The sequence below is a fragment of the Onychomys torridus genome, chromosome 12, assembly GCF_903995425.1.
Source record: "Onychomys torridus chromosome 12, mOncTor1.1, whole genome shotgun sequence".
Lineage (NCBI taxonomy): Eukaryota > Metazoa > Chordata > Mammalia > Rodentia > Cricetidae > Onychomys > Onychomys torridus.
This window is the reverse complement of record NC_050454.1, coordinates 42,851,873-42,973,768: the sequence shown is the minus strand read 5'-3', so window position 1 is coordinate 42,973,768 and position 121,896 is coordinate 42,851,873. Positions and strand designations below refer to the sequence as shown.

At 39.7% G+C, this 121,896-nt stretch overlaps 3 protein-coding genes across 6 annotated transcripts; 2 read left to right on the top strand and 1 right to left on the bottom strand.

Moving 5' to 3' along the window:
• Window positions 1-972: 972 nt before the first annotated feature.
• Window positions 973-7,287, bottom strand: Cggbp1 (CGG triplet repeat binding protein 1). Of its 3 annotated transcripts, none has more exons than XM_036203625.1 (3): window positions 7,105-7,287; window positions 6,321-6,530; window positions 973-2,904 (listed from the first exon to the last, which is right to left on the bottom strand). In XM_036203625.1, exon 3 carries the CDS (start codon window positions 2,882-2,884, stop codon window positions 2,381-2,383), a length of 504 nt encoding a protein of 167 aa, XP_036059518.1. In that variant the 5' UTR covers window positions 2,885-2,904; window positions 6,321-6,530; window positions 7,105-7,287; the 3' UTR covers window positions 973-2,380. The 3 variants fall into 3 exon arrangements, with proteins under 3 accessions (XP_036059518.1, XP_036059520.1, XP_036059519.1); XM_036203627.1 differs by having other exon boundaries at window positions 973-2,901; XM_036203626.1 differs by lacking the exon at window positions 7,105-7,287 and adding an exon at window positions 6,698-7,013.
• A 343-nt stretch (window positions 7,288-7,630) lies between these two features.
• Znf654 (zinc finger protein 654) lies at window positions 7,631-62,554 on the top strand. 2 transcript variants are annotated; one of them, XM_036203795.1, is made up of 9 exons: window positions 7,631-7,881; window positions 32,159-32,304; window positions 43,081-43,162; window positions 51,342-51,477; window positions 53,977-54,179; window positions 54,732-54,871; window positions 58,172-58,271; window positions 59,404-61,699; window positions 62,512-62,554. In XM_036203795.1, exons 1-9 carry the CDS (start codon window positions 7,696-7,698, stop codon window positions 62,517-62,519), a joined length of 3,297 nt encoding a protein of 1,098 aa, XP_036059688.1. In that variant the 5' UTR covers window positions 7,631-7,695; the 3' UTR covers window positions 62,520-62,554. The 2 variants fall into 2 exon arrangements, with proteins under 2 accessions (XP_036059688.1, XP_036059687.1); XM_036203794.1 differs by having other exon boundaries at window positions 58,172-58,313.
• An 8,825-nt stretch (window positions 62,555-71,379) lies between these two features.
• C12H3orf38 (chromosome 12 C3orf38 homolog) lies at window positions 71,380-77,425 on the top strand. Its single transcript, XM_036203664.1, has 3 exons — window positions 71,380-71,625; window positions 73,543-73,781; window positions 76,559-77,425. The coding sequence occupies exons 1-3, from the start codon at window positions 71,499-71,501 to the stop codon at window positions 77,207-77,209; spliced, it is 1,017 nt and encodes a 338-aa protein (XP_036059557.1). The 5' UTR covers window positions 71,380-71,498; the 3' UTR covers window positions 77,210-77,425.
• Window positions 77,426-121,896: the final 44,471 nt, after the last annotated feature.

Below are 121,896 nucleotides of genomic sequence, written 5' to 3'. Positions count from 1 at the left end.
ACCAGCTCCAAGAAACAAACTTTCATAATCAGTGAAGAAACATTAATACTAACTTTCCCCCAAGAGAATGGAAAACTCATTCTAAGGACGTGATCCAACCCTAACAGAATGAACTATGCCCCTAGAGATGCAAAATGTGAGAATAGTTGCAAGGCTGGAAAAGCAGTTCTATAGGAACTAAGTGACTGAAGTCAGTTATGACTGCAAGAAAGGCAAAGGTGAATGGTCTTCCTAGTGCAACATCAATCATGTTACTGGAGTACTGGGCGCTGTTCTGCCACGTTTACTGATAGTGCATAGTCCCAGACAATAGGGAATTAGAATGATCATTTCTATTCGGAAAATAGTGGTATAAAACTCAATTATTTCTTTAGTTGCTTAGATTTCCTGCCATCTTAGACAATTTAAACATGGTTGCCTGCAAATTCTGAGGAAGAAGCAATACACTGTTTACACTTTGCTGCTGATCTGTGTGCTTTACCAACTGCACTTAGTAAACAACTAGTCTAGACATTTATGTTCTACATGAATATAACCGAACATGAGAAAATGGAAACTACAAATTTTGAGAACTGATTTTTTTTTTTTCTTCCATAGCAGGCTTTTAAAATAGAAGAAGCAAGTGGTCACTTTGACAACCTGAATTGGGAATGTTAAATCTACAAAGGACCCTAAGACAAGCTGTTCTTAAAAACACAAATTATTGCTGGGCGTGGTGGTGCACGCCTTTAATCCCAGCACTCAGCAGGGAAAGAGGCGGATGCAGGTGGATCTCTGTGAGTTCAAGGTTAGCCTGGTCTGCATAGTGAGTTCCAGGACAGCCAGGTCTATGTAGAAAGACCTTGTCTCAAAAAAACCAAACCAAAAAAACAAAACAAAACAAAAAAAAAACCCCAAAACCAAACCAAGCCAAACAACCCAAAACCAAACCAAAAAAAAAAAACAACAAAAAAAAAACAAAAAAAAACCAAACAAACAAAACCAAACCAAACCAAACAAAAACCAACCCCACAAATTATATTACTTTTTACTAACTTTGGCTTTTGTTTAATGGAAATTTGCGGCACAATGACCTGAAAGTAACTCCAAGTCACACAGGGCATCTTGCCACTGATTTACAGTAGAAATATAACTTCAATGTTTTCAACTATTTGATTTTTTATTTTTATATTAAAGCTCTAAGTAAGTCTTCTGTTACTAAACTTTTAAAAAATATAATTTGGATCTGATGAGGAGGACTTATTTGAGCTAACTTCCTTCTAATAAGCTTGAAGAACAGTGAGGTTCAGAGAACCTAAGCATGGTTGACCTTTAACAGAACTGATTCTTTCTGACTCAAACAGCTAAGCAGCATCCTGCTTATTATCTCTACTATAAAATTCTTGCCTCATTTTTTAGATAACTGTTTAGCATCCAAGTTTTAAAACCTGTATCACCAGAGGCAAAGCAGTATAAGTCAAACTAAAACTCATTTCTAGTCTATTTACCTAAATAAACTCTTATGGAAAAATTAATGTATAGAAAGCAATTTTCTTATTTACTGTCAGCCAAAAAGGTACTAATTCCCTGTCAAAAGAGGAAACTGAACCACAGTGTATTTAAATGAAAAACAAAACAAAACAAAACAAAAAACCCAAAAAGTTTGCAAATCCAAGATGGTATTTAACATGAAAACTATGGTTCAAAAATTTGTGTTCATAGTTCGAGACGAAAATCTCATCACTGCAAAATCCCCCATGGCTTTTGACAAAGACATTAAGAGATTTTAGTCTTTTGGTCACTTGAAGCTGCTACCAAAGTACAAGTCTTTAAAAAGGCAAAGAAGACCGTGAGGAAGTAAAGGTTAGGCAATTATTTTACATACAAATCAAATGCAGTCTGAACAGTCATTTCTCCTAGAGATCTCAAGCTCTAAGAACATTTCCCGCCTTCTATTTTTGAAAAGAACTCAAACTTCAAGTTCCTGTGACGGGTATAGCCTGGCAGCAGCTTCAATTTTCTAGGCTAGTTCTCAATCCAAATAATTCAGTAACCTCACAAGAAATAATCATATATGGCAACACGGCTACAGCGCAGGGCAGTCCTTCCATGCACAAACATTTCAGGAGAAAAGCCATCAGGTTTAAAGATAACCACCAAGTTTCAGATATCCTAATACACTCTATAGCTAAGTTTTGCTTTATACCATCGGTGACTAAAATTAGCAATACGTTTTGCAGTGAAGTTTTTTTTCTTTTGCCTGCAACTATATACACATTGCAAAACTATTCTGTATCACATGATTTTAATGAAATAAATATAAAAATGAACCACACAATCAACACATTAACTTTAATACTCCACATTATTTATCTTGATCACAATGGTCAGAACTGCCTTGTCAACAATCTTGTGAGTTGAGGAGCTGATTTTCATTCTCATATCCATCAGGCAGATAGGCTCTCCTCAGCTGGTCTGACTTAGGTATGGATCCTCCGTTCTTCACATGTCGAGACAGGAACGCTCGGACTGCTGGATGATCAGCCTTCTCCAGGGGGATGTTGGCTTCCAGGCACATCTTCACAAAGTCCTGGATAACACTGACTTTCTCTGTCTGCGCAGTACTGTTGCACTGGAGAGATGCAGTCAGGGGCCTCTGCTTCTTTCTCACATTCTGCTCTTCAAATTCTGCCTTCCTCTTGGTGTGAGTCTTGGACTTGAGGTGGTCACTGATGGCAGACTTGCGAACATGATTCAGAACCACATTGCAAGAAGTGCAGAAGAGCTTTCCTCCATCTTCGTGAAGCTCACCTCCAAATTCAGTGACTCGATCCAGAGGGGTCACATACAAAGCAGTCTTAGAACGATTTCGGGCAGGTGGTGCTGTTACTACGAACCGTTCCATTTTGACTGAGTACAGTTCTTCTACAACAAGAGAAAGATGTAAGTATCACGAAAATAGTTCCTTCTAGAAGGGTTTAACTATAAAAGGTGGGGTTATAAGTGCTTTCTTAAGAGTAAAGATTTAAAGGAAAACCAATCCCCCCTCTTTCCCTGCAAACCCCAAACTTATTCAATGATCTTCAATATCCCGCAAATCTTTAATTCAGTTTGGTAGGTTGTATGTCTTTTAAGTCTTATCTGAAATACTCAAGAAAAGCAAAACTAAACCAAATTAGCAGCAAACAACAAATGTCCATTCCTTGACATTTGTGTGTATGTGGTATATGCCATGTGCACACCTTATTTTTTTAAATAGCTTCCCGACACTGCTGAGATCAGCTTTTACATGGAGGCTGGGGATCTGAACTCAGGTCCACATACTTGCACAGGAAGCAGTACACCTACTAAGCCAACTCCCCAATACCTTGACTTTTTTCTTTTTTCTTTTTTTTGTCTTTATTTTTTTCTTATACTGCTGTGGGATGTTCTGTATGTCAAATGTGTTGCTCTGATTGTTAAAATAAATAAAGTGCTGATTGGCCAGTAGCCAGGCAGAAAGGATAGGGTAGGAGGGACAAGGAGGAGGAGAATTCTGGAAGTGAAGGCTGAGAGAGACAAGGCCAGCCGCCGCCATGACAAGAGATAAGGTACTGGTAAGCCATGAGCTATGATAGAAATGGGCTAAATATAAGAGTAAGAGCTAGACAATGGTAGGCCTGAGCTAATGGTCAAGCAGTTTAAATAATATGTCTATGTGTTTATTTTACAAGTGGGTTGTTGGACTAACAGGGCTTGGTGGCACCTGGAGAGAAGCTCTCCAACTACATTATATCTTGACTTTTATGACAAATAAATTAGATTCATGAATAACTCAAATTATTCTAGATATTTCTATCTTTTAGGAAATTCCCCCCCCCCCCCCCCCAGGGTTTCTCTGTGTAGTTTTGGCGCCTGTCCTGGATCTTACTCTGTAGACCAGGCTGGCCTCAAACTCACAGAGATCCACTAGGCTCTGAATCCCAAGTGCTGGGTTTAAAGGCATGCATTATCGCTGCCCGGCCATTCAGAATATTAATAGCACTAATTGCCCAAGTCAGATGTGTTCAAGTTCCCAAGTCAATTGTAGGAAATTGATTTTGAAAACTCAGCTGTGCACAAACTTGACAGCCAAACTTGTTTTAAGAAAAAAACGAAGACCATAAACAACAGCAACTGTGTACAATGGACATTAAAACTGGAGGCTTATATATAGTTGAAAATAAGTATGTATTTAAGGAAGGGTCTCACTGCCTAGTGGTGGTGGTGGTGGCGGTGGTGGTGGTGGCGGCGGCGGCAGCAGCAGCACACGCCTTTAGTCTTAGCACTGGTGTTCAGATACAGAGTTCTAGGACAGCCAAGGATACAAAGAGAAACCAGTTTCTAAAAAAAGGACAGGGCCTCACTCTGTAGACATAGAGATGGACCCATCTTTGCCTCTTCCTGAGTGCTTGATATTATAAGTGTATGACACCATGCCTGGAAAAAATAAGTTATTTTTAATACATGTGTACCTCTAAGATCTTTTAAAGGGAGATAATCAAGATAAGCCAGTATTTTCTTTAACACTGGTTTCGTTTCCACTGAAGAATAATTTTTATTTCTCTTAACATAGTGAGCAATATGTGATAGAGTCTATCAAACTTGATGTTTAAAAGAGTAAATGAATGGCTGGGTGTACAATTCAGTGGCAGAGCAATTGCCTCGTATGAGCTAAGTCCTGGGTTTGACCCCAGCAATACAAAAAAAAAACAAAACAAAAAAAAAACAAAAAAACCCAAACCAAAACAGAACAAACAAAAAAAGCCAAAACCAAATGAACAAGAATCTCTGAGTAACCATTTATCCAAATATGTATTTTAGAAGCAGCTTAATAACTCACTTTAGCCAAATAACAAACTTTAAAAACCCCAAACCCCCCAAAACCTGTTGTCCAGCCTGGTTTTCAATGTGAAATCCTCCTGCCGCAGTTTCCGAGTAGTGGGGATTACAGGTATGCATCACCACACTTGGCTGCTTTTTACTTCTTACAGTTACGTGTGTGTGTGTGAGCTCTGTGCTGGCACATGTGTGGAGTTCAGAGGACAACTGGACCGAGCTGGATCTCCCTCTTCACCAAGTGGTTGCAAGGCCTGACCTCCCGTTGTCAGGCTTGGCAGGAAGCACCTTACTCTGAGTCATGTCCCCAGTCCCACAAACCTCTCAAAAGGATCACTGGACCATCAGCTTAAAAACTACAAATACTGAAAACCCAAGGCAACGCATACACGCTGGTAACAAGTAATTCAAACATTTGTTTAATGTTTAAAACAAAGTAAGTTTTACCCCCCTGGGACCATGCCCCTGAGCTAACTTCTTATAATAATCAAAATTTAAAGAGACTAAAATGAACGGTAAAATTCAAATGGAATAATTTTGTTATAAACATGTTGGAGAAATATTTCCAAATATGTTCTGAAGAATTAGTTTTTATGAGTATAATTACAATTCATGGATTATCCCACTGTATTAGTTTACTTGCTGGGCAACATTAACATTCTTTCAATTTTTGTCAGTATGTTAGCAAAAATCTATGGACCCAAATTAGAGGACTTAGCAGGTCATGAAAATTCTGAGCCAGGTGGTGGTGGCAACCCCTTTAATCCCACCCAGCACTCGGGAGGCACAGACAGGCAAATCTCTGTGAATTGGAGGCTAGCCTGGTCTACAGTGCGGAGATCCAGGACAGGCACCAAAACTACACAGAGAAATCCTGTCTTGGAAAAAAAAAAAAATTCTGTAAGGCACAAAAAGTCTAGAATTTAATATGCTTAATTTTTGTGGATTTCTGACTCTTTGACACAAGTCTTGTCAGATACTGTGTTAGGGTAGAGATTTCCCATGGCAGAAGGACAGACATGCCAATGACTTCTGCTTAAAAGACTCAGTATTTGCAATTTCTACATGTATTCTATACCTACAAAACCAACCTGTTCTAGTAGCAATGAATGGCTATAGGACAGTTATGAAAAATCCTGACTTCTTGTTTTGGGTTCCCCTTCCATTTTTTTCCGCCATGGAAGTATATTTAAGTACTTGGACTGCAATCCTAGAAATAATGAATCTGTAATTCTTGTACTAATGTGAGGCCTGAACTTTTCTGACCTTTCAACTTGCAAAGTTTGTTCCGGATATTGCCGATGCAAATATCCACCTCGTAGAGGGATGACGATCTTTTCGTTACAAGCATTTTTCCGAAGCCAGAAACATTTTAAACAAATGAGGAAGTAGAGAAGTTACATGCACGAACTAGCTAACAAAAGCGAAGCAGCACTTTACTAAAGCAAAACTAAACTCGGAAGTTTTCAAGTCGAAATATTTACCGGCTTAATTTCCAGTGTTTTGCTTTTTCCTTGATAGTAAGCAGTCAGGGCTTTCCGGTGCAAAACTAGAGCCGCATCCAACCCGAGCAACTTTCCGTTTGTTCAGACCCGGAGACGCCTTCGAATCAGTTTTTCAACAGGTGGTGGTGGGGAAAGAGTTTCTGGGCTTGCACCCTATTTTCCCTGCGGCGCCGGGCAGTCATGCCTTTACTGTAAAACACAACAACAAACAGAAAGGGAAGATGGTGGAGGGGCGGGAAAGGTCGGCCGCGGGCCCGCCGCCGAGCGTCTGGGGGCACGCACGACCCCGGGGGGGGGGGGGAGCTGCATGCAGCCTTCCCGAGGCGCGATCCGGGGGAGGCTGGAGGGGCACAGACCTCCAGGCAGCTCCGGGCCGTGTGGGCCCGCCCGGGGCGGGTGTCCCCGCGGCCCGCGCGCTCCACAGGCCCGAGGCTCCGGTGGGGGCGGGGAAGGCGGGCGCGGGCCGCCCGACGTCTAGACAGTCTCCTCCCGCCGCGCCGGCCGAGGTGGCGCCCCAGCGCCGAGACCCCGCCTGCGGGCCCGGGGCCGCGTCCCAGCTGCCCCGCGAGGGCCCGACAAGTCGGCCGCCGACTCGGTGGCCGTCCCTGGGGAGGGGGCGGCTTGCGCCGGCCGAGGCCGTCGCTGTCAGGTCGCCCGTCTCCTCCCTCCTCCTCCTCCCCGGGCCGCCGGCCCCGCCCCCGGCTCCCTCTCCCGGGGGGCCCCAAGGCCCCGGCCCGCCGCCCGCACCAACGGCCAAGCCCACCTTCCGTCTTCCCAGCTCTTCGGGACCGTAGGATCGGGCCGCCGTTAGGGGAAGTGCAACGAGCCCTCGGCGGGGAAACGAGCAGAGGACGGAGGGAAGGCAGAGCAACGGGATGAAGGAGGTCCCGTTGCGGCCGCCGCCGCTGCTGCTGCCGCCGCTGCCGCCGCCGCTGCCGCCGCCGCCGCCGCCGCCCGAGCGAACCCCGCCGCGGCCGCCGTGTCCCCCGCCGCGCCCCGTCCTCGGGCGCGCCCTATGGCAGAGCTCGTAGGCGGTCCTCAGCAACCGCCGAGCGGCCTTGGCCAACAGGCGGCGGGGCTGCCCGACAGACGGCTGAGTTAACCAATGGAGGTGGAGGGCGGGCGTGCTTATGATTGGCGGTTCCCTTCCTCCAGTGAAAACTGGGGGCGTGGGTGGGCGGAGCCGGAAGTAGAGCCCAGCCGAGTGGCCCCTGTCCGGCTGGGGCGGAGGGAAAGGAGGAGGGAACTAGAGGAGGAGGAGGAGGAGGTTAACCCAGGCAGCGGCGGCGGCGGCGGTAGCGGCGGCGGCGGCGGCGGCGCAGGGGCTGGGTACGCGCTGGGCGGCGAGAGCCTCATGGCGGAGGAAGAGAGCGATCAAGAGGCCGAACGCCTCGGAGAAGAGCTCGTGGCCATTGTGGAGTCCCCCCCGGGCCCTGCGGGGCTCAGAGCTGCGGGCGACGGCAGAGGGGCCGCCGGCGTTAGCGGCTGTGGCGGCGGCGTCGGGATCAGCAGCCGGGATTACTGCCGACGCTTCTGTCAGGTGAGGCGCCCGTCGGCCGCCCGGACTTGTCACCGGGCTCCTGGGCCTCTGCGCGGCTCCTGGCCTGCTGGCCCACGGATCCGGGCTGTGTCCCGGGACTGATCCTCCGGCCGGACGGGGAGGGGAGTCCGGGAAGCCCCGGTTCCCCTCTCGGAACCTCTCCCGGCTCGGCGTTGGGGGGGACGGGGAGCAGGTTGGGGGGGGGGTGACTTGCGGACTTCGGGGTGAGGAGAAAGTGAGTTTGCCGTGGTGGAGGGGGCCCGGGAGCAGGACGGTCAGCTGGGAAGAACCGCGTCCGGACCTGTGCCTGCCCCACGCAGACCCCCCCCTCGTGCCCGAGGGTCCCGCCTTTCTACGTTGCCTGCCCGGTTCCTCTCACTTCTGCCGAGCTCCGCCGCCTTTCTCTAAGACCCCGCACCGCCACCCCCCCCCCGGGGGGGGGGCCGGCATTCTGGTTTTGGGGAGACACCGGGCACGCTATCACCCCACCGCCCGCCCTGCTGTCATCCCCACCCCTCCCCCTCCGCCAGGGTCTCCTGTCATTCCCTCGCCGGGTCCCTCCGGGCCGGTTCTTCAGTTGGCTTTGGCACCGACCCACCGTTAGCTACTTTCCACCACCCCTCCCCTCCCCCGACTCCCCCGGGTGGGCAGGGCTGTTTGGGGTGCGGGACGTTGATGATGGAGTGATTGTCACCTTTCCCTTTTTTTTTTTTTTTTTGGCCCCCCCCCCCCCCCCTTTTTTTTTTTCTCCGACAAACACCGTTTCCTAATTAACTGCACACGGAGAAAAGTCGTTTTCCTGAAACTAGTGCCCTGGTTACACCGCCCCTCCCCCAGCCTTTAAGTTACACGTTTTTTGGTTAGTCTGTTACCTTCAGTGTCGGGAAAGTGACAGTAAATTATTTCCTGTAGTCCGCGGGCCGCTTTTAGGATTGGGATGTAGTTTTGTGTTGAGTCGTGAGCAAATATAGGGGGCAACCTACATGTCTAGGAATAAAGTTTGTAAAATCTGCATTCTCATCCGCATTCATTTGTAACACACGTCTTTTTTTTTTTTTTTTTTTTACATTCACAACTCTTCTTATAAAAAGATACTTTTTCATACTACCTTTAAAACATGTTTCTTCTTGTTCACTTCCTTGCGCTACCATTTCTTAGCTGTTTGCCTGTACGAGTTACTTAACCCCTGTGCCTTAGTTTCCTCTTTTGTCAATTGGGATAGTTGCTAGCTGGGTAAATACATGAATGGTTTGCATCAGCTAGCCGTTAATTTCACTCAGGTCACAGGTGCGAAATAAAGCGAACGAAGAGTGGGCATTAAATTGGTTGGCATTTCATTTTATGTCCTGCCAAGCATTTAAGGGGAAAAAGGAAGATAAAGTTGATATTTTTGGATAAGTTACTAATGGTTGAATTTAAATTTTCTTTTGGCAAGTTTTTGCCAATGTCATAGGTAAATTGGTTTGAAGGTCGAAACAGTCTGGGTGTGGACAATGTATATCTTTAACACTTTTTCTCTATTTAGTGTTTTCATCTTGACAGTTGATGTTCACTGAAGTTCACTGTCTTGATTTTTAAAGACATTTTCATTTGTCTTCTAACTACATGTTCAATGTTTAGCAACCGCTATGTTTGTAGACTATGCACCTAGGAACTTTAAATAGGCAAATTAGCATGCACTTGATATTTTAAATATATTCTGAGACAAATGGTATCACACCTTTCACTTTTTATTTTTTAAAAGAACAACTTTTCTCTTTCTCTCTGTTTCTGCCCCCCACCCCCATCCACCCCCTGTGTGTGTGTGTGTGTGTGTGTGTGTGTGTGTGTGTGGGTGTGGGTGTGTGTGTGTATACACTGGGCATTGACACCAAGGCTATATCTCCCATCCAGTTCTACCCGCAGCTTGGTAGTGTTAATTTATTTGCTCAATGACTCTGCATTGCTGAAAATTTTGAGTGCCAGAGCATTTTTGGAGAACTTTTACCTACCCTTAAATTTCTTCCTGAAGTTAATTTTTTAAGAACAAATGAGCAAATATAGCTTATGAAAAACTGTGACTACACCTGAGGGAAGGACACCAGGAGCACAAGTTCAAGGGTTGCCTGGGTTACATTGAGAGACCCCAAGTCAATAAACAAAACAAAATCGGATTCTGATAGTTGACTTTAAAATGTTTTAAGGACTAATGAAGTTTACTGTTTTTAAATTTCCAACTTTTGAATAACCAAGACTAAAACTGAACAGGAAAAATGTAGTGAACTTTTATATAACTAAGTTATGAATTATATTGAAATACCTTCGGATTACCAAATTTTCCCTGAAAATTCATTACCTATTTTAGAGATCACTTATAGAGCTGTTTTAAAATTCCTGTTCTGGTTTTATTTTCCAAGTGAGCTTTATATATACATATATTATTTTTACATATTTAAAATGGAATGAAAGACTCACTTAATGCCATTTTATCTATTTCTTAATAAAATAGGAGTATATTAATTGTTTGATTTATTTATTGTGAGGAAAACAGTGGCCTATATAGCTGTATTCCCAAAAGATCAATTCTTTTAAACAATTAAGATTCTATTATTTACTAATAGTGATAATAAATAACTTGATTTATTAGCAAATTACCTAATCATGAGTAATTCTTAAAATAGATAATTTACTCTTATCTACTGTCTGACAGTAAGCTAAATATATAAATTATGTATACAGTTTAGTGATATTGAGAAGAAAATGTACAACTTATCTACTTTTTGGAGGGAAATAGGAATCACAATTTCTTGGCAGTAGCTGCTAGGGTTGTGGGGGAAAGGAACGGAACTTAAGGGAAAGTAAAACAACAGACTCCGGACTAATGGCTTCCAATTACCTCCTCCCTTGGCCTTCCCAAGTAATGCTCTCGCAGAATGGGTACCTACCCCATACTTAATTTGCTTTGATATGAGCAGGAAGGGAAGGCAGCTTTTACTAAGAGCCTATTAACTCTTCACCTTCAGATATCAAGTTACATAACAGAATTTGAAGCCTAAACAAGTTAACTTTTCTTGGATTCCAAAGGAAGGGCAAGGTAGGATTTGAATTCCGACTTCAATATCTACTGCAAGGCAAATAATCAAACACATACTTTGAATTGTGTGGTGTAGGTGGGATTGAGTGGTGAGAAGTTAGCAACAGGCAGGGGGCAAAAATCCTGAAAGGACTCAAGGAAGCTCGGATACAAAGTTTCAAAGAGCCAGGTGTGGTGAAGTGGCCCACACCTTTAATTCCTGCACTCAGGAGGCTGAGGCAGATGGATCTCTGAGTTGGAGGCCAGCCTGGTCCACAGAGTGAGTTCCCGGACAGCCAGGAGTATGTAGAAGACTGTCTCAAAAGACAAACAAACCAAACCAAAAGAAAAACAAAAACCACCTTCTACAGAGTGAGTTCCAGGACAGCCAGGAGTATGTAGAAGACTGTCTCAAAAGACAAACCAAAAAACAAAACAAAAGAAAAACAAAAACCACCTAAAGTTTAAAAGAAAAGTTTAAAGGGGATGCTTTACTATACCATAGTAGTAAAACTTATTTTCAAGAGACATCATTTTATCTCCCTTGACTTGTTAAGTGCAGGAAACATTCACTCAGTTCCTAAAACCTACACTAATTTGACTTTGGTCATATATTGTCAGGTAAACAAGTTAAAACATGTCATTCTTAGTTTTAGTAGCAGAATGGTTACAATGAGCCACATAGCTGGATCTGATAGGTTCAAGTAGACTGTAAAATTATGTTGTACTACAGTGGCCTTAACAGCACCCAAGGAAGACAGCAAGCATATAAAATGAGGGAATGGACATAATGAACATGAAGCTCTCATGTTCCTTCCTAGCACATGGGTAGGAGTAAAAGACAGAAGCTATTAATATTTCTGTGATGCGAAATCCCCTGCCAGTTTAAGAGGGGCATTAGAGATAATCTTATCTTTGGAGTTGATAGCTTTTATTTCATAATGAACTTCAGAGAATACTATAAAATGTTACCATCTTTAAATTTTAGTGTTTGTAAATATTGTCATAGCTAGACGCTCCTGATGAATAAGGCACAGTGATTTGCAAAGCAATTACATTTTCTTTCTGGTGGGTTTTCAGGAATTTTGTTTCCTGCAAGGGGCATTTGGCAGTCTCAGAATGGATTATCCTGACAGGCAACTAGTTGGTGGGGGCTAGAAATGCTGCCCAGCCTTCAACATCCGACAGTAAACCTGGTCTAACATGCAGGTGGTACCTAGGTGAGAAAGCCTCTTATACCTTTAATTTTGTAATGAGCTGGTTTTCTATTTGGTTTGTTCTTAGCAAAAGGTACTAATAATTCTTCAGTAAGTTTAACAGCAATTATGGTCTATGCAAGACCTCTGAAGAGATGGATCTTAACAGAAAAGGGGTTTGCCTTTTCTTTTACAAGATACATGTTTAATGTCTTTTCAAAGACATTCAACGGCCTTAATATGTTGGACTTGTTGCAGAATTTAGACAGTATTTACACTTGTATGAAAGATTTCTGGGGGTGTATCATTCACTATTTTTATTTTTAATTCTTGTTATTAATTGGCATTACCTTTTAATTTATCTTTAATCAATGTACATATTTCAAAAAGTCACTTATAAGGCCTAAATATGAGGACTTCCTTTTTGCTGCAAGTTCAGACGTGATTGAAGTTGCTTAGATTTACTGCTCATGTAGAGTCTTGATTAGATAGTTCAGGATGGCACTGTAGCCTCATTATGATTGCACAGCTGCTATTACTTAGCCATCCTCGCTTCCTGGTTTATCCGATAAGCCAAGATATGTGCTCGGATTCCAGCTATCACATCTGACTTTTACGTGACAAGAGTATTTCTTGTGGGTATTTCTGTGGGGTAATTGAAAAATATCTTCCTGGGCAGTGTTGGTGCACACTTTCAATCCCAGTACTCGGAAGGCAGAGGCAGGCGGATCTCTGTGAGTTTGAGGCCAGCCTGGGCTACAGAGTAAGTTCCAGGAAAGGTGCAAAGCTACACAGAGAAACCTTGTCTCAAAAAACCAAAAAAAAAAAAAAAGGAAAATATCTTGCCCTAAATCCTCTTCACTGGCTTCTTCCACCTTGTTTAGGTATCCCCATCCACAAAGAATGTTAGAACTTATTAAAAATGATTAATTAATGCTTATGATTCTATTTAGTGAGGAAGGAAGAAAACAAGTTTGGGTATTGAGTTATAGAGGCAACCAACTTCTTATTTGCCGGCGATGGGTGGTGGTGGGTGTGGGTGTGCATAACTTAAAAAAAACCATTTTCTTCCCTTTCATTTCAGAGACAGTCACTTGCAACTTACACACACACACACACACACACACACACCTTACCTGCTTAGGATTTTCCCCCTATTGTTAGGTGTGATCAGGTGACCTAGGTGAGGGAGAAAGTAGGGACCATCTCGCCCTTCTGTTACTGAGTACATCCAGCATGAACTCTTGTGTCTACTCCTTTTCTTCACATGTCCCTTATGGATACCTTTTCTCTGTTTATTTTGAGACCCTTTCTTACAGTTCTCTCCACAGGAACAGCTAAGGGTTAGGTTCCATTCTGGGAAAGAAAGAGACCTGGGGCAAATTTTAATCCCATTTTTGTGATTTTTTTTTTTTTTTTTTACTCTTTTTACTTCCACTTTTACAAGTATGTAGTTCCTCACATTCCTGTAATCCCAACACCCTCTCCCTCACCCCACCCCCCAGGATTGTGAGGTCCTTAAAGCACAGATTAGTCTGTTCCTGAACTTCTTCCACTGATGGTTTATATTTTACCTTCCCAGGTTTCAAGCTAGGAACAGTTTCATACAACTACTTTCTAGCTCCCAAAATGTAGTCATGAATCCTACGTTTTGACATCTTTGTGGGTTTAGGTCTTTTAAAACAAAAGTATTTTAACTCTTATTTTAGTTGAATTTTCAAATGAGAACAGAGTAAATGTGTATTTATTCTGCCACATCTAAATATTTGTTGAAAATTAGCTCAGTAAAGAATAAATAAAAGGTTGAGTGTGGTGGTTCCTACTTTTAATCCCGGCACTTGGGGGGCAGAGGTAGTCAGATCTGTGAGTTTGAGGTCAGCCTGGTCTACAGAGTGAGTTACAGAACAACCAGGGCTACATAGAGAAACCGTGTCTCAAGAAAAACAAACAATAAAAAAAGAATAAATGTAAAAGATGAAGGCAAGTATGGACAGTAACTTGCACTGATTTTTACTCCCTTTTGCCAAGTAGCCTCCATGGTCTATTGTACTGTGAGTGTTCAGAGCTACCAATCAATTACTGCATCACTTTATATGATGCATATGTTCCTTCTAGTCTTCTTTGTTTGTTTGTTTTTTCGAGACAGGGTTTCTCTGTCTAGCTTTGCACCTTTCCTGGAATTCACTCTGTAGCCCAGGCTGGCCTCGAATTCAAAGAGATCCGCCTGTCTCTGCCTCCCTAGTGCTGGGATTAAAGACGTGTGCCACCACCGCCCGACCCTTCTAGTCTTCTTTAAAAAGTGGTCTTTAAACAATGGTTTTCAGGAATTCGAGTATTAGAAACATTTCCAGTTTTCATAAAAGGTGAAGTTCATGAAAGGCTCTTTACTTATTTATTAATAATTAGGGAGCACAAGACAAAATCAATTAGTCTCATGTTCTTTAATACTTTTTAGGTTGACTTTCATGGTGAAGTCTAATTGTTGCTAATGGTATAATAGCAAACTATTGAGAACCACTTCAGTGACAAATGACATGGGAATATGTCCCCTCCCCCAAGTCATGCTTGTAAAGAACATTTATGCACATGCAAAACTGTTTTAGCAGGCTGACTATCCCTTATCCAAGATGCTTAAAACCAGATGGAAATGTTTTTCATTTAAGATTTTATTTTTATTTATTTACTTTTGTTTGAGATAGGCTCTCAACATGTAGCCTTGGTTGATCAGAAACTATGTAGGACAGGTTGTGTTTTGAAATCAGAGATCTGCCTCCCTCTGCCTCCTGAGTTCTAGAGCTAGACTCACACTATCCCCCTCAGTCCAATTTGGTGGTTACACCCCCAGATTTTAGAGTATTTGCATATATCCATACCATACATTGCAGATGAGACCTAGATCCAAACCTTGAATTCCTTTGCTTCCCATACACTGAATTCCTAAGCTGAAGGCAGTTGTATACCTTCTTTCAGTGTATAGCAGTTTCACTTTGAACCCTCACATGCAGCCAAGTGTCCAAACTCTTGATGATATGTTTATGGCTGTATTTTATTATTCCTTTTATCTGTTTATTTTCTTTCTTTCTTCTTTCTTTTCTTTTCTCTTCTCTTCTTTTCTTTTCTCTTCTTTTCTTTTCTTTCTTTCTTTCTTTCTTTCTTTCTTCTTCTTTCTTTCTTTCTTCCTTCCTTCCTTCCTTCCTCCCTCCCTCCCTCCCTCCCTCCCTCCCTCTTTCCTTCCTTCCTTCCTTTTTTAAGTCAGGGTTTCTCTGTGTAGCTCTGGCTGTCCTAGAACTCACTCTGAGACCAGGTTGGCCATGAACTAAGAGATCCACCTGCCTTTGCTGCCTCCCAAAAGCTGGGTTGAAAGGTATGCATCGCCATGCCCAGCTCGTAAAAACCTTTTTTTTTTAATGAAGGGAAATTACAGGATGAAATTGATTTTATTTTCTTGCTTAGATAATTTTCAAGTGCAGTCATTTAGCATAATGAAATTTTCTCTTATTCCCAAGGATGACTGAAATACCTCCACTTTGGGGTGGGTATGGGGAAATGATAATTGACTTAAGTGAATGTAGTAAAGGTTATTTTTTACATTTGCCAGTGAAATCCCAAACGGAAGTAATTTATTGACCCAAAGTCTTTCACATGTTTACCACTGTCTTCCAAATCACTAGTTACCTTTGAAAAGCTATCTAAGGCTGTGGTTGAGGCTGTGTGACACACTGTTTGTCTAGAATATTTGTTTATCGCTCTTGGTTTGATCCCCAATTTTATTTTGTAAATAATATCCTAGAAAGGCTCTTGAGAGGAAGGTGTACAGTTATATACATGGAGCTAATAGACATGACTGTTTTTGGATTCTTACACAAGTTGAGCTCTGCTGAAGTTCTTTGGTTTAAGCATGGAATTTATAGTATATTGCCCCATTTAAGTTGAGTTCAAAGATAGCTGGGCATCCAGAAATCACAACTCAGCAAGGGAAGTCTGTTTTTTGTAGCTATGTGGATGGTATTTGAGACCAGATATGATATGATATGATGCTAGTTACTTTCACCTAGAGAGAAAATAACAACTAGGTTTGTGAGACGAGGAATCAGGACTGAAGCTCTTGGAGGAACTCCAAAATCAAATGGTCCACGGAAAGACTTGTGTAAATGAACTCTGAGGAGAGTTAATTATTGGAGAAGACCAGGGGACGAACAGAAGGCAAACTAGCTAAGTTTCAGGAAGATAAGGTGGTTACCACAGCAGAAAACTTGATTTGTTGAGAGTTGGGGTGCCTGGAGATAGAGAACAGAGGTCAAAAATGGCAACTGCTTGAGGAGGTAGTTTGAATTGACAGACAGAGGATCATTTGAGTTTATTGATACTGGGAATAGAGTGGCACTAGTTTATACCTTACACTATCAATGCTCATCTGTCCCAGTAAAGGCAAGGAGGACTTAACTCCCAGATGCAGGAATGGGTGGCATACTGTATAATTGATCACTTAATTAACTTTAAGAAAAAAGGTGGACAGGCTTGTTTTCTGGCTTCATGTAGGACAAACAACATAGAGAAGTGAAAGAGTAATACAGAAGTGCTGATGTTGGTAGTGATTGGTATTTAGGTGCAGAGCACTGCTCTGTATACTGTGGAAATCTGTGGTAGTCTATCTACATTATCTGTTGTGTCAACTTTTCCTGAAGAGCCATGAAAAAGTGTCTGTTCATTCCAGAAAGGAAACCAGTGACAGACTAAAGTAATGATTCTACCAAAGTCAAACTTGCCGAACTAACGAGTTGATTAAGGTTATTTAGCAGAGTATGGACAAGGGGTTTTGTGCAGGAGCATGGATGACTCATTCCTGAGCCCCTAGCCCCGATGGTGATGATTCATGAAGGCTGCATCCTTGGAGACCCCTGCATAACTTGCAGATAGCTCAGTCATTAGGAGAGTCTCTTCTTGCAGAAGTTGTTAACTGTCTATATAAACTTGGGAGTCTTGTAAGCTTCAGCTTTGCTGAATTTAGGAGAGTTGTTTACTTCCTGAGTCTAGGAAGGAATCTTTCAATTTTGAGAAAATTGGTGATCAACACTATCCCAATGCATATGTATTCTGTTGTTTTGTTAATATATATTTCTACTACTAAAGTTGACATTACCAGGACCATTCAAGGTTTAAATGTTCTAAAGTCTATTTAATATTATTGCGTTGATTGGCATGGACAATTATTTTTTTAAAAAATCTTATGATAACAAAAACTGAATATTGTCTTAGTATGTTTTCTGTTGCTAAAATAGAATACCACAGACTTAAGTAATTTATAAAGATTTCTCTCAGTTCTGGAAGTTAGCCATACAAGACTAGAAGCTGCGGCATCTGATTAGGGCCTTCTTACTGAATCAAAACTCGGGGGAGAACATTGTGTGTCAAGAGCAAGGGAGCATGTATACTAGGATTTCCTCTCCTTTTTTTTTGGGGGGGGGGGGAATGTAAAACCACTAATGCTATCATGATTGCCCCATTCCAAACACCATGAGAAAGTAAATTAAGTTTCCAGAACACAAACTTTAGAAGAGATATTCTAACTAAAGCAGTTTTAAATATCCAGAACATTTTTTTAGATTGAACTTTATGTATGTGTACATATTACTCCTATTTTCAGTGTTATCCATGCATCAGAGATTTGATAATTGCTTTGCCTGTTGTAATGCATTTACTTTGCTGCCTTTCATGGTATGTGCCACTATTTTCATTGTATAGATAATAGAGCTAAGATTGAGAGAGCAGATGATTTAGCCAAGTTATGTTGCTAGTATGTGATAATCAGACTCTAGCCTGGCTGGTCTTACTACTAAAACCCAGCCTGTACATTTTAGCTATTATGCTACACATATAAACTGTTCTATATGAGATAAGCATTTGACCTATGCCATGGCATTTAAAATTTCATTATTGAGTAGAAGTAGTGTCATAGACACCAGTTTTATAAATGACACAAGACAGCGAAACTGCAGCTATTCATCGATGTGTGTATTCCTTACGTGTTGCTGTGATGAAGCACCAGGACCCCGAGCAGTTCATGGAAGGAAGAGTCTCTTTTGGCTTGCAGTTACAGAGGGACATGACTCCGTCATGTCTGGGAGGCCTGGCAGGCAGCAAGCAGCAGGTGTGGGAACGGGAGCAGGCGGCAGAGAGACTACAACGTAGACAGGGGCAGAGAACAAGCTAGCTGGAAGAGACACAGCCTTTTACCTCTCAGGGCCTTCCTCCAGTGACATTTCCCTTCAGCGAGGCCGTACTGGCTAAGCCTCCCTGACAACACCACCAACTGAGGAACCGGTGGGAAACATTTTCTTTCCAGTCACTATCGTGTGGAGGAGAAAAAAAGGGAAAAGGGAGGAAAAGAAAAAAAGAAACAAAGCTAAATAAAACAGAAAACCCCCAAACCCCAAAACCAAAACCATAAGCTTTCTGAAATTTCTTACAAAAAATAATTCTTAACTCTTATTCCATGTCCCCTATAAACCTACGTGAAGATCCATTTATCTCAAAGCAGTGGCTTATGGCAGCAATTAATCTCCGAGTAAACGTGGTGATGATTTCAGACCAGTAGAAATTATGTCTATCCTCTTTTTAAAAGAGGAAAATATGGGGGATTTTAAATGTTAATAGATGATGAAAGTTTTAATCTTTCCATGCTACCTAGAATAACTTAGAAGTCCCTACGAACTCTAAATAAAGTGGATGTGCATTTTTCTTCCTTTATTGTCTTTCAGTTTAGCACCCTTAAGAACTATTACCTACCATCTAGATTATAGATGTTACTTGTAAATTTGTAAAATTTGTACATATTTCATCTATATAATGGTGGTACGATTGTTTCTCATTGTCCTCTGAAGGATCAAAAATCACCATAATCTTTTGGACCATAATTAAGACACTTGTACATTTTAACTTTCTTTCAACTCTCATGACCTAAAACATTTTTATCCAGAAAACTGATGTTTTAATTAATATGTAGCAACCTAGAAAATACAATAACTAAAAAAAAATCAAATAACAGAGTTCATTTGTAGTAGGAATACACAGTTTGACTATAAATCAGCTCATCTCTATTGTCCTTACATCTGGAATTTAAGGGCAAAGGAAGTATTTTAAAGAATATTGCGATGACATATTTCACTAGAAAGAGGATGTCTTAAAGTCTCAAGCCTTCTGAAATTGAAATGTTAGAATTGCAGTTTCTTTTTGAGCTACTTTGAAGTTTGAATGTCAGATTTTTGCCTTACACACATACCCCAGCAGTAATCCAAACCCCCACAGTGGTGAAGCTCTGCTGCAACCCTGCCTGTTTGCAAGGCAGCATAGCACGGGGCAGTGTGCTCCTGGATTAATCACTTTTTTGCCATTACCTTTCTGATGGTGGTGTGAGCAGCTAGGGTAGAAAATGTATGCAGCCCTTAAGCCACTTGCTTTTTAAGAAAAAAAAGTGTCACTCTGTCTTAGGTTCTTATTTATTATTTGCAACAATATTAAACACTATATTAATTTACTTATTTATTTATCATTAATTAATTAATTTATTTCTGGTTTTTCTTTTTTTTCTCTCTCTCTTTTTTTTAATGTGGAGCTGAGGATCGAACCCAGGGTCTTGCACTTGCTAGGCAAGTGCTCTACCACTGAGCTAAATCCCCAACCATATTTTTGGTTTTTCTAGAAAAGTTTTTTTTTTTTTTCTTTGTGGCCATGGTTGTCCTGTAACTCACTCTGTAGACCAGGCTGGCCTGCAACTCAGAGATTGCCTGCCTCTGCTTCTGCCTCTGCCTTTGGAATGCTGGGATTAAAGGCGTGCACCACCACCACCCCTGTTAAGCACTATTTTTATGTTTATTTTATGCAGCTGAGGTTCAGAGAGGTAAAGCATGTTTCCTTTCTTCCTTCCTTCCTTCTTTCCTTCCTCCCTCCCTCCCTCCCTTACTTCCTTTCTTTCTCTGCCTTTCCTCCTCCTCCTTCTCCTCCTCCTCTTCTTCTTCTTCCCTTCTCTTTCTCCTCCTTTTTTCTTTCTTGAGACAGGATTTCTTAATTTCTTTATTATGTAGCCTTGGCTATCCTGGAACTTACTTCATAGACCAGGCTGGCCTCAAATTCACAGAGATCTGCCTGCCTCTACTCTTTGAGTGCTGGGATTAAGGTGTGCTCCACCATGCCTGAGTAAGCACCTAGTCTTAAGACACATAGGTAAATACAGAAGTATTTAGTAGTGGTTATAGGTGGGTAAATTAATGTTGGACATTTTTTTTATCAAATGTTCAAATTAAATGAATATATTTGTATAACTTGTAATCAAGATAGGAACAAGGTCTAAAAATTAAGTAGACAACAATTATGAAAGTATTAAAAGCAATGCTTAAAAAATTACTACTTTAGTTTCATGTGTGCCATCCTGTGTTTATAAAAGGAGTAGATATGCATTCATTACTTTATATTCCAGTACCTAACTTGAAACTGGAACCAGAGTCTAGGTACCCATGCTTTTCATGATAAGATGTCCATATTCTTATATTGATACTATTGTGAACTGGGTCTCGCTAGTCAAAGAATTCAGTTAAGGAATGGAAAACCTAAGAACAATTTAATCAGCACTTTAGAGGAAAAAAAAAAAAACACAGACAAGCTGTAACTCTGAGCAGTTTTGGAAGGAGGGTGATGGAGAGGAGGAAGAAGAAAGCTGCTTGAGTTAAAGAGTCTGAAAGCTGGCCTGTTCAGCAGTGAAGGCTGGTAAACAGCTGCCTGGCAGAAAGGGACAGACTTCAGAGACAGGGCAAAAGCCCAGAGAGTTCGGGTTAACACATCTAGGGGTTGATAACTGAAAGAAGAAGAGACAGTAGAAAAGGGAATAGGTATGCTTTTTTCTCCCCTCTTAGCATTTTTTTTTTCCCCAAGTAAATCAAATTTCCTGTGGCATGGACTCCTGGCCAGGTGATTGACAGGCTTAGCTAGATTGCCTCTTAAAAGAGACAATACTATATAATGTTCTAATCTTTAGAACCGATGAGAATGTCATGGTCTCCACCCAGGGCCAGAGTTATTTTATTCTTTTGACCAGGAGGCCCAAGAGTGGCAAAGCTGATACGTTTACCTTTTTAGAGTTACCAGGGAAACAGGAAGTACAATGCAAAGCTTACTTTGAGGAAGGAGTCTATCCTCAGTGGACTCTGAGATTTACAGCATCAGACTGGAAAGATGAATTCACCTAGAACTTGGCTTAGGAGTTTGAATTTTATGGAACAGTGTGCGTAGAGATGAAAGCAAAGCCATCTTTTTGGGAATCTTAAATGTTTTAAGATATATTAGGGAAGGTAAAGTATGAAAGCCTACCTCAAAAAGGATGCTGTTGTTGAGTAGCTAGAAAATGAATGGTTGAAGGCCTGACAGATTAGTGAGAGTGAATGAAGTAAGAGGGGAGTTACTAGAAATGTTAGCATTTTGTGAATGAGGAGAAAATGCCCAAAAGAATTCCCTGAAATTCTACCAGGTTCTAATCTGAATACCTGGAGATATGCGGTTAATAAACAATAGAAGAAACAAGTAAGAAATCGAATGAGTCAGATGATTTGCTGGCTCAGAGAGTTAATATATTCCTGTTTCAATTATTAGTATATTCTCTTAAGAAAGAACAGAACTTGTTTATCATCTAGCGATGTACGTATCATGTAGCTACGATAACATATTTATTAATTTGAGGATGTTTGTCCTGGTGTAAGAACAATGAAGTTTAAAGTAGCTGATGTGTCTATTGAATGCAGAACTTGCTTTCTTTCCTCCACTCTAGTGCTCAGGCTCTGTAGGAGTGAACATATACCCAGTCAAATTGCTTGCATTTTCCTTTGGCTGCCCTTTGTGGCACTAAGGGTCAGTCAATCCCAGGCCCTGCATCTACCAAGCTTTTGTTCTACCACCAAACTAACACTGGCCACTATGATCACTTGTTAAGTTTAGACTTCATTTCAGGTTTTAATTTGGGGGTTGAATAGCTTTGGTTTAGCTGGTTAAATGTATCAAATTTAATCTACTGATTAACTCATCGGTTTGTATAATTGAATTGTCTCCTGTTACCAGAGATTTCAGACCATGGTTGGCTGGCTGTATTGCTTAGGGCCTGCGATAGGGATTGGTGGAACAGAGCTGCTCAATTCATAGTAGCCAGGAAGCTCAGCAGGTAGGAGGAGCCAATGACAAGTTACAGTCATGAACAACATGCCTCCAATGACCTATTTTCTCCACCTAGGTCCCACCTCTGAAAAATTTGATACTTTATATCCAAATCAAAACAGATAAAAAACTATATGAGTTAAGTTTGTTTTCAGTTTTAGCAGTCATTATTATCAACTATTAGAAACCATAATGTTTATTTATTTTGCATGTATGTGCACATGTGGCAGAGGTCAACTTCACGTGTCTTAATGTTGCTTCACCTTAATCCCCTCCCCCACCAGATAGGGTTTCTCAGTAGCTTTGGAGCCTGTTCTGGAACTCACTCTAGACCTGGCTGGCCTCGAACTCATAGAGATCCGCCTGTCTCTGCCTCTCGAGTGCTGGAATTAAAGGTGTGCACCACCACCACCACCCGCCGCCCGGCAAATACAAGGTCTCTCTGTATAGCTCTGACTGTATTAGAACTCTCTCTGTAGACCAGATTGGCTTCAGAACTCAATGAAATCAGACTGTCAGCCTCCTGCATGTTGGGACTAAAGGTGTGCACAATTATGCCCAGCTCCACCATAATTTAAAACAGGGTCTTACTGAAGCTGGAACTCGGGCTGTTTGAGAGAGCTTGTAGAGAGCACTGGAAATGCATTTGTCACTCACTAAGGCTACAGACTCATGCTGCCATTTCCAGTTTGCATGTGAGTTTAGGGATCTGAACTCAGGTCCTCAGGCCTGGGTGGCAGGCCTTTTGCATTTAAAATTTACTCGAAAGCTTCAAGTGGTTTGTGCCATAAATAGAGATTTCTTATCCCAAACATTTTTACATTCCCGCAAGTCATTTGAATTTTTCCTTTACAACTTTTCTGAACTCAATGGCTTACAACCATAGGTACAAAGTCTTAATTGGTGTTTCCTACATTAGAAGTAGGGCATACTGAGGACTTTAATGATATGTTTTTCTGTGGGTCCTGGTACTTTCTGCTAGAGTAAGTGTGGAGTGTTCGTGGAGCACAGCACGTACTGGCTGAAGAACCCAGGTGCAGCTCCTGTCCTCCAGTCGCCTAGTGTCCGGTCTCCTGTCCTGTTTTCAGCCTGGTGCTAAGACACTTCTAGCACTTTGTTACCTGGGTTGTTGCTGCTCCCTGACATTTTTAAACTTACTGAACTAAATCATAAAAGCAGTCTTCTGCTCCATGTTCACATCACTTACATAATAACCAAAGTTCTTTTAGATGCTTTTGAAATTTTTTTTTTTGTTTCTTTTTGGAACACAGTGAAGGAGTACCTCTTCTTTAAGAACCAAACCAAAAAAATTGTTTTATTTCTAATTGTGTTTCTGTTTGTGGATATGTGCATGTGAGTGCAAGTGCCCACAGAAGTCAGGAGGCTGTAGGGTCTCGTTACAAGTTGTGAGCTACCCAATGTGGGTTCTGGGAACTGAACTTGGGTCACTTCAAAACCAGTATACTGACCTTGTCTATTCTACATAGTTCTTTCAGTCTTTTGTCTACTTTTCTTTTAATTGTTCTAAGTCCTACGTAATTTAATTTTATTGGCAGGATAAACATCCCCTTTGTCACATTTCTGTGAAAGGTAGTAGGTATAGGATGCTTCACTTAAATAAACATCACTGAGTTTTTACTTTTTTTGTTTGTTTGTTTGTGTTTTTTTTTTTTTTTTCTCCAGACAGGGTTTCTCTGTGTAGTTTTGTGCCTGTCCTGGATTGCGCTCTATAGACCAGGCTAGCCTGGAACTCACAGAGATCCACCTGCTTCTGCCTCCCAAGTGCTGGGATTAAAGGCGTGCACCACCACCGCCCGCCTTGTTTTTACTTTTGAGTCTACTTGTGAATTGGCCTCCCTCCCTCCCTCCCTCCCTCCCTCCCTCCCTCCCTCCCTCCCTCCCTCTCTTCTTCCTTTTCCTTTCTCTTTGCTTTCTGCTCCTCCCACTGTCTCATACTTCTATGATGCCAAGAGACTAAAATGTCAAGGAGCTTGAATCAAGACCTCTTTAGTATCAGACAAAATTTACTCACTCTTATCTTCTTCACTTACGAAACTCTTATTGGCTAAAGCAGATCTACTTTCTCTTCATTGTTGCTTTTCTTCTCCCTAGGCCCTTCCTTTGTGACACTATGCTGACTATATAATTGCCATTGCTTTTAACTGTTAACTCAAAATGTGCTTGAAATGCTTCAGGTGATTGAATAGAATCTCTCTTTTTTGCTACCTGTCAGAGCTATACAGATTTTTATGCTACTTTGTATAGATTTCTCGGTGTTCAGGGTGAGGATTTCTACCTTCTTTTATTATCAGTTTTCTATCCGTTTTTAAAAGACCACTTTATCATACTTGTATTTTCACTCTGACTCAGTTTTGAGATTTCTGTCCTCTTTTTTTTTGGCTTCTTTTCCTCAGTTATGTACCTTTGAAATCATCACTGAGTCATTAGGTACCTTTGAAACATCTTCCTAATGGGTAGCAACTAGTGTTTTGTTCCTCCCTAATTCCATCTTTGAGAACAGTTTGGTGTGGTACATATATTCCTTGTTCTCTCTCTCTCTCTCTCAACTTTGAGTATACTCTGTAAGGAATTTCCCCCATCTTATTAAGCATGCCTTCTTACTTTTCTTTAATTCTCTTACTATGAATATAAATGTATCATCTCTTGTAAAATTTAATTCACCTGGAGACTGAGCAAACCTGGTATCGAGAGTTAGGATTTATTTTAGCTTTCATTTTAATTTAATCTTTTATTGTGCATATATTTGTATTCCAGGCACCAGTTTGAGAATTTATGAAGCAAATAGTATGTTACTCTCTCCCTTAGTTTTGGTAACAAATGAAAATTGACATCACAATTTATGTAAAACCTTTACTATTTATAATAGGAAAGCCAGATCTTTACTCTGACCTCCATGCTGCCATTAAGGTGCCCTGACCTGCCTCATGTACAATGAATGTAGAGAACTTGAGGAGGAACATAGAAAAAAACCTGTACAGATAACCTTGGCCTACTGTTGTAGAATATTATTTTATGATGTGTTACATTTATTTGTTACATTACTCTGTAGACCAGGATGGCTTTGAACTCATGGAAATCTGGAACATTTGTTTTAATGATGCAAAGATGTGTTGTATTCTTTTATGTTGCATGTGTTTAACTTTGCGAAGCTGTTGTTACTTTGGCTGTCTAAAACACCTGATGGTCTAATAAAGAGCTGAAAGGTGAGGCAGGAGAAAGGATAGGTGAGGCTGGCAGACAGAATAAATAGAAGAAGTCTGGTAGGAAAGAAGGAGCAAGAAAACACAGAGAGGAGGACATCAGGGACCAGCCACCCAAGCATCCAGAGTTAGAGTGAACGAAAGATCTATAGAAGTAAGAAAAGGCCAAAGCCCAGACACAAAAGGTAGACAAGATAATTTAAGATAAGAAAAGCTGGCAAGAAACAAGCCAAGACAAGGCCAGGTATTCATAATAAGAATAAGGCTTCATGTGTGATTTATTTGGGAGCTGGGTGGCAGGCCTCCCCAAAGAGCAAAAACAACCAACAACAGCCTACAGCTGGTAGGATCTCACTAATTACTGCAGACATCACCCCGTGGACTAAGTGACTTTTTTGAGAGGAGCTGGAGTTTGTCTTCACTATGGTATATTTTAAGAAAGACAAAGTTCATATTTTATAGGCAAGAATGTAGTGAAAAAGAGTCATACTATCCAGAGTTTGGAAATACGACAAAAGTAGGAGTATGAGAATTCTGACTGCTGTTTTGGTGTTTACCCTTCTCTTTTTCATTAGCTTTCTAGTATATAGTTTTCAGTATAAGCTTTCTAGCTCTTTCCTGAGTATGTAGAAGATGTTGGCTACAGAAGCGAAAAAGAAGTTGGTTTTTATTTTATACAAAGTATAGATGAAAAACAAAAATATTTTTTCTATTGTGGGAATGTAAGAAAAAATTGATTGCATCTGGATAAAGTTACCTTTTAAAAATAAAAAAGCTACCTGGAAACTGCTGCATATTATTTGTGTAAACTAGTAGAATGAAGTTTAATAGACTATTTAAAATATGAAATCACAGCTAATTTTAAATCTTGCCAATATCTTAGTTCAAAGAGTTATTTAATGGCGGTTACCTCAAACCAAAGTTGCTTGCTAGTGTGGTGATAATGTTGTGTAGTCTTTCTGTTTCCTTTCCTTTCGTTCTTCCTTTTTTTTGAGACAGAGTTTCTCTGTGTAGCCCTGACTGGCCTGAAACTCACTCTGTAGACCAGGCTGGCTTTGAACTCATGGACATCTGCTTGCTTCTACCTCCCAGGTGCTGGGATTAAAGGTATATACCATCACCACACATCTTGTCTTTACTTTTTCAAAAAAAGTTTTCTGTTTTTTGAGAAGTTCATATATTTATACAAAGTGATTATAACACATCTACCACTCTCCTCAAGTGCATATGATCCAGTCTCCCTCTCCCATTTATGTCATCCTTTAAAAATGATTATTAATAACTCCCTGAGTCTAATTAGTGTTACCTATGTGCATGATGTGGGACTATAACTGGGGCATGGGCAACCTAGTAGCCAAGTACTCAAAGGAGGGTGACTCTCCATCCCTCAGCAGCCATCAGCTACCAACAAGTCTTCATAAGGGACGTTAAGAGCCCCTCTCCTACCCAGGCTGGATCATGTATAGGTCTTCTGTAGGAAACCATAGCTGCTGTGTGTAACATCCGTGTCATCTCCAAAAGGCATCATTTCTGCTTTCCTTCCCATCCATTGGCTCTCACATCTTTCTTCCCCCTCTACTTCCATGGTCCTGCACTGTGGACTGGGGAGACTGATATAGATGACCCATCCATAGCTAATGTATGTATATACACATGTATTTAGAAACCTGCCCCAACCCCCGCAAAAAAAAAAAAAAAAAAAAAAAAAAAAGCAGTAGGTTTTTCCCTCTAAGGCCTGTATTCTTTCCAGTCACTGGCTTTTAACCAGGTTTACTGTGCCAGGTATAAAGCCCCTCCTGTGAAACAGGCCTAATATCTAGTCAATATTTTAATATTTCATGATTTACCAAAGTCCTTTTATTTCATGTATTAGATTTTAGTTGAATATTTTCATGTGAAAATTATTTTTAGGCTGAATTGCTTTAAGAAGTATATTTGATAATGCTAATGCTAAATCTGGAGTTTGTTTCAAACTTTTATGTGTAGCTGGTTGATTTCTGTGAGAAACTAGTTTTGATGTCTTTTCTTTCCTATTGAATGGAATACATTCTTTTTTTTCTTTTTAAAGAATTTTACTTTTTTTTTTTTTTAAAGCTTTATTTATTTATTATGTATACAACATGTATGACTGCAGGCCAGTAGAGGGCACCAGATCTGAGTTCAATTCCCAGCAACCACATGGTGGTTGTGAGCCACCATGTGGTTGCTGGGAATTGAACTCAGGACCTCTGGAAGAGCAGCCAGTGCTCTTAACCTCTGAGCCATCTCTCCAGCCTGGAATACATTCTTATAATATGATTTTACTTAATTTTCTTCTTTCTTGTGCAAATTTATTATCTTTTGTTAAGTCAGTGAATATAAATGAAGTCCCGATGTCAATGGTTTGGCTAGGAAAAAATACAACTACCTCATTACAAATTATCTCATCTAACAAGGTAAATGAACTTTTTTCCAAGTTAGGAACTGTTTGTGGCTAAAAGAACCAAAGCTTACAAACCAAGATTGGTAGAGGTCTATAATAAACTTAAGATTCTCAAATCACATTCTGATGGACATTGGGGGACACTTGGCAAATAATCATATTTATGGAAACCAGAACTGAAGAGTTGTTGTCAACCTAGACAGATGTGGGCAAATATTGTGTTTTTCAAATGGGTGGGTTATGGGAACCACTGAGCATGACAAATAGTACAGTGAGTAAATTTGATGAATTGTTTATTGAAAAAAAAAAAAAGGTTTTCTAAGGTAGATAAATAGGAGAGACTTAATATTAGTAGCTGATTTAACAGCCTTGTCAAAAAGATATTGACTAGTAGCTGATTTAACAGCCTTGCCAAAAAGATATTGACTAGTGATCTTTAGTATGTAACTAGGAGATCTGACCATGTTCCTGTTACATGTCTGTGTCTGAGTTATGTTTTGGATATGACCTTGATGATGACATGAAAAAAACCTTGCATGTTTCGGGTGACATGAACTGGAAGTAGATGCTGATATACCAGTTGTGCAGACCTGATGGTTTGGGCTGGTACTGTGAGTGGGAAGAGCAAAGATTGTGAAATTGGGAGGACTGATTATGTTCAAAAAACCTGTAGCGTTTTTTCTGACTGAGAAGCCAAAACCCATACTATCTTCAGATTACTACTATAGTACTAGTATAATCCTAGAAATAGAAATGTAGCAATCAGCCTATAGTCTTCTGGATCACTTGGGGCCATGTTTAAGAGGAACATGGGTGTTAGTTTGGGCTATGAACAGTATATGCTATTGAGAGAGGAAGACATTTTGGAGACCATTGGGGAAATAGTTAAAATGAGATGTCAGATACTTAATTCAGACAAGAGACTGTATAAAGAAGTTTATGACAGCTGCCATGTACATTTGATGGACTATGGCATGTTTTGTTTCTATAGTTTTTAATCATCAAACTAAAACTGGTGGGTAGATGTCATTTTTTGCTTCATTATGAAGAATATTCTAATAAATGCATATGTAAAGTAAATCATCTTTATTTAATTTATTTTGCCACAACCAGAGATTGAATTGGTCTAGCTCTGTACCACTGAGCTATGTACCCCCAGCAAAAACTGTCTGTATATGTGGTAAATTATCTCTCAGTAGCTGCACTTGCATTTGCTTAAGCTTCTAGGTGGTGGGTATGTGTAGAATAGATAATCTTCAAGATGACATGGAATGTGAAGATGCACAGGCACCTATTCCAACCTCCATTTTTGGAAAAGTTTAGTCTTATCATACTGAGAGCTCTTAAAAGAACTTCATGTTATATAAATATCAACTTAAGGAGCAATGAATTGAGCAAGGAAGGTGCTTTATTAAGCATCCAGAAATATTGAACTTTAAGGTGTTTACAGATTCCAAATAGCTTTTACCTTATTAGAATCTACTCTTAAATCATTTTGGTGTTTTTAAACATATGACTTTAACAAAATTATTCTAGTTAGGAAAGCTCAAAATGATGACTGACTTTTTTCTATATATGTATGAGTGTTTGGTGTGTGTGTGTGTGTGTGTGTGTGTGTGTGTATGTGTGTGTGTGTGTAGGATAGGGGGTGTACATATACGGAGACCAGAGGCGGAGGTCTGTCTAGCTCTATCTATTGGCTTACTCTGTTGAAACAGGGCTTCTCACTGAGTCTGGAAGTCAGGTGGCGCCAGCAAGCCCTGGGAATCAACGTTTTCCTTCTCCCCCAGCTCTGGGGTTGTAGGCTTGCACGTAATGATGTCCAGCTTTTTAATGAGCTCTGGTCCTTATGCTTGTGCAAAAAGTGCTTCCTAGCGCCATGACTTTTTAATCCGGGTCCTCCATTACTTTCATTCTTCACTGAAGATTATAAAAGTAGGCCTGGAGAGATGGCTTAACGGTTAAGAGCACTGGCAGTTCTGCCAGAGGTCCTGAGTTCAAGTCCCAGCAACCACATGGTGGCTTCCAACCATCTGTAATGAGATCTGGCGCCCTCTTCTGGCATGCAGGCAGAACAGTGTATACATAATAAATAAATGTTAAAAAAAATTAAAATAAAATAAAAGTAGTGAATCCTCAGGTTTCCTGTTAAGGCCTGAGGCATTTTGCTCTCTTCCTCATAATACAGTACATAAATATTCGTAATCCAGATATCATGCTACTGTGTCTTAAGAAATATTTTTTGTTTTGTTTTGTTTTGAAGACAGGGTTTCTCTGTGTAGCTTTGTGCCTTTCCTGGAACTCACTCTGTAGCCCAGGCTGGCCTCCAACTCACCGAGATCCACCTGGCTCTGCCTCCCAAGTGCTGGGATTAAAGGCATGCACCACCACTGCCCAGCAAGAAACATTTTTGACGGAATGCTCAGTGCTGTATAAATAATGACAGTAATATGTAGTTAGAGTTTTCCTGCCTGGCCCACAGTCAGGACAAATCTCTCTTACCCGCCAGTCCCACAGTCGCTCAGACCCAACCCAGAAAGCATACAGAAACTTATATTGCTTACAAGCTGTATGGCCATGGCAGGCTTCTTGTTATCTATTTCTTCTATCTTAAATTAACCCATTTCTGTTAGTCTATACTTTGCCACATGGCTTGTGGCTTACCAGTGTCTTTACATGTTGCTTTTCATGGCGGCGGCCGGTGGTGTCTCCCCAGCCCTCTACTTCCCAGAATCCTCTTCTCTCTTGTCCTGCCTATACTTCCTGCCTAGCCACTGGCCAAACAGAATTTTATTTGTACAGAGCAATATCCACAGCACTTCCCCTTTTCTTTTCTTTTTTTTTTTAAGGAAGGTTTTTAACTTTTATATAGTAAAATTACATATAATAAAACAATTATCAAGCAAGAATTATAGTTACATTATTAAAGAAGATATCCTATCTATCTTATATTTGTGAGTCCAAGGTTTTATATCTAATTTATCTTTTATCATAACTGAGAAAATTATAACTATCTAGTCTTCAACCACATCAAAGACCTCAGAAGGATATAATATTACCTGAGAACCGGGAGAAGGATGCAAGCATTTTTCAGGAGTCTTGCAAGAGTAGACAGAGACAGCTGGCAGCCTGGACAGTCACCTAATGTTCCTTTGTAAAGTTGGGGCATTCTTCAGCCCGCAGGGCTAGAGTCTCTCGGTCACTTCTCTCAGTGTCCTGTAGAATGTCTGGCAGTTTCCTCTGTGAAGCAGGAACCTGAAGGACCATTTTGTCAAACAAAGTTTAGTGGTCACCTTTCTATGGATCCTGCATGTCCAGTCGATCAAGCAGTCCAGGCAAGAACAGTTTCTTGCCCAAATGGCTATTTTTGCCAAGGTGAAGATAAACTCCATATGAAGTGTCTTTAATGCCCATCCTCCTCTCTGAAGTAAATCGGTGCTGCCAGGAGCAGACATGTCTCATTGTCCAGAAAGTCTAAATTTTAAAAGTATTTTAAATGCCATATTCTGTATGTCTTTGAAGTATTTGAAGATTACCTATCTATCTGAAATATGTCTATGTATATCTAGAAGACTTAACTAACGTGGCTATGAGTATGATTATCATAGATGACTAATTATTAATCTATTTTTAATTATCTATTTTAATTTAAAATGAGCTATAGAAACATAATACCTTAAACACGATTAGAAATATACACACAGTATAACAAAATTAACTAAGTTTGTATCAATAGACTAAAGTCTATACCAATGTAAAACATTTTAAACAAGTTGTTGCTCTTTAGAAGTAAGTTCCTTAAACTACCCTTTTATCCTATTATATCTGTATCAGTAATATGCATGTCTATTTCTAGTTTTTTCTGCTTAGGTATTTTAATTTTCATACTTTTGACATTTAAACAAAAGCTGTATATGGACTGTGAAAATTTGTTAGCAAAAATTGGTAATGATTTGCCAGTTGCACATATTCATTTAGTGTATTTCTTTTCCACTTTCAAAGACAGGTGATTTTATTTTCAGATTTATGCCATGAGCTAAACAGTATAGGATTCTTTTCCTTCCTTCTCAGGCATGTGTGTTCACACAGAGCTAATGTTTTCGCATATCCGTTAAATTTTGTCTGCATTGGAAAACTTCAAGTTGGCACCATTCCCCATAGTAATGTGCTTTTTAAATCACTTCTCTATCAGGTGGTTGAAGATTATGCTGGACGATGGCAGGTCCCTTTGCCACAGCTTCAGGTTCTTCAGACTGCACTTTGCTGTTTCACATCAGCCAGTGCGTCCTTCCCAGATGAATGTGAGCACGTGCAGTATGTTTTGAGTAGTCTTGCTGTGTAAGTATTCTTTACTTCTTATCAACTCAGTTTTTTGCTTTGATTTATTGGCTTTTGGTGTTTCTTCTGAGGAAGGAACCTTTCCTAATGTCTTACCTCAAAAAGAAATTAGCATTTTTCACTTCAGTTATTTTGTTTTAATTTTCAACATTTAAGAACGATTTTACTTTTATTGGGGTGAAGTGGATTTGTGGTACACACATTCTTCTGGTCACTGTATTGGGTTTTAATTCTCCAGGTAGCCTTGGAAAATTCTAATGGTAAGTCTCAGAGTATGGTAATTGAGGCCATGGTAATAAGCAGAGAGGGACCTTAAATCCTTCCAAAAAGAGGTTAGGAAACTCCTGGTTTTAAAAAATGCTTGTAGGTAACACTGAGTTAAAATTATACACTGGGCTTTGTGCTAGGAATTAGCTACTTTAGTAGAGTGGTATTTGAAGGTTTGCCTTCAAGATCCATGATTTCACTTACTCTAAGTTGTTGGCTAGGTGTTCATTACTAAGCATAATTTCCCTCTTGTTGAGTTGGCCATGAGGCCAATTAGAGAGCTATTAGTTACCACCACGGTATGTGTGCTGCTACTGCACCCTTAGGATTATCGTGCTGTGCTGGTTGTTGATGTGGTTCATAAGCATCATTAGGACTGTTGGTTGATTTCCCTCCTTTGGAAGCTTGCATGGCACCCTTTGTTGATGAAATCTGATCCTCAGGGAAGAAACACTCAAATCCTTTCAAGCTCAGGGAGCCTTTGGGCCAAGTGTCTGAAGTTCATGGTGGTCTTCAGAAATAGGAACTTCTACTTCTGAGGTGACCAAGGACAATAGCAATAGTCTCTAATGTTTTGGGAGTGTCTTGGACAACCCTGACCAACAACTCATACTCATACATAGAAAAGGAGTCAGTCATCACTTTGAGCTTTCCTAACTAGAATAGTTTTGGATTCTCATTTCTTGGTATTGAGATATTTTTTTTTCTTTTCTTTTTTTTCTGAGACAGGGTTTCTCTGTAGCTTTGGAGCCTATCCTGGACTAGCTCTGTAGACCAGGCTGGCCTTGAACTCAGAGATCCACCTGCCTCTGCCTCCTGAGTGCTGGGATTATGGGTGTGCGCCACCACCGCCTGGCCGAGACTTTTTATTAGGTGGTCTTGGGCTCTTGGAGGGAGCGTTGTCAGCCCAGATGAGAAAATGTCATTTAAACTATGTATATTGATACGCAGACTTAAGTATGTTACAGTTTTCCTTAGATAGATAGTCAATAGTATGATTTTTGAAGATATCCCCACTGTTATCATGTCCTCCCTCCTGTATTTATTCCACTCTCTATTTAGAGCCCCTTTCCCATTATTTAAAATGTTATATAGTGGTTTTTATTTTATTATTTGATAGCCCACTTACTGCTGCTCAGATAAAATAACAATAGTTTAAGAATCAAACCTTAAACTCTGTGTCCTAGGTGTGAGTACACTAGCCTGCAATCCCAGCATGCATCTTGTAGAGGTAGGAGAGTCAGAAGTTGAAGGTCATCACTGCCTGTATAGGAGGTTTGAGGCCAGTATAGGTTACATAAACTCCTCTCCCAAACAAGAATCAAATGTTGCGTAAGATAGAGAATGCTGGGTGAAAGAATTAGTTACTTGAACTGCTTATTAAGTAGTGCTGTGTTTTCAAAGGAAAAGGTTACTACTGGAATTTACTGTAACAGAAAAGAGAGCTGTATTTTCCATACTAGAAGAAAAATAGAGAAACAGCAAAATGATTGTTCCATTAAAATAGTAATAAGTTTGTATTGATGGTATTTTATTTTTCTAAAATAACCAGAAAATTATAGAAGTCCATAACTATTCTTTATTTTCTGTAAAGCTCTGTGTCTTTTTCCTTAGGCTAAAGTTGGAAACAAATAAGTCTTATTTTCAGAAATCTTGCAGAGAGTTTAGAGATACTAAATCACCAGTTATACTATTATGTAATTGTAATCTTGAGATAATTGCAGTGTATAATGAAGGGGCATAGCAAAGGTTTTACCTGGTCTTGGATGCTATGGGAATCTTCTGGTTGAGTTAACACTTACTGACTTCTGAAAGAATGTGAGGAATAACTAGATGGAGCAGCAGAAGAGGCTCCCACAGCCACATAAAGTACCTATACAGGAAGTCAGAATATTCACAGAATTTATTATATTTAGTTTCTGTTTGAAGACTTCTGTTTCATAGTTTATATCATGTGTGTGTAACTTCTGTTCAGTTGAAAAGAGATATATATGAGCTATGCGTTTAAGATTCTGCTTTATATGCACATAATTATATGCATATATATGCTATATGTAAATATGAAAGCCACTGTAATTTATATATGCCCACCTTTATAAAATTATCTATTAACATGATTATGCCTATAGGAAGACAGGCCATCTCCAGGCTGGACAGTTGAATTATGGCCTTAAGGGGATCTTTACAGAGAATGAAAATGAATTCTGTCTTTATTTACAGGAGTATTTTTTCAAATGTTTTGGAAATGAAGAGCCTTGTAGAAACTTAAATCAGCAGCTACAGTATGTCTGGCTTTACTGGGGTTTATTTCCTTTGTAAGCTGTATTTTATAAAGAAATGAAAGTTATATATATATATATAAAATTAAAGTATACCTCAAAAATTCATTCTTGGTAGATAAAAGAAACTGAGGATCGAGAAGACTTGCAAATTGCAGGTAGCTAGTTATGACTATCTAGTCTTTTTCTCTTCTCTTGTAAATTAAGTAAACAATTCCTTCCTTCCTTTCCTCTCTCCCTCCCTCCTTTTTATTGAAGATAGATTCTTCTCTCATACAATACATCCCAACCACAGTTTCCCCTCCCTCTACTCCTCCTAGCCCCTTTCCACTTCCCCTCTACCTCAGATCCATTCCCCCTCCATTTCCTGTCAGAAAAGAGCAGGCCTCCTAGCCACAATGGCCAACAGGACAAAATAATATGCAATAAGATAAGGTGAAAGCTCTCATATTGAGGCCGGACAAGGCAACCCAGTAGGGGGAAAAGAGTCTCAAAGGGAGTAGAGATCCACCAGCTCACTGTGAGGTGTCCCACAGAAACACCAAGCCAACACCCATAACATACATGCAGAAGACCTGGTGCAGACCCCTGAAGGCCCTGTGCTTGCTGCTTCAGTCTCTGGGAGCCATGTTTTCCCGGTGCCATCTGACTCTTATAGTCTTTACTTCCCTCTTCTATGTGACTCCCTAATCTCCGAGGAGAGGGACCCGATGGAGATCTCCACTTTAGACTCTCTGCATAATATGTGGCTCTGGATCTCTGCACCTATTCCCATCTGCTGTTGGACGAAGCCTCTTTGATGATGACTGGACAAGGCACCAATCTATGAGTGTAGCTGTAATTCCTAACTTTCATAGATAAAACACAATGGCATATGAACTGAGAACAGATAGCTACCAGTTTTATATAAAATTCAGATATTAATGTTGCTTTCCCAGCTTTTTTTTTTTTTTTCCACCAAGGAAAGAATGTTCATGGAATTTAGCATACCAGACTGAGATGAACAAATTAGGACGTTAAGTATTTGCCTGATAGACATCAGGTCCACTGATAATACTGGAGGAGTGGACTGGTTAAACTGGTAGCATTCATATGTACAGTGGCAAAAAAAAAAAAAAAAGCATATACCCATGTATATCTTAGTATGTCAAGTTGCAGTATGTATGATTAGCTTCTTAATCAGAACAATTAGACATTTTGGGGCTGTACCACATGTGTAATGGTAGATCATCAATCCTTTTTGATTATCTTACTTTATTCCACTCTGTTTCAAACTTGATTTTCTACTGTATTGCAACCAAGTTTTATTTGATTCACTTATACTATAATGTAGATACAAGTATCAATCAATTTGTAAATCAAAGGAAGAAAGAATATTTGTAAATCAAAGGAAGAAAGAATAATTATGATGGTACATTTGTCTTCTTTTTAAATTATAGTGTGTATGTAAGTGAGTGAGTGTGTGTGTGTGTGTGTGTGTGTGTGTGTGTGTGTGTGTGTAGGTCAGAGGATACCTGAGGTAGTGTGTTCTCTCCTATGGTGTGGGTCCTGGGGTTATCAGGCTTGGTGGTAAGTCCTTTATGCACTGAGCCACCTTGCAGGCCCCATGAAGGAAGAGGGAAAGGTTCTAATCTGATAACTCCTTTTCTATACAATAGCACTCTTAACTGTGTCTTAACTTTTAATTATATTGATCAATTCTTATTAGTACTGTTTCCAATTTTGCATGTATTCTCTTCCATAATTATATTTTAGATGGAACTATACATCGTGTAGATTTCTACTTTCCTATTTCTTCTCTCTCTGAAGACAAAGAAATGTTTGTTGCTTTTGGAGGCAATTGTTGGATTTAATTCTGTTTTCCTTACTAAACTCAACTCCCCTCCATCCCCATTGCCACTAGTACTGGGAATTAAACTCAGGGCCTTGTATTTTCCAGACAAGCGCTCAAACACTGAGCTATACCCCCAGCTCTTTTTTTTTTTTTTTTTTTTTTTTTTTTTTTTGTGACAGGGTTTCTCTGTAGCTTTGGAGTCTTTCCTGGAACTCACTCTGTAGCCCAGGCTGATTTTGAACTCACAGAGATCCGCCTGCCTCCCTGGTGCTGTGATCAAGGCCCGGCACCACCACTGCCTGGCGTATTGTTCTTTATTTACTATTGACTAGAATATTTTCTTTTCAGTATTTTTTGTACCTAAAGACAATATTAAACAAACTTGTATGTATTATCTTGTTGATAGTTAGAAATTGAGTGTTTTGTTTGGCACTACTAGTATGACTGGCATTTTTATATCTGTAATTTTGATATTTATTTCATGTTTTGTGCACATTGCCAAGCTGTTGAGACTATAGTTATTTTGTGGCCAAAATCAAAATTAGAGGTCTCTAATCCATTGTTAAATTTATGTTAGCTATGGAATGCGACACGTGATGAAATACCCCATCCCCACCCACTGATGGTCATGGAAGAAGAAGAAAACTCATGCTCAGCTTAATGTCATTCACAAAATGTTCTTACTAACTTGAGAATTTCATACGATGCATTTTGATCATGTTCATCCCCACACCGTCGTCCTTAAATGTTTTCACATCCTTCCGATCTCTCACTGCCTAGCTATTGGCCATTCAGCGCTTTATGAAACCGTTCACAGTGACACGCCCTCACAGGGTAAAGGAATATTCCACAATAACAGAAGGCCGTATGGAACATACAATTACTACTACTGTTCGTTCTTGCTTTTTCAAACAGGGCTTCTCTGTGTAGCTTCGGCTGTCCTGAAACTTGCTCGTAGACCAAGTTGGCTTCAAACTCACAGAGTTCTGCCTGCCTTTGCTTCCCAAGTGCTGGGATTAAAGGCATGCACCACCACCGCCCAGATGCTACTACTCAGGATTCATAGGTTTCCTTTCTCCCCACCCCCACCTCCAGACAGCGTTTCTCTGTGTAACAGCCCTGGCTGTTCTGGAACTCAGTCTATAGACCAGACTGTCTTCAAGCTCAAAGAAATCCACCTGCCTCTGTGTGTGCCACCACACCCTCCTATCCTTTTCCTTTCTCCTCTCCTTTCCTTGCCTTTTCTTTCCTCTTGCCTCTCCTTTCTTTTCCTCTTTCCTTTCCTTTCCTTTCCTTTCTTTTCCTTTCCCCTTCCCTTCCCTCCCCTCCCCTTCCCTCTCCTCCCCTTCCCTTCCTTCCCCTCCCCTTCCCTCCCCTTCCCTCCCCTTCCCTTCCCTCCCCTCCCCTTCCCTTCCCTCCCCTCCCCTTCCCTCCCCTTCCCTTCCCTCCCCTCCCCTTCCCTTCCCTTCCTTTCCCTCCCCTCCCCTTCCCTTCCCTTCCCTCTCCTCCCCTTCCCTTCCCTCCCCTTCCTCCCCTTCCCTTCCCTCCCCTCCCCTCCCTCCCCCCCTCCCCTCCCCCTCCCTTTCCCTTCCCTTCCCTTCTCTTCCCTCCCCTTCCCTCCCCTCCCCTTCCCTCCCTTCCCTTCCCTCCCTTCCCTTCCCTTCCCTTCCCTCCCCTTCCTTTCCCTTCCCTTCCTTTCCCTCCCCTCCCCTTCCCTTCCTTTCCCTCCCCTCCCCTCCCCTCCCCTTCCCTTCCCTCCCCTTCCTTTCCCTTCCCTCCCTTTCCCTTCCCTTCCCTCCCCTTCCCTTCCCTTCCCTTCCCTTCCCTTCCCTTCCCTTCCCTTCCCTCCCCTTCCTTTCCCTTCCCTCCCCTTCCCTTCCTTTCCCTCCCCTCCCCTTCCCTCCCCTCCCTTCCCTCCCCTTCCCTTCCCTCCCCTTCCCTTCCCTTCCCTTCCCTTCCCTTCCCTTCCCTTCCCTCCCCTTCCCTTCCTTTCCCTTCCCTCCCCTTCCCTTCCTTTCCCTCCCCTTCCCTCCCCTTCCCTTCTTTTCCCTCCTCTTCCCTTCCCTCCCCTTCCCTTCCCCTCCCTTCCCTCCCCTTCCCTTCCCTCCCTTCTCCTTCCCTTCCCTTCCCTTCCCTCCGCCCCCCTCCCCTTTTCTTTCCTGAGACAGGGTTTTACTATGTAGCCTTGGTTGGCCTGGAACTCCTTATGTAGAACAGGTTGTTTTAGAACTCAGAGGAGATCCACTTACATGTTTCCTCAGAATGAAAGGTGTATGCCACTATGCCCAGCTTTTGTGTTGTTGTTTGTTTTTGTTTTAGATATATCGCTTTGCAATCAACTTATTGCTAAACTTGTATGGTTACTGTATGTAAGGACACACAAGGCTCTGTTTTCAGTTCTCTGAAGGCTCTCTAAAAGGAAAGATTGATGTTAGTAGAGGTTCATTTGTTTGTTTTTAGGAAGGAAGGCTTCTCTATAACACACAAGTACCAAGGGGAGCAGGAGTGCTCATGTAGGAGCGGAAAAAGGTATCCAGAAGATCTAACTAAGACAATTCATGACCATGGCAGTTAGACAATTCTCTTTACTATAATAGGATACTTGAAAATGAACAACTTAAAAAGAGGGCTGGTTTCTTTATTTTGTTTGTGGAGTGTGTGCATGTGTATGTGGAGGGTTGCCCTTGTGTGTGTAGAGCAGAAGTTGATGACAGGTTTATTCCTTAATTGCTCTCCACCTTAATTTTTAAGACAGGATCTCTCACTGAACCTAGAGCTTACAGTTTTGCTTAGATAAGCTAACTAGTAAGTCTTAAGTCTTCATGTGTCTCCACCCTACTGCCACCCCAGTACTGGAGTTGTGGGTGCATGACACTGCCCTTGGCTTTTATAGGAATGCTGAGCTTCATAATTCAGGTTCTCTCTCATACTTGTGAAGCTAGCATTTTACCCACTGAACCATCTTTCCAGCCCCCAAGGGTAGGTTTATTTTAGTTCAAATTGGAGGTTCAGTCTATGGTCAGTTGACATCATTACTATTGGGCCTTTAGCAACACTATACATCATGGCAGAAAAGTTCATGGATGATTAAGCTGGTTACCTCATGGCAGCAAGGAAGCAGAAGAGAGGAAGGTACCAGAGACCCACGATCCCCTTCATGAGTACACAAATAAGGACTTAAGGAGTGTTACTGGACCCTCCCAACAGTGCCAGAAGCTGGCAATCAAGCTTTAACTTGTGACTATTGGAAGATTTTTTACATGAAGCCTGCTGTTTAGTGTAGTTGTTAAGCTAAACAGATTTTCAGTGTAGATGGAATAGCCATCCATTAGAAGATAATGCTGTCTAAGGGATAGTTTCTGAAACTATGTTGTGGCCACACAGGATTGGTAACTTAATGGGAGGGCTGTGAAAAAATTGAAAACATTAAAGTTTGTAAACATGAAATGATGAAAACTTAATTCAAGTTCAGTGTGTGATGAATTCAAGGTATTTCTGGTTCTGTTCACCTGTGTTGCATCATACAGCTTCACTTCAGCCTTGGTTCTGAACACACAACATGATATGTTGTACTTACTGTGCTATCATGCTATGTAATACCAGCAAATGTGGCCTCAAACACCTTGGCTCAGAATAAAAAATACTTATGTTATAAATTGAAGCATTTTCACTATATGTGCAAATTTTTCTACTTAGAGAAACATAATGGTAGAATTATAGAAAACAAGACTTTAAATAGTTTCCCACCATTCCTCAGCATATAAGCACCAAATTAGTATATCTTTGTATTGTATTGTATTGTATTGTGTTAGAATTTTTGACTATAAAAGTTGCTATTTGAGCCAGGCGGTGGTGGCGCACGCCTGTAATCCTAGCACTTGGGAGGCAGAGGCTAGTCCAGGACAGGCTCCAAAGCTACGGAGAAACCCTGTCTTGAAAAACCAAAAAAATAAAATAAAATAAAATAAATAAGTTGCTAGTTGAGAGGTGGTTTGACTCTTACAAAGAAATGAATTTGGGTTTGGGATTAGGACAGAATTGAAGGCAATTTCTGAAAGGCCCCAAACATACTATGTATTTTTGTACTATGTATTTTTATTAAGGAGCATTCTCAACATTGATGATTATAAAACCAAAATATCAGTCAACTCACACAACATATTCTATGTCCTACATTATAAATATTCAACCAATGTATAATTTCCTGTGTAACAGTAAAGAACGTGTATGGAAATTTGCTTTCATCTTTAGTAAGTAAAATTAGATGTATAATGAATTATTTTACAGTAAATTTTTCTGATTATTGTCAATAAGGGATTTGTATACCTCCACACCCAGGATCATGTAAACATTTTTTTGAGTGAAAAGGAATAACTGTAGTGGTATTTGCTCTGCCCATGACCTTGGGGTATATGGCCTAAAGGAGGCGGTTTTTCCTGCTGTGTGCTCCTGGCAATGGTTACAAGAACCAATGTCTTGTGAGTCACCTGACCCTTCTCCAACTCCTTATAAGAGAGGTCTCATACGTACAACGGCAGGAAGCACTGCCTCCTTTGGGCCTTATAGCCCACGGTCATGGGCGGAGCAAATACCACTACAAACAACAAGGAAAAAAGTTTAAAGAAACCCAACTGTGAGGTTCAAATGCCTAAAGAGGTTTGTACCAAGCCAAGCTGACTCTTACTAATAGTTAATGTGGCTGGTGACTCTGTGTTGAAGCTTGTCTACCATTTCTGAATAATCTAGGGTCTTTAAGGATTCTACCAAGTATCTACCAAGCTCTACTAGTGGAACAATGCCTGAATGATGGCACATCTGTTTACAACATGGTTTGTTGAATATTTTAGTCCAGTCTGGAGACCTACTGCTTAATGAGAAAGATTTCTTTCAAAGTATACTGTTTGCAGTCAATGGACCTGTTTGCTCAGGTGAAAGTTTACAATGAGATCAATGTTATTTTAATGCTTATATATCTATTTTTCAATGAGCAGTAACTTAAACTTTCATGTCTTATTATTTGAGAATTTTATTTTGTAAGGTGGTACTTGTCTTAGGTAGTGATCCCTTGATGGATCTGAGCAAATTATATTATAAACCTTCTTTTCTGGAAATGGGTCATCATTCTAGGTTGCAATGAAACAAACACTTGTAGTTCATAGGAGGGAGGGAGGGAGGGAGGGAGGGAGGGAGGGAGGGAGGGAGGGAGAGAGAGAGAGAGAGAGAGAGAGAGAGAGAGAGAGACAGAGACAGAGACAGAGAGAGAATATATATGTATAGAAAAGTTGATTCAAACCTTCATGGATAACTTTTGAAAGGTTCAAGACTCCAGTAGAAGAATTAGCTGCAGATGTAGTAGAAAGATCAAATTAGAATTACACATGAAGCCATATAAATTTAAGTTACTTCTTATGAATAAGTATAGTGCTTTTAGATGGCCCTGGATAGGCACCTATCAGAGCTATTTGATAAGTTGACACAGGTAGGTTTCTTGAATCAGAAGTTCGAGGTTAATCTTTGGGCATAGGGAGACTCAGTCTCTAGTGCAAAAAGAAAAATGGTTTTTGAGATAGAATCTACTCTTGGTGAAGAGTAGATTAAATATTGCTAAAAGGTCAACAAAAGACTAATATACTACCAAACTCAGTTGATAAAGAGGTTGGAAAGTTTCATTCCAATTTTTACCAAGATCACAGATTTTCTCCTCCCTGGTGCTAGGGATTGAACCGAGGGTGTTGCTCATTCTAGGCAAGAACTCTACCACTGAGCTACATCCTTAGCTCATTCCAATTTTGTGAAGTTCTACTTCATGTTGTAGCATGGTGATGCTGTCTGAATCATATTCCAAAGAAGTCTTTGTGAAAAGGAGAACGAATTGATGTGGCAACTTCATTATTTTTTTTCTCTTTTTTTCATTATTAGAGTATATTCATTGTACAAAATAATGGTTTTTATTATAAGATTTTTTTTTTATCCACCGATATAATAAACTTTGCCTGTATTCATCCCATCAGTACTCTCACTTGTTCACCCTTCTTTCTCCCACTGGGTGTTTTTTGGTAGTGGGGAGGTTGGGAGGAGGGCAGTGTTTCATGTATTCCAGCTGGCTTCAAACTTACGTGACTGAGGATGACCATGAACTTCTGATCTTGTTTTCACTTGCCAAGTGCTGGGATTAGAAACATGTACCGATACACCTCTTCTGTGCTGTCCTAGGGACTGAAGTAGGAGGGCTTTATGTATGCTAACAAAGTACTTTGACAACTGAGCTAAACTCCTAGTCCTTTAATGAGCTTTTTAAAACCAAGTATTTGTAAGTAAAATACTTGGTACTAGATAGATGTTACAACTTGGTAGAACAAAACCACAAAGCAATGAAAATTACATTTTCTTTTTCAGGAGTTTCTTTGAGTTGCTCCTGTTCTTCGGAAGAGATGAGTTTTATGAAGAACCCTTAAAGGATATTCTTGGTTCATTCCAGGTAAAACAATTCAGTATTTTACATTTTATATACACATACATTAATTTGATTCTCTAAAAATACTTTGTCATATTAAATTTTTGCTTAAAAGTTGTTATGTTCACTACAGTGACAGTTTTAAAGATTTCCCTATGCTGGCAGATGAAGAAAATCATAAATCAATTTTAACTGTATTCCCAAGCAGCTTATATCCAGAACACTAATTCTACATTAGGTAGGCCAGCATGGCTACCATGCTTAAAGAACCTAAGCACATGTGGGAATATAGTGACTTTCCCCCCTGTCCAGAGCTTTACCTGGTGAAGAAGCAGTTTTGATGATTACAGAAGCAAACTGCTTGCCCTAGGTTGCTTTTTTCCTCTGCCTAGCTGATTTTCCCATCTCATAGTAACCTTTGCAGGTTGTTTGTTTTGGCCTCTAATGTAGGGGAAGAAAAGAAACAAATCTAGACAAGAATGACCAGTGAAGTGAGATGACTCAGTTGGTAAAATGCCTGCCCTCGAACACATCAGGATCTGAGTTTGGCTTCCAACATCCAGAAAAAAGTTAGGGGCTGGATAGATGACTTAGGGGTAAAAGTGATTGTGGCCAAACTGAATGACTTGAGTTCAAGTCCTGGATCCTCCATGGCAGAAGGAAAAAACAGACCCCCAAGGGGTTGTTGTCTAAATGTCACATGTGTGGTTTGACATGCAGGTGTTCACACATGTACACAAATTATTGTAGAAAAAGTGCTAGACATAGTTGTTATACTTCCGTAATTGCAGTGCAGATACTAGTAGCTCATTGGCTACCCAGTCTAGCTGAACTGAGAAGCTCCAGGTTAAGTTGAAAGACTTTCAAAAATAAGGTGGAGAACAATTGAGGAAGACATCCACCATCAATCTCTGGCCTCTACACTCATGAACACACTTCCGTGTGCACCTGAATGAACTCACACACACGAATATATACATCCATTGCACAAACATAGGCTGCTAAAAGATTTTAAGACTTCTATACATCTAAAATATTTTGGTTCTTTTAGCCATATATTTAGGAAACAGCTGTCTTAGTTAGGGTTGCTGTGAAGAGACACCGTGACCATGGTAACTCTTATAAAGAAAACATTTAATTGAGGTGGGGGCTAACAGTTTCAGAGGTTTAGTCCATTATCATCTTGGAGGGAAGCATGGCAGCTTGCAGGCAGACATGGTGCTGGAGAAGGAGTGTTGATATGCAGGCAATAGGAAATAGATTGAGACAATGAGTAGTATCTTGAGCATATATGAGACCCCCCCCCCAAAGCTGCCTCCATAGTGACACACTTCCTCCAACAAGGCCACACTTCCTAATAGTGCCACTCTGTTTGGGGATCATTTTCTTTCAAACTGCCACATTCCACTCCCTGGCTCCCAAAGGCTTTTAGCCATATCGTAATGCAAAAATGTGTTCAGTTCAACTTCAAAAGTCCTCGTATTATATAACAATCCCAAACTTATTTAAAAGTTCAAAGTTTCTTCATGCAATCTCTTAATTATAATTACCTGTAAAATCAAAATCAAAAAGCAGATCACATATTTTCAACATATGATGGCACAGGATATACATTACCATTCTAAAACATAGGGAAGGGAACATATTAAGGAAATACTGGACCAAAGCAAGACAGAAAACCAGCTGGGCAAACTTCAAACTCTGCATGTCCATGTCTGATGTCAAAATGCTCTTCATATCTCCAACTCCTTTCAGCTTTGTTGACTGCAGCACACTTCTTTCTCTTGGGCTAGTTCCACTCCCTGTTAGCAGCTTTCTTGGACAGGTATTCCATGGCTCCGGCATCTCTAACATCTTGGGGTCTCCAAGGCAATCCAGGCTTCACCTTCACAGCTTGAGGAGATGGCCTCTTTAAGCTTCCATGTAGGGACACCCCTGACACATACCTGGACTCAGCAGCTTTCCTTAATCACTGAGGAAAGTTCTACAACACTTTTATCCTTGAAACCAGAACCACGTGGCCAAAGCTGCCAAATTCTGCTACTTCCTGGGGCTGGAAAATGGCCCCTTTGTTCAATTAGATCTTCACCAGCTTTCTGTTTTTGATAGCTCCTTTCACTGCTTAAACTTGGCTGTCCTAAAACTTGCTCTGTAGACCAGGCTGGCTCAGAGATTTACCAGCCTCTGTATTCCAAGTGCTGGGATTAAAGATGTTCACCACCACACCCAGCTCTAAGCTTTTCTTTAATTTCTTTTCACAAATTGGAAACCTAGCTGGGTGTGATCTTACTCTGAGGTCACCACTCCCTTTATTTATTTATTTTTTAAAACACACCACAAACACACAGTAGTACTCTTCTCATCCATGTGTTTTACTGTTCATCAGCACTTCTTTGGGGTTGGAATAAAATATGGCATGCTTGAAGCACCTTCAGGGGCTGATCTGTAACCTGTCATATATAATATTACTATAGTGTTGAAGGTTTATGACCATTAAGGAGTTTACCTGTATTATGAAAATTATATTCAGTATTCTACTGTGCCCATTCTTAGTTCAACAAAATAGATCAAAATACCTGTTTTCCTAATATCAGCACTTGGTAGGCAGAAACAGGCAGCTCTCTGTAAATTCAAGAGCACTTTTATCTTCATAGTGATTTCCAAATCAGCCAAATCAGCCAGAACTACATAGTGAAATTCTGCCTCACAGATACACAAATAGGAAATAACAAAAATCAAAGCAAAACTTTTCATAATATTCATAATCTATTCAGATTATATATTCAAGGTTTTTTGTTTTGTTTTGTTTTTTTGTTTTTTTTGTTTTTCCAGACAGGGTTTCTCTGTGTAGCTTTGCACCTTTCCTGGAACTCACTTTGTAGACTCGGCTAGCCTCAAACTCACAGAGATCTGCCTGGCTCTGCCTCCCAAGTGCTGGGATTAAAGGTGTGCATCACCACCGCCCAGCTATATATTCAAGTTTTTAACACTTCTTAATTTCCCATTGCACTTTTGTGTTTGACACTTGTTTTTGGTAATGTACTCTTGAACTTCTCTGCTCGGCAGATGTTTATTGAGTCCACACACTGTGCTCAGCACTAAGCTCCATGGGAAACAACAGTAAGCAGGATAGTTGTGGCAGAAAGATAATAAGTCAAAACTTTTAAGTGAGTATTTTGGAAAGCAGCAGCTACATTAGAGTTAAACCAGATAGGAGCAAGAGAATGCTGGCACAGTGGTACCGGAGAAAGGACATGTCAGTGTTAAATGATGGGCTCGGAGAGTATGGCTGTGCACTGATTCTGGGAACCATCTTAGTGGCTGGAGACATTGAAAGATTTTTTTATTCCTTTTTTATATGCGCATATATACATATATATAAAGTTTTGTTTTATGTATCTGGGTGTTTTTGTCTACATGCATATTTTTCCAGCTTCAACTAAGGTTATTTTTTACTTAAAATGTATGTTAATGTCTGTGAAGAAATATATCTTGTATTTTTTCTCTTGTGAGCAGAATATAATCAGTTATTGAAAATCTGCCACAATCAGCTCCCACACCCCAAGAAAACCCTTAAGGGAAAGTTAGATATGTGTGTGTGTGTGTGTGTGTGTGTGGTGTTACAGTCAAAAGGGGCTAGATCAATAAATCTGTGGGATGAAAACCTCAAATATTTACTGAAGAAGCCTAATTTTGACAGTGTATATAAAAATGGAAACTAAAATATGTTTAATTGGTGGCTAGAAAGATGGCTCAGTGGTTAAAAGCATTGGCTGCTCTTCCAACAGACCTGGATTCAGTTTCTAAACACCTACATGGAGATTGACAACTGTCTGTAACTCCAATTCCAGGGGATCTAAAACCCTCACTCAGACATACATGAAGACAAAACATCAATGCCATAAAATAAAAATAAATAAAAATGGCCGGACGGTGGTGGCGCATGACTGTAATCCCAGCACTTGGGAGGCAGAGGCAGGTGGATCTCTGTGAATTCGAGGCCAGCCTGGTCTACAAAGCTAGTCCAGGACAAGCTCCAAAGCTACAGAAAAACCCTGTCTCGAAAAACAAAACAAAAAATTAAAATATGTTTAATTGTAAGAAACAGAGGAAAAGATATTATCATCTATGAAGGGGACATTTGCCAAGTGTACCATACATGTAACATTGGAAATGAAAATAATTGATGTTAGAATTAAGGTTAGATTCTTGAACTATTTTCTGAAGACTATATTCTTAGTATATTGGATGAGATAAAGCTTTAGTAACTTTTCATTAGCATTTATCTACTTAAAGGAGCTAACTGCTTCATAATTCTTATATACAGTTCCCTGAGAAATGCTTGCTTTTGGTGTTTAAAAATAATTTTATGTTTGAAAAATATCATATCTGTTGAATTTACATAATTTAGGGAGGTATAAAAGGCAGTTATATTTAAGCTGTTTTTTTTCTCCCAGATAAGGTCTGTCCAGGAAGTCACTATGCCTAGACTGGCCTTGAACTCACAGAGATCCATCTGTCTCTGCCTCCTGAGTGCTGGGACAAAAGGTGCGTGCCACTATCCCTGGCTGAAGCATAATCTTAAGTAAGAGACTGTTAGCCCAAGAAGCTAGGTTCAAGTGTTTAAAAGATTGAACTGTCACCACCAATGTATTATACGTTTTCTGAAAGAGCAGAATCCTGGTCATGGAATAGCAGTTATCTCGAGAGGATATTAAATATTGTGCAGTAATAGTCTTTCCATACAGTATCCAATTTGTTAATAAACAAAGATATTATATTCTGACCTCCTTGATGTCTGCTGTTGTCAAGAGCAGCATGTAAATGACCAAAATAAATGATAAGATTAGCATTTTGTAAGAAGTTCTAAGAACATATTAGGGTTAAGATATTCATTGTTCACTGAAAGCAGGCTGTAATACAGAGTTAATATTGTCAACATATTAATGCTTGAGGCAGTCCATATTTTCTCAGATAACATATATCACAGAAAAGTAGGCATGTGGAATAGTAGTGAATATTAAGGGCAGTCCTATTTAACATAGCGAGGCAAAGAGATTCATTCATTCATCCATTCAGACAAAATCTGGTGGCAGGCAGCATAGAGAGCAATAGGACCTCTTCTCCAGACTGCAAGTGCTTCTTCTACTAAACTGGATTTTGTCTGTATTTCTTTGGTGGGCTCCTGTGTTCAAGTAATTCTTACATACGTACCTTAAGTCTTCAGGTCTTGTGTTATGGGTTAGAACAGTAAGATTAGCACATTGTCTGCTAGTTGTGTTAGTTCATTATTTATTTAAAACATGTTGTGTAAATAATGATGCCCAGTTTAACATTTCTTATACCAATTATAGAAAGGTTTTGTTGAAATCTGTTGACCTCTAAGTTTCTATTGTTCCCCCCTCTGCCCCCCACAGTCTTTTGTGTGCAGTGATGTGCTGTGTATGTCTGTAGTATGTTGTGTGTATGTTGCGTGCTTGTTAGAGTGAGTGTGTGCATGTGTGTGAAGGTGCCCGTGGAGGCTGGAGGTCAACTTCTGGTGGGGTTGTATTCACTCTTAGTCCTTGAAGCAGTAGCTCTCACTGGGCCCGAAGCCCATTAATCTGACTAGGTTGGCTGCCTCATAGGTTCTCCTGTCTCATAGTGATGGACTCCTCAGGCGCTCTCCCTCTCTCTTTGGACTTGTTTGTCTTAGAGCAGGTCTGCCTCTAGGCCCTGACTCTGTTGTCCTTCCCAAAGGACTGTGATATGTAAGGGTGAAGAATAGGGAGTAGGTCAGGGAGTGCCATCAAACATCCGGCCTTTCAGGGATGCGAACTCAGTTCCCCATGCATGGTAAGCACTCTAAAGGATCAAGCCATTCCCTGGCCCTAGTTTCTGTTACAGCCGAGCATTCCACTACCTTCCTTTTCTGTAGATGATGCTCAGGGCCTGACAAATGGGTCAAAACTCATTTAAAACTCCAGGTGAAAGGCTTTTCAACAGCAAATTCTACCTTAAAATGTAAAGATAGCATGCATGCCAATAATAATAACCATAGTGTGGAAGCTGAGTTAGGTTTGTTTGACATAGGAGTCTGGGAAACAGTAATATGTCATACCATAGCTATAGCTACTTACCTATCTTACTCCTAAATTTTCTTGGGGGTATAGCTACAAAAAATGGAAAGATTGTTATGCCTTTCTCTGAGGAACTTTGAGATGTCTAAATAGGGGGCTTTGGAACTTCTTTTTAAAGTAGGGTTTAAACTAAACTTCTACTTGTTTGTTTCTTAGGAAACTGACAGTGTCCAGTTCTAAATACCTCAGCATAACTGACGATTGGCTGGCAATTCATGGCCGTTACACATACTTTTCCTTCGCACATACTGCTTAATAATAAGTGTTCTAGCATGCTGATGAGAAAATGCACATTGTTTTTGATGCTCAGGCAAGTAGGTGTCTTAAAATACATTATTTTTCATACACACAGACACTTTTTTTTCAAAATATTAAACTACTGTAAGAAATGAAAGCTAACATTTATTGAGTGCTTACTATATGTGAGGTAATATCCCAAGAACCTTTTAGTATTGTTGTTTACCCCTCACAACAATCTTATGAAATTTTTTTTAGTAGACAAATGAACTGCTAGAGTACAGAGCTTAACTAATTTGCCCACTCTAGGATTTTTTTTTTACTTGTTAATTTTAATTTGGGGACACCCTTAAATAACATTTAGGAATTAACTTATTTTCTAGTGTTTGAACTTAATGATCCTTTGATCTACTTGATAATATTTTTTTGTTATTAAAAACAAAACAAAACCAAACCCCAAAACCTTGGAGCTCTTTAGTGCAGTACACTCCTAGTTCCTGCTACCTGGAAGCCGAGGTGGGGGACAGATTGAGCTCAGCAACCTGAGACCAACCCAGGGAAAAGGGATACCACATTTGAAACTCCTTTTTCAATTTCTCCCACCTTGTTCCTTAATAAAATAAAGAAACCCCCCTTTCCCCTTAACTAGTAAGTGAAAATAGTATGTAGAAATAATATTTAGCCTAAAATGTAATGCTCAAATGATATAAAACATGATAATTTAATACAAGTAAAGTAACAGCCACCATGAATTTATTAGTTGATGATTCATCTAATAAGCAAAAAAATTTAACACCATTTAAAAAACAATGAAGCAAAATTTATAAGATGCTAAAGTATCTGCCTGAGGCATTTTGTAAGTACAGAAAAACTTCTGGCAATTGTGCTTTAATTGCTATGCAGATAATATTCAACTATATTCAGATACTACCAGCTTCATTATTGTCTTTTTCCTTAAGTGCTCAAGCTCAACACTTTTTAAAAATAAATTTACTCAGTCTTAGTTCATGTTTCAAAAATCTATGACTAAGTGTACTGAACAACTTTTCAAACTTGTAGTGTATAATGATCCAGAGTGAACAGTACAAGTAAACAAACCGTCCGTATTTAAAGCCAGTCCCTCAAACTCAGTAAATAGGATTAAGTGAACCAATTTAATTTCCTTAACAGATTTCACTATTGAAAAGCACCGTATAGATAAAAAATCCAGGGGATGGAGAGTTCTTATTAATTACTGCTCACTTTATTATCTTTATCTAAAACCTGATGTAGACTGCTCCTATCACAGGTTCCTTTCCTCAGCTGGTGTTTCTTCATCTGCTAATCACAAATCTAATTTCCAAACAAAGGGAAGTGGAGTTTTCTGTTTTGAAACCTGTTCCTGCAGTTTAGATTTGGCATAAGTTCAGGGCAAAGCAAGGGACCTGTGTCTCCTGTGCGTTGAGTGTACATTCTGAGCAGCACCTCCCCTTAGGCTCTTGCCTGCCATTGTTGACAGGAAGTTTTTGAATCCATATGTAAATTTAAAAGAACATTTAATTTCCAGCTTTTTGCAACCTGGCTCTTTCCCTACAAGTGATTCACCTGTAAGTTTCACCCTTTGGTTACATTTTATCCCTGTTTTAATGGGACTTTTCTCAATCTGATCATGTATATCTGTGTAATCTTTGGCATTAAGCCTATTTGTTATTAATAGGGTTTTGTCACCCTACTTAGGTCGCAATGGTACCCTTTCTCTTACAACTTAGTAGCTATTACATGGCCATCAGTCACTTTATGGACAACGACGATCAAGTAGTTTTTAACCCCTTTAAATTCATGAAGCCGAAATGATTTTTCTCTCGTAGGAATGCCAGAATCACCTCCGCAGATATGGAAATGTGAATCTGGAACTGGTGACTCGAATCATTAGAGATGGTGGCCCATGGGAAGATCCAGTGTTGCAAGCTGTTCTTAAAGCCCAACCGACATCTCAGGAGATAGGTACTTCAGGAGAGTCAAAACCCCAGCCATTGCTTATCTAACTTGGCCCAAAGTGCTTCTTGATGCCAGCATTGTTACAGTTCTTTCTAGTAATGGTGCCATGGCTGCTGATGTATTTACTGGATGTTACAGGGAATTTATTTTATCTTTTTGGTTGCATTTTAAAAATCGTTTTAAGTAGGAATGCTTTTTTTGTTTGTTTGTTTGTTTTGTTTTTGTTTTTAAACCCCAAACCCTAAACTTCCTTTCATAAAAAGAACATGAAGAGTATCCATTGCATAGGAGTTCTCTTGTGAAGCTTGGAACTCTGAATTTATTATTCCTGTTACTATGGTAACAAACTACTGTATCTGTATCTATAGTTAGTTCAATGCCCAAGTGCACAGTAATTGCTTAATACTGACACATGTGGGTTGAAGGATCACATGATGAATGAATGAATCAATTAAATTTCAAATATGATAGAAATAGTATTTCCTAAACTAATAAAAATTTGTCTCATCCCCTCATTACTTACATCCTTCTTTGATATCAGCTCCTGATCCACAGTGGACTCTTAGGAGCTAAAATTTCTACCTGAAGCCAGAGGCTCTCTTCTCTACTCCTACCTATTAATTCTTTCGTTTCCCATAGTATTAAAATGCTCTGAGTTCTAAGATATGTCAGATCACCAAAATTTAGGATGTAAGCTTAACTATTAGTGAATAAGCACAAAAATGGAAAAAATATTTTGAAATCATGGAGAGAGTTTATAAAGTGCAATGATAAGAAAGTGCAAGAGAACAGACAAGCCCTTCCAACTTGGGAACAGATTACACTAGCATGTGTTGAACATGTTAGGATATTTCCATTTGCACAAGATTAAGAGGTGGAGTGTGTGGAGGAGGGACTATGATGCCGGGCTTAATACTAAGTGTGGAGAAAGGGACACATGGGAAGCTGCTGCTTGATGGTTTGATCTTGGAAAGCACTTAGAGAGGATCAAGAGGGAGACAGTTGGAACTGAGGCGAAAGACTTGCTTATTGAGGAAAGTTATAAAGAGTAAATATAAGAAAGATAAGGGGCATAATGAAAGGAAACCAGGAAATGTGGCCAGAGAAGATAGAGGGTAGTACCAGGAAAGCCATACATGGGAGAAGGCAGGAGCTACCTTGATCTTGATGGCTCAGAAGGGAAAAGCACTTGCTGCACGTGCTTGTTAATCCGAGTACAATCCGAATGGCAAGCTTATTAACCTGAGTACAATACACACGTGCATGCACGCACACATTGCCTCTCTCTCTCTCTCTTTCTCTCTCTCTCTCTCTCTCTCTCTCTCTGTCACACACACACTAATAACAGTATTTTTTTTATATAATTTTTTAAGAGTGCAGAAGAGAAGAAAATTAGGTTTTTAAGGGAGCTTTTAGGCTTCTTTGAGTCAGAGCCAGAGCTGTTGTTAGCTGGTGTGAAGGCTGGTTGGTGGCCTTCAGGTGGGCATCCCATTCAAATCATGAACATGCCTTTGCTAACTGACTAGCACTCCTCCTTTGGGCAGAGGTGCTCTGGAGCCCTTTTAACGTCAATGACTCTTCTTTTGGGAGTAGTCATTATGGTAAAGTTCAGACTGAAAATTTATTTTTTGCATTAACTCCAAGTCAGCGTTTACTTATACATTTTAAACAGAAATATAAGTAAAATATTTGAGTCAAAATATAGTCCATCAACACTTTAGTAGATTTTGATGAAACTTAAATAATTGCAAAATGTTTGGATTTAACAATCATAAACTATAGGTTCCACTTTAGTCTCTGCCACTGATTTCTTTGTCATTGGAAAAGTCATTTAATCTCTGAACTGAATAGTATAGCACCTGTCATAAGGTTGTTGTTAGGCTTAAATAAACTTACAGAGTTAAGTGTGTTTGTATAGTATGAAAATGAAAGTAAGCATAAATTAGTAATTATCCTTGGTGAGATGTGAACACAGTAATAGACCTCTTTGGCACAACTTTGCATTAATTTTATTTAATATTTATTTATTCATGATTCAGCTTTTTCATTAACTTAGCTTACACTTCTCTACAGTTAATCTGATTTAATGTGCTTTTAATGTACTAATTTAGCATTCAGTCTTTTATAATAATGAGAATGTGGGACTACAAGAAACGAAAGTGTGTAATCTTAGACTAGAGGAGCATTTTACACTTGCTACTTGAAACATTCTAATGCATTGATGAACTAAAGAACATTTGATTTTTTTTCCCCTTTTATACAGTTTTAAGTCTGTTTTTACTCCTTTTTTTAGACTAAGAAGAAGTCAACTAGTATTTCTTGAGCACTGTTTTGGTGTTTTATTTTCACTTTGTCAGCCGTATTAACTGACTATGCAAAAATAAAATTTTATTATGAAGCATGTTACTTAAATCTAATTAGATAGGATGTTTTAGTTGTAAAGTTTCAAGCAAAGTTTGAATATTTTTTGAGAGTAATAATATGTTTTCTTTTTTTTTAATATAGTGAACAAATACTTAAGTTCTGAAAATCCACTGTTCTTTGAACTACGTGCCAGATACCTAATTGCCTGTGAACGCATACCTGAAGCCATGGCTCTTATTAAATCTTGTATAAATCACCCAGAAATCGGTAAAGACTTGTACTTCCATCAAGCACTCTTCACCTGTCTGTTTATGTCACCTGTAGAAGATCAGCTATTCCGGGAGGTATCATTTGAGATGATTTTTTTCCTATTACCATTTTAGCCTTACTAAAATTAAAACAGAAGCCCACTGTTAGTGAATTTCTTTTGCAGTAAACCAAAGATTTAGAGATCACATTATCTAAATGTGTTCTCTTATGACCATTCTTTAGGTTCATGTGAACTTGTCAGAATCTGATATTAACAAATGATTGAATTAATACAATGTATTTACTAAATTTGTGGTATGATTCAGACATCAAATAAAAACTGAGAAACATCATTTCCCTCTTAAAGTGCTAAGAAGCTAAATGCTTATGTTTGCTTTTCACAATAAAAGAAGGAATTCTTTCCTAATCTGAATCTTACTTTCCCATAGGCATTGATGACCTTGCAAGTACTTGTGAAATGCATATGCTATACTCTAAAACTATGAGACCATGAAAGTATTTCAATAGTGTATAATTGTAAAAGAAACTAGAATCTACCAGTACTTGCAAGTATTTTAAACAGTAACCGCAACTAGATTTTTATGCATTGTTGATGACAGGAACTGATTCTTCCTTTCGTCTTATAGCATTTGTTGAAAACTGACTGCAAGAGTGGAATTGATATCATCTGTAACACTGAAAAGGAAGGCAAGACTTTGCTAGCCTTACAACTCTGTGAATCCTTTCTTATTCCACAGCTCCAGAATGGGGACATGTACTACATATGGTAAGTGTTTCTGATCATAAGTAGAAATGGAGAAATGATGAAGAGGAGGAGGATTGATTAGAGGATTTGGACTTTATATTTTCCTTACAGTTGTGTGAAAGTGTTCAACTATTTAAAAAGGTTTATATTTATTAATTTTTAATTATGTGTGTATGTGTATGGGTATGTACATGTGCATGTGAGTGCGGATACCCTTGGAGACCAAAAGAAGGCATCAGAACATCTGGAGCTCGAGTTGACTGGTATTTGTGAACCATCAAACACGGGTGCTAGGAACTGAATTAGAGTCTTCCACAACAGCACTACAAGTTCTTAACCACCAAACCCTCTCTCCAGCCACATTTTGGCGGGGGAGGCTGGGGGATACAGGGATGTATTTTGCTTACCAAGTCCAACCCCCCATCTTTGATTTAACACAGACAAAAGGGAAATTAAACTCTTACCACCTAAGAATTAAAAAAACAAAATAAAACTTGTGTGTGTGAAGAATGTCCATTTAAAATCTCATTATTTTGGAATAAGTTGGGAAATATATATATTTATAATATATTCATTTGTAAAATACTAAAGGACTATTTATCTTATAGTTTTCAGCTATCACTTTGTCTTATACATCTGTTGCAGTTAGGCCATATATGTTCCTAAATATAATTCATATTGATCTGTTTGCTTTCTTTATCCATCTCCCTTTTACAAAAACACTCTTTATTTAAAATGTTTACCATCATCTTTAATCTCATTTTATGTGCACACTTATCTTACTAAATTCCTCAAGAAGCTTCAGCATTTAGGAATATAATAGTTACCAGATTATCTGGATGGGGCAATAGCTTATAGAATAGTTGCTTGGCATCTGTGAAACAATGGTAACAGCCCCAAAATAAATAAAATACCCTAGATTATCAACTAACAAAAATTTGTTGAACAATTTTAAGGTATCTTCAAAGCTAAATGTGTTTCAGGAGGCCAAAAAATGTTGCACATAGCCACTCCTTAGAAGTAGGTACTACTCCAGCTTGAATAGGATCGTGAGAATGAAAATGCTTAGCTGGCATGCTACTGTTAATAAATGGAGGTCAGTGATCTTCAGTGTTATCCTTAATCTCCTAGGTGTCTGGGTGACACATTCTCAAACATACTTGAGCAGTTACCATACATTACCTCCTGGATAATCCAACCGCATGGCTGCAGTTCCTAGGCTTACATTAATGCTTGCCAAAGCTGGCCATATTGGGCTTTCGGTCCCCATTGGCATCAGAAGGGGAGAGTTTTTCACGAAGGCCCAGTAAGTTTCTGCCATGTTGGGCTTCAGCTGCAGCCATAGGGAGTACATAGCGCTCAGAAACCCAATGAGGAATCTCATTGTCCTGAGGAAAGGCATAATCAGAGCCCTGGGCCCACACCAACCCCAGATCGGGTCCCCTCCAAGTAGAAAGATCCTTCCATCACTCCATAGGGTGATTTGCAACAGGAGCCCTCTGGTGCTTATCTGTACTGGATAAATAAATAAATATTTAATTGAATCTTATTGTGAACATTGACTTTTTTAGTGTTTAAATGTCAGTTACTGTCTCCATCATACATTGTGTTACTGAGGAGATTTGTGTGCATTAGTCTTAGGAAATATGATTCATAAAATACATAAACAAGCCCATCCAGCATCTCAGGAAGGCAGAGTGCTTCAGGAGATTTAAAACCAAAATCACTGTGAGTAGCAAACACATTGTTGCTTCCTCACTAGAGCAGTGATAATCATTTAAAAATTTTTCATAACATAGGATAATGGAGTAATGAATTTTTAACTGAAGAATGTTTGTTACTCTGTCCTGGCCCAAAGCACTTTTTTGTTTGTTTGTTTTTGTTTTTGTTTTGGTTTTTCGAGACAGGGTTTCTCTGTAGCTTTGGAGACTGTCCTGGAACTCGCTCTGTAGACCAGGCTGGCCTCGAACTCAATGGAGATCCACCTGCCTCTGCCTCCCAAGTGCTGGGATTACAGGCGTGCACCACCACCACCTGGCCAAAGCACTTTTTGATACCAGATTTGTTACGTTTCTTTCTAGTGGAATTATATTTACATGGTGTTACTTACAAGATAACGCCCTCTTAATGCAGACAGGAGCCCAGTGTCCAGTGAGCCCAAATCTGCTTGCATGTGTTGATGGGTTGGGCTCACAAGACATAGAATAAATAACTTTTGAAAAAAGGAAAACTTTCTACTAACTATTTTATTAGTTCTAAATTACAATACTTTGCATAACTTTATGGCACATTTTAAAGTATGCTATTTTTCTGAGTTATATCCTTATATTCTGTTTTTACCTCAAAACCCACTGCCTTTATTTGTTCTTGTTCATCCTTGACCATGGATTAGAATCTTTTCTAATCTATCTATAGCTTGTGTGTTCAAAAATATTGCATGTTACCAGAAAAGCACATGATTAAAGATGATATAAAGGGTACAGTTTCAAAATCAGTACTATAATAGTGCTAAAATTTTTAAATTACTTTTAGTATCATAACAGAATGAAATACTCTACAATACTGGTTTCTAAATTTGCAAGCAGTATGTTTATCGCTCTAGTTGGCACTGGAACCTGGGAAAATGAAGCCAATAAATGAGGTGGACTAAAGTCTCATGCAATAGCTAACTTTATTGAGAGCATCAGACCATTTATACTCTGAGGGTTAAGAGGAATCACATGAGTACAGTGTACAATCATAAGGGCAAGCCACACGTGGCAAAAGCATGTTTGTCTATAGAGGCATATAAACAAATAACAATAGCCTGTTGTGATGAATAGTCAGAAGTCAACTCTCTCCTATCTGCTATACCTGGGAGGGACTTGAAAACATTCCAAGAACAATTCTGTGTTTTGGAAGAAAATGGGGCCACAAGACTTTTGTCTCATTTTCTTGGAGTTTTCTCACAAGCATTCAGAATTCATATCACATGACTCCATTCTTGGATGGTGTTCTGACAGTATACTAAAGGTCAATGTGTTTTAAAGTTATAACATCAGTATTAGTGCATTAAAATCAGAACTTCTTTGATTCAACACTATAGATTTTTTAGGTATGCCAACATATCATTGGAAATCATTACTATCAATGCAAAATTATAATTTCTCTTTTATTTTTCTCTCTTCTGTTAATCTCAAAGGTAAGACAGATAATGTGCACATTTATAATTACTTTATATATATATATCCTAGCTAGGATAGTATAGAATTGGGAAAAGGTAACTAATGTCTATACTTGAATAAACTATTTTTATGATATATATCTTTTTCTCATTTACAGGGAGTTGATTTTCATATGGAGTAAACTACAGCTTAAATCGAATCCTTCGAAACAAGTGTTTGTAGATCAATGTTATCAACTTTTAAGAACAGCAACTAATGTGAGAGTCATATTTCCTTTCATGAAAATCATTAAAGATGAGGTACATAAGATATTTATCCTTTTAGTTTTAGATTTGTAAGGCCGTATTTTCTGTATGTCACAATCTGTTCTCTCCAGCTTCAAACATTCAGCATGGTACATGGAATAGAGGGAAAAAAGCCAGTCTCTTGTTACTTAATTTGAGAACAATTGCTTCAGTATGAAATGTTTTTCTTATGACTTAAGCAAATTTGTCATTTTTACCATATAAGTTCTGTTTTTGAACATTAATTTATAAATGGTCTGATCATACCCATTCACTGTCTCAGAAAATCTTAGTTGATAGTAAAACTCTATCTAGTTAAGTGAGATTACATATAAGAGACAAAGAGAACAGGAGGCTTGCAAATGGTTATGTTTTCCTATAATCCATAACCATATGTACGCAGTATGACATGCAACACACACAGATACCTTATAACATAAAGACATTCTGATTTCTTGTCCTGTTCAAATAAGTATTGATTATTCAATCATTAGAGGCATAAAATCAACTGCAGTGGATCTTTAAAAATTCTGCAGTAATAGCTAATATAATTACCATGAGCAGAAGTAAAAGTTGACTTGTTCTCATACAATTTCTAGTAGGCTTATTATTATACTTTATTAGATATGTATGATGCCCCCTTTCATATTTGTATAAAGCACTTGCCTAGCATGTATAATAATAACAATAATAATATCCTATAATACAGTATTATAAGTACTATTTAATATGACAAAGTTTGCGCAGATCTTTAAAAAAGTTACTTCTTGGAATCTATTCTAAATGGTATGCATTAGCCTTTTTGTCAGAGAATGAGAATGATCCCCCAAGGAAGCCCAGAATGGAAAGAAATTCTACAATTCGCAAACATTTTTATACTGTGGTTATTGGTCTTTTCACACTTGAAAATTAAATATAAACCTATATCAGGTTATTATCATTTAATAGAAGATATATGTTATAGAAGAGTAAAAACCCCATAAAACTTCCCACACTTCAGAACACTGTTTATAAAGCTTTCCCTTTTGGAGTTGTATTTAAAATGCTTCAGCAGTTAGAATGATGTTTTAAGTTATATTTAGTGGGATTATTTTTGTTTTTCCAGGTTGAGGAAGAAGGTTTACAAATTTGTGTTGAAATATGTGGTTGTGCCCTCCAGCTTGATCTTCATGATGATCCTGAAACTAAATGTCTAATTTATAAGACAATTGCACATTTTTTGCCAAATGATCTAGAGATCGTCAGGGTTTGTGCTCTCTCAGTATTTTTTCTCGAGCGTTCCTTAGAGGCCTACCACACTGTTGAAGAGCTTTACAGACGTCCTGATGAAGAGTATAGTGAAGGTACAAGTACTGTTCAGAATCGTGTTCGCTTTGAATTACTTCCAATTTTGAAAAAGGGATTGTTTTTTGATCCTGAGTTTTGGAACTTTGTAATGATTAAGAAAAACTGTGTGGCATTACTGCGTGATAAGTCAGCAGTGAGACTTCTGAATGAAAATACACTGGAGAATTCTGCGGGTAGTCTAAAAAAGACAGTGGACCGGCAGAGTGTGGATGAAGGGCTTGACACAGTCCCAGAACAGAGCCCTGGAGAGGCTGATCTTGATGATGTGTCTGGAGTGCAGCCTAAAGGACATGCTAATGTGAAGAGAAGCCTCACTTCTCTTAACACTTCCAAAGTGGATCACAGTGTCCCAAGGCATCGGTGCATGTTATGTAACAAGGAATTCCTCGGTGGCCACATCGTAAGGCATGCCCAGGCTCATCAGAAAAAAGGCAGTTTTTCCTGTGTGATCTGTGGTAGGAAATTTAGAAACAGAGGACTTATGCAGAAGCATTTAAAGAACCATGTTAAGAAGATCCAGAGACAGCAGATTGCTACAGCACAACAGGATGATCCAGAGGTCATCACTCTGGAAGAAATAAACTGTTCCAAATCGTCCATTTCTTTTGAAAATGGAAATTCAAATACTAAGGGTTTAGAAATAGAGACATTGACTGTTCCCAGTGATAGAAACAAAGAGGTCATCCGTGAACACATGGCTGAATTCATTAAAATTCCCATTGGTATACCAGAGAATGCTATTGAAAATGGCAGACCAGACACTTCTTTCAATAATATTTCAGAGTCTTTACCTCAGTGTGATGATGACTATGAAGAGGAAGAAAATGAAGATGATTATGAAGATGATTATGACCTGAATCAAGAAACATCAGTACTTCATAAAATCAATGGAACTGTGTGCCATCCAAAAGATGTATATGCTACAGACCAAGAAGGCAACTTCAAGTGCCCTGCTCTTGGCTGTGTAAGGATATTTAAAAGAATTGGATTTTTAAATATGCATGCAAGGACTGTACATCCAACTGATTTAAATGTGCGGCAAACAGTCATGAAGTGGAGCAAAGGAAAATGCAAATTTTGCCAAAGGCAATTTGAAGATTCTCAACATTTTATAGATCATCTTAATAGACACAGCTATCCAAATGTGTACTTTTGTTTGCATTTTAATTGCAACGAGTCATTTAAGCTGCCATTCCAGCTTGCTCAGCATACAAAAAGTCACAGGATATTTCAAGCTCAGTGTAGTTTTCCAGAATGCCACGAGCTTTTTGAAGATCTTCCTCTGTTATATGAACATGAGGCCCAGCATTACTTAAGCAAAACACCAGAATCATCTGCACAACTGAGTGCAGCATTTCCTAATCATCAGGAAATAGACCCATCTAGTAATGAGAACCAAATGATTTATCAGCCAGTTTCTACTAGTAAATCAAGGAAAGATTCTACAGAACCAAAGACATGTATAGACACTATGGAAAAGAAAACAGACAGTTTAGTTCAGAATGGAAATGAACATTCTGATGATACTGTTTCAAATATAAGCTTGATAGACCAAAAGATGCCTGCCATAGAGCCAAATCCTGAAAATAGTCATAGTACCAGTGACTTAGTCAATGGACACAGTGAAATAGAGCAAACACTGTTAGTTGCATCAGATCCTAATCTGAAAACAGATAGAAACAGGACAGAAAATGGTTCTATTTTACCAAATGTTGTATCACAAGAAAATAGTGCCCTGTCAGTATCTCAGGCACCATCCAAACCAAATCTTACAAGTGAACATACTTCATATGGCTTAATTTTAACAAAGCCATATGTCAGACCTTTGCCTCCCAGTTACCTTGATGAACGATACCTTAGTATGCCAAAACGCAGAAAATTTCTGACTGATCGAGTAGATTCCTGTTCTGATCAAGATAACATTTGTAAAAAACCAGTAAAAAGATTACGATGTGGCAAATGCCTGACCACCTACTGTAATGCAGAAGCACTTGAGGCTCATCTTGCACAAAAGAAATGTCAGACACTCTTTGGATTTGATTCAGATGATGAAAGTAAGTCTTACGTGTTTTCAGTAGCTCTATCTATGGAAAGATACTATCAATATAGCCATAATGTATCTTTGTACTGTTAAAACCATTAACATCTGTGTAGCCCAGATAGTAAAGCACTATTTCACGTTTCCTTTAAATCCACAACCACTATGGTTTTATGAGATTAATATCCTTGTTTTGGATTAAGCAATAAATTCACAAGTCGTTTGTATAGGCTTAGAACTTGTGGAAGCTGGTACTCAGTATTTTTCACTCTTTTCTCCTGATTTTCCTACAATACCATACTCTTTCTACTTCCAGTGGCTTTTCTTCATTCCAAGTTTCACATAATAGAATTTGTAGAAACAGTAATTTTTATCAGCATGGTAGTATCTAAAACAAGTGAAATCAAATTGCTGTCAAAATAGAAGAGTCTGGAGAGATGGCTCAGCAGATAAAATCCTTCCTGTGCAGTGGTGAGGATTAGATTCAGATCCCCAGCACCCATGTAAATGCTAGGCTGGCATAGTGCCTCGCCTGTAATCCCAGCATACAGGAGGCTCAGATGGGATCACCAAGCAAGCTGGTTAGCTAGACAGGCCATTATCTGTGAGCTTTGGGTTCCAGTGAGAGAGCCTGCTCAAATAAAGTGGAGAAGGATCAAGAAAGATAATCCACCATCAGCCTCTGGTCTCCACATGTGCCCACACACAGGCATGCATACACATAAATGTACACTACAAAGCACATGCACACATGGACACCAGAAATATAAGGCTTGCTTTTCTACTATAATCTATAAAATTTGAATTAACATGTATTTTATTTTACAGGTGCCTGATAATGTCTCAGATCTGTTGATCATGCAGTAGTGTTTAAAAAAAAAAAAAACACTACAAGAAAATGCATCATCAGTTTGCTATTTCCCTGATGGCCTTAATTTTAGAGTGGTCTCGGATTACTAAAGAAAAGACAAAGCACATTTTCTGGAATGAACTTGCAGAGGAGATGTGCCAGCTAAGACTCCAAAAGGGTTATAAAACTCCCAAAGTACCAGTTATCCATGAAACCACACTTTTTAAAAGTTTATGGTGATTAATAGCAGCATGTTCAGTTTTGCTTATGTGAAAACACATTTGGATAACTAGTCAGAAATAAAAACCAGCTATGGCCTTACTGAAGAAAGGAAAAAGTTGATTCATTATAATACAAGGTGGCGGGGGAAGCTGGTTTACAATAAACAATGTAAAACATTCTGAAAATGGGAATTGTTTTCTTGTCATGCATATTCATTATGTCTTCCCTTCTGGTCAAACATATTTCATAGAACTGTTCATTGCTCTTTAGTTTGTGATATAATTTAGAAGCTGATACATAGAAATGAAGCTTGATTTATCACCATGCTATCTACTAAAGATTGTAACATTTTTTCCAGATAATTAAGTAGACAGGTCAAAGTTCAGTGAATGGCATGCCACCATTGAAAAATCAAAATCAAAACAAAAACAATGCTTGGCTAATAAGCTCTTGATAAGAACGTTCAGCATTCCACTTCTGTAAAGTCAGTTATATTTAAAAGGCAGCAGTGTTAAGTAAAAAAATATCAGTTACTTTGGGGGGATGCTAGAAGAATCTAAGACCATCACATGCTAGACAGTTGAAGGAAAACACTGAATTGAAAATTCTTCAATGTGAATAATGGTAAAAGCACACTGGGATATTTCTATCTGTACATATTATTAGGACATTGCTTGATGATTCATAGTAAAGTCCTTTAGACATTAGTGTGAGTTATCTAAGTATGGTCCTATGAAAATAATTGGCTTAAAAGTATGTCAGTTAAGAATCAGAACAAGAGTTCATTTTATTCAGTTAGAAGAATTTATTCCAAAGTAAGCCATACTCTAATGTACTTTCTTCAATAGTGATAAATTTGGCTCGCATAATAATTTTTATATTTAAGGAAGTATTTACACCAAAATTCGCACAACAGGAACACAATAAGATATGTTAATGCATTACTGTCCTTGGTGACCATTAATTTTCCTAAGGAAGATTTTAACTTATTGAATTATTAAAACAAATGTTTTACAGATTTAAAAAATCCCCTAGATATTTCCCACCTATCTATTATTAACAGGAGATGCTTAAAGATCTCCTTTACCTAATTGTATATTACTCTAAGATGAGGTAAAGAGACTACAAACACAAAGGCGAATTCTTTAGACACATTTTACATTACTGTCAACTGAGTGTTCCAGTTATTCCGGCAATCTCATCACACATATTAAAAGTTTTTGGAACATATGGCTACTTGAATGAGGTTATAAAAATGTGACATTACTTTTAGGGTGGCATCCAGTCTTTTACAAATTATGTTTTCCAATAATCTATATCAGAGGATTTTTTTTAAGGTTCTGCATTTTATTACTTACCATGGGCATTTGTGACTATGCAATGATGGTCTTTAGTCCATTCCGTCAGAGTTCAGTCTGTTCTAGTTTTGTTATGTAGCCTACATTAGGCTGTGGAATTTACATACAGATAACAGCAAAGTACAACTCATAAGTCAGTTCTAAATCCTTGAAGTTCAACTCAAAATGTTTTCCATATTTCCTGACACTAAAAATGTAATAATTGACTTTTAGTTCACCTTAAAAGTATATCTTGTAATAAAAATTCTGTTTGGAAACTGGTTCATTTGCATAATGAAGTTTTTTTTGAAACATAATTTCTGCTTTGTACATTTCCAGCTAATAACATTTTACCATTTATTTTTTATAAGTTGTAAGCACTGCTATAAATATAAGTTCACAAAGTGTTACATTTTCATGAATTTTGAAGTTTGTGTGAAGATGTTCTAGACAAATTCCACCTGTTATTTTGTCTTTAAGCTTAATTTGAAGGTTTTCCTCTTGACTTGTGTTGCTAGGAGAAAATTTTTTTATAGACAAAACTGGTTCATATATAATCAAATCAAAATGTCATGTAAAGTTCTGTTTGACCACATTTTTCTTACCTCTTTATATACTTCTCAGTTTTACCTCTTAAAGAATGTGTGCATTTTGCTCTTGTGTGAACTTGCAGCAGTTCTGGTTTGGGATTTAGAAGGAAAGGAAGGTTTGTCTTACTTACACTCTTTCCCATCTCCTTTCTTCTTTTCTACTTTTGTGTGGAGGATACATGGACCAAGTTTCACATCTTTGTTTTAAAATAAAATCTATGTCAGTGAGGTCAGGAAAAGTGTATACCTGAATCCTTCCTGCTAGACACAGAAGACGCACAGGAGGGAGTCTCCATGGACAAGGACACTGGTACTTTGGGCTCTAGCCATATTCATGTTTTTGAAACCACCAATATATAATGAATACATAATTTATATCATTGATCTTGTGATTCTTTTCAAGTCACACTGAACCTTTAGCTGTATTTTCATGTTTGGTTTAATATTACTGTATGAATGAAAAGCTTAAAAGGGATGATAGTGTTTATTTTTAATTTATTTGGTACTGTCAAACACCTCTTCAGAATGAGCAAATGCTGCATATGCATTTTGGAATTGTTATTATGTGAAAGACATTACAAATTCAGCAAGAAGGGAAATTTGTGCTTCCTTGTTGAACATTAAATTATTTTACTTTGCATTTTATAAAGTACAAATTAAAACTGAGCCATTGAATTGCAATAAATCAACAATAGTGTCTCATTTCAAGAAACTTTTTGTATTGTACATAGATTTGTTCAATAAAACATTGTCCTTGTTGATAATGCAAGTGTTCAGTTTTATGTAGTATACTGATTTCAGTAAGAATTCAGCTTATATAAAAGAAATTTTTATGCCTCTTAAAACTGGAATACTTCAGTTACTGTTACTACATTTAGGTTTTTGAAACTTTTTGAAACATGATAGAAAATGATGCAAGTATGCTTTTGTTTTTAAGTCCAATGCAGGGGTGAGAGTTGATAGAAGGAAGCTGAAAAGTTGGCTCAGAGGTTTAGAGTGCTTGCTACTCTTCTACAGGACCTGGGTTCAACTCACAGCACCTACATGGATGGCAGTTCACAAGTGTCTTAACACTAGTTTCTGGGGGATTAAAACCAGAGGGTGGGGGAGAGTGAGGGAGTGAGGGAGAGAGAGAGAGATGGATGCACACATGAAATGATGGTTACTGACATCCCTTCAGGTAAAGGATACTAAAGACCCTGCAGACTTGGGGCGAAAGGAAGTATCAGATCTCAGCAGATGCCAGGAGATATGTATGTTCACATTTGTGTTTTCAAAGATGAAGTGCTTTCTAGAACTTCCTGAGGGAGTCGATCAGTTTCAGGGTATGTCTTATCTATCCCCTGGTACACATCTTCTTTTCTGCCCTGCTCACGATTTTCATCCTTATTTTTAAAAGGATTATGGGTGTGGTTCAGCAGTGGAAGCATGTTTGGCATGCTTGAGGACCTGGTTGTAATGCCAATATTTAAAAAAATCATGAAAGTTGTTACTCTTTGTATCCAAAAGTGATCTTGGACATGAGGGCTCCTCTTTTTGTTCAGTAACAGGAAAAAACAAAAACCAAACAAACCCAACCTTGTACTATTAGGTATGACTTAAAAATTTGAAAAATGGTGTATTAGAAAATCTTTGAAAGCAAAGGAATGAATAGATAAAGTGATTTGCATATATTACAACAGTTTGATACATGAAAATGCTAATGGAATATTCTTGCTCTGAAATGTGGAATTTTCTGACTGAGGGACATATGATCTTAGACTAAATGTGATTTATTTTCAGAACAATGAATCTATTATGATATTTAGACAAGTTATTGCTTAGGTAACTTTCCATTTTCCTTTTCTGGAACTGGAAGAATTTTGGAAAAATAGTACCAAGTTCTCTTATAAGATAATCAAATTAAGTTGCTTTCATAGTTTTTCCATCTTTTTGGTGTTGCCACTATACCCAGCACTGGATAATGTATAAATATGGTTTGTTCAGCCCACAGTTGGGGGCTAGAAAGCCAAAAAAAGCATACTGCCAACCTTGGCTGTATGATGGTATGGTTAGAAGAGCAGAGGGAGTACAGTATGCAGACAAGGTATGTGCCAAGAAGAAGAACAAGTGAGAAGGAGCCATGCTGTTCTGTAACAAGCTCACGGGAGCCAACATTGTCCTTCAAAAGTTAATACTATCAAGGATGACTAAAGATCTGGTAATTAGTGTTCTTTATACTTTAGTATGACTAAGTTCCCAGCACAGAATCCTGTGTACATGCTCAAATCAAACATGCTCTATCTGAACAGCATAAAATTCATACTAATTTGAAAGAATCAGTGGTTAACCAGGACACAAGTTCAGGTTATATATTGAGATTTTAAAATGGTTATTCAGTGTTACGTTAATTAAAAAAAAAAAGTTCATCTCATTGAGGAGTGCTACGGACTGAAGAAAAATGGCTTCTCATTAACTATTACCACGTGCCTACTGTGTGTCATCTCAGTTCTTCTAACAACTCAAGTGTTAGTGTGAACACTTGTAGCAGAATCTTAAAAGTTCTTATTAATAAAATCAAACCTGAGGCCAGTTATTGGGGTGAATGCTGGAAGATCAGAGAAGCAGAGCAAGCCACAGCTACCTCACCTTGCTAGTTCCTCAGCTGATCCTGTTTCCTCTGACTGGAATCCCCTCAGTCCTCATCCAGAATGAATCTCAGCTGAACTGTGCTGCTCAAAACCTAAAAGCTTAACCAGCCAAATGCTGCTAGTTTCTGGTCTTCACGCCTTATATAACTTTCTACTTTCTGCCATCACTCCCTGGGATTAAAGGCTTGAGTCACCATGCTTGCCTGTATCCTTGAACAGGTGGATTTCTGCCTCTGGAATGCTAGGATTAAAGGCATGTGCTGCCACTGCCTATGCTTTATGTTTAATATTGTGGCTGTTCTGTCTCTGACCCCAGATAAGTTTATTAGGGTGCACAATATTTTGGGGAACACAATATCACCACAAACACTGCTTGTCAGATGCCTAAGAGTCAGAAGGGTTTCCCAACTGAAAGGTCAATTTTTTCCATTCTGCCATGCAACTTTACCTACAAACATGAATGGAGATAAGTCCAGAGACAAGCTTATCAGAGAATCAGTGATTTCAGGGGCAGGACGAAGTCTGGTGGACATAGTTCGTGGATAATTCATTATCTTCTAGCAAAGACTTACAAAGTGGGGTCCTTGGAGCAGTACAATCGGCATCATGTGGAAGCTTGTGAAATATCAGGTTAAAGAGCACTTTGTTATTTATATTGTGGGGGTCCCAGCAAACTCTACTTCTGGCAGAGAAGCAAACCTAAAGATTTAAGAAGGAAACTTGGTTCAGCATGGCTTAGCTGGGCTGCTTCAAATCTCTGGAGTCTGACACCATGCAGTTTATTTTAGACACATTTGAATACAGTTTAATTTGGGGGAAAAAAAAGTTTCCTGGTAACAATGATCTCAATCCCATGTGCACAATAAAACTTAAAGTATGACAAAAGTGAAACTTCTGCAAAGTACAAGTGCCTTTACCAGGAAGATGGGTTCTATAGCTTACCGTCCTAGGGTCTGGTGTGGTCTCTGACAAAGACAGTGTAAAGGTCACTAGGCTATAAAGTACACGGGACATCTCCCCTAAGCATGGCTCCTACTGACTGAGAAACAAAGCTAAAGATCTAAGGAGGGAGAGTCTGGGATAAACATCCTGGGAGATTCACATCAGACCTAGCCCTAAGACAGCAAAGTTATCACTAAGTTATCAACATCTACTTTCTGCTGTGGATAGCGCTCTGTATAAATATAATACTGTTTGGCCAGTACCCAGGCAGGAAGTATAGGCGGGACAAGCAGAGAAGAGAATTCTGGGAACAGGAAGGCTGAGTCAGGAGATGCTGCCAGCTACTGCCATGAGTACCAACATGTAAGATACTGGTAAGCCACAAGACATGTGGCAAGGTATAGATATATAGAAATGGGTTAATTCAAGATGTAAGAACTAGATAGCCAGAAACCTGAGCCATTAGGCCAAACAGTTTAAATAATATAAGAGTCTGTGTGTTTATTTTATAAGTGAGCTGTGGGACTGCCGGGCTTGGCAGGAGCTGGAGAGAAAATTTCCAGCTACAACTTTCAGCCTTCCAGGTGGAAAACAGGTATACATCCCTTCCAATGAAGAGATAAACCTGTGTGATTAAAGATTCCTGGTTTCCCTAGTGCTTATCTGTGAGCTAATCCCCTTAACGTCTATCACAAATTGCTTACACAAGCTAAGGTTTGAAACTAGATAAAAACAATAGTGTACCATATTTCCCTATACAGTAAACTCCTCTTAAATTCAGAGCTTTCTCAAAAACTCCCATTGGCAGGCACTTAATGACTTACTCAGTAGATTGTAAGAACTTATACCTGGAATGGCTTAACCCATGAGAAATTGTAATTACCTTTCAAAAAATATACTGAGTATACTCTGGTATCTTCTCACAATGTATATGTCTTTCACCTCTTACAAAGAGTATTCAGTTCATAGTTATTAGAAACAGATAAAAGAGTATGTAGATAAGTAAGACTGTACTCAGATTCTAGAATGGTAGGTTTATTCTGGAAATCTAAGCAATTATTAATATACCAATAACTGGACATAATGACTTATCATTATACCCATGTGCTAATGCATCTTCCAACCCTCATCAGAGAAGATTCTATCTCTGTAGTAGATGGTTATTACTACAGAGACTCATAACTGGCCAAGGTGTAGAGAATAAGGAAGTGTGAATGCTCTTCCCCCCCACCCCAAACACACTCACAGTATTCTGCCTCCCAAGACTCAGGGATCACTTCAGAAGAGGAGATAAAAAGAATGTAAGGGCTAGAGGTGGTAGATGGCAAGAAAACTGTCTTTTAGACACAGCGTGCAGCAGCAAATATGAAATCACAACAGACATAAGACATGTGCAAGTTCAAGCCAGGCCAAATCCAACAAGGACAGGAAAAGTTGGGGACATAGTCCTGATCTAGCTGAGGAGCAGCAATTGTTAGCCCCTAGAAAGGGGAAGTCAGTTTTCTTTAAGAGTTTAATTAGCCTCTGGTAAGTTGACCATGCTCCAGCTGAAGGCCATACAACCAGGGATACTTGGCAACGCAAACAGGTCTTGACGGGTCTAAAAAATAAGAAGACACAAGGTATGGGGAAGGGAGTTAATGTAATGATCAAAATGTACAAAATGCTCACATAGCTAATAAATTATTTTTAAAAGGATAGCCAATTGACTTTATATTTCTGCAAAATGGGACAGCTATTGCTGCAAGGTTGTAAGAATTTAGTAAATGAAGGGCCGGATGCCAAGTCCTTCTTGTTATGTTTTTGCCAAAATTGTAATCATTACTATTCTGTCTCTGGCCTTATAGTCATGCTGGAAACTCTACCCGCCTTCATACTGTTCTATTGCATGCATTTTTCATTGCTGCCTGGTCACAATTAATTCAGCAACCTCTTTCTTTGATTTATTCTTTCTTAGGTACCAGCACATGTTCCAGAAAGTCTGAGCTCTTAGCTATTCTTATATCGCTCATTCATACCTACTTTACCCAGTTTTCCTTTTCTCAGCAAATGGCTACTCTGGTGGCCCAAACCAAAGCCTGTAGTCATCCAGACTATCAGATCTTCCACTCTGCCTCAGTTTACCATTTTCTGTCGCACAGAAAAACGTAGTACTGGCCTCCCAATTGGGCTCTCCTCTTTGCTTCCCTCAGTCTACCCTTCATACCACTACTCAAAGTGATCCTGTTTGAAACTTTGATCATTTCATCCCTGTTTAAAACCCTCCAGGCTTCACAATTTCTTACAAATGTTACTTTTAAAATAGCATATCGCCGGGCGGTGGTGGCTCATGCCTTTAATCCCAGCAGTCAGGAGGCAGACCCAGGCGGATCTCTGTGAGTGCAAGGCTAGCCTGGGCAACCAAGTGAGTTCCAGGAAAGGCGCAAAGCTACACCGAGAAACCCTGTCTCGAAAAAAACCAAAAACAACAACAACAACAAAACTGAACTTGCAGAGGGATGGGCACCTCCTCTAGCCTCACAGGGTCCCTGCCTAGGCTTGAATTGCTCCCACATAAAGCCTTGCTTTTGCATTCCGGTAAGCTTGTCTTCAGTGGTCTCTCTGGGGGTCGAGATCGGGACACAACAGTGGGCAAGCATGGAATCATGGGTAAGTAAGTTATAGTTCTCTGAAAACAGTTTCTCGGCGTAGTGTTTAAAAGTGTATGTTAACTGTGTAGCTAAAGAATATCAAGGGACCAGCTCACCTAACTTAGATGTGGCCAGAGATGACAAACATTCAAACGCTCCCGGGCCACCAGACGGGGAAGTGGGAGGATGGCTTCCACCTGCTAGCCCCGGGGGATGATGGGAGCTCGCTTGCGCTCTCCGCCCCCACGCACCCGCCCGTGCATGCGCTGCACTTTAAGTCGCTCTTAAAGGAGGCAGTGCTGGTGAGTTTAAAGTTTCGTTCCTAACCCGCCCTCGTGTGGAAGGTGAATGTTCACGATGCCTCTTTGAAGCGCCATCGGCCTTCAAACTCTACTCCAAGAAGACGGTCGGGAACCACAAGTCGGGATCCCCAGCGTTTCCCCGCCGACTTTCTGAGCCCTCACTTCCGCCCAGGGGGCTGGAATCCCCGAGCCCTTCCGGCACGAGCGGCTGGCAAGGCACTTCCGGTGCCTGTTGCTAAGGCGCCGGCCGGCCGGCGGGCCGAGAGGGCGACATTGGTGGCGTCGTCCTCTGCCCCCTTCCCCGGGGGCGAGATGTCTGGGCTCAGCCACTTAGAGACGGAGGGCTGCCGTCACCTGCTCGGCCTGCTGGACGACGACGAGATCATGGCCCTGTGCGACACCGTCACCAACCGCCTGGTGCAGCCTGTGGACCGCCAAGGTACCGCCTCACGCCTCGGGGTCCGGTCCGGTCCGGGGAGGCTGCTCCGCTGCCCTGGGGCAGAGCCCGCCGGAGAGGTCGCTGCGGCCGCGGCTGCACAACTCTGCAGTCTCCCCGCCCACGCAGCTTCCGCCGCCCGCCCGCGGAGCCCGGTCCCCGCACGCCGATGGCTCGGGCAGCGGAGCGGCTCCCGGGGTTTTGCGAGTGTGTGATACCGACCCGGTAAAACTTTGTTGACGTGGTGGCCCGAGTACGAGTCAGCCATTGTTTTTTCACGAGTTCCAGAAAGCCCCAGAGTGTGTGTTTCATTGTAAGTTTTTATCATCCGAGGGCATCAGCTGCTGCTGCTCTGGAGATTTTCTTTCCACGGTCAGGGAGAACACAGGCACCTTTTGTGGGTCTCTTAGGTAAATACCCATTGCACCCAACAAAAGGCCGATGACTTTAATCCATATATGTCAAGGAATGCTCGGTCTCTTCGTCTGACACATAAAGTTGAGACTTTTTTTTTTGTTTGTTTGTTTGGTTTTTTTTAATTAAAAAAGGCTTTAAGACACAGAGGATATATATGTACGTTGAGTTTATAAAACATTAAAAAAATCCTTACTAAATACAGTAATGATACGTATGTTGCTGTAAAGAAAGGAATAGAAATGACAACCAGCTCGCCAACAAAACAAAACAAAACAAAACAAAACAAAACATACAAACAAAAATCCCAAACAATCGAATGTGGTAGTCATCCTGAAATGGGTGGATGAAGAGGATAGCCTTAGGGGATTTTGAAATAGGGGCTTCAAGGATACCCGTGCATCCCGTGGAATAAGATCTTTGGAAGACTGGTTAATGAGTGCATTTTTTTTTTAAAGTTAATTTTTGTCATTTTGCACCCTTTGTGTATCAAAAAGATACATTTTAGTCTGTGTTTGTAACACAGCTTTTTAATTAAAAAGCAACTTCCTGATTCTGCCACTTACCGACTTGGATTATCTGTAGAATCAGGAACTTGACAGCATTCCTTGACATCTCAAATGCTGTCGTTTTAATCACTTTTTCAAGGTTTATAGTGAGAGACCCCCACCCCAGTTCCCCCGAAGGCCCGGAGAGCTGAGGGAAGGGACATCTTAAAATAACCAGAATTGAGTCAATTCCCCATTCCCAGACAGGGTGAAGTCAGACGTTTTACAAGTACAAAGTCAGGACGTCTGGTGGTGACTAACCGCGAGATACCTCCTCCCTCGAGATAACGTGCCCTGACTTCAGAGATGGGCTGTAAAACTCCTGACATAGCAAACAGACAAACTAAAATAAGACAAAGACCAGGCTCAGAAAAACTGGACCAATCAAGGATGGACCCATAGTAACCACCTCCTCTGAAGAATTTTGTGGTTTTTGCCTTCAAAAGCTAACCTCCCTAAGAAAGAGGAACTCTCTTATGTGTGCCTCGCTGTGCCAGGCGCCGAGGACGATTTTTGATATTTGGGGCAGAGAAATAATTCTTTTCTGGGTCCAGTATTTTTTATTAAAACAACTCATTTATTTATTTTGGGTTTTGGGGGACAGGGTTTCACTGTGTAGCCCTGGCTGCCCTGGACTTGACTCTGTAGACCAGGCTGGCCTCGAATCCAGAGAGCTTCCTGCCTCTGCCTCCCAAGTGGAGTAACGGCTGCATCATCATTCATTACCACCACATCACTATCAGCACCATCACCAGCAAGGTAAAGGAAGTTTAAAGTATAAAGGATTTAAAGAGCAAACAAATGGATGAGCCACTTCTTGCTTTTCACAACCATAGCCATCCTAATGCAAAAGCTTAAATCGTGAGCTTAAATATTTTTCAGTAGAATTTTTGCTGATGTTGGGCAAATTTGCAAATGCCTTGTGATTGTCTTATTAATTACTGTTATTTTTTTCTAGATGCTATTCATGCAATACTAGTTTATAGCCAAAATGTAGAAGAACTTCTGAGGCGCAAAAAAGTCCACCGAGAAGTCATATTTAAGTACTTGGCAACACAAGGGGTGGTTGTACCGCCAACTACTGAAAAGCACAATCTTATTCAGTATGCAAAAGATTATTGGGAAAAACAGTCACCAAAACTGAAGGAGACAGCAGAACCAGCTACGAAGACAGAGGACATCCAGCTCTTTGACCAGGTATACTAGATTTGTACTTGGTTCTGAATCTTAATTCTGTCTGAAACTATGCAAATAATCCTAGTTCTGAGGTGCGTGGTTCATAGTACTTGTGTTTTCTAGTCTTTATCTCCTTTATATACTTCAAGACCATTACAGCAACTTAGACACAGAATACTTTTCAGACTTAGTGATGTGCATGTAATCTATTGAATTGGTTGGGTGGGAGGGGGGGTTTATTCCTCTTCCCACAAATGAGAACTAGTGTATGTTTAGAAAGTATACTATGAGAATAATTTCATTTTAATTGAAGTGCTACTTCACATGGTCTTTGTACTTTAAAAGCAAGCTAATTGTGAACTTCCTTTCTCACTTTCTGCCTTTGGTAGTCATGTAAAAATCTCATTTAAAAAACTTAAAGAAAATGATTTCCACTTCAGTTAATCCTGGCTGCTTGTGTGTGTGTGTGTGTGTGTGTGTGTGTGTGTGTGTGTGTGTGTGTGTCTGTCTGTCTGTCTGTCTGTCTGTCTTAGTCTTAGATACTGAGTACTTAATGTTGATAGATTGAACTCTGGATAGTTACCATGCTTTCATAGTGCAGCTTAGGAAAGGATGTTTTAAGGTCTTGTTAACTTAGTATACTGAAAGGAGAAAAAGAAATGCTCATATGAATAATATGTTATCAAGCTTATTGTGAAGACCAGGAAAATAAACTGAAATATCGCATTCTGTGCCAAATGTAGTGAATTGTAGACACTCCATGTAGTATAGAATAAGACATAATATCTTATTTTTGGTGAGGTACTATGTTCTGAAATACATAGGTGCATGGAGTCTAGATTATAGGGTAGTTTTTTTTTTTATAATAATATTCCCTTTTAATTAAAAAATAATATTAGTTCTGGTCATGGAAAATGACCCATTTCAGTCACCTTTAGAAGTAGCTGTTTAAGGAAGGTAGAGGGAATTTTTTAAAATTTTATTTATTTATTTTGTTTTATTTTATTTTAATATTTTTTTGTAGAGGGAAATTTTTTTTAAAGTTCTGATAAACTTCTGATTAAAAAATGCTCATTTTATGTTAGAGCAGATAGAATGAGTAACAAGAGCTTACTTTTCAATAGAACTTATGTTAGAAAAATGCAAATTCCTCTGAGTTTTATTAATTATTGCAGTTATTTGTATAATCACCTCTTTTGACATTTACATTCAATAAAGGATCCATTTGAAGCAATTGTTTTAAAGTTTTGGAGGATGTGTACAGTCAAGGGAAAATTATGTACAGAGCATGGTCATTGACTATTCATGCTGATATTGATATTTTCAAGGGCTTGGTTCATTTTTTTTTAAGCTTTTTCTAAGATCAAAACATTCCTATATTACTGTTTTAGGATTGGTTTTGAGGAGACAGAATATCAGAACAGGGTGTCAGAATAGATGGAATGTTACATGCCTGTAACCTCAGCATGTAGGAGATAAGAGACTTGGTGACTGCAAGCTCCAGGTAATTGGGGTACAGAGTAAGACCCTTTGTTAGAAGAAGAAAAAGGTCTAGGATAGCTGTCTGCTTTGATCCCAAACATTGAAGAAAAAGAAATGAGAGGGGGTGGGGAGGGGAAGAGAGAAGGAGAGTAAGAGAATGAATGAATGAGTGAATGAATGAATGAGTGAATGAATGAGAGAATGCTAAGGCTGGGCTTGGGTGCCTGTGCTCAAGCCAGCCTTCTTCTCCCTCAGCCTCCTGAGTAACCGTGTGACACTGAACCCAGCAGTGGGCTTGTTAAATTTTACTTAGATAAAATTTAAATTGAAAATATTTTCTTCTGTTGTAGAATTTTATTGTAAGGTGTGTTACTTTTGTTGATGTTGCATTTGTTTAACTCTGTGAAGCTGTGTTACCTTGCCTGTCTGAAACACTTGATGGTCTAGTAAAGAGCTGAACAGCCAATGGCAAGGCAGGAGAGAGGATAGGAGGTGCTGACAGGCAGAGAGAATGTACAGAAGGGGAAATCTGGGGGAAAAAAGAAGAAAGTGTGGGAGAAGGAGGAGGACTCCAGGGGCCAGCTACTCAGCTACACAGCAAGAAATAATGAAAGGTATACAGGAATAGAGAAAGGTAAAAGCCTACAGGCAAAAGATACATAGGACAATAAGTTTAGAAAAGCTGGCAAGAAACAAGCCAACATAAGGCCGGACGTTTATAATTAAGAATATGCCACAGAGACAACCGAACCAAACTAGTGGGAACTCATGAACCAACAGCTGTGGAGCCTCCATGGAACTGGACTAGGCCCTCTGCATAAGTGAGACAGTTGTGTAGCTTGATCTGCTTAAGGGACCTCCTGGCTTTTTGGAGCCCATTACCTATGATGGGACATCTTGCATAGCCTTGATGCAGGGGGAGGGGCTTGGACCTGCCTCAACTAAATGTACCAGGATTTGCTGACTCCCCATGAGAAGCCTTTCCTTGTTGGAGGAGGGAATAAGGGGTGGGTTGATGGGGGGAGGTGGGAGGAGGAGGGAAGAAAGGGGCATCTGTGGTTGGTATGTAAAATGAATAAAAAATTTCTTAAAGATACATAGCCTCAGGGGAAAAAAAAGCCTCTGTGTATTATTTATTTGGGAACTGGGTGGTGGGCCCCCAAAAGAGCAAAAACAACCAGCAACACTTCCTTTTTGAAGAAGTTGTTCTGCACATGACATAGTTCGTTGGTCTTTGCTCTGACCAGTACATTTGCACTTAGAACCTTGGCCGTGAGAGGTGAACCTTCACTTCCCTCTGTCTTTGTTTTAACCAGCAGGCAAAAGAAGAGCAAAACGCTGAAAAGGTTGATTTCCGTCGCTTGGGAGAAGAATTCTGCAACTGGTTCTTTGAACTTCTTAATTCTCAGAATCCTTTTCTGGGACCACCTCAAGAGGAATGGGGCCCACAGCACTTCTGGCATGATGTCAAGCTTAGGTTTTATTATAGCACCTCAGAACAAAACGTGATAGACTACCAAGGAGCAGAAATTGTGAGCCTTCGTTTACTGTCATTAGTGAAAGAGGAATTTCTTTTTCTCAGTCCCAACCTTGATTCTCAAGGACTAAAATGTGCTTCTTCTCCTCATGGATTAGTTATGGTCGGAGTTGCAGGGACTGTCCACAGAGGAAATACTTGCTTGGGCATATTTGAACAAATTTTTGGACTTATCCGTAGCCCTTTTGTGGAAAATACTTGGAAAATCAAATTTATCAACCTGAGAATTGTTGGAGGAAGTTCCCTTTCTCCTGGAACATCCCTGAAACCAGCTGTTACATTTGAACAGAGTGATCTGGAGGCCTTCTATAATGTAATCACTTTGTGTAATAACCCCAGTAGTGGGACTGGAGACCAGGTTTTATGTAGTGGAGATGAGGCATTGTTGAACAAAAGGGAACAGAATTTGCCTAATCCTCTAAAGCCCTGAGCATTGTATTGTCAGCCCAAAGTAGCTGCAGAAACTTTCCAGCACAATACTGATCATCTCTAAGTGACTGCAGATGTGAGGATTGACATATTTTAGCTGAAATACATTTTTGGACTGGAGACTAATGTGAATACTTGCCTATTTCTACTCAAGTTAGAGCAAATGTTCTGAGAACTTATTGTGGTCCAGCAAATAAATCCCACTTTAGATGTTGTAGATAACTGTGTGCCTTAGAAACCATAGGTAATATTTTTATTTAATTTAGTGAATAGCCTATTAATCTCTGTACCTCCAAGTGGCAAAGATTAGTAGTAGTCATGGCTTATTGGATATCTTAAAAATGCATCTCACCAAAGTGCTGTCTAAAAAAGAAAAGGTAACAGTTTAGAGATGTTTAGTATAAATGCAAAAGTCTTATTAATTATATAAAGTACGAATAATGTACTTGTGCAGAAAGTCCAATAATTTATTCTGGGAAGAGAAGCTTATTTCACCTTTTTGAAACTTCTCTTTCAGATGATCTGTTGTAGTCCAAGCAAATATCTCAAAGTCTGCTGCTTTTCTGAATGACTTTGGGCAATAAGCGCTGTTTCCAACACAGACTTCTGGGTGCTCAGGCTTCAGCCGACAGCTCTGCAGAATACTGACTGTCATGCCCCAAAGACAAAAAATAGCCCTTGAAGTTTTCAAGGTGTGCACAGTTCCTAGCAAACAAATCACTCTTCTTCCTCCTGATTGATTGTGGCTGAGCTTGACTCTCCTCAAAATAAAAACAAAGCCAATTTAGAACTTATAACATGGGTGTAAAAATATGCATACATATAGCCTAACTTTTTTTTTTTTTTTTTTTTTTTTTTGGTTTTTCGAGACAGGGTTTCTCTGTAGCTTTGGAGCCTGTCCTGGACTAGCTCTGTAGACCAGGCTGGCCTCAAACTCACAGAGATCCACGTGCCTCTGCCTCCCGAGTGCTGGGATTACAGGTGTGCGCCACCACCGCCCGGCCTAACGTAAAGTTTTTTACCTTTCTGTTACCAGATTTGAGATCTAAAGTTGATTTGCCTGCTTAAAGTTTAAATCTATTTATTTATTTATTTTTAAATTTAACTTTATTTTATGTGCAATGGTATGAAGGTGTCAGATCCCCTGGAACTGGAGTTGGAGACAATTGTGAGCTGCCATGTGGGAATTGAACCCAGGTCCTCTGGGAGAGCAGCCAGTGCTCTTAACCACTGAGCCATCTCTCCAGCTCCATAAAGTTTAAATTTCTTATTTGGAAACTATGTGCTGACTTTGGATTTGGTTAGGAATTTTGTTTTTAAATTACTATTTGGAAAATATGAGGGTGTTTTGTACCTGTTACTTTGTATATTTAACTGATAATCTAGGGATTGAATGTGAATATTGAAAGAGGCAAGCATTCACACCCCTCCCCTTCTATATTAGTGACATACCTCTATGAAGAGTACAGTCAGTATGTTCGAACGCAAGTTAATGAAGACAGGACATTCTTTTCGTCTGTGTTAGAATAATCAACCGTTTAGATTTGGCTCACAGTTCTTAAGGAGAGCTTTGGCAATTTAACTGCCGCAAAGCAGATTTTCCTCATAAGTATATCGTCAGTATAGTACAATTAGGTTTAAAGGAAGAGCAGGCTACAAAATGCATATACGTTCATAAAATAAGACAACTAGGTCACAATTTACCCACTCTACCTCTGCCCAGGTTTTGAAAACTCAGTTTGATTTTATACTGCTTGGGATTAAAGAATCAATACAATTATCCTAAGAAAAACACAAGATTGGAAACTATCCTTGTGGTATATGTGTCGGACTACAGAAAGATTTTCTTCAGTTATCTTCAGTATTGAACTTTTGAATTTATAAAAGGCCTAAGAAAGACTCAGATTTCTACACATAGTTTTAAGTCAACTTGAAAATTTTGAAATAGTCTTAATAGATTGAGAGGATTGGCTGCTTTTTTGGGGGGTAATCTGTGCATCTGTCCTCAAAGTAGATACTCATTGTAGGGAAGTGATAAATGAACAAAACTCTAGGTGGGGAGGCTTCAGATTTGGTGTCCGCCCCCGCCCCTCCCATGTTTTTTGGTCACGTTTGGTTTAATATGTAGATGTGAAAAAATTTGGGCCTCCTTATTACTCAAATTTAAGAGAATTGCATTCGGGCTGGTGGGGTCTTCTTGACCATGAGGCAATCTAACAAAGATATATAGGGCACTGATACGAAGAAACTGTCCAAAGAAAGAAATCTGGAAGAACTGAAGTCTATTTAAGAAGCTTGGCACCAAAAGAAAATGCAAGGATTGACTTCTTTGTTCCACCACCCAGGGCTCTGTGTGTTAGGGGGTAGCTGAAAGAGCTCTAAGTCTGCCTTACTACCTTTTACCCAGCTAATACTCGGGAAATCTGGCAAGTACAACACTTTAGATAGACTATGGAATGATTGGTGTCCTGCCTAGTTTTATGTTAACTTGACACAGCTAGAGTCTTCAGAGAGGAGGAACCTCAGTTGAGAAAATGCCTCCATAAGATCTGCTGTAAGCCAGCCTGTAGAGCATTTTCTTAATTAGTGATTGACGGGGAAGGGCTCAGCCCATTTTGATGGAGCTGCCCCTGCACTGGAATTGGGTTCTATTAGAAAGCAGGTTGAGGGGTTGGGGATTTAGCTCAGTGGTAGAGCACTTGCCTAGCAAGCACAAAGCCCTGGGTTCGATCCTCAGCTCAAAAAAAAAAAAAAAAAAAGGCAGGTTGAGCAAGCCATGGCCTCTCTGCATCAGGTCCTGCCTCCAGGATCCTGCCCTGCTTGAGTTCCTGTCCTAACTTCCTTCAGTGATGAACAGTGCTGTGGACGTGCCAGCCAAAGAAGCACTTTCCTTTTCAAGTTGCTTTGATCTTGGTGTCTCATCAGAACAGTACAGTTTCAGTTAAGGGATCTTCTAGACTTCATTTGCTGTGGGCTATTTTGCCATTGCGTAATAGCAGGGTGCATGGTTAAATACTCCTTTTTGTTAAAATAACCAAATAAAAATGTTCAAATCTTCCACTGAATTGTAAGCAGTGTTACATTAAGATATTCTGTTAGTATTATGATATTTTGTATGTCTTAAAAACTAAAATGCCAAACTACAGGAAAAAGCCATGTGTAATTTATTAAGCCATTCTGTGAACAATAGGTTTGGAGATATTCTGCATTCTTTCCAGAAGGTGATGTTTTTCTGCCAGAGGGATGCTGATTATCTGGTCTTACTAAAAATTACAATGACCAGAAGAAGATGTAAAGGATTGCTTTAGAACATTATAGCCAGATGCTTTAATCCCCACAGTTGGGAGGCAGAGGTAGGAGGATCTACCTATAAGTTCCTTGTCTCTAGTGAGTTCTAGGACAGCCAGGACTACATAGAGCTATCCCGTCTCCAGAAACTAAAACAAAATAACAGTAAAATGACTATGAAGGTGTTTTGACAAAAAAGCTCCTTGCCTGAGTAGGTCATAGAAATGAATGAAAACCATACTCTAATATTAGTCTTCTACAAATGCAGATGGTGTTTTCTTCCTTCTTTCCTTCCTTCCTTCCTTCCTTCCTTCCTTCCTTCCTCCCTCCCTCCCTCCCTCCCTCCCTCCCTCCCTCCCTTCCTTCCTTCCTTCCTTCCTTCCTTCCTTTTATTTTTGGTGCAAAGGGTTTGAACTCAGTCTCTTGCATGTAATGTACTGAGCATACCCTTTACCACAGCAGTGGCTATTGCAGTGGGTAGACATCAGCCTTTTGTAGCATCAGGGGAGGGTGGAAAGTTGGCTTCCTTCAACATTCCAAAACACATGAGTCCTGTAGATACTATTTTCCACATTAGGAAACTTAACTATAATACTGTTTTCCTGACTGCCCCCAATGTTAAAATTTTAGACATTGTCTAAGTCCTTAAGGCAATGGACTAAACCTAATGAATGAAAGTGTCTTAAGAAATATATTTTAAGCCAGGCAGTGGTGGCGTATGCTTTTAAACCCAGCACTCAGGAGGCAGAGCCAGGCAGATCTCTGTGAGTTCGAGGCCAGCCTGGGCTACCAAGTGAGTTTCAGGAAAGACGCAAAGCTACACAGAGAAACCTTGTCTCGAAAAACAAAAACAAAAACAAAAACAAAAAAAAAACAAAAAAAAAAAAGAAAAGAAAAGAAAAAAAAACATTTTAACTGACAAACTTTATTTTCAAAAGATGTTAGGATTAGATCTACTGAAATACTGTGAAGTGGGTCATGAAAGTTTACAAGTTATTTATCATGTGGATAAAATGCTTTGGAATAAGAGTCTCAAGCTGTTAGCCTCATCCTAAGATGACGTTGATTATTAGCGAATGTATTTTGGTAATTCTGATGGATGGTTTCGAGGACCACTAGCATTTCTTTTGGTAGAGCCTATTGGTGGGACTGCACACTGTTCCCTCCCTCTGCTTCCTACAAGCCTTACCCTAACCTTTGTTTCCCCTCAGCTTGGAAGTAGATAGCCTAGTTGCAATGCTGGAAAATTGGATCAAGTTTATTTGACATACATTAATTATTATAAGTTCCTGAGTCAAGTGTGAAATATCAGTAGGTTGTTTGGGTAAAGATGTTGGGTTTTAAGTCTCATTGAAGTTTAGATTGCCTTAGAGTGATTTTATTTAGGTTGAAAGATTTTGATAGGCCCTTTTATATAATCATACAGAAAAAATTAATTAGAATTTTAAATAGTCATGAAGATGTACACAATATAGATTAGATATAAATATAGAACATAAGCCAATTTGACAGCATGTAGTTTAGGTTTTTAAGGAAAACTTCCAGATTAGCAGAATGTGTCAAATGTGTTAGCTTCATTTCGTTAGTGAATCTTTTTGGTAGTCTTTAAATAGTACGTCAGTTATGTGTTAAAATTGCTGTATTTATCTTGAGTTTCCTGTGATCTGTGAGGCCAGAACTCCAACTCCTTATATGTTACATCATGAAATTACTGGCCTAGAATTTCATATCTTCTAAATTCAATTTTCCACTGATGTTGTATCTTCTTATTGTTCTTTTAGTCATTCAGTGAGGCTCTGGCAATTTTCATCTTCAGTTTGTACACACTAAACAAAGTTGAAATGACACTTATATTTGACTCATTAAGCCTAAAGACCGAGAGACCAATGGCCCACTACCAAGTCCACCTGTGTGATGATCTTTCTAACGATGTATTGAGGGGGGCTGGGTGTGTAGTTGAGTTGAAGGAGTTCTTGCCTCACATGCAGGAAGCCCTTGAGTGATCCTCACCACTGCATAAACAGCCTTGTATGGCTGTGTTCACCTGTAGTGCATGCACCAGGAGACAGTGCTGAGTTCAGACTGCTTGTGGTCATCTGTGTCTGTATAGCAGTTGGACGCTAGCCTAGGATACATGAGACACCCCCCCCCCAAAAAAAAAATTACTGAGGAAAACTTATTGAAGCCTTTAGTTCGTAAATTTGTACATTCTCCTCCAGCTCTTAGCTTCAGCCCCGCTAATGTTTACTCTACAGAATTCTTATTCTTACATTAAGTTGTTTTGTGTTCCTAAGTTGTATGTTGCTGGGGCTACTGTTTTTTTACTTTGCAAATCAATCCTCTTCCCCACAGTTACTTGTACAGGATGAACAATAGATAAGAGTATACTAATTATATGACAGCTTACCTTCCTGTGTACACTGAATGTATTAATTTATTTACTTTGGCTGACCGTCACTACTGTAGTAGCAATGGGTGATGTTACAACCTACATTTTTTTTTTTTTTTTAATTTAAGTTATGGTCTCAGTTTGGCTTTGGCTGTCCTGAAATGCACTGTGCAGACTATGCTAGCTAGCCTAGCCTCAACTCATGGAGATCTGCCTGCCTCTGCCTCCCTCCTCAGTACTGGGATTAAAGGTGTGTACCACTACACCTGACTAGAACTGGATAGAAAACCAGACATTCAAAGATAAGAGCTATAAGGTAACTCTTGAATCTTTGTATTGCATATAAAAGGTTAATGTTGAACTCTTTTTGACTAATCATACTCTGAATGAACATTGCCATTTGTTTATCGTCATCCTTTGGAAACAAAGATGCCTTTATATTTGAAAGAATTTTTTTCCATTGTATTTGTGTGTTTTATATATGTATATGTGTGAGTGTGTGTGCACCATGATTGGCCCACAGAGAAATCAGGCAGCTTGTGGAAGTATGTTCTCTGCTTGTACCTTGTGGGAAATAAGAGGTTGTCAGGCTTGGGAAGGTGCCTTTACCTGCTGAACCATCTTCCCAGCTCCCCTGTTTTTGACGTAACTGTTCCTTAAGCATGCTTTAAGAGTTTCAGGTTCATTAAAACATTGTCATGTGTTTTGCTTGGCTGCTTCGTTTTGGTCTTTGAGGACGTGGCATAGATGTGCTTTCTTCCCTGGAGATCTTCTGTACATCTTTTTAGTTTAGTATATGAGCAATTCCTTTGTTGTAAGTTTCCCAAGTATCCTTCCTGCTGAATGTTAAATTGGGATTACAGTGTTTCTTTTACATTCTGTTTCTATTACTTGGACTATTACTAGTGTTTAGCTTTTTTTGTTTGTTTGTTTTTTTGTTTCTGTTTTTGTTTGTTTTTTGAACTCCTGGAAGTGTGATTGAACCCAGGGCCTTAGGTAAACACATCACCACTGAGTTATGCCTTCTGTCTCTTCCTCCCTTTCCAAGTTTATTTTGAGACAGGTTTGGAGGGTGGCCACCTTGCCTCAGCCTCTTGGGAAACTGGTTTTACATGGCTGCCTGTTACAGCAGTTACTTGTTAGAAGTAAGGAACTTATGGTTTATTCAGAGCCTAATGCATTTCCCGACTTTGCCTATCTGTTCATGACAGGGCCTGGTGTGTGTGTGCACATGTATTTATATTAGGTGCTCAGTATTTGCTAAATGGATAAAGGCAAAGTTGTCCAGTGCTATATATTTATTCAATATTTATCTCATATTTTATGCATTTTGAGAAGTCTCTTCACGTGTTCTAGGCTGGCCTCAACTCCTTGTCTTCCTGTCTGTTTCTTCCCAGTGACAACATTGCACATACATGCCACTGGAGCCAAGTAACAATACTGATTGGTAGACTAGTGATGGTCACAAGGTACTTTTGTAAAAGACAAGGAAATTGAAGCTCCAGGATTTAAGTAACTCATATTTTTCAGTTCATTTTATTGATATGGAGGTCGTGTATTTGGGCTTTTTTGAGTTTTGGTTTAAAACTATAAAACCAGAGTTCATTCTAGCATTTTTTTGTTTTTAGCCTACTACTTTATTTATTTATTTATTTATTTATTTATTTATTTATTTAAGATTGTATTTATTTATTAGGTATACAGCATGTATGACTGCAGGCCAGAAGAGGGCACCAGATCTCATTATGAATGGTTGTGAGCTACCATGTGGTTGCTGGGAATTGAACTCAGGACCTCTGGAAGAGCAGTCAGTGCTCTTAACCTCTGAACTATCTCTCCAGTCCCATAGTCTACTACTTTATTTTGCAATATTTTATTTGTAGTTTTGTTATTAGTGTATGATGTGTGTTTAATTGTGTGTGTGTGTTGTGTGCACGTGCACATGCGTAGGCATGACACAGTATATGTGGGGTCAGAGGACAACTTGGGAGAGTTGAGAATTGAGAATCCTTGGTTCTCTCCTGCTGCCTTGGGTCCCAGGGTTTGAAATCAGGTTGTCTGGGCTGCACAGTGAGCACCTACAGCTTCATAGCCATCTCTCACTGGATCCTTATTTTGAAGTTCTTTAAGCTCTAATCTGTAACTTCTCATGGAAAAGTAAGCTAAGGGAAATAGCTTCTGTGTCCTGTGCTTTTGAAATTACATGCTGCTGTGATTGCATAGTTTCTCAAACACTGATTTACTTTTAAAAAGAATTTGTAGTTTTATTGGTGTGGAAATTCTCTGTTATCTTACTTTCTCACAAATAATGCTCATTGAAAAACATAATTCTTCAAACAAAAACCCAGGTGGACACTTATAAGGATATGTGTGGGTAGTAATTATATTTCTATTCATAGACAGAAAAAGCCTGAAAGTACTTGATACTAGGAATTTGGAGTTTTATTGCAGCATATGCTATACTTTTAAAGAAGTTTGTGACACAAGAGTTTAGGATAAGAAAATTCTTGGCAGCCAGGTGTGATGGTGCACGCCTTTAATTCCAGCACAGGCAGTTGGGAATCTCTGTTTCAGTCCAGCCTCATTTCCATAGTGAGTTCCAGGCCAGCCAGAGCTACTTAAGGAGACTATTTCAATAAATAAACATAAAGAAGGAAAGAAGCCAGGTGGCAGTGGCACCTCCCTTTAATCCCAGCACTTGGGAGGCAGAGCCAGGTGGATCACTGTGAGTTCAAGGCCAGCCTGGTCTATACTGTGAGATCCAGAACAGGCACCAAAACTACACAGAGAAACTCTGTCTCAAAAAAACAAAACAAAACAAAACAAACAAACAAAAAAAAAAAAGAAAAGGAAAGGAAAACATTGATATTCTGGAATACATCAGTGTTTGCTCCTAATGTTTTGATTTGGTAAGCATTTATTGAGCACTTGGTGGATGTGAGCTTTCACCGATTTTCTTACGGTGTTCTCCTGTTACTTGTACAAAGTAATTTTTTTTTTTTTTTTTTTTCGAGACAGGGTTTCTCTGTGTAGCTTTGTGCCTTTCCTGGAACTCACTTGGTAGTCCAGGGTGGCCTCGAACTCACAGAGATCCACCAGGCTCTGCCTCCCAAGTGCTGGGATTAAAGGCGTGTGCCACCACCGCCTGGCTATTTTTTTTTTTTTTTGTGTGTGAATAATTTTTACTGTTTTAAAAGTTTAGTTTATTACAGAGTGTTTTCTTGTGATGTCTCCTTGATGCTCTATATTTTATACTTCACTGAAACCAGTTTGAATTGTAGTGGACTGTATCAGTGCTGATGAAGGGGATGGTAATCCTCTGCTCTGTTACTCTGGAAATTCTGTGCATAGGAACAAATGCCAGAATGTGTCCCACCGAATTTACTTGCATTGTACAAATTTTGCATATAATTAATATTTTTCAGATTTTAAATGAAAATGATATCTATCGTTTAGAACTTTAATGATTTAGAACTGGGTGTACTGGCACACACCTTTACTCATAGCACTGGGGAGGTAGAGGCAGGTGGATGGATCTCTGGGAGTTCGAGGCTAGCCTGATATACGTAGTAAGTTTCAGGACAGCCAGAACTATATAGTGAGACTCTGTCTCAAAATAAACAAAAAAAAATTTAAAAAAAAAAAGTTATACAACATAATACTCATCTTGCTTCCTCATGAGTTATACTTATTGGAAAACAGAATCGATTCTTCAAGCACATGTGTGCAGAGGCTGCAGATGGCTCAGTGGATAAGAGCATCTCCTACACTAGCAGAGGAACTGTATTTAAAAACCCACAACCATCTATAACTACAGTTCCAGGAGATCTGATACCATCTTCTGGCCTATATACATGGTACACATACACGTAGTAAAACTCATACAAGTAAAAAATAAAAATAGATCTTAAAAAAAAATCATGTATACTTTTAAGTGTGATTAGTATTTGAATTTTTTTTTTTCTGTATTTTGACGAGACAGGGTTTTCCTGTGTAGCTGTGGCTGTGCTGGAACTCACTTATATACACCAGGCTGGCCAGAACTCAAAGAAATCTGCCTGCCTCTGCCTCCCAAGCTAATATTTGAATTTTTATTTGCAGTGGCCTAATACCCAGAAAAATGATATGAAAAATTTTATATTATACTAGAACCAAAAAGGGGAAAATGTATTGTCTTTAACTTTTAACAAAAATGTATTAAGTCTAAACAGACAATATATATAATGTTTTCTAACCATAAACTCTGAAAGTGTTTTGCTAAGCGCTTTTTTGTGCTTTTACGTATGTTTATATTTCTGTGTTTTAGTCAAGAAAAGTGCAAAGTGGTTTGACAGAAACCAGATGCAAAACAGTTGGAGGAAATTCTCTGCGTGTGATGGTTTGACCTGGCATCTTCTGATGTGTAAAAGCAGCACACAGAAGTGTCTTTCAGTTCCACCTGCTGTAGACCCATACACACACAGGGAGGATTGTATTGTGTAACATTTCCTGTAAATGCCATACTGTACTGGTGGGAAGATTTATGTGAATTCAGAGAAACTGTGTGTGCCATGCAAGACATCCTGTAGGCAGTGTTTGTAATCATCTGAAACAGACAAGGCTGTTGATGACCATCTGAAGGGATTTGGGCCTGAAATTCTTTTTTTTTTTTTTTTTTTTTCATTTTTCGAGACAGGGTTTCTCTGTAGACTTTGGAGCCTGTCCTGGACTAGCTCTGTAGACCAGGCTGGCCTCGAACTCACAGAGATCCGCCTGCCTCTGCCTTTCAAATGCTGGGATTACAGATGTGCGCCACCACCGCCCAGCTCTGAAATTCTTTTATTATTGATCACAAGTATAATACAAATCAAATGGCTATTTGATGCCACCAAAAACTCATACTATTATTTTGTTTTCTTTACTAGAAGCTTTTATTTATTTTTTTAGCAATTTCATACATGTAAACAAATAATCTTGGTCGTATCCATCCCAACTCTCCTCCTTAATCTCTCTTACTCTCCCCAGGCAATCCCAATATATATCCTTCCCCCTCCGTGTCCGCCACCCCCTTTTTGTAACTCATAGTCCAGTCATGTTTGTGGGAATGCTGACTGTCTTGTTGGCTTGACCTTATGCAGGCAGCCATAGCTGCAGTACAGAGTTCATGAGCACACTGGCCATGTCATGTCCAGATGACAGTGTTTCATTCTAAGGCACATTGACTTCTCTGGTAGGGGGATTTCACTAGGTAATTATTTCCTATGTTAGATAATACTTGGTTCACCATGCCAGGTAGATGAAACAAAAATTAGAAGCATGTTATAGGATTTTTTTTAGAGTGGAAAATGTTTTTTGTTTTTTTGTTTTGTTTTTTTGAGACATGGTTTCTCTGTGTAGCTTTGTTCCTTTCTTGGAACTAACTATGTAGCCCAGGCTGGCCTCGAACTCACAGAGATCCACCTGGCTCTGCCTCCTGAGTGCTGGGATTAAAGGCGTGCGCCACCACTGCCTGGCTTCAGAAGTTCTTTTTTTTTTTAAATTTTTTTGGGGGGAATTTTTTTTATTCATTTTACATACCAACCACAGATCCTCCTCTCTTCCCTCCTCCTGCCTCCCAGTCTTCCCCTCCAGCCTACCCTCTTCCAACAAAGTAAGGCCTCCCATGGGGAGTCAGCAGAGCCTGGTACATTAAGTTGAGGCAGGTCCAAATATTGCCCCCCCCCCCATCAAGACTGTGCACGGTGTCCCACCATAGGTAGTGGGCTCCAAAAAGCCAGTTCATGCATCAGGGATGGATCCTGATCCTACTGCCAGGGAGCCCCTTAAGCAGATGAAGTTAGACAAATATCTTGCTTATGCAGAGGGCCTAGTCCAGTCCAATGCAGGCTCCACAGCTGTTGGTCTAAAGTTCCACTAGCTTGATTCAGTGGTCTCTGCAGGTATCCATATCTTGATGCCCCATGCTCATAGAATCCCTCTTTCCTCTCTTTGACTGGACTCCTGGTGCTCGGCCTGGTGCTTATTTGTGGATCTCTGCATCTGCTTCCACCAGTTACTGGATAAAAGTTCTATGATGACAGTTTGGGTACTCACCAATCTGATTAGTGGGATAATCCAGCTCAGGCATACTCTCCACTATTGCTAGTAGTCTAAGCTAGGGTTATCCTTGTGGATTCCTGGGAACTTCCCTAGCACCCAGTTTCTTCCTATCCCCATGTCTCCCTTTATCATGGTATCTTTTTCATTGCTCTCCCACAACGTCCCTGTTCCAGCTACAATCCCATTCCCTTATGTTCTCATCACCCCCTCCCCTCTCCTTCACTCCCCTCCTCCACACCCCCAGTTTACTCAGGAGATCTCATCTATTTCCCCTTCCCAGGGCAATCCATTCATCCCTCTTTGGGTCCTCCTTGTTACCTGGTATCTCTGGAGCTGTGGGTTGTAACCTGGTTATCCATTGCTTTGCATCTAATACCCACTTATGAGTGAGTACATACCATGTTTGTCCTTTTGCGTCTGTGTTACCTCACTCAGGATATTTTCTAGTCCCATTCATTTGCCTACAAGTTTCATGATGTCATTGTTTTTTTTTTTTTTACTGCTGAGTAGTACTCCATTGTGTATATGGACCACATTTTCTTTATCCATTCTTCAGTTGAGGGGCATCTGGGCTGTTTCCAGGTTCTGGCTATTACAAATAGTGCTGCTATGAACATAGTTGAGTGCTGTGGGATGGTCTGTATGCCAAATGCGTTTCTTTGATTAGTTAGTAAATAAAATACTGATTGGCCAGTAGCCAGGCAAAAAGTATAGGTGGGACAAGAGAGAAGAGAATTCGGGGAAATGGAAGGCTGAGTGGGAGAGATGCTGCCAGCTGCCGCCATGACAAGCAAGATGTAAGGTACCGGTAAGCCACGAGGCACATGGCAAAGTATAGATTAATAGAAATGGGTTAATTTAAGATAGAAGAAGTAGATAGCACCTGAGCCATTAGGCCAAACAGTTTAAATAATATAAGCGTCTGTATGTTTATTTTATAAGTGGGCTACTGGACTGCTGGGGCTTGGTAGGACCTGGAGAAAAGCTCTTCAGCTACAAATGGCGCCCAACGGCTTGAGTTTCCACCTTAAACCTGACAATATTTAATAAGCAATTCAAAACGGAGCTAAAAACAGCTTCTTAGTTGTCTCTCTCAAGTTTGCGGGTTCCTGGTGTGCTCATTTGATCATCACTGTGGTGGGAATGAGGCGTCTGCAAGCCGCACATTATGCTGCGTGGTCCTTGTAGTGTGGTTGAGCATCTCTTGGGTATATGCCCAAGAGTGGTAAAGCTGGGTCTTGAAGAAGATTGATTCCCAATTTTCTGAGAAACTGCCATACTGATTTCCAAAGTGGCTGTACAAGTTTGCACTCCTACCAACAGTGGAGGAGTGTTTCCATTGCTCTGCATCCTCTCCAAGTTGTTATCTATGTTTTTGATCTTAACTATTCTGACAGGTGTAAGATGGTATTTCAGACTCATTTTGATTTGCAATTTTCTGATGACTAAGCATGTTGAGCAATTCCTTAAATGTCTTTTGGCCATTTGAGATTCTTCTGTTGAGAATTCTCTGTTTAGCTCTGTTGCTCATGCTTTAATCTAGTTGTTTGGTATTTGATGATATTATAGAGTTTTAGTAAGCCATAAGGTACTTGCTAGAAGCTTATACAGTTCAAATATGAGGGAAAGCAGAAACTATTGGAAAAGTTTATCAGCAAGAAAGTAGCTGAAGCTGAAGCTGAGGCTCAACAGCAGAGCTCCTGCTGCTTTAACTGGGCTTAATTCTCAGCACTCATGGCAGTTCACATCCATCTATAACCCTAGTTTCAGGGGATCTGGTGGCCTCCGTGTGCACAAAGCATACATGTGATACACAGACATACATGCAGACAAACATTCATACACATAAAAATACACTTAAAAATAGCATAACTGAGTGGCAGTGTGGAAAAGCAGTCCTGACTTGTGTTCTTGAAGTACTTAATTTTCAAACAAAACTCATGATATGAAACATTTGATATTGTATATTTCCTGTATAGACAAAATGGCCTTAATTTCCTGTTCTACTTTTCTCTGAAAACTCAGAAATACAGAAAACGACTATGCTAGAAAATAAACTGGTATGGACTAAAATAGCCCATCATGCTTAGTACCATGTCATTTCTGTGATGATGCAGTGTAAGCTTTGGCAACCCCAAAGGTGACACGTAAATGAAGACACTACAGAAAAGCCAACAACACTTCCCTTTCTTAAGAGTGGTTAACTGGATATGTAAGGTGAGCATGGTGGTTCATTGTTGAAGGGAGTAAAGTAAATTTTGATTTCTTGAATTATGGTATAATGATGGAGGAAACACTGGGCAGGAAGTCACACTTTTTCCCCTCCCACACTACCTGTGTATAGATGGAAGGGATTCACACAAGGCCGAAATGAAAAACATTTCTTTGAGATATTCTGTTTAGTGAAAGACTTTCCTATACTAATAGGAACCTTGCAAAAATGGCATACAAACAAAGCATTGCCTTGAAAGAGCTGGTTATTTTAAGATTATGAAGTCATGTGACTGTAGAAATGGTTCAGTTTTACAGAGCTGCTTATCTCTTCACCAACGTCTTGGTGTTTTGCATACTGCAGAAACTGTTGGGCTTAGTTCAAACCACATCCGAATATTGTGACTGCTATGAAAGAGCACTTCTTTCTGGAGCTGACAAAAAGGCAGACTGTGAGCCCATCTGAGATCATCTGTGGACAGATTTGCTTCCTTTCCTGTATGTAGGTGGCAAGGTTATTAAAAGAGAAGGTTTATGGTCAAAAATATTTATATAGGTTGATCACTACATAGAGCTCCCTGAAAAGCTTGCTTCCAGAACTCTTCTGAAAGACATCAAAGGCTGTGCTGGACGGACTGTGTGCTGTCACAAATCAGGAATGAAAACACCTGCTTCCAGAACTTTTATTGTGTGCTATTACAAGTGAGTAATCACTTTTTCACAAAGCAATTGACTGAAGTTATCTGTGTTGCAGCAGCTTTTAGTGCTCCTTATTTTTCTTTTTTAAAAATAGACTTGATGGTCTGACTATTTAGCCACTAATTGGACTACCTACTATGTAGTAGTGTTAGGACTGAATAAAAATGAGAAAGGAGGGACCAGAGGGCAGGCTCAGTGGGGGAGGTTAGTGGTTAAGAACACTAGAGGCTCTTGAGAAGGACCAGAGTTTGGTTCCCAGCATTCACACTGGGCACTTCAAAACTGCCTGGAACTCTAGTTCTTCCAGGGAATCTAATGTCCACTTCAGGCCTCCAAAAGCAAACACACACACACACACACACACCCCTTAATACACAATTATAATTTTTTCTAAGTATGTTGTTAGATACAGGATTGCATTCACTTTAGAAACTTCTTTGCATCCCAGGAATAACTGCCAACTCTACAGGCTTCTGGGACCTAGGGCTGGGCGTGTTTCTACTTGTTCCATAGGCCCCTAGCTGGATGTGTGCACCCAGGTGCGGCACATCTAGCAGAGGGGTGTCTCTGAGGACATCAGAGTTGGAAAAGCAAACACAGCATTAAATTCTACAGCTGAGTATGCAAACTGAGGGAACCAGAACTCTGCCAGCCAGAGCCAGTGTTTTCAGAGCCTGTCCATCAGTCAGTCAGCTACTCCATACAGAAAGGAGGCTTTGGACACCCAAGTGGCCCACAGCTCAGAATTCTAGGTAAACCACACATGGAATGAGGAAGCTCTGGGGGCTGAGCAGTTCTTAACCCTCCACATGGAGTTCTCATCTATTTCTACAATGTATGGGATCATATCCACCCACCCTCTCCCTCCCTAGAACTCCCACCCCGTCTGTCTCCCAGCTTCATGTCCCCCCTTTTCTTGTCATTATTATTAATAACCCCCTGTGTCCAGCTAGCAAAGTTCATGGTTGTGTGGCCGTCCACTGAGACACTGGTAACCTACCAATGGCCACGCCCTACTTTCTATGTGTTATTTTCCTGCTCCCCACCCCCCCCTGCATTTTTGGCTATCATTCATCCCTTTCTTGATTATTGATCTCATTCCTCTCTTTCTCTCTTTAGAATTTATATTTTATATCATGATTTTTGTTATTCATGGGTGTGGAGGAAACTCATACTCCACCATCTTAGCCCAGCGCACCTGCTAAATCTCTTAGGCTAGCGTTAGTACTTGCTCTACTCCTAGTGGTCTTGGCATGCATGTTCTCAGTGCACACCCCCCCCCCCCCCCGCCCTACCACCTTATTGTGGATAGGCCTTTCTACTGTTGTCTGAGAGATTAATGCCACATTGCCATTGAGTCAGTTATCGAATAAAAACTATGATTCTCCCAAGGCCTACGTCTACCACTTTTAGTGTCTTCCAAATCTATAGCTGAATTCAAGCCCTACCTGATCCATAAAGGCCAGATACAAATTAAGACTCAGGAGCAAATATGTTGTACCCCAAAAATGCTGCTTGACTCCCTTTTTTCTTATTTATTTATTTATTTATTTATTTATTTATTTATTTATTTTTTCATTTCATATACCAACCCTAGTTCCTCCTCCCTCCCATTCTCCTGCCCCCACCCCACCTCCCTCATCTGACCCACCTTCCACTCCTCAGAGGGAATAAAAGCCTCCCTTGGGAAGTTGACAAGTCTGACATACCAAATTGAGGCAGGACCAAGCCCCTCCCCACTGCCTCAAGGGTGTGCAGTGTATCTTACCATAGGGAATGGGCTCCAAAAAGCCAGTTTATGTACCTGGCGTAAGTCCTGGTACCATTGCCAGGGGCTCCACAAACAGATCAAGCCACACAACTGACACCCACATTCAGAGTGCCTAGTTGGGTCACATGCAGGTTCCCTAGCTGTCAGTCTGGAGTCTGTGAGCTTATACTGGAATGTGTCAGTTGTCTGGTTGGTTTTCCTCAGACCTCACTTGCTCCTGTGATCCCTCCTCCCTCTCTTCAATTGAAGTCTAAGAGTTCAGCCCAGTGCTTGGCAGTGGATCACTGCATCTGCTTCCATCAGTTACTGGATGTAGGTGTTATGATGACACAGGGTAGTCACCAATCTGAGTACAGGAGAAAGCCAGTTCAGGCACCCTCTCCACTATTGCTAGGAGTCTTAGCTGGCATCAAACTTATGGATTCCTGGAAATTTTCATAGCACTAGGTTCCTCCCTAACCCCATAATGACTCTATCAAGATATCTCTTTCATTGCTCTCCCTCTCTGTCCCAACCCCACAACTTGCCATCTTGATCCCTCATGTTCTCAACCCCCACCCCTCCCTTCCACTCCCACTCACAGTTTATCCAGGATATCTTGGCTATTTCCTCTTCCTGGGGCCCTCCATGAATGTCCCTCTTAGGGTCCTCCTTTTTACCTAGCTTCTCTGGGGTTGTGGTAGCTTGGATATCTATTGCTTTGCATCTAATATCCACTAATGAGTGAGGATATACCATGTTTGTCTTTCTGGGTCTAGGTTACCTCACTCAGGAAGATTTTTTTCTAGTTTCATCCACTTGCCTGCAGATTTCATGATGTCATTTTTTACTGCTGAGTAGTACTCCATTGTGTATATGTACCACATTTTCTTTATCCATTCTTCAGTTGAGGGGCATCTAGGATGTTTTCAGGTTTTGGCTATTATGAATAATGCTGCTATGAACATAGTTGAGCAAGTGTCCTTGTGGTATGGTTGAACATCTTTTGGGTATATGCCCAAGAGTGGTATAGCTGGGTCTTGAGGTAGGTTGGTTCCCAATATTCTGAGAAACTGCCATACTGATTTCCAGAGTGGCTGTACAAGTTTGTACTCCCACCAACAGTGGAGGAGTGTTCCTTTACTCTACATCTTCTCCAACATAAGCTGTCTTCAGTATATTTGATCTTAGCCATTCTGACAGGTGTAAGATGGTATCTCAGAGTCTTATTGATTTGCATTTCCCTGATGGCTAAGGATATTGAGCAATTCCTTAAATATCTTTTGGCAATTTGAGATTCTTCTGTTGAGAATTCTCTGTTTAGATCTGTACTCATTTTTTTTTTTTTAAATGAGATTATTTGGAGTTGATGAAGATCTTTTTCTGTTCTGTAGGCTACCATTTTTGTCTTATGGACCATGTGCTTTCTTTTTTCCATTGTACAGTTTTGGTTTTTTTTTTTTGGTCAAAAATCAGATGTTCATAGGTGTGTGGATTAATGTCAGGGTCTTCAGTTCGATTCCATTGATCCACGTGTCTGTTTTTATCCCAATACCAATACCTGTTCTTATTACTATAGCTCTATAGTAGAGCTTGATGTCAGGAATGGTGATGCCTCTGGAAGTTCCCTTATTATATAGGATTATTTTAGCTATCCTGTTTTTTTTTTTTTTTTCCATATGAAGTTGAGCATTGTTCTTGGAGGTCTGTGAAGAATTGTGTTGGAATTTTGATGGGGATTGCATTGAATCTGTAGATTGCTTTTAATAAGATTGCCATTTTTACTATGTTAATTCTACGTATCCAAGAGCATGGGAGATCTTTCTGTTTTTTGATATCTTAGTTAATGTCTTTTTTCAAAGACGTTAAGTTCTTGTCATACAGGTCTTTCACTTGTTTGGTTAGAGTTACCCCATGATATTTTATGTTATTTGTGGCTATTGTAAAGGGTGGTGTTTCTCTGAATCTTCTACCTGGACCAGTCAGACTCGGGTGTGACCTGAAGGCAGCACATGGGACAGGATACAGTATTTGCTTTCCTGGGTTTGGGTCTAATCTTTACTTTCTGTTCCCATATTTATCCTTTGAGAATGGAGATGTTTACCCAGTGCAATTATATCCTGACAACATTTCATTTTATTTTATACATTTCCACAGTTAAGGGTTTGCATTGTCAACTATATTAGGAAAGAGGAACTCTTATCCTTTACTATGGTAATGGAAACTGTTGTAGCTACTAGGGAAGTCAGTGTGTTGGTTCCTCAAAATACTAAAATATAACTACTACATGACCAAGCTATTCTACTCCTAGGTATAAATACCAAAGAGCTCCAAGTCATCACACCACGGAGATATTGCCTATCCATGTTTATTTCTGCATTATTCACAGTAGCAAAGAAATGGAATAGGCTTAGACATTGACCAACAGATAAATGAAACCATATATACATATACGCAATGGAGTCTTATGCAGTCATAAAGAAAAACAAAATCATTAATGACATTTGCAGAAAAATGGATGCAACTGGAGGTCATTACATAAAGTGAAGTAAGCCAGGTTCAGAAAGACAAATACCAAGTTTTCTCTCCTACACACAATTTACATTAATTAATGCAATTAATCTTTCTCCACCTTTCTCACTGTGTGTGTGTGTGTGTGTGTTTACCATAAAAGCAGAAAGGGGACTGTGAGCTATGGGGGAGAGATCTCAAGGTTTGAGGGAAAGATGAAGGGAGATAAAAGAGTAATAAATGACAGGGGAGCAGAAATACTTAGTGGATATCAGACTGGGAGGCATTGGAGAAGGGTTAATCAGAACATAGGAAATTGACATACATGTATGAAGATGCTATAATGAAACGCATTGCCTTTTAACTAAAAAATAATAATAAAGGAAAGGAAGTTTGCCCAGATTTCAGAAGACCTTAGACTTTTGAGCAATGTTGAAACTATAAAGTCAATGAGAACTCCTGTAGATGGACTGAACGTGTCTTGCATTGTGCAATGGATGTGAGCATTTTTAAACTGGGGCAGAAGATTATGGCTTAGATCTTCAGTATCTCCAAATGTCTACTATGAAAAATTGACCAGAGTTTGGCCACTTGGAAGTATTTGACCTCATGAATGGCCTAGTCCATGTATGGATTCATAGCTCAGTGAGTTTTAGGAGATAGCTTTGGTTTGTCATTTACTTCCCATCATAGATGTTCTGTGTCACCACTGCCCAGTGTACTAGGGCCATCTAAATGGTGACTGAAACCTCTGAAACTGTAAGCTAACATTTCCCCAAGTTAGTTGTATCACATAAGTTGTGGGAAAGTGAGTAACAAAGTGGTGTGTGTAAATTTTATGTAGTGTTGAGCTCTAGTTAATTATAAAAGATATGATCCTGGGCAACATTAAAATTGAAGACACTTAATTGGGACCACAGATCTGTAGATCAGGGAGCACTAATCTATATTGATAGCTTGAAGTCCACTGAAGGGGTGCAAAGGGAAAACAGAAGAATTCATATCATATTATAAAAGTATTTGGTTGGCTAAATTATATTAGGAACTTTAAAGCCATTAGAAAAATTAGTTGGGATTTTCTGGTTGGTAAATTTCCTAATTACAGGCTAGTTGGCAGTTTCCAATCACCCATTCCCCAGTTAGTAGTTATTTGGCAGTCTCTGATTTGTTTAGACTAATTAATTTTTCCTCATAGATTCATTTATGTTGAGTTGAATTTGTTTTGCCTCTGTAAGAACTTAGGACAAGAGCTACATATGGTTACTGTCCACAGTAAATTATTTTGATAATTTCATGCCTAAGATTTACAGAGAAATCTACCAGTATCTGTAATTGACTTGATTATTGTTGTCAGGAATGATCTATGGGAGACACATCATAAAGCAAGTGTCCTGAAATAGTTCACAGCAGAGCTTTTGTAGTAAATGTGTAGCCATTCACATTATTTCAACCTTGTCCTTTAAAAGAAATTTAATAGTAAAACGTTAAAGAAAAAACATAGAAACAGAACAACACTATTTTGTTTCAAGTAAAATAATGCTTTCCTGATGAGAATTGCCAAAACATTACTTACGTTTACCATTAATTTGTATTTCCTGGTACCAGAGTTATTAATGCTTTTGTAGATGCTAAGATACATACTAATGTCCTTTAAAATAAAATGGAAAAATAATGCACTGAAAATTGAAGCAAGAAGTACTGTTAACACAATGAGATCTAACTGAATGATACAGCATATGTTACAAATCTCTCAAACTTGGAGAAACTCCAGTTATTTTTACCCATATTAACTTGTAAACACTTAAATTTCACCTAGAAGTTCCTCATGTCAGTAAATAGCTCATCGGGATATATATATGGATATTTAAAAGTGAATATCAATTAACTAAGCAATAACTAAAATCAAAGACTAAATACTAAGGTAAATTTTAAAGCCTGACTAAAAAATTAGGGTTTTCATAGTCATTTTTGAATGAGCAGATATATTTTATTTTTTAACATAAATTAGCTCCAATTAATGAATTTGTCTATACTGATATATTATTAGTTTTCTCAGAATTTTGATAAAAATTCTCATTTCTCCACTTTTGAGTTTAAACTTTAAATTATTAATTTTAATATCATTTTAACATGTCAACTATATTCCATTTTACCAGAAACAAATTTGTAAAGGTCCAGATAGCACAGGATGATAGTAAAAATGGTATCTCCTTTGCGTTTGCATCCCTTCTTGGCTGGCTATATTTTTTTCATTTAATATTAAGAAGAACCAAAGATCTTCCTCCTTTCGTTGCTCAGAACCTAATCCCTTTCAGGATCTTTTGGATGGAAGGCCCCCTCTCACAACATTTTAGAGTAGAATGTGGAAATTTACTGACATCTTGTGGCCAATAGTTCTCTGAGTGCTTTATGTCCACACCATAGGATTGGCTTCCTAATGGTCATCCAATGGGGAAATACATACTCCTGAAAGTTCCTGAAGACTGTAATAGTTTCGTGTGGTGGTATTGTGTTCCCCACAATATTGTGCACCCTAATAAATTTATCTGGGGTCAGAGAACAGACAGCCACTAGAACAGAGCCAGAAAAGGCGGCTAGAAAATGGGTCAGAGCAAGCCATAGCAGAAGTTGGGTGGTGGTGGTGCACGCCTTTAATCCCAGCACTTGGGAGGCAGAGCTAGGCGGATCTCTGTGTGTTCAAGGATACAGCCAGCATGGAGACACGCCTTTAATCCTAGAAACCCAGCCTTTAATCCCAGGGAGTGGGGGCAGAAAGAGAAAAGTATATAAGGCGTGAAGACCAGAAACTAGCAACATTTTGGCTGGTTAAGCTTTTAGGCTTCTAGCAGTAGTTCAGCTGAGACCCATTCTGGATGAGGACTCAGAAGCTTGCAGTCTGAGGAAACAAGACCAGCTGAGGAACTGGCGAGGTGAGGAAACTGTGGCTTGTTCTGCTTCTCTGATCTTCCAGCATTCACCCCAATAACTGGCCTCAGGTTTGATTTTATTAATAAGTACCTTTAAGATTCATACTACAGTTTCTGAAGTCCTGTCTCAAGGGGTTGCCCCTTAGCTGCAGAGAACTTGCTGGGGTAGAAAGACCCATGGTTCAACCTCAGCATCGCACCACAAAACAAGACACAAGATACCTCATGTTCTATATTATTAAATGGTTTTTTAAAAATTAATAATTAGCATGTGTGTGCACATGTGTGTGTGTGTGTGTGTGTGTGTGTGTGTGTGTAGGTCAGAGAACAACTTTCAGAAGTGAGTTCTCTCCTTCCAGTGTGGTATCTGGGATCAAACTCAGGTCCTCAGGTCTGGCAGCACAAGTCTTTACCTGCTAAGGCCTCTTGCTACTTCCCCACAACCCCCCAGCCCTGTCAGTTTTGAATGATAGGTCCATGACAAGGATTAACTATGGCTGTGATGACTCTTCCATTCTGGGGCAGAAGAGGGAGGGGCAGTGGGGTAGCTACAGGAAGATGACTGGGGAGGAGCAGCCGTGCCATTCCCACAGTGAAAGTGAATAGCTGATCTTGTGACTTAGACAGGGTATTTTAATCACCACGAAGTCAAAGGATCCCTGTAGGCTGCACAGGGGAAGGGACATTGAATTGCTGTTTATTTTCTGTCCTTGTGACTAGTCTTCCCCTCCCCTCTCCACCCCATGTGCACTTTCTCCTGTTAAGGATTCAAACTGAACTCTCAGGCAATTAGGCAAGCAAACCTCATGTGCAGCATCATATCCCTTTTCAGATTGCTGTTCTCTGGGCTTGTCCCAGTCTCTCCCCATTAATATCATGAAAATGGTGCTGACTTGGAGTTCTGGAATGACAGTTTATGTTACGCAAATCTGAAAAAAGAAAAACCAGGATTTTGCACATCAAAAATAACGTTGCTGCTTAACAATTTAAATATGAGTAACTTTATAGCTAGACAAGATAGGCATAGGGCAGGGAATTTTTAGGAAATAAAAATGTTTATGGTTAGCAAATACCTATCCTGACTTTTTTCGTGTAGTGTTATCTGTTGAGAGAGAGAGAGAGAGAGAGAGAGAGAGAGAGAGAGAGAGAGAGAGAGAGAGAGAGAGAGAGAGAGAGAACAAATACATTGTTTTCTGGGTACCATTCCTAATCAGTTGGTGTAAAGAAATAGAACACCCAGGTCAAGAAGTCTTCTGTGCTTCATGGAAAGTCCTCTTGTTCTATACTTCAAAGGGGCCACCAGTGGGAAGGATCGGGAGTTCAAGGCTAGTGTCAGCTACAAAGGAACCATGTGCTTGAGTGGCAAGGTTATAATTTGGTAATATGGTCAATTATTCCAGTTATGGATTTTGTTATGCTGCATCAGTGTGGGGTAGACCTTTCAATGCTTTATAATGTAGGAATACTCAATGCATCTTTTTAAATTGGAGATGATTAGTAGTGTAGAGATTCCTTCATGTGATTATAGTGATTGCATACAGACTTGGCTTCAGAACTTAAAGCTGTATTTCTAATATAATTATAATATATAAGTAGATTTTGTAGGTTAATGATGCTACTTATATTTTACATGTATGTATGAATAGCTATTTGTTTATAGTCTACTTGTGATTTCAGTGAAAATTTACCTTTGCAATTTAAGTGTTTTTAATTAAAATATTTAATATAAATAATGCATTTCATCATGTAATTATATATCATAGAATTTGGAGAGATCTTACTGATTATTAAGGCTCTCTAAAAAATAAAGTAGAAATTGCTTTTTGACCATGGTCATGATTTGAGTCAAAGTTCTCCAGAGAAACAGAACTGCTGGACAATTTCTTAGGAGAAATTGGATCATACCACTGTACAGAGATCCTCTTGGCCAGCCATTTGCATTGGCAAGACCTAGGAGAGCAAGTTCTGTAGCTCAGCCTGAGGGCAGAATAAGGTGAGCAGCCTCAGCTCTAATTGGGTAAATTAATTGAGTAGACAAGAAGGGGTCCGACCTTCTGCCTTTCATTCCATTCAGGCCCTCAGAAGTTCCAAAAGTGACCACCTGCTCTCGGGAGGGCTGTCCATCACCTGAGGTCCACTGGCTTAGTTTCTAATCTCATCCAGAAACACTTGAACAGAAAGAGTTGCAAACTGTCTTAGTAAGCAGAGTGGAATGTTCCAGTCTCAGGGCAACCTGCTGTACAACACCTGTCTAGGTGAATTCTAAGCCCCATTTTTAGTGAGAGATCCTTTCTCAAACAATATGATGGAAACTGATAAGGACACCTAATGTGGACCTTAGTGACCAAACACAAGAACACACATGGGCATACATGTGCACCTGCATACACATGACCGTGTACAGACATACACACATAGGAAACATCTTTATGAAACTTATCATATTTACAATGGATTTGCTCCCAAAGTTTTTCATTAGAAAAGAAATAATAATGGCATAAAATATGTGGAGCCTTGATAGAGAGCTGACAACTCTCATATGTGAGGTATTCTTAGGAAACAACTTCAGTATTTTGACAAGAGATGATGGCACAGTACCAATTACTGGGACAGTGGAGTGAGAAGTGGGGAAGGAAATTTAGGCAGGAGAAGTGGTGTTGAGGTAAGAATGAGACCTTCAGAGTGTGACTGAGCAGAGTAGAGGCAGATATATAAGAGTGGTGGGCAATTCCAAGGTTTAAGTTTCTACGGCATTAACAGAAAGCAATGTCAGTGCAAAATGCTTGTCAAGGAAGATAAGGAGTATAGGTGAAGCCACACTGAATTTGATAGACTTCCTACAGAGATACCAGTCAACCAATATCCGTGAACCTTCCCACTGATGATGTCTAAAACCATGTAGTTATGACTCCATCCAAAACAAACAACAACAACAACAACCCCACAAGTACAGAAGATATTAGTGAGCAATGAATCTTCTGGGCTGGCTATTTTTGGAGTGCTGAAAGAGAATGTTGCCCAGCCAGTTCTAAAAAAGCTTCTAAGTAGGTCTCCACTGCTCACTCTGAAGCAATATGAGGCTTTAGAACTGACTTTGATGATTCATAGACCACTGTGACTACTGAGAACATTTTTAATAGAACGTCCAAGCACGCAGCACTTTAGTTAAACCCATAATGATGTAGGCTTATAAATTAGTTTTGAAGCAAATGCATGTTTAAATGCTATTTTAATTAATTGTGACATTTCGTTACAGTCTGCTGATAGTTTTAAACTTCCCTTCCTGTTTGCCATTCTTTGAGGGATGTTCTCACCTCCTGGGTATTTGCCAACCCAAAGTTTCTAGAAATAGTTACGGAAGAAACGAAGCATAGTGAAACAGTTTAGCTTCATTTACTCTTCATCGACAGAAGCATCTTCACAATCCCTAAGGTTTCCAAAGTGACTTGCTCCAGTGAGTTTAGTGGTAGGAATGACTGTTCTGTTTATCGACAGCTGTTTCCTCCAAACTTATGGAATTAATTTACATCTTTCTCTCTAACTGGAGTTACCAGTCTGTCAAGCACATGACAAAGCCTGTCCCTCAGATAACTAGATTATTTGGGTGTTTGGTGCACTGAAGATCTTATCAAGAGCATTTGTGTGGTGCCATTTCTTTCTCAAAACCCATAGCTGCTGTCCTGCTAAAGCACTTCTGTTAAAAAGTCCATAAATTCCATGCGCAGCAACTGCCTTAAAACGGTTTTCGTAGCGTATAGAATAATGGAAAACCATTTCCCATTCCACTCATCTCACTATATAGCTCAAGCTGTGCTAGAATCCCAGATAGCCCTGCCTCTCTGCCTCTGAAATGAGGGGATTATATATCTGCTGTACTGGTAAGCAATGTGTTGGTTTTCCAGTTTTATATTTCATTCAGATTTGAGGATCCCCCCAAGAACCTTACATATTACTACCACCCTATAAGGCATATACTACCCTATAAGGGATATACTACCATCCAATAAGATATACATCACCACCCTATAAAAATGTAGGCTGCATCAGCTCCTACAATCTCAAATCTTGAAGAGGCTTCAGAGAAAAATCTATGTTATTTGAACCCTGCAGAATTAGAAAGCCAGAAAAATTAAAAGACTTCATATGTTGTATTAACAAATAGCATATGACTTTGTGTTATAGAATAATACATGTAAATAGATGACATATTGATTACTTACCCATTTCATCCATTCTACATACTTTTGGATTGTCAGTACAGACATGAAGCTACATTAGGAAGTTACAGGAAGAATCATCAGGGGACTGCACTGTCCTCACCCTCCTGGACACCTTCACAGTGCTAGCTTCGAAGTGTAACATAGAAAGTTACAGTGTTGAGAGATTTTGTCTAACAAAATGCCCTTTCTCCCTTGTATGGTAAAATGACTAATTGACATACTCACTGAGGAGTTTTTAATATTACTAAATTTCAGCCATAAAATGTTTGCTTAATAAGGTCCTAGGCTTGACCCTCACCATCACACATAAGCATACATACCTCTGCCACACACACATGCACACAGATGCACATGCATGTGCACGTACACATACACACATTCCTTAGATTTAAACATAACTTGGGTGTGCATTTCAGATTATAGAAGGAAAGATAAACTTCTGAGGAAGTGGATAATGATGAATAAAAGACATTACAGCTAGAATCGGAGAAGAGAGAGATAATACAGTCCCCTTTTGATTTTTCTTGTTATTCTTGTTAATAATTATGTGATTTTTTTTTTTTTTTTTTTTGTAACATTTTGGGTGTGTGTGAAATGGAAGATTTGAGAACCATCAGACAGAAAACAACAATCTGGTGACAATGCTGTATGGAGATATGATGATTAAAGGGTGCTAATACAGTTTTGAGTTTTCAAGCAATTATTTGCATTATTTCTCCTGTGAATTAAGTAAATGTTTTGAAGCATTGCTCTTACTGGCCTGAAAAGCTTGTGTAAACATGAGAGCTGAATCAATTCTGAATCTGGCCACAGGGTGGTGATGTTGTGACATAGATTCATATTGTCAAGGAAGGAATCCTGACTTCACATGTTGAACTTATATTTTTCTGGGCCCGCACTCACTTTCCTTCCCATTTTATAATATCTTATCATAAACTAGTATTTCCATTTCCTGGTATAAGTTCAGCACTTTTTGGTGGGGGTCATTAGATTTTTATTGCATATGTTACCTCTACCTGTAAAACTAACATACTAGGATCCCAAGTAATGCTAAATAAGCAAATTTCAATATATAGCACTCTGTGAAGAGCCATGCAGCATTTAAAATAAAGAAAAATACCAGCTCAGTGCCTAGGCTTTGCTGAAGAATAAAACGGCACTCCTTGTAAACAATACTCATGAGTAAATGTACAAATCCTGCCTCCAGTCCCACAGACGGGAGGGGACTAGTGCTCTGAACCAGTTACTGCAGCTGGATATGCAGAGACAAACAGACTTGGTGTCTGCCTATGTGGCATTTAACGTTCATTATTAGGGATTGGAGAGATGGCTCAGTGGTTAAGAATACTGGCTGCTCTTGCAGAAGACCTGGGTTGGATTCCCAGAACCCACATGGTGGCGCACAACATCTGTAACTCCAGTTCAAGGAGCTCTGATTCCTTCTGGTCTGTATAGGCACTACACACATATCAGGCATACATATACATGCAGGCATGCTACCTGCTTCAAAAATACATAATTACACAAAGATATGAAATAGTGTAAGCTGATTCAGAGGATAAGATGGGAAGGAGGGGGAGGATAGACAGCAAGACAGGGGACGAGTTTCCCACACGGGGAAAAGAGCACTTCAGATGTTCTGAGTAGTAAGGGAAGATAGTTAAGCAAAAACAGGAAGAAATGTTCGCAACTGGGACATGGAAACGGCCTAGAATGGATAATGAAAGCGTGGTACTCATGCACGATGGTGGTTTATTCATCTGTAAAGAAAAATGGAATTATGGAATTTTCAGGCAAATGGATGGAACTGGACAAGTTTATACCAAATGAGCTAACCAAGGTCCAGAAAGATGAATGTGTGTCCTTATACATATGTAGATCTTAGTGTTGACTCTTTATAATGTGTTTAACCTGGAGAACATGGAGAAGTCAGGAAAATGGAAACAGGCCATTGGTCAAAGGAAGATCTTAAGGGAGGGGATAATAGAATGTAGGTGATATGAAGGGGAAGGGGGAAATGATTGGGGGAGAGGGAGGGCAGGGTGGGGTGAAGGACAGGGCTGGGGGGATAACTAACACTAAGGATATATGAGAAAACCATATGGACATCTGTCTTACAAGCTCTCTAAATATACACATGCACCTATATTATAGTCATATAAAAGTTTAATGAAGTTACCCTATACAGGGGACAGTTCTCCTTCTCCCCAAAGCCATAGGTTGCCAGGCAAGCCCTAATTCCATTGCCAGGTGTGAGATAACTCCCATAGAGTTGTTGATCAGTGGAGTGTCCCAGAGACCCTCCAAACAATATGCCATATTGCTTGCAGTTGCTTTTAGCTCTGCACGAGAACTTGATGGCAAAATACTATTGCTAAAGACACTACACAGTTTAGTCAGAGGCCACAAATAAATCAAGTCAGTACTGACAAGCTTCCCCATTGCTGGTTAGTTGTCATAGAATCAGAAGGTGCTGTACAGGCAACTGGGAGAAAACATCCTAACGGTCTTACCTAGTTGTGAACCTTGGGAGTTACAATAGTGTCAGATATGCCCATGGCTGCAATAGAATCATGAATGTTATGGGGGTAGCCCACTGTGTTCTGATTGGATTTAAAGCCTACTCCACAGGAGCAAACACATGCCTGGTACTATAAATCTGGCCAAGAATCCATGGTTGTGTACTGCATAGGCCCTGGGGGCGGGGAACTTACTACTTTGATTTTGAGAAATGGATGTAGTTTCAAATTGCCCTCTAAATTGTATCTCTCTACCCATAGATTATTGTTCTCAGATGTCTCAGAGCCCAACAAAGAAGTTTTTTTTTTTTTTTTTTTTTTTTTTTTTTTTTTTTTTGTGTGTGTGTGTGTGTGTGTGTGTGTGTGTGTGTGTGTGTGTGTAATGTATGGTGGTTAATGCAGAAATTCAGAACTGCTTAAATTGCAGAGACTGTGTATCTGTGGAATATTCAACAGACACCATAGATGGTTCCTCTAACTGACACCTCTCACCAAGGCCCAGGGACCGCTGAGGAAGAGGGTTGGATGGATTGTAAGGGAGGACCACAGTGAAAAAAGTATCTTCTGGACATGACAAGCTTGCTACACTCATGAACTCATGGCAGCTGTGGCGGCCTCCATAACATCTGCACAAGTTAATATTCCTCCATAGAGTGGGGGTGGGCTCATGAGCTTCTACCAATGACTGATAGCAATGAATAGTTGATGGCTTCTGGGGAAGAAGAGTCAGTTTGCTTCAGTGTTGTGGCCTCTTGTGGATTTGACTCTGCTTCAGTGGATGGCCCCACATCCATGAGTATATGGGGACTAAAATTTGGACTTGGAGGGTTCCAAGAAAAAGAGGACAAGGAAGTTAGGAGGATTGGGAGGTGGGTATTGGAACTGGGAGGAGCTAAGAGTAGAAACTGGGGTTGAATATGCTCAGAATATATTGACTTCATGTATGAAATTCTCGAAGAATTAGTGAAAACATTATATTTTATAAAAGGAAGCTACGGCTGAAGAGGTGGCTCAGTAGTTAAGAGTGCTTCCTGATCTTGTGGAGGGTCTAGAATTGGGTGCCAGCACCTAAATCAGGCAGTTCACAACCATCTGTAACTTCAGCTATAGGTGATAGGACAACCTCTCAGGGCATCTCAACACACACACACACACACACACACTTGGTTTTTTGAGACAGAGTTTCTTTGTGTAGCAGTCCTGACTGTCCTAGAACTCTTTTGTAGTATGAATCTTAAAGGTACTTGGTAGTTCCTCAGGTGATCCTGTTTTCTCAGGCTGGAAGCTTCTGAGTCCTCCTCCACATGAATCTCAGCTGAACTGTGTTGAAAGCCTTAATGCTTAACCAGCCAAATGCTTAACTAACTTTATATACCTTTCTCTTTCTGCCCCCACTCCCTGGGATTAAAGGTTGGGTTTCTGGGATTAAAGGCGTGGGTCACCATGCATAGCTGTTTCTAAAGTGGCCTTGAACTCAGAGATCCGGCTAGCTCTGCCTCCCAAAAAATGGGATTAAAGGCGTGCACCACCACCGCCCAACTTCTGTTATGGTTTACTCTTCCCATTTTCTAGCCACCATTTTTGGCTTTGTTCTAGTGGCTGTCTGTTCTCTGACCCCAGATTTATTTATTTCGGGGAACACACAATATTTCAGGGAACACAATACCACCACACTCTTTGTAGACCAGACTGATCTCAAACTCACAGATATCCTCCTGCCTCTGCCTCCTGAGAGCTGGGGTTAAAGGCGTGCACCACCACACCTGGCTACAACATAATTATTGAAAAATAGATTTATGTAAGTAATAGTTGAAAGTAATCTTTTATTTGTTAAGAAATTAAACTATTGAATTATATTTTTCTAATACTCTTTAGATCAAGAGGAAAAGTCACAAATATTGCATTTAATATGCAGTTGGAAGCAATGTCAGCTCTATAAGCCAAACTTAATATCTCACAGTGTAGTATCCTAGGGCTTTCTCAACCTAGTGAAATTTTTCTGCAGTCTATAGACTGTTTGCCATTCTGTATATGCTATGGCAGTGACAGCACCTTCCACACCACACAACATATCCTGGAAAGCGACTGTTTCATGGTGGTGTGACTGCAGATGAGCAAAACTGCCTATGTTTTAAAAATTAACTAACCATACTCATATTCATCAGTAAAGGACCTGCATCCTAAAGAGGAAAGTCAGAATGGTGCAGAGTGGGTTCTGATAGATACGGAATGGAGGTTGGTGTTCCTTCAAATCGACTATTTATAATCACCTTTCAGAAGAGATGGTAAAAAGGTTGTAGAAATAAGTGATTGGAGGCAGGAGAGATGGGTCAGTGGTTAAGAACATGTATTGTTCTTGCAGAGGACCTGAGTTCAGTTCCCAGCACCTATGTCAGACATCACAACTACCAGCAAGTCCAACTCCAGTGGGTGCTGATGCTGTCTTCTTCCAACCTCACAGGCAGTGGCACAGACATGCTCCACCCCACACATAGACACATATTTAAAACATAAAATAAAGACTTTAGATAAATAAGTGCATTGCTGATTGTTTAAAAGATAAACAGGTTAACAGGGCTTAATGTCCCTCCCTGCCTCCTTCCCTCTCTCCCTCCCTTCCTCCTTCTCTCCTTCCTTTTCTCCCTTCCTCCTTCATTTTTCTTGTTTCCTCCTTTCTTTCCTTTCTCAAGCAGCTTGAATTCATTGCTCTTTATCAAATTTGGAAACATGTCTGCTGTTATTCCTATAATTAGTTTCGTTCCACACTCCACCTTCAGCTTTTACTTTATCCATGACAAAACCTATAACACATACGTTAGTCTGCTTGACACTGAGACTTGTAGTGGGTAGCCATCCCAGCCTTGGCCTGCAAGTTCCAACCCCCATTGAGGTTTCGGTAATGGTCACGCCCACAAGGCGGGGCTGAGGGAGGAAGCGGAAGACCCAGGATGGAGAGGAGGGCTCTCTTGGTTCGGGGACGCTGGACGCTGGAGGTGGACTGAGCAGAGTTCTCCAGAGAACACCACTGGACTGCGCCATACCTTTGCCAGACCCTGCAACCTACCCCTTCATTTGTAAGTTACCCCACAAAATAAACCTCCCTTTTAACTACGTGGAGTGGCCTTAATGATTTCACCAATAGAGACTGTATTTTTCATCATTGTTTCCTTTGTGGTTTATTTTCGTGGTTTTTATTGCTTTATCTTCCAGTCTACTTTTTATTCTTCCTTATCAAGACTTCAGTCTACTCACCCAGTGAATTTTAGTTTACAGATAATGTATTTTCTATTTCCAATGGTCTTATTTGTGTTTTTATATATTTCATCTCTTCATTGTGTTTATATTTTATTCAATATTCTACATCTATATTTTCATAGCTCTTTTACAGCCTTTGTCTATTAGACCATCTTTGTCATTCAGTGCTCTATAATGATTGATGGATTTGGTGTTAAAATTTATATTTTTCTATTTTGACATGTTCGTTAATTATTACATGCTAAACATTGAAAATTTCTTATTGTTGAGTGATTGATTTTTGTTATATTCCTTTAACAAATTCTGTACTTTTTCAGGCAGGCTGTTGTCACTGGGAAATAATTGTGATCCTTTTTTTCAAAACCCTTTAAAGCTATTTCTAGTGGGTAAATGAAGACATTTTCTAGGACTGCTGTATCCACAAGAGAAAGGACAATCTCACCCATGGAGTCTATAGAATGCTCAAAGCATTGGTTTACTTTGGATATCACAATAAAAATCCCACAGATGGAGTGTATTAAACAACGGGCGTACTTTTCTGCATCCCTGGAGCCTGGAATCCCAAGATCCCAGAGCTGACAGGACTGGCTCTGAGGAAACTTACATTCTAGCTTTCAGAGGGCTAGATCTCCACATTGTGTCCTCATCTGACCCTTTATCTGTGCACGCTTGAAGAGAGGGAAGTAAAGAAGTCGGAGGGAGGGATATATTTTATCAATATCTATATGTTTGTCTGTCTATCTACCTGTCTGTCTGTCCGTCCGTCCGTCCATCCATCCATCCACCCACCCATCTATTTATCATCTATCTATCTAGAGAGGGGCTGATTCTCTTAGATGATTTTTGCTCTTCTTTAAAAAAACTGCTCTTGCATAAACAAATGCCTGAGCTACAGCAGGCACACGATAGTTGGAGAACAACTTGTGGTAATTGGTTCTCTCCTTCCACCATATATAATCTGGAATAGAACATGGCTGCCAGGCTGGGCAAGAAATAGCTTTAGCTGCTGATCAATACTAGTAAGATATCAAGACTTTCAGAATCCAAGTGTACATTTCACTTTCTACAATTCCGCTGGATACTGGGAATTTGGATAAAGACCTGGCAAGGCACACATCAGCCCCTGTCCCTTTGGGATTAGGCTAAGAGCGAATACATTCTCCAAATTGCTCATGTAGACAGAACACTACTAGAATGTTTGCTACACTCCACATCCTTTGAATTCTTCCTGTTGGATTATGAATCATAACATGCAATAGGACATTTTCTTACCTAAAATCTTTTGAAGGTTTCAGAGTATTTGTGAGCTTAAATTTCATGTCCTAAATTGTGTTTTCTAAGTAACTTTATAGCACTTGAATTTCTGTCCAGTCTCTTTAATCCAGTTTTATCTTCCAAACGGATTTTGCTACTGTGTTATCAATGTCACAGGGCTGCTATAAGAATCAAGTCATAAGTGTAATGAGGGAAAGTTCTCTACTAGTGTTTGTGTTCTCCTTCTACATTACTTAAGCCTTAGCTTAAAAGCTTCTTCCGTGATGACACCTTCTCTGGCCATCATAGCTTCCTAATGATGTATTCTTATACCGTAGTTCAAAATTTCATTCTTTCATTCATTCATTCATTCATGCATTCATTCATTCATGTAGTGTGTGTGTGTGTGTGTGTGTGTGTGTGTGTGTGTGCGCGTGCGCGTGCGTGTGTCTTCAAGGGATCAAGCCCAGGTCACCATGTGTGGCTACAAGTGCCTTTACTCACTGAGCCATCTTGCCAGTCCACTTACCCAGCATTTAAACTTCCTTTCCAGAAATGTTCAAGCTATGATCCATAGGCTAAGTTCCAATGGCTGTCAATTTTTTTTTTTTTTTTCCGGAACAGGGTTTCTCTGTAGCTTTGGAGCTTGTCCTGGACTAGCTCTATAGATCATGCTGGCCTCGAATTCACAGAGATCCACCTGCCTCTGCCTCCCAAGTGCTGGGATTATAGGCGTATACCACCACCATCTGGCATCAATTTTTTTAAGTAACATTTTATTGGAATTCGTGGATGCTCACTCATGGACTGTGATACTCTTGTGATTCAATAGTCCAAAGTTGAATGTGGCACAGAGGCCATATATCTTGTTTCCTTGTCATTTGAGACACAGTTTCACCCCATAGCCCAGGCCTTCATGGAACTCACTAGGTAGCCCAAGTTGAGCTTAAATCTCTGGCTGCCTTCCAGCCTCAGCCTTATGAGCAATGGGATTACAGGCATTAGCTACCATGCCCAGTATATGGAGACCATACAGTTTACAAAGTTTTAAATATCAATTGCATTATTCTTCACAGAGAAAGTTTACCCAATTGAGTCAGATTGCAATGTGTTTTAGTGAAAAGTTAGACCATCTAGAAATCATGATTTAAAAAAGTATTTATTGAAATTTTGAATTCTTCATTCTGTATTTCTTAGTTTCTAACCCTCAGCTTTGTTGATATTTATGGCTGAATGATTATTTATTATGTGGGCATTTAGGAGGTTGAGTTCTGGACACTGTATAACATTTATCAGTTTTCCTAGCTTTTGACTTTCCACTTGTGCTAGTTAAAGAATGTTCTAGACATTTTCAAATGTCCTCTGGGGGATAAAATCATCCCCAGATGAGAAAGACTAGCACAGTCTATCTTTCAGTTGACCAAACATGAGAAGAAAGAATGAAGTTCCTCGATGAACAACTGAATTCACCAATTGTCTCAGTTTGCCCCTCTGGGGCTGTGAAAAACATGGACCAAAAGCCGCCCAAGGAGGAATGGATTTATTTCATCTTACAACTCCCAGGCCACAATCCATCACCGAGGGAAACAAGGGCAGGAACTTAAGGGAGAAACCTGGAGGCAGGAACTATGACAGAGGCTACAGAAGAACAGATAGATTATCAGCTTGCTCAGCTACCTATCTTATACAGTCCAGTCCACCCTGCCCAGGAATGGTCCCATCCACAGTGGGCTAGCACCTCTCCCATTAATCAGCAATAAAGAAAATGTCTTATGGACATGCTTAAAGGCCAGTCAGATGGAGGCAGTCCAACAGTTGAGGTTCCTTCCTTCTTAGTGGCTCTAGTTTGTATCAAGTTGACAAAGAGTAACCAGTGCACTAATTCCATAATAATGTCACTCATGGCTTTTTTGCAAGTGATAATCACACAGATGTGTGGGGGCAAAGTACAAGCAAGTTTAAAATGCTGTACAGGTAGCACTCACGCTGAGAAGGACTATGCTGGACCTCACACTTCAGTGTGCATTAGAATTGCCTGGGGCTTTGTTAAAACAGGTTGCCAGGGCCCACCCCTGAGACTGTGAGTCATCTGACAGGCTGGGGTTTAAGACAGGGAGTGTGTTTCTGAGGCTCCCACAGTGATGTGGCTGCCATTGCGTCTGGAAGGACTCCTTGAGAGTCTCTGTTTATGATCTGTAGCTCTGGCCAGAGTAATTTTTAAAGCAAAAGGCTGTGGTAACAATGTGAGAAATGTATAATGACCTTTTGACTTAGGCAAAGATGTGTGAGCCCCAGAATTAAAATGCAAGCTCAATAAAGCAAAACATCTTTGTTCATGCCATACCCAACCCTCACCTAAAAATCATTTCCTACCGCTGAGCTCAGGGTCATGTCTATAGAACAGTAGTTATATTAGCTGTTTTATGTATGTAATATTTAAGTTAATTGACTTTCTATACTATTTACCATCTCCACTGTGCCTTTTTTCCTTTGTGTGAGTGTGTGTGTGTATGTGTGTGTGTGTACATGTGCATGCATTTCTGTGTGAGTGTGGTTGCTCCTGTCCACTGGCAGTCAGAGGGGACTTTCAAATGTCAATCCTCATCTTACACCTTGTTTGAGACAGGTCTCTCTGCTGTTTGCAGATTCATGGGCCGGGCTAGGTGGCCTTTGCAATTGTGGACATTATCCAGTCTCTGCCCCCCTCCGTCTCATCATAGGAACACTGGGATTTCAGATGCAGGCTACTTCACTGGCTTTGTATAGGTTCTGGGATTCGAAGGCCAGTCCTCACATTTGCATAGAAGTACTTTACATACTGAGCCATCTTCCCAGACCTCTTTTTCTGTATAATTCAAACGAAAAATTATTATACTGGTAGTAGAGTATGATTCTTTTTTTTCTTTTCATTTTTTTTTTTTAAGAAAATTTTCTACTCACTCCACATACCACCCACAGATCCCCTCTCCTCGCTCCTCCCACCCTTCAGTCCTCCCTCCCAAGCCACCCCACATCCCTACATCCCCTAAATCAAGGTCTCCCATGGGAAGTCAGCAGAGTCTTCTTGACTAAAAAGCCTCTAAGCAGATGAGGCAAAAGTCACATGAGGACCATTCCCGGTGGTGTCTGAAGCGTACCAGCCATTCTGCTCTTCTTGGTCAGCCTGAGAATCATCTCTAAGAAGTGTAGTAGGCCCTGTGTGCCGGTTACATAGATTATGTTTTGGGTCTTTTAAACCTCCTTGTGCATACACACATTCTGGATTTGCTTCTCACTAACGCAGACTTTTGACATTCTAATAATCTGAGGCAGAATTATGAATATATACAGCATGACTGTCTCAAAACTCAGTTTAGAGCATTTATATCTGCCCTCACTGGGCACTCTGCTTTATTTATTTATTTATTTTGGGTCCATTTCTGAGAAATGAACATGACTTTTGTTGGAAAGTTTACTCAAAAGCATTTGCCAGTAAGATGCCTTGGTCATCAGAAGGTCACCTCTCAAGACGGGCAAGTTACACGATATTCTTTAGTTGGGCTCCTGCTACAAGATGTGTGATGCCTCTTTCCACTCCCGTTAGTAAGGGTGTAGATCTTGCTTAGCATGACATTTTGTGGGATCCTAGTTGTGTGGTATTGTAGACATCTAGCCGGATGAATACCATGCAATGAGTTCAAAGCACACACACTGATGGCAATGTGGACATCCTTCCGAATAAACTCCAAAAAAACAAACCCACATTCTGCGGTTCAGGCTTCCATGTGTCCTGTGATGTTCATCGTTGTAGACGATCATGCAGTGGTAGTGTCACAAATGTTATGTCTCTAGAGCATCGCGTAACCTTGGGAGAAGAAATATCTGAAGAACCAAAGGAGAGTAAAAGGCTATAATTAAAAATAAGCCCCAAGAAATAGTTTCCATGTGTCTGGGAGAAGCCCTCAGCACAGCTGGAAAATTTCAGGCTGAAATATGTTGGAACAATAGCTTACAGAGGAAAGTAGCTGGCTTTGTGGTTACTCTTGGAAGTGAAATTTCCTTGCTTGGTCATAATAGTAAACCAGCTATAAAGCTTGGAAGAATATTCCCTAAAGTAGTTTTTACTCCCTGAATTACTAAAAGAAACATAATGGAGGGTTTCATCAAGAGGAGTGCGGGCTTATGCTCACATTAGGAAGAGCCACATTATATACAAATGAAAACAAGTTTTAAGGTGCAAAGAAAAACAAATTTATTTCACAATAAAGGGTTAAGGAATCCATGGTACTGGAGAGATGATTGTATGAAGTTGTGATATAAGGTTACCTTCCAAAGCCTTTGATGTCCTTCCTTTTTATGTTGAAATAAACACCTCAGTATAGTCAAAATAGCCTCATTTCTTTCCATATTCATTTTTATGTTATTTTTGGTTATTATTGCTTATTGACCTTTTCTTCTATTAAGTCACCTAACTTAAAACTTCTTGAAAAATGTCTCCCTCTCAGAGAAAGAATATAAAGTTGTGTGGGTGGGGAGGTGAGGGGGATCTGGGAGGAGTCAAGGTTGGGGGTGAAAAAGCATGGTCAAAATATATATATTGTATGATTTTTCTTTTGGAGGTAGGTTTCTTTGTGCATCCCTAGCTGTCCTGTAACTATCTCTGTAGACTAGGCTGGCCTTGAACTCACAGAGATCTGCCAGCCTCTGTTTTCTGAGTGCTGGGATTAAAGGCATGCACCACCACCACCACCACCTGGTAAAAAAAGTTTTTAAGTAAAATAATTATTCCTCTGTTCATCTTCCATATTAAAGTATTTTCTTGCTTGTCTGTCTTTGAGACAGGGTCTCTTCCATGTAGCTCAGGCTAACCTGGAACTCCCTAAGTATCCAAGACTGACCTCAAAATTACAATCTTGATCTGCTTGCCAGGTGCTGGGAGGACAGCACTGTGCCACCAGGCCTATCTTTAATTTCTATTATATGAATAAGTCATTTTTTTAATCAAGAATTATTTATTATCCCACTTTAATATACAAGTTTGCTGGCAAAAGGTTTAAAAGAAGTTCTAGGAAAGTTAGAGAAGCCTTTAGATGTGGATAATCACTAGGAAATGCGAAAATGGCTGGTTAACTTGTGGTTGATGGAATTTTGAGAAATCAGTGCCTTTACAAGTTCCAGAGGAATCCAGGTGAGGGAAACCTGAAGCAGATGAGTGGTAGGCATATGTAGGCAGTCACAAGTAATAATTTGGATAATAATGATGCATTTTAGAAGAAGAATGTATGCTGTTACCGACAAACAGTGTTATCAGATTTTAACAATGATTCTGAGTCTGGGATGGAAATGAATCGCTTTCAAAACCTAGGAACTCCAATCGATATTGCTTCAACTTTCAGACATACTATTAGTAAATTGCTTACTTATTAGAAAACAATGATTTTTTTAAAAAGTCTTTCTCTGTGTCTCCCACTCCTTCTCAGTGGTGGATTGCTTGTCTAGGATGCTCTGAACCTGGGTTTAGTCCTTGACTCTACATAAGCTGTGTCCCAGCACTCACTTCCGAGCATCAAAAGTCCAAGGTCATCTTCGAGTACACAGTAAGTTGGAGGTCAGTCTAGGCTATCTGGGAACCTGTCTCAAAAAACTGGCCTCCTCAGGTGTTCATGCACATGTCACACACATACATACCCCCCCCACCAGCAACAAAACAACAAGAACACAAATCTTAAAAAAAAAAAGAGTTTTTCACATATTATAAAAATGTTTGTTAGAAATGATGAAGTTTAAAAGATGAACTACAGCATCCATAGTTTTGCTAACAGGCATGTTGGCCAGTGGTTTGGATTACAGTGCCTGGTCATCAGTAACTTGTGTGAGATCTTTCAGTTCACTAACTTCATGGGTGCTAGTAGTGTTCTCTGCTGGCTTAGATTTCTGTTTCTGGCTCATAAGTCATCACAAATTAGCACTTAAAATCCATTTTTTAAAAGTCTCATATTTCTAAAAGTCAGAGGTCTGGGGTGGCGTAGCTGGGGCTGTCTATTCAGGATCTCCAAAAACTAAGTTTCAAGATCTTGGCTGACTGTTCCCATCGGCAGCTGGACTGCTCTCAATGAGTCCCAGTTTTGGCAGAATGTAGTTCTTTGCACTTGTCCTGGAGAGGCAGCCATTTTGTTTCTGGTCATTAGTAGTCGGCATTATAGCCAGAAGCTCGTCTGTGTTCTGCCTTGATGCTTCACCCCTAAAGCAGTCATAGTCTTTCCCAGGTGTGGGAACTCTCAGACATCTTCTGCCATCTGTTTGTTGGGAGGCTGTCTGCCTCTCAAGACTCTCTGGGTAGTCAAGTTTACCTGGACAGTGTCCCAATCATCTGGTAAACTGGTCCATATGGCACAACATCACTGCAGCAATGGCATCATATTCACAGTCCCTGGGTGTGGAACAGAGAGCTTTGGGGCTTAAGGTTTAGAATTTGTGTCTTCTGTGTGTAGTACCAGTAACAGGACAGTGTGGCTGTTGAGTACAGTGTAATGTGGTAATAAAGCCAGAAAGGAATTGTTCTTTCTATTGGGACTGTAGGCATACTGTTATGTCATTGAGATTTGATTTTAAAATACAAATGGCAGCCAGGCGGTGGTGGCGCATGCCTGTAATCCCAGCACTTGGGAGGCAGAGGCAGGCGGATCTTTTTGAGTTCGAAGTCAGCCTAGTCTACCAAGTGAGATCCAGGAAAGGTACAAAGCTACACAGAGAAACCCTGTCTCAAAAAACAAAAACAAAAAACAACAACAAAAAAAACCAAAAAAACAAACAAACGAACAAACAAAAAAAACCAAATGACAGCATAAAAACACACAAACTTTTACAATACGTGTGTGTATGTTTTGGATGTGCCTGTCTATGGGTGTGGGCATGTATACCCCAGGGATGGAGGTCAGAGGATAACCCAGGTATAGGTCCTTGCCCCATGTTTGAGTAGGGATCTCCTATTCATCATTGAATACTTCATCCAACCTTGTGGTTTTTCTCGGTGCCTCACATCTCATTCATGGGTCTGCGTTCTGTAGGTTCTGGGAATCTGAACTCGTGTGCCTTATCCAGTAAGCTATCTCCTCATTCCCCAAATCGTATGAGCTCTATCTGTGAAATCATAATTCCCTGATTAAATAAAAGTTAATGGCATCTCATACTCTTTAATGATCTAGAATAAATTTCACTATGATAGTTTTGTTCTGGTTGCTTTTTGATAGCCTCTCACTATGTAGTTCATGCTGGCCTTGAACTCAAGAGCCTTTTGTGCATGGACCTTCAGAATGCAAGATCATAATTTGAAAAATGAGCAGGAAAACACGTTTGATAAGTGTGAAGACAATGAACGTACCAATATTTTATACAACTATTCTCATGATGTTGATAAATTATACAGATTTTGGATAACATTGTAGTGAGATAAAATTATTTATTATTCTGAGGTATTTTCAGGGAGAAATAGAATGATAAAATTCTGGGTTGCTATGATGTTGTATGAGGAAACTAGTGAACTAGAACACATTGATTTCTTTCTTTCTTTTTTTTTTTTTGGAGCTGAGGATTGAACCCAGGGCCTTGTGCTTGATAGGCAAGGGCTCTACCACTGAGCTCAATTCCCAACCCCCATACATTGATTTTTTAATAAAACATCTTTTAATAAAATTACTGGGCACTTTATAAGATTTCATTAGCAACATTTTATTTATATGCCACTTTCTCAGTGCGCATCATGTTCTGATGAATGTTATTAAAAATTTCTCATAGTTTTTTTTTGTTGTCACAAAAGAATTAGAGAGTATTCTGTTTTGTTATATAAAAAAACCACTATAATCTAGTGGAATTCCATATAAGAAACATTCAAATGAACAAATAATGATTTGATTCCATGAATATGTCCTTTGGAAATTTAATGGCTGCTCCATTCTGAGAGAAAGTGCAAAGTTGAATTATTTAGAAAAAAATGCACAAATCTGTTTCTGGATTTAGCCCTAACCATGATGCTCTCTTTGCCTCTGCTTATCAATGGTTGTTAAGCCTGAAGATATCAGGCTGAAACAGTAAATTTCCACTTCTGTTTTCTCACAAGAGATTTGTTGTTACAACAACAAGGAAAAAGTACCTAAAAGAGAAAGTTAGAAAATTATGGATTATTAGATTAGTGTTATTTTAAATAATAATAGTGCTCATTACATATAACTGTATTATATAACAAATTTTAATGATATTAAATTTATTATTGCTAAGGAGTATTATATAAGCATCAATTTCCTTTTCTTTCTTTCTTTCTTTCATATGTTTGTGATGGGGAAATGCTCTACCTTTAAGCTAACATTTAAAGCCCACTTTGCTTTTAATTTTTTTTTGTTTTTTGCCCCCCCCCCCCCCAGAGTTTCTCTGTGTAGCTTTGATGCCTGTCCTGGATCTCACTCTATAGACCAGGCTGGCCTCGAACTCACAGAGATCCGCCTGGCTCTGCCTCTTGAGTTCTGGGATTAAAGGCATGTGCCACCAGTGCCTGGCTTGCTTTTAGATTTTAACACTGTTCTACTTGTTCCTACAACACCAGCCTGATCATCATTTATGAATCCTTGTCTGTAGTCTTAAAGCCCAACTCAAATTATATAACCAGTTAGCAACACTGATTATGCCAAGAGGAAGGAAGCCTTTCTTTTCCTCTTTATTTCCAAAGAGATAATTGTAGCAGGAATCTTAAAAGGTCTTATTAATAAAATCAAACCTGAGGCCAGTTATTGGGGTGAATGCTGGAAGATCAGAGAAGCAGAACAAGCCATAGCTACCTCACCTCGCCAGTTCCTCAGCTGATCCTGTTTCCTCAGACTGAAAGCCTCTCAGTCCTAATCCAGAATTCAGAATTTATCTCAGTTGAACTGCTTCTAAAAAGCCTAAAAGCTTAACCAGCTAAAAGCTTCTAGTTTCTGGTCTTCATACCTTATATATCTTTCTGCTTTCTGCCATCACTCCCTGGAAGTAAAGGCTCACTTCTTGGTATTAAAGGCGTGTGTCACCATGCCTGGCTGTTTCCAATATGGCCTTGAACTCACAGAGATCCAGAGGGATTTCTGCCTCTGGAATCCTAGGATTAAAGGTGTGAGTGCCACCATTTTCTAGCCTCTGTATCTTGTGGCTGTTCTGTTCTTTGACCCCAGATAAGTTTGTTAGGGTGCACAATATTTTGGGGAACACAATACTACCACAGATATTTTTGCCTTTTAATTTCCTAGGTCATAGTTCCCTTTTTCTTTTATTCTCCTCAACTCTCTCCAATGCGCGCCCGTGAGCACACACACACACACACACACACACACACACTCTGATTGATATATATATATATACATACATATTATATACATTATATATGTATATATAACAGAATATTATTAAATTGTGATTTAAAAAGTTCAAGTTGAGCAAATTAGAGTTAATCTTCATTTGAAATTTAAAAAGTAACTGATTTTTTAAAAAATAGTACAGACATTGAGGAAAGTGAAATGTTAATCTCATATATAGCAAATACTTTTTAAAAGTTCCTCCACATATATACTATTGCACCTTTAAAAATACATCCAGCACATGTGCTTACAAATTATAGAATATCATGTAGAAATATCACTCACTCAGCCATTGAAAATATATTGAGTATCAGCGATGTTCCAGGCACTATGCAGAGGTAATGATAATAGTAGAACAATCAGTAGAAAGTATTTTATGATAAGGGAACTGAAGATTAGGAATTAAATAATTTTCCAGGTTATAGCTAGTGCTAGATCAGAATAATCAAGTAGTCTGTCCCTAGAGATAAAGTTATTGCTGCATTTCTACAATCTATTCTGTTGTGCCCTTGTCCTTATCCAGCTTATATTGCACTGGAGATAGCATTTAAATTATAAATAAACATGTTCATGATTGGAACTAGTTTTACATTTTAGGAGGAAAAATAATTTTGTATGACAGCTATTAGAGCATACTATTAGGTTTAAATGTATATATCAGCCCTTCAGAGGAGACTTTGAATAAGGAATTGAGAGTGGATTGTAAGGAGAGAGCTCGGGATTTTGTGTTCAGAGAGCTAAGTAAGGTTCTAAAGTGGAGCAAGCAGGGTAAGTTGAGGAAACTAAAGTAAAACAGTGAAGGGGAGAGGGGTGTGCAGTGGAGTGCAGCTTAGCAGGACTTAAATGTTATTTAAAGAACATGGGGAAATCACTCTCTTAGCATTTACTCTTTTAAAATTGTCAATTATTGTTCAGAGCTGTATTAGCTACTTTCCTATTATTGTGTTGCAGTACCAGGACCAGAAGCCTTCTGAGGAAGAAACAGCTGATTTTGGTTTATGCTTCCAGAAAAAGAGAGTCCTTTATGTCATGGATGACTTGGAATGGTAGCAGAAATAGAAAACTGGCTGGTCACATTTTCATTCACACGTAAGAAGTGGGACAGGAGATATGGGGAGGGGGGAGAAGGGAGAAGGGAGAGAGAGAGAGAGAGAGTCAGTCAGAGTCTAAACTCTCAGCCCACCCTTTGGGGACACTTGTCCTCCATCAAGGCTCCGTTTCCTGAAGGTCCCATAAACTCTCTGCGCAGTACCACAGGGAGCCCAAGTATTAAAATATATGAGTCTGTGTAGGACATTTCTCATTCAAACCACAAGGGTGTACTTTAAAGAATAGATTTGAAGGGCCATATGCATTGGTGAACAAGTAGGATGCCCCTTCAGGAAATCGGGTACCTTTTTGGCTTTGACCAGCTGAGGAGCCGTAGAAATGAAGATACTGCATGTGTGGACTTGTTAAGGCAGAAGTAAAACTGGTGTGGTTGTGAGATGGGGAATGGTGATAATTACAAAAAGGAAAGACATGGGTAGAAGAAAAGAAGGATATGAAGAAGACCATGAAGAAACTTCCAGGCAGACAGGAAGTCTGGTGTGAGGCTTAAGAAAAAGGGTCTTACAGAGATATTCAACTTCTTCAAACAACCCTTAGGGAGGAGGAAAAAGATGCTGCCTTTCCCATTATATTTTGCAGCATGTAAGTATTTAATTACTATTATAATAATTATCACCACCACCACCACCACCACCACCATCACCATCATCATCATCATTATTTGCAGGAAGAATTTTAGTGCACTAATGAGCCCTAAATCAAATGAAAGGTCTTTAAGGAACAAGTAAAGAAAGTCTGGGTAGACCGTTCTTAAATGTTTGACTGTCAAGGGCAGTAGCTTGGAAGGTACCTAAAGTCACCTTGCTGATTTTGGAGGTAGATTAAAGGACCCAAATTGTTTTCTACTTCTTCCACTGAGATGTGGCTTTATGTTGTCCTCCCATCGATTCTGAGATGGACTTAGTGACTTGCCAGTCAATAGAATGTGGCAGAAGTGATGCTTGGCATTTCTGAGCATGAACCATCAAAGTCCTTTGGCTTCCACCTGGTCTGCTTGGATTGCCTCCTGGAGTCTGAATCACTGGGCACAACATCTGAGAAAGGAGAAGGTCATGCTCTAGGCAAGCCATATGGAGGAGAGGTACACAGAACACCTGCCCCCATGCAGGAGACAGGTT

What these genes read in the sequence shown, in the direction of transcription:
- Cggbp1 (XM_036203625.1), bottom strand. Translation starts at nt 2,884, where the DNA reads ATGGAACGGTTCGTAGTAACAGCACCACCTGCCCGAAATCGTTCTAAG.
- Znf654 (XM_036203794.1), top strand. Translation starts at nt 7,696, where the DNA reads ATGGCGGAGGAAGAGAGCGATCAAGAGGCCGAACGCCTCGGAGAAGAG. An exon ending in GTTTTGAGTAGTCTTGCTGT is followed by an intron (nt 32,305 to 43,080) that starts GTAAGTATTCTT and finishes TTTCTTTTTCAG; the next exon opens with GAGTTTCTTTGAGTTGCTCC. An exon ending in ATATTCTTGGTTCATTCCAG is followed by an intron (nt 43,163 to 51,341) that starts GTAAAACAATTC and finishes TTTCTCTCGTAG; the next exon opens with GAATGCCAGAATCACCTCCG.
- C12H3orf38 (XM_036203664.1), top strand. Translation starts at nt 71,499, where the DNA reads ATGTCTGGGCTCAGCCACTTAGAGACGGAGGGCTGCCGTCACCTGCTC. An exon ending in GCAGCCTGTGGACCGCCAAG is followed by an intron (nt 71,626 to 73,542) that starts GTACCGCCTCAC and finishes ATTTTTTTCTAG; the next exon opens with ATGCTATTCATGCAATACTA. An exon ending in ACATCCAGCTCTTTGACCAG is followed by an intron (nt 73,782 to 76,558) that starts GTATACTAGATT and finishes TGTTTTAACCAG; the next exon opens with CAGGCAAAAGAAGAGCAAAA.